Source organism: Haematobia irritans, chromosome 2 (assembly GCF_050003625.1).
Source record: "Haematobia irritans isolate KBUSLIRL chromosome 2, ASM5000362v1, whole genome shotgun sequence".
Lineage (NCBI taxonomy): Eukaryota > Metazoa > Arthropoda > Insecta > Diptera > Muscidae > Haematobia > Haematobia irritans.
Genome location: NC_134398.1, coordinates 72,094,006 through 72,215,609, shown reverse-complemented (window position 1 = coordinate 72,215,609; position 121,604 = coordinate 72,094,006). Strand labels below are relative to the sequence as shown.

The following is a 121,604-nucleotide window of genomic DNA, read 5'->3' as shown; positions in this document are numbered from 1 at the left end:
ATGATTTTTAAATACTACGCTGAGCACAGAATTCTTCACGACGAGCAAAGATACCTTCTTATTAATACAATAGCAAATTTTTTGCAAGAAAAAGGAATTGAATACAATGTTCAACAATGTGCCGCACTAGAAGATGAAATTTGCACAATTTTTGCCTCTGAAAAAAAGGTAAATCTTTGTTTGAATTTTGTATTTTATCAGATGTAACCCCACTAATTTGACTAGGAATTCTACCAGCAAGGAAAAAGAGGGATGATTTATAACAAAATTTCCAATATGAAACGTGCACAAAAAATTGTTTTAAAGTCCAAGGAAAACATTAGGACGGATGATAATGTTGGCCCATTAAGTTAGTATTAAGCACGCAAAATTATAATTCTTACATCCAACGAATATTTATTTTGCTGCAAAAAGGTGTTGTTTACTTTTACAGAAGCAACTTCTACTATAAAAAATCTTCGTTGGTCTAAAATTTCTTTTCGGACGATCCTATATCTTAAATTATATTCCTATTAGGAGAAATTGACGTTGACTGCACATTCGCTTTTCAATATTTACGATCTGGTTCCATACTGCCGAAGAGCTCGATATTTATTGGAGGCAATGTTCCCCGATGCGATTTAAGCAAATTATGGCTTCAAAATCTACATTAGAAGCTCTTAAGCTTTGGCCGGAGTATACAAAACCAAACGGTGGCGGATTAGTAAGTTTAAATATGATTATTAACAAATTTATATTTATTTTTTATTTATTTTCAGATTGATATTGATTTTAGTTTAAAATTTCCTTTGGCAAAAGATATTAAAATTACATGGACATCTTTGGAAATTAAATTGTTCGCATTTTTAAAAACCAAATTGCCGAACTCGACTTTACTTAAGAAATTCGATGACGAGGATACATCTTCAAATCAAGGTTTGTATTTTTAATAGTCGATACTTATGTAAATAAACAATCTCATGATTTCAGAATCTAAACAATTTGCAATATTCTGGACCTTGCATCAAGTGTTCCCTCCTCCACAAAGGGTAACCTCTGATGAAAATGGGTCCAAAATAAGGAAGAAATTTAGTATTTTGGACTCGCAAGAATCTTTTGCATTTATAGGAAGTACAAAGGAAGAAATAGCAGAAAAATTAAACTTAGCAAAGCTCCAAAATCGGTGTATACAACCAAAGTTGCTAATTGTCGGCGAACTAACTAATATCAAGTCCATTGTTTTATATTTCGATGGAATTGAATATCCGTTTTTAACAATTCTTGATGCTGTAGATATTTTATTTAAAATATTTTATGTCTTTAATTTACAATATCCCGAAGAATCAGATACTTTTTATAACTTCATTCAAGACTTTTTTTATGACATGCCTAAAAAGAAAAAAATACGCCAAAGTTTCCGTTATAAAAAATGAAATTTTAACATTTGACTTATAATTGTTTAACTTAAATTGTTTCATTAACCAATACAATATCTGAAACCATTTCAATCTTTAACTGCCACTAAACATGTTTATATGAATTATTCGCATTTCATATCTATACAAATTATCATTTATAAGATTTTTTATTTTATTTTTAGTGTTATAGATTTAATCATATTGCTGTTTTCTCCATATTTTACATAAATTTGTATTCTTTTATATTATTAATTTCACTTATATATGTTTGTTACATAAAATTTAATCTTAATAAAAACCAAAAAAAAAAAAAAAAAAACATTTCTCAGTGTATTTATTCATAAAAAAATTATGGAAAATTAATAATCTATATTCATAAATCAAATATCATAGTAATTGAATGAAATGGGAACACCAATTACTTTGTCACTTGTACTAAATACAGAAGTAATTGGTTTACAGTACTAAATTGATTAGCATCGTATTAAACACAATTACGATTTTAATTGATTTACCACACAAAATTTAATAAACATTTAACTCAGTTTAATTACGACCGTAATTGAAAAGCAGCATATGATTCAAGTACAAATATATTTAGATTGATTACTATCTCATTTGAATGTCATGCCAAATTCCAATTATGTTTCTACTCAATACAAATACCCCATCATTTGAAAATAATTTTACAACGAAATTACAATTTGGGTAATTGGATTTACAATTTTCGTCATAAGCTGAAAATCAAATACAAAAATAATTGAATTCACAATTTTTGTATTTGATTCAATTATTCACTTTTTTCTGTGTTGAAGCATCAGTTGTTATTTGGATTTTTGAACTGACACTTATTTTTACATGAACAACTGTTTTACTATGCCGCAAAAAGACAATGAAATTTCGATTAATGTGGCGTGTATTCTAATTGTAATTTTGTATAGCCTAGATTTAAAATTTCTAAAAAAAATCTTTATTTTAAATAAGCAGCATTTTTGGCTCAGTATTAATACCAAAATCTTTAAGAGAAGTCCATCCAAGTAATTGTACTTACAATAAAGAATTCCAATAAAACGCTTAACACATTCAATTAAAAAAGAATTTTACTGTTTATGTATTTTTATGAGCTTTTTTTCTTTAATTTTTTTGGGAGAGTTTTTATAATATTCATTAATATTTTCCATTTGTAGCAACATTTCTTTAACTTTTTTACTTACATATATTGTAAATTAAAATATAAATGCGAGAACTTTTGTTAAATTGTAAATTAAAAACAATAAAGCTTATATTCATACTAAAAAAACAATATTGTGTGAGATAATTTGTGCTGTAATACGATTTGAATTCGATCAATCAAATTCTTAAACTCTAAACTGTTTGGATTTGATTTATTATGAATAATTGTACATATGTTTTTTTTTGTTTGAAATTACAATAAATTCCAAGAATTAAAAATCAATAATATAACATATACATAACATAAAAATTATGTATGCTTAAATGGCAAAATAATAATCGGAAGGAATACAGATCTAAGCACTTAGAATACCTTAGAATTAAATATGAAATATATTTTTTTAGCATATATTTTATACAATGATTCAAATTAAAATAAAATTATCATATGGCAAATAATTTACGAATTTATCAATGATGTAGGGGGTAGGCTTAACATACATTAACGAATTGTTATTTACAATTGGTGACTTTTTTTGATTTCGGTTTACTTATAGTTGGATTTTTATTTTTACAAATTAGGTCGATTATTCGTATTAAGTTGCTTATGATTTCTCGTCCACACTCTCCGATGGAGCTACTGGTGGTGGCTCCGTTTGACCAGGTTTCAGTTTCTCTGGTAGCATTTCAGGTGCATTGATTATGCCATAAGGTCTCAGATGATAAATTAAATAGTCTAGAACATACATTTGGTTAGGAGTAACATAATGGAAGGATACAGCATGATCAGAGCAGCAATCAAGACCCTGCAAAGAATACGAAAAAGACATACATATAAATAGTATACATATTAGACTAATATTTGAGATTTATTTATAAGAAAATTATATAATTATATAATTATACTTCATAGACTATTTATTTTTTAATGATCGTAGGACATGCACTGGTTTCCTCGACAATACTCATAGATGGTGTTGCAAAACCTAGAGTGATCACGTAATCTTCCCAATTTCTCAGGTATAATTCAGTATCAGAATTTCAAAAACTACATCCTTAAACGTTTAACTTAAATGCATGTACATATCAGAAATAAATTACAAGATATTATTTCGGCTATTGTATTCTTATTGTTCTAATGGTACTCAATACATAAATTCAAAAACTAAATCTCCATTGAATGGCGCCTACGACTTACTCTGGCGTATTTGGTATAACATGCAGTTAATATCTTAATGTCGTATTACATCTATTGCCTTATACCTTTACATGAATCAGAAAGCAGCGCCAACGACAGTAATGCCGTGCCCAATATTTTGAGACATATCCCAGATCAGGCATGAAAAGTCAATTTTTTAAATTGTACCAACAAGAATGAAAAAGTGTACTTTTTAGGTTCAAATTGTACCAAATTTCAAAAATATTGGAAAAAAATAGTGACCAATATCGTGTAGAGCTGATGCTATAATAAATTCATGCTGACCTAGAAAAATTCTTGGTCGATGTTTGCCAACCTACTATATATTAACCGTAATGAGACCTATTCGTGGCATTTTAGCAGCAGTGTTACCGTTGTGCCTCTGTTTCAAGCTTTGATAATTTTGTGTCACTAAATTTCATATTTAATTTTTCTTTACTTTATCTTTAGTTTTTTTTTTCTTAAATCTCTTTGCAAAAATTTATAAATCTATTTTTCCAAAATTTTAAAACAATTTAGAATAATCTCTTTAACCCTGGAAAGTCATCCTTATTTTTTTGTACACTAACGTCATCCTTCGTAATTTTGACTACGGCTTATTTCAAGATGCTTTAATTTACATAACGTACGTAATACAAATGAGAACTAAAATTGAGTTTATTTTCTTATTCAATTTGTTTTTAATTAATATAAAACAGAAATTCGTAAAAGGGTTGAATTAGTATAACATAAATTTATAATTTCTCAATGGGCTAAAATGCATTTTAAATCAAAAATGAAATTAAGCGTCGTCATTTTGACGAAGGATGACTGCCTAGGGTTAAAAATACGAAAAATATATGTGAGCACTAGGGCTGTCATTCGGCATCGGGAATTCCGGGATTTTTCGGGATCCCGAAAAAATAATCAAAACTGGTTAAATTTGCAGCTTTTTTAGGATTTTTACTATTAGTTTTTTCCAAATATCTCGGCTATTTGATAAAATTTAAAAAGACAAATTGCAGCACAAATCGGAACAAACCTAGCACACTTCAGCACAACTTTCAAATTTTCGAAATTCGAAAATGGCAACTCTACTTTCTTGGACATCCTTTCCCTTCTCAAATAATGTGTTTTCAAGCGGTGACACGTACCTCCTAAAAGTATGCAAGGAAAATATTTCTAAAATAATTAAATCAGATTACTCAGCTGAGCTACCAATTTTAAGTAATGAAAAAAAGTGTTTTCATAATTCTCTAGAAAAAGAAGCAAATATAAATTCTCAACTTCTTAAAGAAGTACAAAATGTTCCAATGCTTGGGATTGTAGGACTTCAGAGTTGACCTTGAAACCCTGAGATTTGAATGAATTATACTCTTTTGTCTCATCCTTGATCGTGAATCAAAGGAAATATACAACTAAGGGGTTATAACCAACCCAAACAGTGCCACGTTAAGTTACTCTAGCATTTGATCTACAAGAAGGCCAAACTAAGTTCTTGCCGGGGTGATATTTCCGGCAGTGTTTAAGCTAACATTCACATATCGTTAATTCCTCCTCCTTCACAGGTTAAGTTGCAGTACTAGCCAGATGCATCCGTTTAGGACACTGGAAATGCATCCAAATATCAAGCATATTTACCTCATCTGTTTTGTAATAAATGTATTTCCAATACCAAAATTTTTTGTCTGTATGGTTGGGTATTAAATGATGCTCGGGAACAAATGGAAAGAATCTGCCACGTGCTTGTGCATCTCTAGAATCGCCAGCGATTACATGAACTTTCTCCAAACATTTGCCCATTTCCACATCTTCAGCACCACTGTTCTTGGGATTGCAAACCTTTGTATTAGGCAAAGCTTTTTCGACAAATCGTTTCACGGCTTCTCTGCTCAACACATAACCAGCACCACCAGACATATATCCCTAAAAGTAAACAATGTTTTTTCTTTTATTTTATTGGGTCAATTGTTATTATCATACGTACCTGTTTAACAAACGGTTTAAAACGACAACCAAAATATATTGCAGTCTCTGGACTATATGGATAGAGTAGAAATCTTAGGTTTTCAACTATCGTATATGTGTCGTCGTCTGCCTTGAAAAACCAATCGGCATCATCCAAATGATTCTCATAGATGTATTTATAGGCCTCTTTGGTTTTTGCCCACAAATTATTGCGACCTTCTTCCACATTTAAAGCTACCGTACCGAGGTCCTTGTCTTCGGCCGAGGACATGAACAATAGTTTATTGCAACGTTTGCCCCATGTCCGCTTAACATGCCTTGCTTTCGTTTGGTGATTTTTCGGATTGGTCATTATCCAGCATAGAACTCGAACTTCATTGTATAGTTTTTGGGCCACCGTACTATTTTCGTGGGCATGTTGATGGCTACCCACATCCATTTCTGGACCGGCAACATCCATTAAGCCATGACTATCATGAGGATCATCATTAATATCACCGTGCTGATGGCCTGCATATAACATCCATTCTGGTTTCTCTGGTGTAGATAGGACAAACAGTTCAGCAAGGCAAAACCCCACTACCAGTCCTACAATAAGGGATACCAACGACCTACGATTGGAACGAGATCCTATGACAGGGAGAAAGGAATATGGGTCTTTAAATAAAAATGAAATATATGGAAATTACTTACCTTCATGTACTATTGTTCTGCCCAATAAACCGTTGGCCGTCATTTGTGAGAGTTTTATTAGTTGCTTTCCTTGGAATTGAGAACTTTAATAGGTTGTGAATTAACCTAATACTTAAATTATTATTGTGTTGTCTTAGTTCTTAGTTTGGAGTCATCGATGATATCGATATATATCACAAGTGGTTATACTTATTATTAGTAATTATATATATCTTTGGTATTTGATTACTGATGGTCGCGTTTTCGCGACTTCACATGTTCTGCAAGAAAAGAATTTAATATGTAAAATTAGTTAGTTTCCCATTAATATACTTTAATATTATATTTGAAAATTTGTTTAAATGCAATACGCAATGTCGTTTAAACCTTAACATACTTAGAAATGTTGGTCATGGGGAGAGAGAACAAACGCGTGTGATAAGAGCCAGATGGAGAACGTACACCCAAAGAAAAAGAAAAACTTTCCTCCGGAACTAAATTTTAGACAAAAGAAATTCTCCTTTCTTTTAGAGCAAATAAACACGAATTTATAATAAGAGATTCAACGATTGCCTTTAAAATGTTTTATTTGCTTTCAAAGAAATTTTCTCAACTAAACTTTGTTTTTATACATTTTACTGTTTAATTTTTCACTATTTCCTTCTTTTTTCATTTTACTGTCCCAACTCTAAAAAGAGTATAGTGCCCTTTTGTTATTTTTATGAAGATGCCTTTGTAACTTTTGTATATTTTCCACCGTTTTTTTTAATTTCCTTTGCCTGAATATTTTGACAAGCTCCTCGTTCCGATTTCTTTTAACGAATCAAGAAAAAATTGTGCCCATAATGCCAAAATGATAAACAAAACACATGTCCATGTGTCAGTTTAGGAACATTACATGTTTGCACTTAAATATATTGTGTTTACAAATTGTGCCCGAAACACATTTTGTTTATATCGGAACATATGAAAAACATATTTTTCTAACAGTGTACCGAAAACATTTTTCTTTTATATTGTTTTTTGAAATCCCTCGAAAATTTCAAACTTTAATCACAAAAAAAATATTTGTTATAAAATGTTTGCAATAACAAAATAATTTTTGTTCCAAGAAACGATATTTGTTTGTTTAAAATTTCGTTTGGGAGGAAAGAATTATTTTTGCGGGTAAGAATGATTTCAATTAAAATTTAAAATGAATTTGTTAAGCGTGATTTTTTTAGCTATTATCTTTTTGGAATCACTGCCCAGCAAAAACATTTGGAAGTTGTACCAAAAGTTTGGAAATTTGTTCGAAATGTGTTAAAAACAGAATAAAAATTAATAAAATGATACAAATAATTAAAATTTTGAAAAAAAATCTAAAGAAATCGTCCATAAATTAAACGAAATATTGAATCTTTAAAATTAAAATAAAAGCGCTTCAAATATAGGCTAAGACTTATTTTGAGGATTTAGCATCTTTGGTTTAATGTTTTTTTGGAATTAAGAAAACATTTTGTACGTTGATGTATCCGTTATAATTTGGATTTTTAAAGTGTCATTTGTTTCTACGTGAATAGCTTTATGAATACACCGCAAAAAAGAGAAAGAAAATTGGATAAGTGGAATCTTTATCTTAATTTTAATTTTATTGATCCTAGATTTAAAGCAACATACAGAGTCGTGCAGAAATGAGTACATAATTATTTTTTTTTTATTTCTAAAGAAAAAAATTTCTAAACAAACATTAATAAAGAAACTCAAAATAATTTTATTTTTCCTTTATTCCTTTTTCAATTCTAAATAAAACAACAACAAAACCTCAAAACAAAAAATAAAGAATTCAGAGAGATAAATAAACATTACAAAAAATACTCGCATGTACTCAATTTTGCACTTTTCCATACCGGTGTCAATTGGAACATTTTCTATTACTTGGTTCATAACTCTTTATTTTTAATACCATATTTATACGTTTTGGCATACTTTCAACCAATTCCTGCATAATATTATCTGGTACACTGCAAAAACAGTGAACCCACCAGGAAGAAAACTTTGTGTTAATTTTAGAAAATTTTGAATATTTGTAGAAAATTTTAACTAAACAGTATTACAAACGCTGGCACCACGCCGATATCACAAAAATAAGTAAATATTTTTCGACAAATTCAAGAAAATTTATTATGCATAATTAATTTTTTTCACTTGTTAAAGAAAATTTTGTAATTTGAAGAAAAAGGTCAAAAATGAAAACCCGGATATAGATTCCATCATACCAACTTCCTTAGCTGAAATTCGCGGAATTATTTCTACACTAAAGTCCTCAAAATCCCCCGGATTCGATGGTATTTCCAATGTGTTGATTAAAAATCTACCTGAAAAGGCTCTTAAAGTTATTGTAAATATAATAAACAGTTGTCTTCGGCTGAATTATTTCCCTGAAAGCTTTAAGGTTGCTAAGGTAATCGCCATTCACAAACCCAATAAACCCAAAACGGACCCCTCAAGTTATAGACCTATTAGCCTTTTAAGCAACTTGTCTAAAATCTACGAGAAAGTGATTCATACTAGACTTTATGATTTTTCTGCCGAAAATGCTTTGATTTCTGACGTTCAGTTTGGTTTCAGAAAAGAGCACAGCGCTGTCAACCAAGTTCACCGAATAATTAATTTAATTAAACGCAATAAAAGTGCCAAACGATCTACAGGTCTTGTGCTTTTGGACATTGAGAAAGCGTTTGACACTATTTGGCATAATGGACTAGTATATAAATTGCTAGTTAACAATGTTCCCAAATATCTATGCAAAGTTGTTTTAAACTTTCTGGAGGCACGATCATTCATTGTGTCAGTCAATTCAGCCAATTCGTCTCCAAAACTACTTAACACTGGACTTCCCCAAGGATCTGTACTGTCTCCATTATTATTTTCCATTTTCACATCTGATTTTAAAACACCATCTTATATTAAAACGGCTTACTATGCGGACGATACGGCTTTAATCACCTCCAGCAAGCTTACGAAAGCCTTACTAAAAAAGATGGAAAAAGGATTAACAGCTTGCAGCAAATACCTTACTAAATGGAAAATAAAAATCAATCCAGCCAAAACCCAGGCAATTATATTCCCTTTTAATAAATCTCCCAAACGTCTGCCCAGACGTTGTCTAAACTTTGGTAATGAGAGAATTACTATATCTGGTAGTGTAAAATATCTAGGCGTCACACTTGATAAAAAACTCACATTTGGCAAACACATTGATGATATCCGCCAAAAGGTGCTCAAAACTATCACTGCTTTATGGTCACTACTTCACAGAAACTCGTATCTCAATCACGAAAATAAAAATCTGCTATTCAAAAGTGTAATTAGACCTTCTATTGCATACGCGTGTCCAATTTGGTGCATAGCAGCAAAATCGCACTTGAAAAAGTTGCAAGTTCTTCAAAACAAATGCCTAAAGATGATAAATAATAAGCATTGGAGATACTCTACATCTATACTCCACAACGAAACAGGATACATGAAATTGGAAGAATTTCTTGCCATGCTTAATTCTAATTACATGAACAAAGCAAAATATTCTCCTTATCCGCTGATAAGGTCTTGCTGCGAATAAGACTTTTATTAATACTTCAATCATTAGAATTATCAAATTGGAAGTCGTATGTTTATCGTGCCTATTCCCGCAATATCCCTGTATAGTCATACATATTCCAAAATATTTGAACCGATTATGATAATGTATATAAAGGTTTTATCCTAATTTTCCCTTTAAAAATATTTAGATAAATGTAGATTGAAACATATTGTTAATATCTCTGATGAATAATCTTATTTGTAGCAATATCTAAAAGATAAAATCTCATCCAAACATTGTAATTATAATGAGAAATGAAGACTAATAAAGACGAATTCAAAAATTGAAAATTGAATTGAATTTGTAATTTGAAGGAAAAAATTGGAGTTCAAAATTGCAAGAATGTCTTTAGTGACATACGAAGTTCATGATGGACGCATTTTTAGTAAATTTACAAATTTAAGGAAATAATGAACTATTTTGTGAGAAATACGAATTTAGTAAATATTTATGCTTAATTTGTGTATAATTTTTCCCCATATTTAAGTTAATTTAACTAACGTACGCAAAAAATTGTTAGAGTAAAGAAAACTTTCTCCAAACATAATAATTCCATGAACTAAAATAAAGTTAAATTGGCTTTAGTGGAATAGAGAGTTCACTTTTTTTGAGTGTATGTATATTCTGTCACTCAAGCTGTACTCGTTCCCACAGGTGTTCTAATTTTGATGGTACTGATTTGTACAATCCCAGCCGTCTTCCCACGATTGACCATAAATTCTCAATCGGGTTGAGATCGGGTCTTTGCGCTGGCCAATTCATCACTTGAAATTTTTGCTCACTAAGCCATGTTTTCACTATTTTTGCACTATGCTTCGGATCACCATCCTGTTGAAATACGACTTCATCTTCAGGATAGGCACTCTTGTCAACAAACTAGGGAAGATGAGTCTGCCAAATGGCGAGGTAGTCTTCCTTCTTCATTATACCATCAATTTTCTGCAATGACCCAATGTCCCACCAAGTGAAGCAGCCCCAAACCATGATGCCTCCACCACCATGCTTCACAGTTTGTTTAACATGGGGGCGTTGAATGGTATCACCAGGACGACCATAAGCGTAGGAAGGCCTCTGGGGAGGGGGCTTAGGGCCCAGAAAAATTTTAGCCCCCCCCCAGAATTTGAAAACCTATTTACGATTTTACATTTTTATAAAAATTAAACAAGTATATACTCGTACAACGCACAAAGTTCCACTAAAGACTTTCATGCACAATCGAATTACTTGGGTTGTGGTATAAGTCTGATATTTGTGAAATAAAGCTGTGGTTGAACTTATTATTTCATAAATTAATATCTTAATAATGCTGCAAAAAAGCGTCGCCAAAAAAGAAGTGAAAATGTTCTTTTTGGGTCTGGAAGTGGTACGAAATTGGCGGAGAAGCGATGAATGTAATATGAACTTGTCATAGAACGAATGTCCACCGTTTCAACAACCGTTGCAATGAATTTGCATCACTTCTTAAGGTGTGATCCGAATTCAGTGTTTTGAATGTGAATTAAAAATGTTGTGATATTTACCCAAATAAATAATTTTTATACCTTTTTATTATTTTTAATGCATTCTAAAGCTTGTTTGAAACGTTTTTTCAAATATTATCGATTTTTAGCATTTTTGTGGCAAAATTTGAATAATTTGTGCCATTTTATTTATTCTTACTCTTTTTTAAACTATTTAAAAAAAGAAAACAAAAAATTACGCATTAAAATATAAAAAAAAATGAAGTAAAAAAACTTCCTGTGTAGTTAAAATAGTTGTGCCTTTAGAACAACTCCCAATTTTTTGCTGGGAAAGGTGTGGAACTACCCTACGGGAAATGGATCAACCACAGATCTGGTACAGGACTAGTCCCTGGTGTGTATGGACCGGTCCCAGTTCTGATCAAAACGTATGGAAGGGACCGTCCACTTTAACATGGGTTTGTCATTGACGGAGTAAACTTACATTTTAGGACGCGTCTTGGACTCACCCCAAAGGACACGTCCTGGGACAATTTAGCAGGAGCAACCCATAAACAGGTCCTCAGGAACTAGTCTCGGACAAACTCTTAGAAATCTCGTTCAATTTGGGCTCCTAATCGAACCCGAAATGAAAAAAAAAACTTGAAATATGTCGAACAAAAGGTTATTCTGATCATTTTATTTCACTAAATGTGAAAATTGCAACTAACTGGAGCACAGGTACCAGTTCTGTGATAGGTCCGTCAGTGGCAGTTTGCACCAATTTCCCGTAGGTTACTTTTAGTTGATTTATTATAAATTGATTGTCGAACTATTTTGATGTCTATTTTTTTATTCAATTTTATGAAATAAAACATTAGTTGAACCTATAAGATCAGTCTATAACGTTTTAGCTAGGGGGGCTATAGCCCCCCCCCCCCCTAGGAAAATTGTCTAGCTACGCTAATGAGGACGACGCCAGCAATATTGTTACCGTCCAATTGGAAACGGTTAAATTTTGATTCATCTGACCATATAACACGTTTCCAGTCATCTGGCGCCTTTTGAATCTTTTCGGATAATGCAGGCTTATTTTTTTACAGCTGAAACATAATGTTGTGGAGCGCTCGTCTTGCTGTCCATTCACTAACTCAGTAGTATTTTTGGGCGTTACGGACTTGTTCTGCTTCGGTCAACAGTTTTCGTCGGCCTCTGGTTTGCTCTTTGGGAGTAGGATTTCGTCTTTTTTGGACGCGAATGACCACAGACTGACCAATATTTAGTTTCTTGGCTATTTTCCGCAATGAAGACCCATTATTAGTTAAGGAAACTATATTGTCCTCCACATCGCGCGATAACTTTTTATAGCCTCCACCATGGGATGGAGGTATATTAACTTTGTCATTCCGTTTGTAACACATACGGAATGACAATATTGCTCTAAGACCCCATAAATTGGTCCACATCGGTCCATAATTATATATAACCCCCATATGAACCGATTTGACCTCCGGAGCCTCATGGATGAGCAAAATTCATCCGATTCGGTTGAAATTTGGTACGTGGTGTGAGTATATGGTCTCTAACAACCATGCAGGAATTGGTGAGTATATGGTCTCTAACAACCATGCAGGAATTGGTCCATATCGGTCCATAATTATATGTAGCCCCCATTTAAAACGATCCCCTGATTTGACCTCCGGAGCCCCTTGGAAGAGCAAAGTTCACCCGATCCGGTTGAAATTGGGTACGTCATGTTAGTATATGGTCTCTAACAACCATGCCAAATTGGTCCATACCGGTCTTAATTATATATAACCCCCATTTAAACCGATCCCAAGATTTGACCCCCAGAGCTCTTGGAGGAGCAAAATTCATCCGATTCGGTTGAAATTTGGTACGTGGTGAAATTTGGTACATTGCGCTAGTATATAGCCGCTAACAATCATGGCCTAATTGGTCCACATCGGTCTATAGTTATAAATATAGCCGATCCCAAAAAATAATCTACCAAAATTGTATTTCTATAGATTATTACTACACAAAATTTTGTCAAGATTTTATTTCTACAGAAAATTTTGTCAAAATTTTATTTCTATAGAAAGTTTTGTCAAAATTTTATTGCTATAGAAAATTTTGTCAAAATTTTATTTCTATAGAAAATTTTGTCAAAATTTTAGTTCTATAGAAAATTTTGCCAAATTTTTATTTCTATAGAAAATTTTGTCAAACTGAATTACATACGTCCTTTTTTTGTTTAATATATACCCCGTATGGACTAACTTACAATTGAGAAGACGGTGTTAAGAACTTTTAAGACACCTTGCCATTGGCAAGTGTTACCGCAACCCAAGTAATTTGATTGTACACTGAAATAAATATTGTCGTGAGGTCAAAAATTTCATGCCTTTAAAATACGAATGCAAATTTTGCTTAGCATAGAAGACGCATTTCTCTAAATCGAACAACTTTTCAATGAAGTGCTTATAATTAATTGATTTGACTTAAAAATGGATATCATAATATGAAAGAAAAAATGTTTGGGCTAAGGTCAACTTGACTTTAATAATTCAGAAAAATTCTTTAAATTTAATGAAATTGTCTTTAAATTTGTTGTCTTTTTGCATCTTGACTACAAAGCAAAAAATCGTTCCAATATAGGACCCGTTTTTCAACACTTTTTTTAAAGACGTTTTTTACTTGAAACATAGCATAATTTTTACTGGAAGTCGAGTCTTAATTTGGACTTTGATAGCATATGAAGAAAAAAAGATGAAAAAACAAAAAATTAAAATTTGCTTCCTAGAAGCAAGTACACAATTATAGGGACAATAAGATTTCATTGAAAAGTTTATCGACTTTTGGACAAGGAAATAAACTTTATATTAGAGAAATGCGTCTTCTATGCTAAGCAAAATTTGCATTCGTATTTTAAAGACATGAAATCTTTGAACTCACGGCAATATTTTTTTCAGTGCAGAGAGGAAACTTTGGTGGTAATTTGAAGGGATTCCATTTAAAAAAAATATTTCAAAGATCAATCAGATATTTGTAGAATTATTACTACATAAGGACACTTTTTATACACAAGTTATCCGAAATGCAAAAATTTCTTTTTGAAACTCCAAAGATTTTTTCATCGCAATCTCGAAAAAGCGTCGCCAAAAAAATACTGAGAATGTTCTTTTTGGATCCGGAAGTGGTGCAAACTTGGTGCAGGAGCGATGAATTTAACATGGGCTTGTCATAGGACGTAGGTCCACCATTTTAAAAACCGTTGCATTGATTTTGCATCACTTATTAAGGTGTGATCCGAATTCAGTGTTTGTGAATTAAAAAAAATGTGATATTTTGGTAAATAAAAAATTTTTATAAGTTTTTATGATTTCTAATGCATTCTATATGGCTTGTCTGAAACGTTTGGCCTCATATATTTTCAAAAATTCGCAATCTTCCTAGAATAGAATTATCATCTTTTTCGATAAAATTTTAATAAATTGTAGCTTTTCATTAATTCTTACTCTGTTTTTAACGTATTTGAAACAAAAAAAGTTAAAATTATCCCTTAAAAATATGAAAAAAGCGAGTTTTAAAAAAGTGAGTTTATAGAACTTCCTGCGTAGTTAAAATAAAGTACATCTTTCGGAGCGCATTTCTACTTTTAAAGTTGTGCCTTAGGAACAATTTCCAATTTTTTTTTGCTGGGTATTAATGTAAGCAGTCCTATGAATATAGTTTAAAATTTGAAAAGCTAACTCGCATTTATATTTTTGTACCAATAGTGGACAAAATATATGACTGGTTCAAGGTCATTATGTCTGTTCAACCCTAAAAATAATTTCCAAGAAACGAATGAGTTGTTACTTTTATCCATTCAGAAAAATATTTTGACGGCATTTCATCAACGTTATCATTTCTTACCTCCGCCCATTAGAATTCCAATAGATATAAATGGTAAAATATTTATTAGAATTTATAGATACTAACTCATTAATTTCAATTATCTTTTCTTCAAGTACTGCCACAGAGGTAAGGAAAAAAGACATTTTCTAATCTTCTCCGAATTAATTGAATAGTTTTCCAATGAAATAGATAAACAATGAAGGTAAATTTTATTTATATCAATATAATTTTGCATATATTGATATGCATAGAAATATTTTGTCGTACGTACAAAAATATTTTTCTTGTTTTAAAGATAGATATTTCCAAAGACTTCAAAGACAAAAAGTATATATAAATTAAGGACGCAGTGTTTTTCTTTTTTTAAGTTTTTCATTCAAGACATTTTGTTCTTAGATGTAAATGATACGACGTCGAATTTGGTTTCTCTAAACAAATGACACTTCCATACAATTAAAAAATTAAATGATACAATTAATTTTTGTGAATGATTTTTGTTTCAATTACAAATTTGGTTGAACCAATTAAATTTCTAATTGAATATATTTTAAAAATCAATTAAAATTTTAATTGGAGAAATGTTAGAGATATTTTTTCTGTGCTGTTTTAGTCCAATCGACTTCAAATTTGGCACTAGCATGTTGTTTGGGTCAGAATAGTACTCTACTGATTTTAGAAGAAAACAGATTTAGATATAGCTCCCATATATATCTTTCGTCCGATATGAACAAATATGGCCCGAGAAGCCAAAGTTTCTTACTATGCAGGCCGAATGACCACAGAGTTGATAGTTTCCCTCCGATTTACTTGAAATTTTGCACATGGAGTAGAATTTGGTTGAAATCGGTTCAGATTTAGATATAGCTCCCGTATATACCTTTTGGCCGATATGCACCCTAAGGGAAATGGACCAACCACCCAGCAAAAAAGCGTCTCCAAAAATGTAGTGAACATGATCTTTTGGATCCGGAAGTGGTGCAAAATTGGCGCAGAAGCGATGAATTTAACATGGGCTTATCATATCCACCAATTCACTAAATTCACATCACTTCTTAAGTTGTGATCCGAGTTCACAGGTTTATATGTGAATTAAACAATTTTGTTATATTATGTCAAGTAAATAGTTTTTATAATTTTCTTATTATTTTTAGTGGTTTCAGCATTTTTTCGACAAAATTTAAATATTTTGTACCATTTTATTATTTCTTACTCTGTTTTTAACTTATTTGAAACAAAAAATTAAAATTACCCATTAAAAATATTAAAAAAGCGAGTTATAACAACCTGAATTAAAAGAACTTCATGTGCAGTCAAAATAAAGAAGATCTTTGGGACGAAATTGTTGGAAGGTTGTGTCTTTAGAAAAACTTCCATTGTTTTTTTTTTTTTTGTTGGGCACATATGACCACCGTAGTTCAAAATTTCACTCTGATTTACTTGAAATTCTGCACAGACCATACAATCAACAAATGACTTAAATTTTTCTATAAATCTTATACATATTATCGACCGATAAATCATAAATGCAAAGTGTCCTATAAAATTAATTTAGATTTAAATATTTCCCATATTTTTTCTAACGTTGTGTTCCACCCTGGGCGCTAATCAACTTAGATTTAAGTCTATAGATTTTGTGGAAATCTCACAAATTTGGCCAGATCGAGTTAGACTTAAATATATGTATCTCATATACATATATTTAAATCTTAACATAAACCTTTATCACCCAACAAATTTGAGGGATTTGAGATGCTATCGAAAATCTAGATCTACAAAGTGGTGCAGGATATATTAAAGTCGGCCCCGCTCGATTTTAGACTTTTCTTACTTGTTCAAATTAAATTTATTACAAAAATCTTTGTAATCTTTGAGTTCCTCATTAAAAAAGGCCAATTTTCTTTAAATTAACAGAGATATTGATTCATTGAATTAATGTTAAAAAAAAAGCTTCAAATATAGGCCAAGATTTCATTTTAATAAATTGCACAGAAAAAAGTAAACCTTTTTTATAGCAAGAATGAACTATGTTGTGTGAAAATTGAACTAAATAGTACTTCACATTTTGAGACTTTCACAAATCGTTGTTAAAACCAGGAAATTTAATACCTTGGTGTACTTTTTAACTACAACTCACGAAATTCACCCTCTCATAGAACAAAAAATTTACTAAAAGTAAAGAATAAAATCGTTAGCGCCAAATAATGACCATTTCAACCGTACAGTAGTTCATTCTTACTATTTTTGTTATAAATACACCTTGCGAGCTTAAGACCTTAGTTGTCATAGCCATCAAACTTGTTTTAAGTTATCAATTTTAATTGTAACTTAATAATGAATAAATAAAATAAATAAATAAACATACTCATTCTCCATCCATTCTTACTATTTTTGGGAATCGTACTAAAATTTTCATTTGCTTCATCCAGAAAAATGTGCCTTCGAAACTAAAGGAAAAAATGTTTATCAATTTAGTTTAGCCATTTTATTTCCATTAAGTTAAATTTTTGTGCGAAATAATAAAATTTACTTGTTTCAGTAAAAAATCCTAAACTGAAAGCAGTTAGGAATTGTTCATTAACTAGAATAGGGCATGGAATTTTACTAATACTGTTTTCTTCGTTGGGTATAAGAATTTACTACTGAACAAGAATTTTTTTTTTCACTGATAACAAAGCATTCGTAAAAATAAACAAAAACCGAACTAAAACCAAGTTTCCTCAAATTTAGTAAAATTTCTTATAAAACGATAACACTGACATCCTTTATTATAGAAAGCTTATCATACATACGAATAGCATTTGGCATAGACAAATATTTTAGTTCATTCGTACTAAGAAGTGTTCAATCCTTTCAAAACTTAAGGAAACACACTTGTTAGAATATAGGAAATTTTCCTATATTTCTTTTATCCTGTAAACGATACCTGTTATCGATGTAATCGATATGTTTGCGCGTGGGTTGTTTTTTTTTTAGTTGGAATCACGTTGTTATGGTATACGGAGAGATTGTTAAAAAAATAATAAAATAAATAAAAATTAATTTTTTGTTATTTTAAATTAGTGAGAAAATGTTTCGTTTTTTTTTTCAAAATTATTGAACATAAATAACAAAAAATAGGTTTTTAGGTTTTAGATTAGGTGACAGCCCGATATATCAGGCTCACTTAGACTATTCAGTCCATTGTGATACCACGTTGGTGAACTTCTCTCTTATCACTGAGTGCTGCCCGATTATATGTTTAGCTCAATGACTAGGGACCTACTTTTTATAACCCACGGTTAAACAACTTTTTGTGTTCGGTCGAAACAGGGGTTGAATCCACGACGGCATGTATGCAAGGAGGGCATGATAACCATTATACCACAGTGGCTCTCTAAATGTTACACTGAAAAAACAATGAACCCTTTTCCATTGCAAAATGAACTAAACTGTAGTAATATTGACCATGATTTAGCCCTTAAGATTTTTTTCAACTTGTCTAGTTTATAATTTTCTTAAATTTTAGTTCATCTATAACATTGTAGTTTAGTTCATTTTTACAACACCATAAGATTTATATACCCCTACCAAGTTAAAAAGTCAGTATTATTTTGGTTTACTTGCTTATTTTGTGGGAAACCCGATAATAAAAATTGGTTAACAGTCTCTTTAAAATGTCGACGACTAAACTATTTTTAAATCAATCATTCCACAGTACAGAGAAATTAAATAATTAAAGAACAACAAACCGTTTTACTATTATGAAAATTTTCATACATTAAAATTAAACTTTCTTTAAGCAAAAGTACTTTATTATAAAAACTTATGATGAAAGTTCTTAATACAATGTTTTTTGTGAATAAAAATTATGACCACGTGGAACAGAGAGTAGTTCATTTGAACCCGCTGTTTGGACATTTTGACTTATCCTTTTTTTTATTCATCGTAGGTAGTTTTTTCACATATCTTGCTGGAAAAAATGGAAACAATAATGAACATTGTTAAAAATTAACACCATGTAATGAAATATAATTTTTAATTATTCATTTTAGCTTGTAACTTACCATATTTGGGGCATTTTATCAAATGCTGTAAAGAATTCAACTTTTCTTTGGAAAACGTATCTCACGTATCTCATTAAAAACCAAATATTCTTGATAACCCTAGACAGTCATCATTCGTCAAAATGACGACACGTAATTTCATTTTCGATTTAAAATGCATTTTAGTCTATTGGTAAATGGTGAATTTAAGTTATACTAATTCGACCGTTTTATGAATTTTTGTTTTATACTACTTAAAACCAAATTGAATAAGAAAATAAACTCAAGTTTGGTTCACTTTTTCGCTCACGATGAAAATTTTAGCGTCTTGAAATGAGCCGTAGTCAAAATGACGAAGGCTGACGTTAATGTACAAAAAATAAGGATGACTGTCCAGGGCTAAAAGAAAGTTAAAGAATCCTTACCAATTCACTATTAAATTACAGGCAAAGGAGTACTAAAAATTTGTCCAAATGTTTAAGGGGTTATTCTGAAATTAAATATTTGTTTTTACATTAAAAATATTACATTGGTTTCCAAAAAATTTGATTAAAGAAAAACTAAAATAAGGCATTAAAAACCTGTAATTTTGATGATAAAAAGGTCACAAAACGTAAATATTCTAGTTAAAATAAAGCCAATTTTTAAAAGAAAACTTACCAATTCTCTATTTTTTATTTGTTCGAATCCATCTGGAGTTGCTCTGAAATTAAATATTGTTTTTACAACAAAGAAAAACATTAAACTGGTTTCCAAAAAATTAATTAACAAAAAATAATATACATAAAAAATATTCTTTTTAAAAGAAAGTCATATTAAAAAAATACTTACCAATTTATGAATAAACTATACGCTGAGATATAACAAAAATTTTCTAAATTCATCTGGAATTGAATATTAATTTTTTACATAGAATAATAAAAATTTCAATACACTTTCAACATATTTTCCTAAATATTCGTAATAACTTTTTTCTAAACTACCGATAAAATATTAATAACTTTCATTTAAAAGGTTTAATAAACAAACACCAATATATGTCTCAAAAATCCAAAATATTCCATGCCTTTATACTCCCTTGTTGCATACCTACTTAAAAAATGCAACAGCCCACGCCAACGCCAACTATACAACTGAAGCATGCCAAACAAAACCAAGCAAAGCCAAAACATTCCTACAACAACAAAAACACATGTGCCTTTATTGAAAACAACACCTCATCCAGCCAAATAAACCATCCGCGAATAACAAACACACACACACGCAAACCACTAAATGAACAAAAATAAAAACAACCCCACGCTCATGTATACACAACAAAACTCAAGTAACATCATCTTTACATTAATCACATTCCACTATGCCGATAAAGATCTCTGTACTATGCATTAGTTCATCGCATCTGCAGACAATTTACTCTAAGAATAATATTCGTAAAGGCACACCAGTTTACGAACAATGAAACGTTTAACTTAAAATTTGCAAAATTTTCAAGAAATGTTATCTACCATTTTTGACGAAAATGTCTATAAATTTAATTACATGTGAACTAAAAATATTTCATTGGGTAATTTTTTACCAACAATTATTAACTATAGGAATTGTCAGAAAGAAATTGCTATCCACTTTCAAGTTCATTTTTCGTAAAAAAATATTTTCTCATACAAAAAAATCTTATAGTAAATTGCACTTATTATTTACAAAATACTTTACATTTCACAAGTAGTTTTATAGCATGATAAACGAATTTTTAACTACCAGTTTTTTAAGGAAATTTCCATCGTATTTTGTAGGCCATGAACTAAACGATTGCTACTTAGAATTTGTAAAATTTCCTTCCGAGTAGTTAATTTTCGTTGAAGATGCGAAAAATGAACTAAAATTCTGGAAAATTCTTGTAATAAATTATTGTAAAAATCTTCTTAAATTTACGAGACACTTTTTTTCTGTGTAGTGAGAGGATCGTATTATGCCGAGTCCGAACGGCTTTCCACATTGCAGTGAAACGACTTAAAGAAGCTTTGAAACCCTCAGAAATGTCACCAGCATTACAGAGTTGGGAAAATCCACCGCTGAAAAACTATTTGGTGTTCGGTCGAAGAAGGAATCGAACCCACGACCTTGTGTATGCAAGGCGGGCATGCTAACCATTGCACCACGGTGACAATTATTGAACATAAATAACAAACAATAAGTCTATCAATGTTCGTGATGGTGCATAAAAAAAGAATAACAACCCCTTCATTCGACTTCATTTTGGAATCTTCAATTATCAGGTAACATTCATACAGTGCACAGAAAAAAAAGTGTCTCGTAAATTTAAGAAGATTTTTACAATAATTTATTACAAGAATTTTCCAGAATTTTAGTTCATTTTTCGTATCTTTAACGAAAATTAACTACTCGAAAGGAAATTTTACAAATTTTAAGTAGCAATCGTTTAGTTCATGACCTACAAAATACGATGGAAATTTCCTTTAAAAATTTCTTAACTGGTAGTTAAAAATTCGTTTGTCATGCTATAAAACTACTTGTAAAATGTAAAGTATTTTCTAAATAATAAGTGCAATTTACCATAAGATTTTTTTTGTATGAGAAAATATTTTTTTACGAAAATTGAACTTGAAAGCGGATAGCAATTTCTTACTGGCAATTCCTATAGTTAATAATAGTTGGTACAACATTTCTCAATGAAATATTTTTAGTTCACATGTAATTAAATTTATAGACGTTTTCGTCAAAAATGGGTAATTATCATTTTATGAAGTTTTTGCTAATTTTAAGTTAGACGTTTCATAGTTCTTATACTGATATTCATTTAATTGTATTGTTTTTAGAGTAAATTATGGACAGATGAACTAATGCATAGTACAGAGATATTCGTCTAAGTGGAATATGTTTAATGTAAAGATGATGCTACTTGAAATTTTTTGAGAGTGAGAGCATGCAATGTAATAATGAGAAATGGTAGCGAGTGATGGGGATGTTGTGTCAGTGTTACCATGTTGGGGGTTTTCCCCCCAAATTTAGGGGTTTTTACACGTTTAGGGGGATTTTTAGGGGTAACATTTATTTGGGGATATTTTTGGGGGTAAAAAATTATTTTAGACCCTATAAAGTGGAGCAATTCTCAACAAAATTTAGAACATTTCTGGCATGGATTTTGAAAAAAAATGAGGGAAGTCAAACCATGTTCTTAAATACAAGCAAGTATGTTAAGCAATGACATTCTGTTTTAAACGCATCTGTTGAAGGGTCATTTTTAATAAAGGGTGATTCTTTTGAGGTTAGGATTTTCATGCATTAGTATTTGACAGATCACGTGGGATTTCAGACATGGTGTCAAAGAGAAAGATGCTCAGTATGCTTTGACATTTCATCATGAATAGACTTACTAACGAGCCACAACGTCGAATTTTCAGTGAATGGGCCCTAGAAAAGTTGGCAGAAAATCCGCTTTTTTATCGACAAATTTTGTTCAGCGATGAGGCTCATTTCTGGTTGAATGGCTACGTAAATAAGCAAAATTGCCGCATTTGGAGTGAAGAGCAACCAGAAGCCGTTCAAGAACTGCCCATGCATCCCGAAAAATGCACTGTTTGGTGTGGTTTGTACGCTGGTGGAATCATTGGACCGTATTTTTTCAAAGATGCTGTTGGACGCAACGTTACGGTGAATGGCGATCGCTATCGTTCGATGCTAACAAACTTTTTGTTGCCAAAAATGGAAGAACTGAACTTGGTTGACATGTGGTTTCAACAAGATGGCGCTACATGCCACACAGCTCGCGATTCTATGGCCATTTTGAGGGAAAACTTCGGAGAACAATTCATCTCAAGAAATGGACCGGTAAGTTGGCCACCAAGATCATGCGATTTGACGCCTTTAGACTATTTTTTGTGGGGCTACGTCAAGTCTAAAGTCTACAGAAATAAGCCAGCAACTATTCCAGCTTTGGAAGACAACATTTCCGAAGAAATTCGGGCTATTCCGGCCGAAATGCTCGAAAAAGTTGCCCAAAATTGGACTTTCCGAATGGACCACCTAAGACGCAGCCGCGGTCAACATTTAAATGAAATTATCTTCAAAAAGTAAATGTCATGGACCAATCTAACGTTTCAAATAAAGAACCGATGAGATTTTGCAAATTTTATGCGTTTTTTTTTTTTTAAAAGTTATCAAGCTCTTAACAAATCATCCTTTATTTGATACAATTAAAAACAAATTAAGAAATGGTATTGTAACATTAAATTATTGGTCTCATAATTTCACGCCTACAATTTTGGCGAATAATGTATATATTTACTGAACTTTAATTTTTGTTTATTTTTTATTTCTATTATTTATATATTATAACCCGTTGTTTCAATTAATTTGATTTGAAAGATTTATACATTGAATTATATTGTTTTGTCTGCTCTTTATATTGATATACATTTTATTATTATACCCATAGCAAAATTACTTTCCTCAGGAACGAAATTTTAGACAAATAAACCCGACTTTGTGAAAAGTGGTATAATGATGTTATCTACTGATTTTTATTTACTTCAAAAGAAATTTTGTTCTTGTCTCAAATTTAATTTGTAAAGCGTATCACTGCAGGATTTTTTATCGAAATTTTGGGACACTTTTTTGGACTTATTAACATTCTTAAATTTTTTGGGGTTTTTTGAAAAAAGTCTAGACGAATTTAGGGGTTTTTTTCTTAAGATTTGGGGGGAAGAATCAAAAATCACCTGGCAACACTGTGTTGCGTATATCTGAGCGTGGGGTTGTTTTTTATTTTTGTTCATTCAGTGGTTTGTGTGTGTGTTTATTATTCGCGAATAGTTTATTTGTCTGGATGAGGTGTTGTTTTCAATGAAGGCACAAGTGTTTTTGTTGTTGTAGAAATGTTTTGGTTTTGCTTGGTTTTGTTTGGCATGCTTCAGTTGTATAGTTGGCGTTGGCGTGGGTTGTTGCATCTTTTAAGCAGGTATGCAACAAGGGAATATAAAGGCATGGAATATTTTGGAATTTTGAGACATATATTGGTGTTTGTTTATTAAACCTTTTAAATGAAAGTTATTAATATTTTATCGGTAGTTTAGAGAAAAGTTATTAAGAATATTTAGGAAAATGTGTTGAAATTGAAAGTGTATTGAAATTTTTATTATTCTATGTAAAGAATTAATATTCAATTCCAGGTGAATTTGGAAAATTTTTGTTATATCTCAGCGTATAGTTTAGTCATAAATTGGTAAGTAGTAGTAGTAGTAGTAGTAGTATCTCTTTATTGTTTAATAAGTTACATTTCATGTTCTAATAATTATGAATATATTGAGTATGAATTCAAGTTAATAAATAAATCGACCCAAGATAAAATAAAACAAAGAGATATACGGCTATGACTTTCGTCGTCAGCCGAACCTTAGACTAATTTTTGCTGAAATCTTGAGTAAAATAAAACGGTACAATTAAATTTTGTTTCAAACATTCAATTAAACTCTGTGGTAATCAAGTCTCTAAACCGTAGCGCCGTTTTTATATAAGATATCATATTCTTCCAGTCTGCCGTTTCCCCTCCATTTAGTATCTCGACTATTTCGTCTTCAGAAAGCTGGAGTTTCCCAAAATAATGTTGTCGGTAGACTCCCAATACTGGACAAATTCCCATAAAATGTTGTAGGTTTTCGCACTCACGTAGATTACATAACGTACATTGGTTGTTTGCTGTCGCTTCTCTATAACGTTTATTCCCATTTAGGATTATCAGGTCGCATCTAGTTTTCAGTATCCATGTTATATCTCCGGAGCTGTATTGACCGTTTAAGTACTTGGATCCTATTGTATGGTTAAGTTTTTTATATATTCGGGCATTGGACATTAGAGCCTTTTGTAAATAATTATTTTTATATCTCTGTCTTAAGTTCTCTAATAGGATGGTAGCCGTGTTATTAAACATATTTTGTGATGTTCTCACTGATATTGGTTGCTGATCAATCTCTCTCAGCATATTATTTATATCCTTAGCCCAGAATAGGTTCTTCTGTATAATGATTTTTGTCATTCGACAAGGAAGTCTTTCCTGGTGGTATTTAAATAGAGTTCTTTTAATATAATTAAGATGCAGGTTAAGTGTATATAAATGTCCCTCCTCAAGTCCGGTTTCGATCGCTAAAGCGTAGTTTGGCGTAGTATCTGGTAGATGTAAAACTTTCTTTAGAAAATATCTTTGTAGTTTGTCTACCTCTTCAAAATTTCCATATCCCCATATCTGAGCGGCATAAGATTGAATGGATCTACAAACGGCCTGATAGAGATTCCATTTTTGCCACAGGTTTATATTGTCTTTCTGTAAAAAGTTTTTCCATGTCGTTTTAATCGCACTCTTAGATTGTATGTTCCTATTTCGGATATGACTACGGAATTTCATCTGTGGAGTAATAATAACTCCCAGATATTTATATTCCGAAACTACTTCGATTTCTTCTCCACGATAAGTCCATCGCTCATGCTCGGAAAGCTTGCCACCTTTTCTAAACACCAATATCTTTGATTTGTTTGTGTTGACAGTAAGGTTCCAATCATTGCAGTAATGTTCTAGATTTTGTATCATGCTTTGCAGTTCCGATCTTTCCTCAGCTATGATCACAATGTCATCGGCGTATAATAGTACTCGTATATTAATATCATCAATTATTACTCCACCTCGTAGTGCATCATGGATATCATTCATATAAAGGGCAAACAACAGAGGCGAAAGCAGGCATCCTTGTTTAACACCTGAAGTTGTCTCGAAATAATCCGATAATTCCTCACCTGTCCATACTGCAGAGAGTGTGTTTTCATAAATATTGTTTATCATTCGCACAAATTTATATGATATTCCTAGATGATGCATTTTATAAATCATTAGTCTCCTGCAAACCATATCAAAAGCAGCTTTAAAGTCTACAAAAAATGCATAAACTTTCTTCTTTTCCGCTAACTTTAAGTGCACAATCGACGCTAGTGTGTATAAATTATCGGTGGTTGAATAACCTCTTCTGAAGCCAGCCTGGTATTCTGATAATACTTTTTCTTCCTCTGCCCAATTGAATAGCCTCTCATTCAAGATTCCCATGAAGATTTTTGCAACGCAGTTAATAAATGATATTCCTCTGTAATTAGAAACTTCATTTAATGCGCCCTTCTTGTGTATAGGAAAGATCACGGTTCTTATAATTGCTTCATCGATGTCTCCGTGTGTATATATGTGATTGTATACCTGGGCAAGTTTTTGTAGAAAATTATCTGTGGAATTAATGAAAAACTCGTAAGGGATTCTGTCTTCACCTGGGGCTTTGTTTAATTTGACTGAAGATAGGATGGATTTGATTTCTGCTACTGTTATGTCAGCGTCCAACAAAAAATTGTTCGTTAGCATTGGGGCGTAATAAATAATCTGTGCATTCTGCTCGGGATTTAACAATGTCCGAAAATAGTTTGATAGTGTTTTGGCATCTACTTGTGGACTAATTTGGGTACTTTGGTTACCTATTTCTTTCGCCAGTGTCCACCATTCCTTGCCATTGTGGATACAATTAAGTTTTCTTGTAATTGCATCATAGTACATTTGTTTGCTTGATTCGCAAATTAATTTGTATTCCTTTTGGGCCTTTAAATATGTAGATTTATCCGCTTCATTATTTGTTTTTCTGAATTTGTGCAAGCTTGCAAAAACCTTTTTCCTAGCCCAGTGGCATCTATCGTTAAACCACTTATTTTTCTTAGTGTAAGTTGGTGTAATTTGTACTTTTGTTGCTGATTTAATTATTACATCCGTTAGATGCTTTAATGTGAGGGTTTCATTTACAATTGACATCTCTTGAAGGTTCCTATTCAAGTTGCATTGATAATTATTCCTTTCGGATTCTTTCCACATAAGTTTTGGCAGTAATTTGAGTTTATTTGCATTGTTTCCCCAGAAATCAAGTTTGAGAGTTAGAACTATTGGCATGTGATCTGACCAAATTTTGTCTTCCACTGTGAAATCTTCTACGCTTTGTAAGAGAGATTGAGATATTGAGCAGATATCGTTGACAGACTTTCCCGCATAACTGATAAAAGTAAAATTACCTTCCTCGTCTCCCTTCGTTTGCCCATTCAAAATAATCATATTGTTTTCATTACAAAATTCAGTGTATGTACGTCCTCTCCCATTACAAACTTTGTCTTTAGAACTACGTCTGGCCAAACCTGATGGGAACTTTTCCATGAATAATGGCATAATTTCTTGTTGGAGTTCACCTATTCTTATGTTAATATCTCCTATAAGTGCCACAGACTCATGCTTTGTTATGTCCAAAAGTTGCTTGACATTTTCGAAGTCTTTTGCCCAATTAGCACTTCTCAAATATAGTGGGACAATAAATGCATTAAATTCTCCTAAACATATTTCAACGGCGATAAATCCATTAATACTTTTAATTTTATACCTCACATTTTTTGTAGTAATATTTCGTTTTACTCCAAGCATAACTCCTCCAATCGCCCGTCCAAATCGGCAACTTCTATCCGCATTTACCCATTTAATTTCATAACCTGGAAAGTATCTTTCTGCCTGTTTTGTAAATTCTCCCTCCAAGTGAGTTTCTATTAACAAAATTACATCAAAGTTGCACAAATAATCAAAAAAGTATGGGTACAAATATTTATTTGGCAATCCGTTTATATTATATGAGACAATTTTTAATAATATTTTTTGTTTTGGGGTTTCAGGCATATTTCTTTCTAGTTTTTTGAGAATATGTTATCGAAAGTGTCATTAAAATTAGTTTTGGATAGATCTTCGCCATACAAATCTTTCAGTACCGTCTCAGCAGACAGTTTTCCACATACAAGACGATTTCCACTGTCCCACGAAAACCATTTATCATTTATTTTCATTCGGTCATCTCTTACCAGCACTTTGTATTTCTTGGAGTCCTTCAAAATGTACTTCCTCACCATTAACAAGGCCACTGTTTTTTTTTAAATATGGCTTTCTTTTAAAAATAATATCTTTTGTGTATATTATTATTTGTCAATTAATTTGTTTTTTGGAAACCAGTTTAATGTTTTTCTTTGTTGTAAAAGCAATATTTAATTTCAGAGCAACTCCAGATGGGTTCGAACAAATTTAAAAAATAGAGAATTGTTAAGTTTTCTTTTAAAAATTGGTTTTCTTTCAACTAGAATATTTACGTTTTTATGACCTTTTTATCATCAAAATTACAGGTTTTTAATACTTTATTTTAGTATTTCTTTAATCAAATTTTTTGGAAACCAATTTAATATTTTTAATGTAAAAAACAAATATTTAATTTCAGAATAACAATTTGGAAACATTTTTATGAATTGGTAAGCTTTCTTTAACATACTTTTAACCAGAATATTTACTTTTTTATGCATATTATTTCTTTAATTAGATTTTTTGAAAACCAATTTAATGTTTTTTATTTAATGTAAACAATAAATATTTAATTTCAGAGTAACCCCAAATGAATTTCGATAACTTTTTAACCTCAGCATACATTGTAATAGAGAATTGGTAATAGAGAATTTATACTAAAACTTTGGCTTTCTTTTAACAAGAATATTTATTGTATTATGTCCTTCACATCGATAACAACACAATTTTATGAGTTAATATATTACTTAATTCATTATTTCTCTAATTGTTTCAGGTACAAACTTTATGAGGTACTTTTATCTAAGAAAAGTTGAATTCCTTACACCATTTAATAAAATGCTCCCAAATATGGTAAGTTACAAGCTAATTTAAAGAGCTAAAAAATTATATTTTATTTCATGTTAATTTTTAACAATTTTCATTATTCCTTCCATTTTTTTCAGCAAGATATGTGAAAAATATACTTACGATGAATAAAAAACTAAGGAAAAGTCAAAATGTCCAAAAAGCGAGTTAAAATAAACTACTTCCTTGTTCCACGTGATTATAATTTTTATTCACAAAAACATTGTATTAAGAACTTTCATCATAAGTTTTTATAATAAAGTACTTTTGCTTAAAGAAAGTTTAATTTTATTGTATGAAAATTTTCATAATAGTATAACGGTTTGTTGTTCCTTTATTTATTTAATTTCTCTATACTGTGGAATGATTGATTTAAAAATAGTTTAGTCGTCGAAATTTTAAAGAGCCTGTTAACCAATTTTTATTATCGGAAATATTCCCGAAAAATAAGCAAGTAAACCAAAATAATACTGACTTTTTAACTTGGTAGGGGTATATAAATCCTATGGTATTGTAAAAATGAACTAAAATACAATGTTATAGATGAACTGAAATTTAAGAGAATTATAAACTAGACCAATTGAAAAAAAAATCTTAAGGGCTAAATCATGGTCAATATTACTACAGTTTAGTTCATTTTGCGATGGAAAAGGGTTCACTGTTTTTTCAGTGTGACGCTAACCTTTTGTGAAAAAATTGGTTTATGATTTTTTATATTTGTAGGTATTGAAATTGTAAAAGGAGGACAAAATCGTTTCGCAGCATCTTATTAAAAGTGAAAGGAACAAGAAGAAGAAAAGCATTACGTTCAATAAATATATTTAATATATTAATAAAACATGTCTTTTATTGAAGAAAAAATGCTTATATAAATAAAACTGTATTTAAAAACGAAGGTAAGCAGTACTAATTATGAAGTAAAAGGTTTACCACAAATATGTAAGATTTGTCCAAATGAATGAAACAAATTCAATAAAATCATTCCATATATGAATTCAATTCAGTTAAATTTTTTCATTCTGTACTATAGTGGTACATAAATATAGTAAAATGTTAACTAATATATGGAATGCATACTACCTAATTTCTACGAAAATCAGATCGTTCAAACAAATAAAAATGTCTTTGGCGCTATACGAAGTTCAACTTTCTTCACAATGAGTTCATATTAACTTGAAGAAGTGGTCACTTCTTTCTGGGTGTTTAGTTCATATTGAATTTATGTGTACGGTCATTGAACTTTATGGCCACGTTGAGTTCATAAAATGTTTGCGACATACTTAAAAATGGACATACTTATTGGGATATGGAGAATTTCGAAAACAAATTAAAATTTAACTACAAAAATATATTTTTTTTGCTATTTTGCGGCTTTTTTCGATATTATTATTTGGACGAAAATAGTTTTGTTAATATATCACAATAAGAGAATGAAAATTCGATAAATGAGATCTGTACCCCAATTTTAATTGTACACAGTACAGAAGACACATTTTTGGATGGAAATCAATGCAAATATCCCTAGTGGAAGGTCAAAATCATTGGATCCAAAAAAACTTTATTTTTCAGTGTAGGAGTAAAGAAGCAAGAGTTTATTATGATCTGTTTTCTATCTCCTTCCTTGACAAAGGAGCAAATTTAACGGAAAATCCCACCAACCAAGATAATTGTTCTCTCTATATTATCAAATATAGACTTGTGAAAACTAATGACAAAGTGTATCAATAAATCCATTTATAATTGAATCGAATAAATATCATACATACTAGGGATTTAATTCATAAAAGTTTCAATTACTGTACTCCAACTCACTTCATTCTTTCTAGTTTTGTTCAATAAACATTTCAAGTGGCTACACTGAAAAAATATTGTTGTGAGGTCAAAGATTTCATGTCTTTAAAATACGAATGCAAATTTTGCTTAGGGGTCGAATACCGTAGATTTCTCTCAATGCAATTTGGAAACGCCCAAACGATATCTTCTGATGTTTCTATGTCGAGAATTGACGAGAATATTGAATTCTTTAATAGAACCTTATTGAAAACGGAGGAATTATACGTCCCTCCAAGGAGAAATATAGGAAATGTGTTTAAATTACGGAGTTTCATTGTTAGGATGATAAAAACTAAAAATTATTATAAGCGCCAATGTACTAAATATAGGCAAATGAGCGATTACACGCACCTGATCACCTCAAACATGAGAACAAGAGCAAAATGTTATTTTTGTATGGTGACCATGTAACATGTTTGTCACTAAAATGTTATTTTCTCGTCAAATATAACCAGCTTGCCGAAATCAGATACATGATTTCCGAGAAAATAACATGGTTGCGAAAACCATGTTACATTGTCACCACCCAAAAATAACATTTTCCTCTTAAAACATGTTTGAGGTCATCATATTCCTTCTCTGGGTGTACATAGTCTTACAGGAGTTATCAAAAGAGATGCAGAATATGATATCCTTGTACAGAAATCGTAAATGGAAGTTGCTTCTCTCATCTTTAAAGAAGGTAGACAAACCTTTCTGGAATATTACAATGGTCTTAAAACGCAAAAGAGTAGTCATACCAGCAATAAAATCGGCGGATGGTTTGACGACAACAAGTAATGAAAAATGTGATGCTTTTGCAACTTTCTTCGAGAGGAATCACTCATTATCGATGAATCTGGGATCAATTTTATTTGATAGGCTAGTTGACAGATTCACTGAGCGCTTTGAGGATCAGACGGTCACAACAGATGATACTGAATTTATCAACCCACATTACGTTGTTGGGCTTATAAAGACCTGTGTAAATAAAAAATCACGGGGCCTTGACGATATTAGTATGGTTCTCTTAAAGAACCTACCTGAACTTGCTATCAGCTACCTCTGCTATATGTTCAATAGCTGTTTGAGATTACACTATTTTCCTACCTTGTGGAAAAAAGCAAAGATTATTCCTATTTCAATTTCCAGCTATCGACCAATTAGTCTCCTCAGTTGTACAGGAAAATTTTTCGAAAACGTAATACGAGATAAAATACAATCATTCACATTCCAAAAAAGTGTGATTCCTGACGAACAATTTGGTTTCAAGAGTATACACAGTACTTCGCATGAGGTTAAAAGATATTGCCAACAGATAAGTTATGGTTTTACAAGAAAGGAGTCTACGGGATTAGTGTTGCTAGATGTTGAAAAAGCTTTTGCCACGGTCTGGCACGACGGGTTGATTTTTAAATTAGTAAACTTGGGTCTACCAATTTTTCTTGTAACAAGGATCAAAAGTTTTTTGTCAAACGATCTTTTTGTTTCTGTAGATCACACACTTTCAGCGGTCAAGCATATACCTGCTGGTGTCCCTCAGGGATCAGTTACCGGTACATTACTATACATTTTATATTGTGCAGATTTTCCAAAACTTCCAAATTGTAATGTCGTTCTCTACGCGGATAATATTCGAATCTTTGCCACGGATAGTTCTCCACATGGGATAATTCTTTGGATCAAGTTTACTCTTTTATGTCCAAATGGAAAATAAAAATAAATGCTAATAAGACGCAAGCTATATTCTTTACTCGAAAAAGAAGTGCGGCTAACATTCCCAATTCATGCATCACATTGGGTGGACATCCCATTGAGTGGTGCCAAAACGTGAAATATTTGGGTGTTATCCTCGATAAAAAGTTAATTTTTCGAGATCCTATCCAAGCGATTAAGAACAAATTTAATATAGCGACCAAATTGTTGTATCCTTTGATCAAGAGAAATGCGAGGTTGTCAGTTCCGAACAAAATTATTTTATACAAAACAGTTGTCCAGTCTATTTTATTGTATGCTTGTGCAGTATGGGGAGATTGTGCAAGTGCACATATTAAAACTTTACAAATTTTCCAAAATAAAGTATTAAAAATGATCCTTAATTTGCCTTGGGACTATCCCACTCAACGGTTGCATGACTTAGCCGGTGTAAAAATGATTTCATATAATAGCAACTTTATCTATCGCTGCACTCTATCAGAAAACCCTCTAGTTTATAATCTTTCAGTATGGTTGATCATTTAAAATATGTACTTTAATAAAAAATATTCAATAGGTTAATCAGTAGGATGTCTAGAATTAACCATAAAATTATAAATTCAATTGCATTCGAAGGTTTTAATTAGTAGTATTTTCCTTCGGTAAAGTGTTTTTTTTATACCCTCCACCATAGGATGGGGGGTATATTAACTTTGTCATTCCGTTTGTAACACATCGAAATATTGCTCTAAGACCCCATAAAGTATATATATTCTGGGTCGTGGTGAAATTCTGAGTCGATCTGAGCATGTCCGTCCGTCCGTTGAAATCACGCTAACTTCCGAACGAAACAAGCTATCGACTTGAAACTTGGCACAAGTAGTTGTTATTGATGTAGGTCGGATGGTATTGCAAATGGGCCATATCGGTCCACTTTTACGTATAGCCCCCATATAAACGGACCCCCAAATTTGGCTTGCGAGGCCTCTAAGAGAAGCAAATTCCATCCGATCCGGCTGAAATTTGGTACATGGTGTTAGTATATGGTCTCTAACAACCACGCAAAAATTGGTTCACATCGGTCCATAATTATATATAGCCCCCATATAAACCGATTCCCCGATTTGGCTTGCGAGGCCTCTAAGAGAAGCAAATTTCATCCGATCCGGCTGGAATTTGGTACATGGTGTTAGTCTATGGTCTCTAACAACCATGCAAAGATTGGTCCACATCGGTCCATAATTATATATAGCCCCCATATAAACCGATCCCCCGATTTGGCTTGCGAGGCGTCTAAGTGAAGCAAATTTCATCCGATCCGGCTGAAATTTGGTACATGGTGTTAGTATATGGTCTCTAACAACCATGCAAAAAGTGGTCCACATCGGTCCATAATTATATATAGCCTTCATATAAACCGATCCCCCGATTTGGCTTGCGAGGCCTCTAAGAGAAGCAAATTTCATCCGATCCGGCTGGAATTTGGTACATGGTGTTAGTATATGGTCTCTAACAACCATGCAAAAATTGGTCCACATCGGTCCATAATTATATATAGCCCCCATATAAACCGATCCCCAGATTTGACCTCCGGAGCCCCTTGGAAGAGCAAAATTCATCCGATTCGGTTGAAATTTGGTATGTGATGTTAGTATATGGTATCCAACAACCATGCAGGAATTGGTTCATATCAGTCCATAATTATATATAGCACCCATATAAACCGATCCCCAGATTTGACCTCCGGTGCCTTTTGGAGAAGCAAAATTTATCCGATCTGGTTGAAATTTTGTACGTGTATAGTATATGATATTTAACAACCATGCCAAAAGTGGTCCATATCAGTCCATAATCACATATAGCCCCCATATAAACCGATCCCGAGATTTGGTTTTGGAGCCTCTTGGAGGAGCAAATTTCATCCGAGTCAGTTGAAATTTGGTACATTGTGCTAGTATATGGCCGTTAACAACCATGCCTAGCTAGGTCCATATCGGTTTATAGTTATATATAGCCCTCAGATCCATATCACTAATTGTATATAGCCCCCATATAAGCGACCCCCATATGTCAATTCTGGCTCCCTACGTACCGTGCAAAAGTCCATATCGATCCGTAATTATTTGAGGACTTACCTACACATTTTTTTTTTTGTCTAATGTATACCACGTATGGACTAACTCACAATTTAGAAAACGATTTAAGATACCACAACCCAAGTAATTCGATTGTGGATGACAGTCTTTCGTAGAAGTTTCTACGCAATCCATGGTGTAGGGTACATAAGATTCGGCCTGGCCGAACTTACGGCCGTTTATACTTGTTTTTTTTTTTTTTTTTAATTTTTATTCCCTCTTCCAATATGTGTATATACCATGTTAAAGAATTAAGGTTTCTTTTTGTTACCATTTCTGTATTTTTTGTAAATTATATGTAAAATAATTATGAGATGTTAACTACTATAAGAAAATAAAGGAATAAAAAAAGAAAAAAAATACTTAGCATAGAAGGCGCATTTCTCTAATACAAAGTTTTTTTTTCCTTGTCCAAAAGTCGAAAAACTTTTCAATGAAGTCGCATTGTCCTTATAATTAAGTAATTTGACTTAAAAATGGGTATCATAACATGAAAGGAAATATGTGAAATATAATGAAATTGTCTTTAAATTTGTTGTCTTTTTGCATCTCAACTACAAAGCAAAAAGTCGTTCAAATATAGGACATGTTTTTTCAACACTTTATTGTAAAGACGTTTTTTACTTCAAAAATAGCATAATTTCTACTGGAAGTCGAGTCTTAATTTGAAAAATAAAGTTGTCGTTAACCCTTTTTTTAAACGACTTTGATAGCACATGAAGAAAAAAAGCTGAAAAGCGAACAATTAAAATTTGTTTCCTAAAAGCAAGAGCACAAAACCCAAATTTAAACGAGAATTGTGTATTAAAAGTACACTGAAAAAAATATTTACGTGATATAAAAGACTAAAATTGAGATTGCAATTTTAGGATGCGCAATTTACACACTATTAAGGACAAATTTCTTTAAAATAATGAAATTACAATTAAAAGAAAGTTTATAACCATTGCTTCAGACATTTTTTTCATTAAATTTAGGACACACATTTTGAAAATTTGCGTCCCTTAAAGTTGCATGACGTTAAACTAAGGCAAATTTTCGTTAAAGTAAAGAAACACATTTTTGATTTAAAGAAATCGTCCTTAAATTAACTGAAATATTGAATCTTTAGATTTAAGATAAAAACGCTTCAAATATAGGCTAATACTTAAAGTTTTGGTTTAAAGTTTTTTTGGAATTAAGAAAATATTTTTTAATTGGATTTTTAAATTGGCATTTGTTTGTAGGTGAATAGCTTTATTAATATACCGGAAAAATAGAATGAACATTGGATAAATGAGATCTGTATCCTAATTTTAATTTTATTGATCCTAGATTTAAAGCCATATAGGCCGCAAAAAAATGTCCTTATTTTAAATTACCCGCATCATTGGCTCGGAATCAATACCAAAATCCTTAAACGAAGGTCAAAATCTTTGGATCTTGTACTCTCCGCTTCTTTGGTAGGAATCAATACCACCATTTTTAAAGTAAAGACAAAATCTTTGGAACCGGGCATGCTTTTTTCAGTGTACATTCTTATAATATCAATAAATTAATTTAACTATCAGGGTGTATGTGTCTCACAAAATCACCGCTCGTTATTGTAGGGTATGGATTTTTTTATGAAGTTGTCACTGATTTTTCGTCACGGCTACTCAATTGAATGTTGCTACTGTCTGTAGTTTTTGTATCCATGAAAAGACAGTACGACGACAGTACTTTATCAAAATTAATTCCAGACATGATCCCTCATTTATGTTTCGCCCGAGCAAATAGTAAAGCCGCTTTGTTTGCTTTATCGCAAAATATGCAAACAAATTGTAAAAGCAACAACAACGACAACTTCATGTATGATTATTTAAGACCAGAACATGAAAAACCCAAAGGCTTTTGGAAAATAATGGATTTTTTGCGTAAACATAAAGTTTAAAAATAAATAAACTGTATAATAAAATATGTACTAGACAAAGAAAAACAAAATGACAAATGTGCACTTCCATTATTTTATTTCCCTTTTTTTAAAGGTTCTTATGGTGACAACCATAACGAATACAAAATTTTTGATTTTCATTCCAATGAAGCGTTTATTAGGTTTTGCAAAGAGCAAAATAAAAAAATACCATGGGTATTCTTTGTGTTGAATTCACAGAGAAACGTGTTATTCTTATACGCGAAGAACTACAACGTTTTGGAATGAAATGTTCTTTATTCTTTTGTTTCAGTTTTTGTTTTTAAGTTTTTCAAAGAGTGTAAACTTTTTTTACAAAAAACAAAAATATTTTGTTACAAACTACATTCACAGTCCAATTCGTTTATATTAAGCCATAACTTTTTATAAAAACGAACGACACATTTCGAGGTTTAATATAGCTCCATGCGGGACTGTGGTGTCGTCTACGAGTCCACCATTATTCATCACCCTAGACTCCGGGTAATGTAACTAAATCCCATTCGAATAACACTCCATACGTAATTCTGTGATGCAGGGTACCAAACAATGGACCTATATAAATTATATAATTTATTTATGTGTGCCAAAGAACACTAAATTTCACATTTGAATTTTAGGGGTCTAAAAGATATCTACAAGCAAAAAATAATTCATTCCTCCCAAACGAATTTTTAGACAAACAAATATCGTTTCCCTTTGCTTTTGTTGGTAAGGAAGTTTGTTTGGAAGAAAAGTATATATTTTTTGTGATAAACGTTAAATCTTTTACAGTTTGTTAAAACAATTTCATACTAACTCAAAAAAAAATCTTCTAGTTTTTTGCATCTTTCCTCACATCTTTCTCACTTCCTCGAGGTTTCCTAGTTCTTAGCACCTTTTTTCTGCAATGTAGATGAAATTATTTTTATATCGATTTTATAACTATTTTTAAATTTTAACTTTCAACACACTATCCAGTGGGCAACTTGCCTTGCACACAAAAGGTAGTGGGTTCAATCCCTGCTTCGACCGAACACAAAAAAGTTTCCTTTTATATATATTCCAAAAATGTTCAGAAGATTCTGAAAATATGTTCGACATTACATATTAATATAGTACATTTTTACTATGAAACTTCAAAATGTGTCTTATTAAAGACTTAATGTCGGAAAAGAACAGTGTTAGATATAAATGAAATGGACCGTATATTTGGATCAAAAATTATTTTATTTTTTTATAGCAAAATAAAAATTTTGTAATAAAAAATTTGAAATTTTCGAAGAAATTCAAAAACTCCAACAAAAGAAATACGATTTCGGTACATATGAAGGCTGGTCAAAAATGCTAGACCTTTTGACAAAGCTTACTAACTTAATCGCTCAAGAAGCCAAATCGGAGGATCGAGTACTTAAAATATAATTAAAAAGAAAATAATAACAAATAGAATTTTAAGGCGGTGGGCATTAAAGTGGTTCGATTCGATCCATCGTACTTCTAGAAAACATAGATCTCCATCATTGGAAGTAACCGCGAACGGAAATCCCATTTCAAATATTGTGAAGATTTTGGTTAATATATGTTGAATTTGGGACACAGTATTTAATTTTTTAATAAAGTGGTTTGTTTTTTTTTTTTAAGTGAAGTTTCATTAAATGCGTTTGTGTGTGCCCTATAATCTAATACTTGACTGTATGAATTTCTTTTGCGTTGGTGCCTATAAGATTCACATGCAGTGTTGCCATAAATGATTTATTTTAGAGATTTTTAGGACCAACAGTAAAAATGAAGAGTTGACGATTTTTAGTCTGAATTTGAAGAATTTTGAGATTACGTCATTTGGAGTGGGATATTGAATGATCTATATTGAATGATCTTTTTATACCATACACGCAAAAAAATAATTATTTCCTCCCAAACGAATTTTTAGACAAACAAATATGGTTTCCCTTTGGTAAGGAAGTTTGTTTGGAAGAAAAGTATATATTTTTTGTGATAGACGTTAAATCTTTTACAGTATGTAAAACAATTTCATACTAATTCCAAAAAAACTCGTCTAGCTTTTTTGCATCTTTCCTCACATCTTTCTCACTTCCTCGAGGTTTCCTAGTTCTTAGCACCTTTTTTTCTGCAATGTAGATGAAATTATTTTTATATCGATTTTATAACTATTTTAAAATTTAACTTCAACTTTCAAGTTCAACTTTCTTCACAATGAGTTCATTTTAACTTAAAGAATGGGTCACTTTTTTCTGGGTGTTTAGTGGTGAAACCAGTTATAGTACCAGTTTTTTCGGAATACGTATTTATTCTGAAGAAAATAGTTTAATTGTCAATACAATGGTTTTTATTTAACAAAATATAAAATTCTCCTTAAAATATGTTCCAATATATGTTTCAAAATATGTATGTTATTCCACCATCAATTTCAGTTCTCCTAAAAATGTAAACAGTTTTGAAACCGATAGATAAAAATATATTTTTACAAAAATGTCAATTTAATCACTGCCACATATTTTGACTTTTTTAAGAAATTGACTTTTTGTTACATTAATATTTCTTTACTACCTGTACACAGATTTTAAATATTTTTCATATTTACACCTTTATTTTACTCACTCTTATTTGGTGCGAATGAACTGACCAATAGAACTCGACTGACTTTTAATACAGGTATCCCTTCAACGCAAGAATAGCTGTACTTTGTTTTTTTTTATGTCTCTATTTGAAAAAAAATCATGAAGTAAATTGTGAAATTTGTACATGGATTTCTTGTTTTCGTCATTAAAGCATTCTCTATAGCATTACTTGAGCCCACACCCCCCAAAAAAAAATCGCTTCTTTAACATATGTTCCAAACATATTTTGCAGAAAGCACATATATTATTGGATACTGCCGAAACATTAATATGTTTGTTTTATGTGAACATATTATATGTTTGGAAGCATTTTGAGCCCAAAAATATTATATGATTGGAACAATTTTTCGCAAAGACGATTTGCTCATTCCCTAACATACTCGTAATTTTCACTTCCACGAAATATTTTAGTTCTTGGCACCTTTTTCTGTAATACAAATAATATTGAAGAAATTATTCACTTTTATAAATTTTTTAAATTTTACCTTTCGCCTGCACGGAGAATCGAACCGAGGACCATACAGTTTGTAAGCCAACACAATATCCAATGGGCTACGTAGCTGTTATAATCACCAGTAGATAATTATCGTTATAAGTTACATTTATATAGCATAGTTTGCAGCGCCCACGAGCCCATGCAAACATAACATTATTTAACAGAAACATACATTTGTTTGCCACGTGGAGCAGGGGTTAGCATGTCTACCTTGCATGCAAAGGGTCGTGGGTTCAATCCTTGCTCCGACCGAACACTTTTTTTTAATTTACACATTTATATTTATACTATATTCAATTTTTATAATGAAACTTCGAAATGTGGGTTATTAAAGATTTATAGTCAGTAACAGTGCTTCATATAAACGAAATTGACTGATTTTTATACCCACCACCATAGAATGGTGACGGGGGTATAATAAGTTTGTCATTCCGTTTGTAACACATCGAAATATCGATTTCCGACTATATAAAGTATATATATTCTTGATCAGGGAGAAATTCTAAGACGATATAACGATGTCCGTCTGTCCGTCTGTCTGTCTGTCTGTCTGTCTGTCTGTCTGTCTGTCTGTCTGTCTGTTGTAATCACGCTACAGTCTTCAATAATGAAGCAATCGTGCTGAAATTTTGCACAAGCTCGTCTTTTGTCTGCAGGCAGGTCAAGTTCGAAGATGGGCTATATCGGTCCAGGTTTTGATATAGTCCCCATATAAACCGACCTCCCGATTTGGGGTCTTGGGCTTATAGAAATCGTAGTTTTTATCCAATTTGCCTGAAATTTGAAATCTGGAGGTATTTTATGACCATAAAGAGGTGTGCCAAAAATGGTGAGTATCGGTCCACGTTTTGGTATAGCCCCCATATAGACCGATCTCCCGATTTTACTTCTTGGGCTTATAGAAACCGCAGTTTTTATTCAATTTACCTGAAATTGGAAATATAGAGGTATTGTAGGACCACAAATACGTGTGCTAAAAATTGTGAGTATCGGTCCATATTTTGGTATAGCCCCCATATAGACCGATCTCCCGATTTGGGGTCTTGGGCTTATAGAAACCGTAATTTTTGTCCAATTTGTCTGAAATTGGAAATCTAGAGGTATTGTAGGACCACAAAAACGTGTGCCAAAAATTGTGAGTATCGGTCCATATTTTGGTATAGCCCCCATATAGACCGGTCTCCCGATTTGGGGTCTTGGGCTTATAGAAACCGTAATTTTTGTCCAATTTGTCTGAAATTGGAAATCTAGAGGTATTTTAGGACCATAAAGAGGTGTGCCGAAAATGGTGAGTATCGGTCCATATTTTGGTATAGCCCCCATATAGATCGATTTCCGAATTTTACTTCTTGGGCTTCTAGAATCCGAAGTTTTTATCCTATTTGCCTGAAATTGGAAATCTAGAGGTATTTTCGGGTCACAAAGAGGTGTGCCGAAAATGGTGAGTATCGGTCCATATTTTAGTATAGCCCCCATAAGAACGATCTCCCGATTTAACTCCTTGGGTTTCTAGAAACCGTAGTTTTTATCTGATATGCCTGAAATTGTAAATATTCTGGTATTTTAGGCTCACAAAAACGTGTATCGGATCAAGTTTTTATCGGTCCATTTGGTAATACCTCCATATAGACCGACTTCACTTCTTGAGGGTGTAGAAGGCGCACTGATCATGAAAATTGCTTGAAACTTAATGTAAAATTTCCAGATTTTACTTCTACAGATTTAAGATTTCAAATCAAGACGTTATTTTATAATTTTCTTGCACACTTACAAGAGATGTTAATGATTCCTCTAAAACTCAAACAAAATGGTTCTTATAAATCCAGAATGTGATATAGTCTTCATAGGTGAAATCTTTAAATTTATCTTCGGGAAGTGTCCTCAAGTCCTCAAGCCCTCCTGAAATTTCAAAGGAAACCCTAATATTTGGTTCATGGTGGTGGGTATTTAAGATTCGGCCCGGCCGAACTTACTGCTGTATATACTTGTTATATATAAAATATTATTTTTTTATTGCAAAAATAACAATTTTGTAACAAAAAACTGTTTTTGGTACAAAACTTTAAAATTTGGAAGGAATTCAAAAACTCTAACAAAAGAAGAACGTGGAGTCGAGTATAAACATACATAAATAATTTTATAATATAAACATACGTTTATTTAGGCGTGAATAGTTTTTTTAGCTGCAAAACTCGAGCTTAATTTCCGCTTTTATATTTGAAGATGTCCGTCAACTCCTCGTGGACTACTTATTAATAAAGAGGAACTAAACTTAGTTTTTATACATTTTACACTGTTATTTTTTACTATTTCCTCCTTATTTCATTTTACTGTCCTAACTCTAAAAAGAGTACAGTGCCCTTTCGTTATTTTTATGAAGACCCCTGATTTCTTTTAACGAACCAAGAAAAAAATTGTGCCCATAATGCCAAAATGATAAGAAAACACATGTCCACACATACATAAAATGCTGCTCTCAAAGCGAAAACATATGCTGTTTGTTTTTCAAATGTCTATTCTCTTGGTTCCGAATGTCTAATCTCTTTATTCAAATTAAATAATATTTAGACTTAAGCATATCAAATTTTTGGCCTTATCATAACACAGTTACAAGCGGTTTCACAGAAATTGTTCTCTTTTGATTCTTTCGATGTGTTATGTTGATATCTTTCGTGAACTCTGCCGGTTTCCATCTCTATTTCTTTCTCTATACTCTGTCTGTCGCTTTGAATAAAATATCACAATATATGTATGTTTAGTCGAAATTTTTAAATTTATATATGTTTGCATTCACACATATGATTTTTATGAAACATTCATGCCCCAAACATAATATATTCTAACATATTAACATAGATGTCCCAAACATTTAGTGTTAGTTTAGGAACATTACATGTTTGCACTTAAATATATTGTGTTTTAAAATTTTGCCCGAAACACATTTTGTTTATATCGGAACATATGTAAAACATATTTTTCTAACAGTGCAGTTCTGTAGCTAGTAGTAGTACGCCACAAAAACATATTTTGTGAACTAGATACCTTTTTTGGATTCTACATTACCTGTAGTATGAAATGGAGCCAGATCAATAAGGCATTTCCAAAAGCTAATTTCGGAACTAGATGTTGGTGGCTTTTGGTTACTCTCGTGACTAGAGGGACACTATCAATCGTCTTAGAATCAAATTGTGAGTCGATTTAGCTCTCCATTGGATTATGTGTTTAAAGTGCAACTTCTTATACATGTCCCATCTTCTTCATGTTACGCATAAGCTCTTATATTGACTAAAATGTCATTCTCACATTACCTGAAAAGCAAAGCCGTATTTATTTGGTCAAAATTTAGATATAGTTCAAAATTTAGATTTGGTCCAAATATAGATATTTAGATATATTTAGATATATTTATCAATCCTTTATATACAAATGTTGTGAGTGAACGTTATTTCCTCGTTATTACCTAACCCCAACCTGGTACTAGGTACCAGCCTCAATGAAACTGAGGAAGTTCATGAAAAACTTATTCCAAAAAACATTAATAACTCATTAGATGATGTCGAACTAAAGCATTTTCTATTTAAACAAATATTTGTTTTTGTTTTGCTAGTATCAATTTTTGCAACAAATTGGTTACACAGGGCGTATTCCTGACAAACAATGATGTGACACGAGAATTGCATTAACTTAATTAAATAGCGCAGCCTCATTGTTACATTTCATTTGTAATTATTGCATTTTTATCTAATTATTAAATACACAGCATGTGTTATGCGACTGAGGTTCTGTAATGGAATGTTTCATTTACACGCCAAAGGAACATATACAAGTTTACTTGGATTCAAAGATGTTGATCTTTCCTTATAGATCTAGACAATTTGAATCAAACTGTTCCAATTCCCTCCCAATTACATTAAAATTGAGCTAACAGGTGAAGATCAAAAACTTGATCGGTTACTATGTTATTGTAAAGAAAGAAAGCTTATTGAATTAATGTTATGGACCATTCTCATTCCCTCCATTCACCATTATGTTACACTTTCAATTACAACCAGACATCAGTTCTTTGACTGTGACAGCCGTTAAAAGGGCCTATTTCAGCACCTTCTTTTCGGGTTTTAGAGCATTTTACTTGCAATTTACGCTAAGAAACCGCTTTTTAAATTCCATTTTGTGTTTTTTTTTCAACAATAATAATTAATTGGTTAGACGTTTTTCGACAGTTTTGTGTTCAGGCACTTAACGCTGCACTCGAATTTAAGGGACCATGTCTTTAGGAAAATCTCTCATATACAATCCATGGTGAATTTTATGCCGTATTTACTTGTCAATATTCCTTTGATTAATTTGTTAAACATACGAGCATTTTTTACTTCTTTCACCACAATCTCTTGGGAGTACTTTCTTGCACTCTCAAAATCAATCTTATCAGTTGCACACCCTCTGAACCCTCACACACACACACACACACGCACACACAAAAAAGACATAGTTTGCAATCCCTTTTTTCGTCACTTGAAATACATATACTCGCATGCCTTGTAAGAAGCCAAGGCATTGAATCTCTGATTAGACTCGGGCTTGACATACCCAACCACTATCGCATTTCACAATGGTGGGAGGGTAATGACCATTTTTTGTGTGAGCTGTGATATGAGGGCAGTCGATCATTGCATGCTTAATTTAATCTCTGTTCTATTTTATTTTTGTTCTGTTCGCCTTTATTGTGAGGGGTAGGGAAAGAAACTGTTATGGTGGGAGATTCAATGCAGCGTTGGACGCAACGCAAATGTACCCGATCGAAGTATTGTCCCAGAGAAAATAATACAATAATAAAATAATATATTCATTGGACTTTGTTATATGCCATTGGTTTTTTGTTTGGAAATTCGTATGTTTTGGACAGTGTTGTCGTATTTCCCATATTAGTGCATTTTTATTTAAAATTTCCCAAATTTCAGGAAATGAAGCTAAGTATTTATTGGGTCACAGCGATCTTCCGGAAGGCAGAATTCAACAAAATTTGAAAAACGGGAAGAGCAAAGTAGTTGCTGCGCTTATACGAACTCAATTACCTCTAAATTCTAACAATATTTTTTTAAATGAACTCCGATGCAAACATCTACATTCAGAAAAAAGTGAACCATCTATGGCACTAAAGCCAATTTAACTCTATTTTTTGCAAACGTTTCCTTGAATTTAATAATGTTTTACGTACGTTAGTTAAATGAACCAAGAAGGGCGAACAAAATACGAGTATACACAAGTGAAGTTTAATTTTTTTTTAATTGTAAATTTTACCAATAATGCGTCATCTTAAACTCTTGCATTCGGCACTAAAGACGTTTTTGTAATATTGAACTCCAATTTTTTTTGTTCATACTATGAAATCGTCGTAAATTTATGTCTAATAAATTTTCTTGGATTTGTCGCAAAATATTTTTTGAAATCAATGTTTAGTTAAACTTTTCCAAAAATTAACCAAAATTTTTTTACTAAGAAAACGGAAATCATCGTAAAAATCGTTCGATAATTTCCTGGGTGGTTTTAGTATTTGTTTTTTAGTGTATCAGTTGTAATGTGTAACACTTCGTGCCAGCTATCCCGTTAAATACTGCACTCGCACTAAAGTAAAACCAAAAATATGACGAACATTTGCATCACTACCTCGAGTATTCCGGCCAATCTCTAGGCGATAGGTTCGAGGTTTTTTGTGTGACGTCTAATTCATTTAACCCAGAATGTCCATCGTATACACATGTATTTTTAAACCCACCACCAAAGGATGGCGGTATTCTAACTTCGTCATTCTGTTCGTAACGCAAAGAAATATTTGTGTGAGACTCCATAATGCATGTATGTTACAGTGAAACCTCTCAAACTTGGACAGTCTGAAAACCGGATACCTCCCAAATGTGGACAGTTATCTGGGACGTTTGCTATATGAACAAATTAATATTAACCTCTCAACACTGGACTCCTTCCAAATGTGGACAAAATATAGGCAACCGTGGATGTCAGCCTTTCTGAGGGTTCACTGTATATTGGTGGTCGTGATGCAATTCTGAGTCGATGTAGCCCTGTAAATCCGTACGCCCGTCTGATGAAATCACACTTTGACTTTTTAACATCTTTAACACCTTAAAGGCTTATTTTTCACCCGATACGTCTAAACTTGATATAAATATTCACCCTTAAGTAACAACACAAAAATCGGCCTTTATCGGTTTATAATTTGACATAACCGATCCCATATAGATCGATCCGCAGTTATGACTTGGCTTATTTTTTTTCCAATACGACTAAAATTTGGAAGATGATGTTATTATTTACCCTAAAGTAACCCAAAACTTGATCTATATCGGTCCATGAATAGATATAGTCCCCTTATAGACCGATCTTCTAAACATACCTGTTGCATTGTTGTCGTCTCTTCTGCTTCGATATACGGTGTCCGTATGAACTACTAAGAAAACGGAAATCATCGTAAAAATCGTTCGATAATTAGATAATTAGAAAAGGGTGATTTTTTAGCCATTATCTGTTTAGCAACACCGGTTTAAACAGCAGATGCATGTTTCATGTTTTGTTTCACTGTCAAAAATCTTCAGTTTGGTATATAGTTTAATCATCAATCGTATTGCTAACGAACAACGCGTGCAAATTATTGAAGATTGTTATGAAAATGTTATATTTGTCTCAATCGGTACGTAAATAAGCAGAACTGCCGATTTTGGAGTGGAGATCAGCCAGAAACATTGCAAAAGCTCCAAATGGGCTGGTGGCATTATTGGACCGTAATTCTTAAAAGATGATGCGAAACGTAACGCAAATATGAATGGTGAGCGCAACCGTGAGATGATATTCAGCTTTGTAACCTTAAATGCAAGTTCTTGACTTGCTTGACGCATGTCACACAGCACGCGTAACAATGGAGTTATTAAGAGGCGAGTCCGGTGAACATTTTATTTCACGTTCGGGACAGCTCAATTGCCGCCCAGATCGTGCGATTTAACTCTTTTAGACTATTTTTGTGGGGCTATGTTACAAAACATTAAAGCATTTATTCGAGAGATAACGGCCGTAAAGAGTATACCAAAATTTTACTAAGCGTATCGACCCTTTGAGGTGTAGTCGCGGTCAACAATTGCATCTTCAAACCTTTAATTATATGGACGGTACTGTCGATTCAACTAAATATTTCATGCTTTTATCTAAAGTTGACGGGTGTTTTTTTGAAAAATTTTCATATAACCCTTTGTAATCGTGTATGCAATCTATGGTGGTGGGTACTTAAGATTCGACCCAGTAGAACTTTCGGATGTATATACTTGTTTTTGTTTTTTTTTTTTCAAAATCATTTATTCGTAATTATATTATTATATTGTTGTTGTTCTTAGTTGTAATTATGATATAAATGATAAATTAATTTGCATGTGCTATAGAGTAATCCACCACCTCCCTCCCCTTTTTATATTATATGACTTATAAAACCCATGACTTGTATGTTTCATTTTTTTCATATGTCATGTGTGTATTTGGGATTTTATAGAAAGAAAAAAACTTTGTATTTTAACTAAAAGTCCATTGATAACAACCAACTTCCAGGGAAACAACTATGGGACATCGAACTTGAAGTCTAACGAGATTATGTGTTGCGTTTTTGTTTTCATTTGAAGACCATACTTCCGTTGTAGTTTTGTTTCATAAAACAAAATGAACAAAAAGCACAATAGAATTTTATATTGTTCTATGGATTTAAGTTACTACCTGAAATCGAAAGTTCTGACTCTGTTCATGTTTCATGCATGCCGTATAATTACTAGGGCAACATATGGAATGAAATCGACGAAATCATGTCATTTACAAAGTAGCCTAAGTCACTAATTGCATGTATTTATTTAGTATTGATTATAACTTTTGAATACCCACTGCAGGTCTATATGGTACAACTGATCGCGCCAAAAGCGACCTGGAATTGTTTTTGATTTGTGAGTCACAATAGCAACTTATTGTGAATACCTTCAATAGAAAATAAATATCTACTATAATGTGAAATAATTAGATTAGATTTTTTCTATAGATTATTAAAACCAATAATTATTTAATTAGCATTTGTCATTCAACCTTTGCGCAGATCACACAGGTTTTTATTAATGGGAATATTTCATTTGATTGCGTTTGGAACACGGGTATCGTAAACTTTGTTCTAATGTTACAGTTTTTTTTAATTTCTTCGAAAACTACAAACTGTTATCACCAAAAAAGCAATTTTGTTAAAAAAATATTTTTGAAATAAAAAAACTATTCCAAAATCACGGTCGATTTCGTTAAACCTACACGCAGAGAAGGAATATGATCACCTCAAACATATTTCAAGAGCAAAATGTTATTTTTATATGGTGACCATGTAACATGTTTGTCACTAAAATGTTATTTTCTCGTCAAATATAACCTGCTTGCCGAAATGAGGTACATGATTTTCGAGAAAATAACATGGTTGCGAAAACCATGTTACATGGTCACCACCCAAAAATAACATTTTGCTCTTAAAACATGTTTGAGGTGATCATATTCCTTCTCTGGGTGTAACTAAGACACACATGACGCCGACCGGTTCTTGCCAATTAACGGCGGCGCTTATATATATTTATTAAGGAAAAATATACAACAATTGTAATATTATCTACATAAAATGACAAAGTTGCGATAGGCGGTAGGAAAAGACTTATTTTCGTGTATTTTTTATGGAGAGCTAAAATTAGTGTCGCTAAAATGACATCTTTTCTAATCCCAGCAAAAAAGAGCTTCCAAGAAAGTAGTTTAGATTCCCAATTTGTGATCCAGAAGTAAAGCAAATTTGGATCATTTCCAATGCATTTTACATGGGCTTGTTATAGGACGTAATTACTCCGTTGTTGAATCCTTTACACGGCTTTAGAAGTTGTGCCTTGGAAGTTCCTTTGAATGAATAAATTAAAAAAAAAAAAACTAAAACAAACTATTTTTTAACCAATTTCGTTTTTTTATCAATATTTTTTATTAAACTTTTTTATTTATGTAATATTTACAATTTGAAAATTTTTTTCGGTCCGCCTGGGGGTTGAACCTGTTGGTCCAAAACAGAACGCCTTAGCACATTCAGCCACGAACGCCCTTGATCACCACGAATACGTCAATTCAAATGTTTGTGATAGTTAGGTTACGTTAGGTTAGGTTAGATGGCAGCCCGATGTATCAGGCTCACTTAGACTATTCAGTCCATTGTGATACCACATTGGTGAACTTCTCTCTTATCACTGAGTGCTGCCCGATTCCATGTTAAGCTCAATGACAAGGGACCTCCTTTTTATAGCCGAGTCCGAACGGCGTTCCAAATTGCACTTAAACCACTTAGAGAAGCTTTGAAACCCTCAGAAATGTCACCAGCATTACTGAGGTGGGATAATCCACCGCTGAAAAACTTTTTGGTGTTCGGTCGAAGCAGGAATCGAACCCACGACCTTGTGTATGCAAGACGGGCATGCTAACCATTGCACCACGGTGGCTCCAAATTTTGTGATAGTTAGGTTAGGTATAGTGGAAGTTCGATATTTGAGGCTCACTTAAACTATATAGTCCATTGTGATACTACAGCGGTGAATTTCTTTCTTATCACTGAGTGCTGCCCGATTATATGTTTAGCTCAATGACTAGGGACCTACTTTTTATAACCCACGTTTAAAAAACTTTTTGTGTTCGGTCGAAACAGGGGTTGAATCCACGACGCCATGCATACGTTTGCTAAATTTCCAATTATACACGATTATTCGCCATCCCAATACCTTTCGTTTAAATTCCAACAACGATATAATCGGACATTTCTAACTCGAGATATAATTTTTTTTTAAGAGCGAAAAACTAAAAATAACGGGATATCTTAAAAATAGTTCCATAAATGTTTTTTTTTAAATTATTTTCGAATTCAGCAGATCAAAATACATAAGGAAAGTCACATCTCAGCAAATGTACATGAAAACAATTTTATTTTGTTAATTAGTGTAATTTGTCACCTATTTTGGTGAAATCTATTCAGATCTTCCTCAAATCGGCACTACTAAGTGGAAAAAAAAAACATTTTACAATTTTACTCAGATTTACATATACATATCATAATGGACTGAATAGTCTAAGTGAACCTAAAACTTAATCGGGCTGCCACTTTAACCTACATATATCTATCGCCCGATAAATCATGAAAGCACATTTGCTTAAAAATAGCTTCAGATTTAAATGTCTCTAATATTATTTTATTAATATTGTGTTTCCTTCCAGGTCATGAGTCGAATTATAGATATAGTCGGCCTCTATTTGAAAGCTCAGTCTGCATCGACAAATTGTAGAAGTTACTTGATAAACCAGATTCTTAAATTAAAGGTAAACCATATGTTTAGGAATTAAACTTCCTTTCAAAGTTGCACTAAGTATAGCGGTGCTATCTTGGGCAAAATGTTGGAATATAGCCCCTATATTGAAGTAAACTCGAAAATTGTAGATAAATGTGTGTGGAGGCGTCGTACAGCTGTTGCCATGCCTATAATTTTTTTACGTCTTTATCCACATAATACCATGTTACGCACTTACATAATGGTAGGTTACCTACATTGCCTTCAGAAATATTGGACTCAAAAAAGCACGTGCACGTTTGGCTATAGTAACCTGTAATCTCATACTACGTGAAGAGGCCAAGTAACCAATAGAAATTTTCTGAAGATTGTAAATACTCCAGGAAATTGCGGTCCATCTAAACTTAATAAGTATACATGATTTATGATGTCCAAACATGAGTTGTCACTCATAATATCTGTGATAAAGAGTATATAATAAAAAGAAGCAGAGGTTACAATAAAACCAGGTGTTAAGGATATATCAAACAAACAGATCGGTGGAACGATGAAGTATAGGTGGTGGGGGTGGGTTCAACAATAAAAATTTGATATGCATATAAAGAGTGATTTTTATAGGAAAACTTTTCAAAATACACATAAAATGTAGAAAAATGAATGAAATCTTTATTATAATCAATAGTACGGCTACGGGGTTTTTTTCCCGGAAATTTCCGGGAATTTGCTTTTTTTCGTTCCCGCTTTCCCGGGAATTAAGTACGGGAATTACCGGGATTTTTTTACAATATTTCATTATTGATCACTATATTACCTATAAGCGATAGTGTTTCCCTTTTGGGAATATTGACCGAATATGTGCATATAGTGACCACGTTTTACCATGATAAAATCGCAATAACCCAATAAACACAGGATGAGCGTTTTTCAAATGCAACAACTTTTCAGTTTGAGGGTAAATATAATTTTCAACATAAATTCAACTTGACCTGAAATTACTTCCAATTTGCGAATTACTTCCAATTTGCCAAAATGTTGACGAAATCTTTGAAAAGGTGTTGAAGATAATATGAGAAAACTTTGACAAAACACTACCTTAAAATGCAACGAAAAAACCATGTGGGTTTCAATACTTATTTGTGCAACGAAGTTCGTGGTCAATTGCAAGAAATAAAAAAAAATGGAAAATTTTAGACAAATAACCAAATAGTTTATAAAATAGGTAAGTGAAAATAAAAAATGAAATAAAACTTTAAGGAAGTCACTAAATGTATATCTATTTGCAGAAAACTAAAATTATGGATTCTACGTTCTTGAAAACATTAAAAAGCTGACCGATGAAAAAATGGTGGACAATTAACTGAAACTGCTTCAAATAGTTTATAATAATTGGTACGTCAATATGAAAAATTAAATCAACACTTTAGAGAAGTCACTAAATCTAAATCTCTTTGCAGAAAACTAAAATCTTTGGATGCTACATTCTTGCAAACATTAAGAAGCTGGCCAATGAAAAATGAGTGGCTTATCGACAAGAAAAAGTTTCCAGAAACATTACAAGTGCAACCAATTAAAATTGTTAAAAACAAGAAATTATTGAAATCAACAACTTCTGGATGAAAATGTGCATCACATCGTCAGTTTAATTCATATGATATTATCAGTTAAAAATGGATATTTTGTGAATTCCTTCTGCTGGAAATCAATTCTAACACGCGGTCCAGTACATTCCTAATTTCAAATTGCCCGCATGTTAATAAATTTTAATGCTGTTTTATGACACCAAAAGGAAGGAAAGCGAATTATCAATGCTAAAGTGTTTACTAATAATGTTTAAGATATTTAAAGCAAAGACAATAAACTCTAGGAAGATAGGAAATTGGCTACTGAGGAGATCAAACCATTTACCGTGTTAGTTTCATACTCGAACCAAACGCGTATACGACAAGTATTGACATAGCATTAAAATGCAAATAAAAATAAATTAAGTGCACGAAATAAATTTCCATAAAGGGGAAAATGTAATTTTTTTGTTGTAGCCTAAAATTTAACATTGTTTCATTAAGAAAATTAAGTTTTTCATTTAAAAAATTAAAACCAAAAATAAATAAAAAAATTACAAACATGTATGGAACTAACATGGTAAATGCAACATTTGGTATGACGCAAGCCAATTTCCTATCTTCCTCAAGTTTATTGTCTTTGATTTAAAGTTTTGTTGTTTGTTTTTTTGTTCTTATTTGTTGATATGTTTAATAAGATTATTATTTATCAATTGGTATTGTAGTGTATTATGTAGTGTAGTGTATTATTATATATTTTATTTTGATGAAAATGAATAAATTATACAAAATTCATAGAATTTTGGCTTTGACTTTCAATTTGAAGTGGGGATATCATTCATACAAATTTAGGTTGAAAAGTATTTGCAACGATGTTAATTTTGAATTTGACTCGCATCGAAAATTGTTTGACAAATTATTGAGTAGCGTTGCATTTCAATTTGAGGATAACACTTGAGATATTATTGCTAATGTGTTGAATTTCACTGTTGAGGGTAATGTCTGTTTTTTGTTGAGAACGCGATTTTCTCAACAATTTCTCAACTTGAATATTACCCTAATCCTTTGAAAAAATGTTTGAAAAATTGTTGAAATTTAGCATTTTTCAAACGTTTGTGTTTATTGGGAAGTTTCTTTCATTTCCAAACAGTTCTTTAATGTTCAAAAAATCCCTCTATACTAATAGTATGCTTCCGAAAACTATACCCAAAGAGACTGTCTTAACCATTGTAAAAAAATGTTTGTATTACAAAATATGATTTATAGCTTATGTAAGAGATCAACAGAATATATATTTTTAGTTGTTCAGGTAGTGCCTTATAACCATAGCTTTAGGTGATTTCTAATTTATTCAAATGTCTAAATGTATGCCACATGTAATGTATGCCACTGTAATAACCGTGCACAAATTGGTCCATAACGGTCCATAATTATATATAGCCCCCATATAAACGGACCTTCAAATTTCCAACGCAACCTGTTGGAGGAGAAAAGTTCATCCCTCGTATTTGGAATTTGGCTCTCTAATAGCCATTGCCATTCATAATTATTTATATACTTTTCTATATAAAGTCATCAAAAACTAAAGAGACATAACATACATAGGTGTTTATTCTCCCTTTTTTATCTAACTTAGACCCCATATGGACTAGAATATAATTTAGAAGACAGTGTTAAGAAGGTTTAATATACCTTGCTATCGGTAACTGTTAGCACAGCCCTATTAATTCGATTGTAGGTGACACTCTTTTGTGAAACTTTCTACGTAATCCATGGTGGAGAATACATAGGATTCGGTCTGTCCGAACTTACAGCCGTATATACTTGTTTCTCCTTTGAGAGGGTGTAATTTCGTGAGTTGTAGTTAAAAAGTACACCAGGGCATTTCTTGGTGTTAACAACGTTTTGTGTAAATTTCAAAAGTTTACTTATTTTTCTGTGTACCTTTTGTAAAGGTCATAACATTTTTCCATGGTAACCATGTTCTTTTATAAAAATAAATTCTTTTAATCAATATCATAAATTCTTAAATGACAACCACGACATTTTTTACCACATGGTCGCCACAAAAAAGCTCAAATCCTATTTTGCTCCTCGAATATGATGGTCACAACCATGTTATTACAAATGCAAATGCATTCATCTAAGATCGGACATTAATAGGATAATAAAATAAATATGACCTGTGTATATTAAAACGCCTCCATTTATTTTGCAAAAAAAAAAATAGTTAAAATTTTTTTATAAACACTTAGATAAGTTAACCTTTTTCAGTTTACGAAAATTTAATTCTATCGTCGGAATATGTGTAGTAACGTTTTTATACCCTTCACCACTACTGTGGTACAGGGTATAATAAGTTTGTGCATTTGTGGAAAAGTCTGAGACCCATCGTTTAGTATACCGATCGTCTTAGAATTAAATTCTGAGTCGATTTAGCGATGTCCGTCTGTCTGTTCATGTATATTTGTGCGCAAAGTACAGGTCGCAGTTTATCGTCCTTTTTTTGGAACAAAGACAATCGCTATTAATTTTGGAAAAAATCGGTTCAGATTTAGATATCGCTGTCATATATATTTATCCCCGATCTGGTCATAATTGGCGTGTTTATCAACCGATGTTCTTCAAATTCTGTACATCCGAATATTTTATGAGTCTCGAAGAACTTGCAAAATATCGGCCAGATTTAGATATAGCTCCTATATATATCTTCGTCCGATTTCGACTCATATGGCAACAGAGGCCAAAATTTACCACCGATTTTCTTGAAATTTTGCACAGAGAGTACACTGTTGGAAACATATGTTTTTCATATGTTCCGATATAAACAAAATGTGTTTCGGGCACAATTTTTAAACACAATATATTTAAGTGCAAACGTGTAATGTTCCTAAACTAACATTAAATGTGTGGGACACATATGTTAGAATATATTATGTTTGGGGCATGAATGTTTCATAAAAATAATATGTGTGAATGTAAACATATATAAAATTACAAATTTCGAGTAAACATATATATGTTGTGATATTTTATTCAGAGAGAGACGTAGAGAGAATATAAAGAAATAGAGATGGATACCGGGAGGGTTGACGAAAGATATCAACATAACACAACGAGAGAATGAAAAGAGAGCCATTTTTGTGAAACCGCTAGTATGTTGTTTCGGAAAACTGTTTTATGATAAGGCCCAAAATTTGATATGCTTAAGTCTAAATATTATTTAATTAAATATTAAATAAATATTATTAATTAATATTAGAATGAGTATTCGGAGTAAAGAGAATAGACATTCGGAACCAAGAGAATAGACATTTGAAAAAAACAGCATGTGTTTTCGCCTTGAGAACAGCATTTTATGCCTGTGTGGACATGTGTTTTGTTTATCATTTTGGCATTATGGGCACAATGTTTTTCTTGGGATCGTTAAAGGAAATCGGAACGTACGAGGAGTAAATCAAAATATTCAGGCAAAGGAAATTAAAAAAAAAAAAAAAACGTTGGAAAATATACAAAAATTACAAAGGGATCTTCATAAAAATAACGAAAGGGCACTATACTCTTTTTAGAGTTAGGACAGTAAAATGAAAAAAGGAGGAAAAAGTGAAAAATTAAACAGTAAAATGTATAAAAACAAAGTTTAGTTCCTTTTTATTAATAAGTAGTCCTCATTTGTGAAAATTCACCCGGAAAATATTTTTCAAATTTCCACTTTCTGAAATACTTTTCTAATGAAATTATTTCGAATTTGAATAGTACGCACTAAGACCTATCAAATGGTGGTAGTTTCGTTTTGGAACCCCGAAGGGTTTCGGCACAGTGGCCTCATTTGTGAAAATTCACCCGGAAAATAAATTTCATATTTCCGCTTTCTGAAATACTTTTCTAATGAAATTATTTCGAATTTGGATAGTACTAAGACCTATCCAATGGTGGTAGTTTCGTTTTGGAACCCCGAAGGGTTTTCGCACAGTGGCCTCGTTGATGTAAATTAACTCTGAAAATATTTTTCAATTTTCCGCTTTCTGAAATACTTTTCTAGTGAAATTATTTCCAATTTGAATAGTACGCACTAAGACCTATCCAATGGCGGTAGTTTCGTTTTGGAACACCGAAGAGTTTTGGCACAGTGGCCTCATTTGTGAAAATTCACCCGGAAAATATTTTTCAAATTTCCGCTTTCTGAAATATTTTTCTAATGAAATCATTTCGAATTTGAATAGTACGCACTAAGACCTATCCAATGGTGGTAGTTTCGTCTTGGAACCCCGAAGGGTTTTCGTACAGTGGCCTCGTTGATGTAAATTAACTCTGAAAATATATTTCAATTTTCCGCTTTCTGAAATACTTTTCTAATGAAATTATTTCGAATTTGAATAATACGCACTAAGACCTATCCAATGGTGGTAGTTTCGTTTTGGAACCCCGAACGGTTTTGGCACAGTTGTCCCTTTTTTGTTAAACAACATTTTAATTTTGCCGGTTTCTAAATTATTGTTGTGAGAAATTTGTTCGAATTAAGGATACTTAGGTCCGTCTTTAACGAATTCTATCAAATTCCATTTAAAAATTCTTAGCGTTTTCAAGAAAATGATATATTTGTAAAGTTAAATTCGAATTTAAATAATTAAATTCGAATTTAAATAATTAAATTCGAATTTAAAATTACATACAAGGTGCTGGTTTATGTCTCGGCTAAGGCCTCTGCCGCAATTTTAAATTCGAATTTATCTTCACGCACATAAACTTTTTGGTGTTCGGTCGAAGCAGGAATCGAACCCACGACCTTGTGTATGCAAGGCGGACATGCTAACCATTGCACCACGGTGTCTCCCGTGGTGCAATGGTCACATGCTGACCACTGCTCCACGTGGTCAACAAATGTATGTTTCTGTTAAATAATGTTATGTTTGCATGGACTCGTGGGCGCTGCAAACTATGCTATATAAATGTAAATTATAACGATAATTGTCTACTGGTGACTATAACAGCTATGTAGCCCAGTGGATAGTGTGTTGTCTTACAATGGTACTCGGTTCGTATGGTACTCGGTTCGATTCTCCGTCCAGGCGAAAGGTAAAATTTAAAAAATTTATAAAATAGAATAATATCTTCAACATTATTTGTATTACAGAAAAAGGTGCCAAGAACTAAAAAATTTCGTGGAAGTGAAAATTATGTGAGGGAATGAGAACAATCTTCTTTGGGGAAAATTCTTCCAAGCATATAAAATTTTGGACTCAAAATGCTTCCAAACATATAATATGTTCACATAAAAGAAACATGTTAATGTTTCGGCAGTATCCAATAATATATGTGCTTCCTGCAAAATATGTTTAGAACATATGTTAGAGAAACGATTTTTTTGAGGGTGTAGAATTAACATTCTACCAATGGTTGGTAAATGTGATTGAAATCGGTTCAGATTTAGATATAGCTCCCTATATATCATTCGTCCGATTTGCACTTATATGGCCTCAAAAGCCAGAGTTTTGCACTGACTTGCTTCAAATTTTTCACAAGGAGTACACTGTTAGAAAAATATGTTTTTCATATGTTCCGATATAAACAAAATGTGTTTCGGGCACAATTTTTAAACACAATATATTTAAGTGCAAACATGTAATGTTCCTAAATTAACACAAAATGTTTGGGACACATATGTTAATATGTTAGAATATATTATGTTTGGGGCATGAATGTTTCATAAAAATAATATGTGTGTATGGAAACATATATAAATTTACAAATTTCGAGTAAACATATATATGTTGTGATACTTTATTCAGAGAGCGACAGAGAGAGAGAGTTAGTATAGAGAAAGAAATAGATATGGAAACCTGGAGGGTTGAATAAAAAATATCAACATAACACAGCGAGAGAATGAAATGAGAGCAATTTCTGTGAATGTATGTTGTTTCGGAAAACTGTTTTATAATAAGGCCAAAAATTTGGTATGCATATGTCTAAATATTATTTAATTTGAATAGTAGAATGAGTATTCGGAATAAAGAGAATAGATATTCGGAACCAAGAGAATAGACATTTGAAAAAAAAAACAGCATATTTGTATTACAGAAAAAGATGCGTAGAACTCAAAAATTTCGTGGAAGCGAAAATTATGTGAGGGAATGAACATAATCTTCTTTGGGGAATTCTTCCAAGCATATACTATTCTTGGACTCAAAATGCTTCCAAACATATAATATGGTCACATAAAACAAACATATTAATGTTTCGGCGGTATCCAATAATATATGTGCTTCCTGCAAAATATGTTTGGAACATATGTTAGAGAAGCGATTTTTTTTGAGGGTGTACGTTTAATAGTATCCGTAAATGTGCCAAATTTGTTTGAATTCGTTCAGATTTAGATATAGCTCCCTTATATACATATTTCGTCCGATTAACACTCATATGACCACGGGGGCCAATGTTATACTCCCATTTACGTGAAATTTTGCAGGGATTGCAGAATTATTATTCCAACTATGCATGCCAAATTTATTCAAAATCGGATCAGATTATTCATAGCTCCCATATAAACGTACACCAGAGTTGGGGAAATATGGTAGACTGTTTCATATTTTAGACCCATTTTCAATTGGATTTTCCTCCAATTGATTGGATAGTTTCCACAGAGAATATATTTAATATGATATTTAAGTGTGTCAAGTTTGATCTAATTTGGTTCAGATTTAGATAAAGCCTCCATATATTCGTTTTTCCCGTTTATACAAATATGGCCAAAACTCCCACACTTTACACAAAATTCTGTGATGATTTCCCCATATCTTAGTCATATCCTACACACTTTAATGTCAGAATTTCCACAGAACGGTTGAGTTTTAAATAAGGCTCCAAGTCGCCCGACTTGACCAAATAATATATCACAACCCACACTTGACCACATATCTTGGCGAGATCTAACCAATATCCTTGTAAAATCGCCACTGATGAGTAGCAAAAATTCTAAATATTACTAAAATTGTCCTATATACATATGTATCGCGTGATAAATCATAAATGCTCTTTTGTACAATTGCATTAAAATTTCTTCCCATATTTTTGTTTTACTAACATTGTGTTTCATCCCAGTACGTTAGCCGGTTTAAATTTTAATTCTAGAGTTTTTGTAGAAGTACAAAAAATTGTCTCTATTAAAAGTATTTGTATCTGGAAATGCAAACCTTTATATAGCTCCCAGCAAATTTGAAGTAGTTGAGTTGGTAACACAAATGTTTGTCTACATAGTGGTGAAGGGTATAATATAGTCGGCTCCGCCCGAATTTAGACTTTACTTACTTGTTTTTTATTGTATTAGATATTATTTCAATTTGGCGAGGTTGAGTAAATATAATAATGGATAACAAGTGTTTATTATATGTCAGAACATCTAAAAAAAAAAATATTGTAGATAGATATGCTTATACATATATTAATCACTAAGTAGGGTTCTAATAAAACGAGTAGATATTTCGGTGAAATCCATCTGTGTTTACCTACATTATTTACGCTATTTGTGATAAGGCTCACATTTTGCCACCAAATGGCATTATTTAATAAAACATTTGCTAACTGGAACAATACAAAATCAAGCCAAGCGGGAAAAACTGAAAATATAACTTGAAATAATATTTAATGAATCATATAGCTGAACAATGAGTTTAGAATCTCAAGGACTAATGTCTGTATTTTCATAGGAAATTAAATAAATTCTATTAATCAAATATTGACTATATTCATCCATCTATGTAGAATTCGAATTGTAGACCAAAGCGAAATATCCAGGTTAATAAAACAACTAGCTATGGAATCCACTATGGATAACTTTTAATGTGAAAATATCAAATTTGGCATCTCTATTTTGATTAAATTAAACTGCGAAACTTAATGCAATTTGCTGACATCGGCAAAAGCGGCTTCCGATGGTGGTATGGAAGCGTGTTCAAGAGAGATTTTTATTTTGTTTAGTATTGTATTCTGCTGGCAGAAATGAGAGAGATTAGCGGCCAGGCACCATTCTGTACAGTGTACAGAGAGAGCAGAACAGTGTCAGACATAACATACTGAACTATAAAAACACATCAATATTTTCACAATTCCATCATTAATTATTACAAAACCAACGTTATACTCGAAAAAGGAAATTGCTCCTTTACCCTCTTTCAAAGAATGGTTATACAGAAGGTAAAGGATATAAGTACATCTCATATATGAAAAAACGCATAAGAAAAGATTTATGAAAAGGAAAAATGTTTTGTATAAGAAATATGTTTATAAAATACTGGTATAAGAACAAGTTGACAATCACGGCAGATAACAATCTTGTTAACGATATACAAAAACTTTTTCTGTTGTTTTGATTCCAGCTTAAAACAAACAGAGGAAAGGTATATTTATCAAATTTATTTGGGCGAAAACCTACACCCTCAAAAAATCGCTTCAGTAACGTATTCTCCCAAACACATTCTGCTTCAAGGATATACATTTTCAGGATTGGTCCAAACAAAATATTTTTTTTTTATTCTTCAAACATAAAAAACTTTTAATGAAATTTTCTTTGTGTGCAAATATTTTTAAGGGCCAATTGCTTGCTTCCATTTTTTTTATACTTTCAGCATACCCCTTGGTCTTTTTTCTAAACACCTATATGTTCATAGGAAATTTCTAAATTAATATATGTTTGTTATATCCCAACAAAAAAGTAGTGAAAATGTTCTTTTTGGATCCCGAAGTAGTTCATATTTGGCGCAGAAGTGATGAATTTAATATGGACGGATGTCCACCGTTTCAACAGCCGTTGCACTAAATTTGCATCACTTCTTGCGGTGTGATCCGAATTGCGTTTTTTGGATGTTCATTACAAAATTTTGTCAAATTATTTTGCCAAATAAATACCTTTTTTTAATATTTTTTATGAGTTTTAATGCATTATAACGCTTTTTTGACCTACAATATTATGAAAATTCGCAATATTTCTTGATTGCATTTAGCATTTTTCGTCAAAATTTAAATAATTTGTACAATTTTATTAACTCTTATTTTGTTTTTAACCTTTTTGAAACAAACAAAAGATAAAATTACCCATTAAAAATAAGAAAAAAAGCGAGTTATAAAAAGTTCAATTAAAAGAATTTCTTGTGTAGTTAAACTAAAAAACATATTTGGGAGTGCATCTTCTGGAAGTGCGTAACAAACATAATATGTTCTAACATATTTACATATATGTCGCAAATATGTTATGTTAGTTTATGAACATTATATGCTTGTACTTGTACTAAAAATAATGTGCTAAAAATTTGACTTCCAAACATATAATTTTTACGTTCGTGTATAGACAGCAAAATGGTTATACACAAAAACGACACCTGTATAATACGTTTGTTTTGTAATGCATTTATATCGGCTAAAAGACTTTTAAAAAGGTAGATTGTCTAATGACGATAAAATCTGAGACAGCACCCTCAAAAACAATTGCTTCTCCAGCATATGTTCCAAACATATTTTTTTTATTTACACATTTATATATATACTATATCAAATTTTTATAATGAAACATCGAAATATGGGTTATTAAAGATTTACAGTCAGAAACAGTGCTTGATATAAACGAAATGGACTGAGCTTTTGATTAAAATATTATTTTTTTTTATTGGAAAAATAACAATTTTGTAATAAAAAAACTGTTTTTGGTATAAAAGTTTGAAATTTTGGAAGCAATTCAAAAACTCTAACAAAAGAAGAACGTGGAGTCGTTCTAAAATGACCCTGTTTTGCCTTTGATATTTCTTTAATAGTTCATTTTAAAGAAAATAAACTTATTCTATTGTTTTAGCTGCAAAACTCGAACGTAATGCCAGCTTTTATATTTGAAGGTGTCCTTCAAGTCCTCTTGGACTACTTATTAATAAAGGGGAACTAAACTTTGTTCTTATACATTTTAGTGTTTAATTTTTCACTGTTTCCTCCTTTTTTGTTCATTTTACTGTCCCAACTCTAAAAAGAGTAGTGCTCTTTCGTTATTTTTATGAAGATCCCTTTGTAATTTTTGTATATTTTCCACAGTTTCTTTTTTAATTTCCATTGTCTGAATATTTTGACTTACTCCTCGTACGTTCCGATTTCTTTTAACGAACCAAGACAAAATTTTTGCCCATAATACCAAAATGATAAACAAAAGACATGTCCACAAATACATAAAATGCTGCTTTCAAGGCGAAAACACATGCTGTTTTTTTTTCAAATGTCTATTCTCTTGGTTCCGAATGTTTATTCTCTTTACTCCGAATACTCTTTGTAATATTCAAATTAAATGATATTTAGACTTAAGCATATCAATTTTTTGGCCTTATCATAAAACAGTTTTCCGAAACAACATACAAGCGGTTTCACAGAAATTGCTCTCTTTTGATTCTCCCGCTGTGTTATGTTGATATCTTTCGTCAACCCTCCCGGTTTCCATCTCTATTTCTTTCTCTATACTCTCTCTCTCTCTCTCGCTCTCTGAATAAAATATCACAACATATATACGTTTACTCAAAATTTGTAAATTTATATATGTTAACATTCACACATATTATTTTTATGAAACATTCATGTCCCAAACATAATATATTCTAACATATTAACATATGTGTCCAAACATTTAGTATTAGTTTAGGAACATTACATGTTTGCACTTAAATATATTGTGTTTAAAAATTGTGCCCGAAATACATTTTGTTTATATCGGAACATATGAAAAACATATTTTTCTAACAGTGATGGAAATCAATTTATAAAATCAGAGAAATAAATCATTCGTTCAAAGAAAAACGTATTGTATGAAAAAAACGATAACGAACGAAACTAAATACATTTTGGAAAGAACAACCGGATTTTGTTAATTTATTTTACTTTTTGTCGAAATTTTTGTTGTTATTTACATTTTTATCCAAAATGTTATAAAACTAAAATATGCTATTATTTTATTTTCTATATGAAACCGAATTTTTATAAAATATGTTCCTAAAAGAATGAATTTACTTTTTTACTATATGAATTTACTATTTACTCTTTTAAAAAATATTTACCTATAAGAAAACACACTTTACGACACGACGCTATCAGTTGTACAATATTTAAAACAAAGCAGGGTAAAACTCTGGCTTATGGAGCATATAAGTACATATCGGACGAAAGATATATGGGAGCTATATCTAAATATGTACCTATTTCTTCCAAAATCAATAGGGTTCTATTCTGACCCAAAATAGATACTAAATTTGAAGTTGATTTGTTGAAGTTGAACTGCGACCTAATCTTTGATTACAAAAACATATAACATCAATGTAAACGGGGTCCAAATGGATTTTGTGGAAATAATTCTGCAGTTTTTGAATGGATTAACATTTGTTGTATGACACCTATTGGGTCCAAATTCGGCTTAGCTTATAAATCGATTTCCACGAGGTTTTATGAAAAGAACTCGCAAAACCCAACACAGAAAAAGGTAAAATGATCTAAATTTCACTCTACATATTTTTATTTCATTTCGTCGATTAACAGATATTCGTTATAATAATTACAAATTTCGTTAAATTAATAAATTTATTTCAATGTTTCAAATTTAGTGACACATTTCGTTAATATAAAGAAGTTTTCTCTACCAGTGTATTAATGTTATAAACCAGCAAACCATGTTCGGAATATATGAAGCCTATGATCATATAATATTGGCCTACATATAATATCTAGTAACAATAACAACGTTAAGGAACTTTTTAAATAAACTAAACTAAATACACTAATAAACTAAAAATCAATTTTATCCACCACTGTAAATGTGTAGGTCAAACACACGCACTCACACTTCATAAACATCCTATGGTTCACTCTCACTTCTCATTAAGGTTATGATAAGGGGTGTACTGGGGGTCGGTCGGTGGGTCACTAACTCATATAATCGAATTGGATGTTGAGATGACTCCCAAAGATTCGAAAGACGTAACGTATAAAGAGAAGATAAGAAATGACATGAGGCGAGCTGTTGTCTACATCAAAACCATCTACATACAGTGTAAATAACAAAAACATATATTGTATAATGGGCCCATGTTTACAATTATAAAAATCCTTTTTGCCCACAAATTCTCGGTAATTGTGACACTCACTTTCTTTACGTGGTTACACGACAGGACTCTCCGCTCGGCCTTACATCGATTTTTTGCACATTTCGATTGTTAAATGTGGCAACCTGGTTGGCTAGTTTTGTGCCCTGTTTTTGTTTTAGGGGTTGTTTACTTTTTTATACAATTTTTCGTTTTGTATTTTATTAAGATAGGCATTTTCGTTACAAAGTTTTCAACTTCACTTTTGTATTAAATAGATTTTCTTTATTTTTGCACTTTCTGTTTGCTTTATATTTATTTTTTGTTTGTTTGCACAACTTTGCTACTTTCTACATTCTGAAGAAATACAAATGTTGCCATTCACACATCCATCCTTTGGAAAAGAGAGCACAATATTTTGTATTTTTGTTGTTGTTTTTTTTTTAGTTTCGCGCTATAAAGAATAATTATGGCTATGCTTGTGCGTTGTTATAATTATTTTTAATTTGTTTTCTTATTTATAATATTTTTAGCATAGCATCAAAATCGCATTGACAATAACCAGCACACTCCACCTCGACCATCTACTTTGAATGCTTAAGCCTTTGCTACTAACTATGGCAACTATCACAGCGACCGGCAACGTCTGGCGGCTGGCTGCAGCAACGACTAAAGAAATAAACCCCCATATGGGCCAGCAATATATGCTCCTCTCTCTTGTATTCTGCCATTAATTGAATACTCCCCTAAGTTTAGCAGTCGGCTGCGTTCTGACGTCTATAGTTGTTTTCATTTCATTGATATTATTCGCTGCTGCCTCGCTCTGTTAGAATGAACAGATGTTCACATGCTCTCGCAAATACTCTGCGACAGAGAATATACTCTCCTCGCGGTGTTTGTGGTAGATTGGCAGGGTTGTCAACCACTGTATAGGTTTTTATGGTGAAAATAACCCAAGCTCAATGCACAACCAAAGGCAAGGGACCAATGCATCGTATGTATATGTATAAGAGTGGGTGACAAAATCGACAATAGCGTTATCAAAAACAAAAAATTCTTACATTGACTTTCAACATTGTTTGGCTTTACATTTTGATATAGGATGATATGACGAAGGAAAAAAGCTGGGTAAGTTACTTATACATATTAACCCTGTGCTAAGACTATCGATGCTTGATTTTATTTTCAATCTAAAAATTTGTTTTCATCGAGTGTGAAATTAGTTTAAGTTCTAAAATCTTAAATTTCAGTTATAATGATAACAGTTTTATGCACGATACAATTAATAACGCCTTCAAATAGATCATCAGTGATGCCAAATTAATATAATTTCTAACACCCCAGTTCCCATCAATAAATCTATTGAGAAACCTTTAAAGTTTTATAAACAATATGTACTTTTGTTAATAACATATAAAATCCAATAATAGATTGATAGAAAATAACTAAAAATATAATAATTTTGTTCAAAGTTAATGTTTTTTAAAAGTACTAACAAATATAATTGAATACTTAAAACATATTTTCATCGAATAATGTTATATAACTTTGTTCTTCATCCTCTGGGAAGATTTTATATAGTACTCTGATTTTCATATGTTTCATTAGAAATTATTTTTACACAAATTTTATTGGTAATTTGACTATCAAAACAGCAACAACTTTCATAGTTTGATCCATATTTGATATGAACTAAAGTATTTATTGTATTGAGACATATTCTATGCCTTCTTTTATTTAAAAAAAAAGTACAAAGTGCTAAACATTCTCTCCACTTTCGCATTAGAATATGGATAACTTAAAATATCTATTACGGAGCTAGATAATTTTTAATATCCAATTTATACCTATATCAATCCAATATATATATATATATATATATATATATATATATATATATATATATATATATATATATATATATATATATATATATATATATATATATATATATATATATATATATATATATATATATATATATATATATATATATATATATATATATATATATATATATCAGATCACTTTTGATATCAAATCTTGGACTCTAAAGACTATACTCCCAGATTAAAATTCTAGAGACTCTTGAAATAGCAAATTTCATTCGATCCGAATGAAATTTTGTACGTGATATTAGTAATGAATTCTGTGACAAATTTCAAAATATGATTTTCATAAGACTATGTTAAATAAATTTGTCGACATTAAATATGGAAGTATTCTCGAGTATATATTTTAATATTTGAAATCGCTTTTTTAATTAGAAATAACTCTACAAATGAATGGATAAAAATATCAACTTTTTTAGAAAAATATTATTTTTTTTTTCTTTGTGTGAAAGCTGAAGGGTTTTCCTCTAAGTTGCAAGTTTGCTGTTTTATATATTAAGTGTCGCGAGTGAAGCGAGACAAATTTTAATGCAATTGTACAAAAGAGCATTTATAATTTATCAGGCGATACATGTATTCGAGATATAGGACAATTTTAGTAATATTTAGAATTTTTGCTACTCATCAGTGGCGATTTTACAAGGATATTGGTTAGATCTCGCCAAGATATGTGGTCAAGTGTGGGTTGTGATTTATTTTTTGGTCAAGTCGGGCGATTTGGAGCCTTATTTAAAACTCAACCGTTCTGTGGAAATTCTGACATTACAGTGTGTAGGATATGACTAAGATATGGGGAAATCATCACATAATTTTGTGTAAAGTGTGGGAGTTTTGGCCATATTTGTATAAACCGGAAAAACGAATATATGGAGGTTTTATCTAAATCTGAACCAAATTAGATGAAGCTTGACACACTTAAATATCATATTAAATATATTCTCTGTGGAAACTATCCAATCAATTGGAGGAAAATCCCATTGAAAATGGGTCTAAAATATGAAACAGTCTACCAAATTTCACCAACTCTGGTGTACTTTATATGGGAGCTATGAATAATAGCTGAACCGATTTCAAACAAATTTCTGTGCAAAATTTCACGAAAATCGGTAGTAAATTTTCGCCTCTGTTGCCATATGAGTCGCAATCGGACGAAGATATATATGGGAGCTATATCTAAATCTGGCTGATATTTTTCAAGTTCTTCGAGACTCATAAAATATTCGGATGTACAGAATTTGAAGAACATCGGTTGATAAGCACGCCAATTATGACCAGATCGAGGATAAATATATATGACAGCTATATCTAAATCTGAACCGATTTTTTTCCAAAATCAATAACGATTGTCTTTGTTCCAAAAAACAACCCTTATAAAAATATTACTGTTTAATTTTTCACTTCTTCTCCCTTTTCATTTTACTGTCTCTCAACTAGTATAGTACCCATTCGTTATTTTTTATGAAGATCCCTTTTGTAATTTTTATATATTTGCCACAGTTTTTTTTTTTTTAATTTTCTTTGTGTGAATATTTTGACTTACTCGTCGTACGTTCCGATTTCTTTTGGCGGACCAAGAAAAAACATTGTGCCCATAATGTTAAAATGGTAAACAAAACACATGTCCCCAAAGACATAAAATGCTGCTCTAAAAGCAAAATCACATGTTGTTTTTTTCAAACGTATATTCTCTTGGTTCCGAATGTCTATTCTCTTTACTCCGAATACTCATTTTAATATTCAAATTAAATAATATTTAGACTTAAGCATATCAAATTTTTGCCGAAGCCTTATTAACATGCCAAGCGCACAGCCAAAACAATTGAACTCATAAAACAGTTTCACAGAAATTGCTCTCTTAAGATAAAAGAAAATGTAGGTTCATTTTAGAAATATTTAATTAAAATGTTTTACTAATTGCAACATGATACAAATAAGTTAACAATTTTTGTCAAATTGAAGAGGATTTATTAAAAAGAATATATATTTTCTGCTGTTAAAAAAATCATATTTTGATGGATGGGTTAAAAATGGTTAAAATGGCTTTGGCGCTATATTAAGTTCAAGACAAAATGGTAAAATTGTGTACTTCATTAAGGTAAGCAAAAAAATGTTAAAATATGTTCTCACATTTGGCAAAATTGAACGAAAATCAACCGATTTTCATGAACTAAAATTAAGATAAAATTTCGTTGAATTTTTTATGAGGGTATAATTTAAAATGTGGAATTTAAAGGGACTAACGGGATGAATTTAATATGAAATCTTGAGAAACATATCTTTGTATGTTCATTATCAATAGAACACTCTCGTCGTTTAACGATGCTGAATATGCCCTTAAGTTGGCATAATTTACACAAAAAAATGTCAATGCCCTTATAAACTACAGCACTATTTTTATAAAATTGGATAACTAAAATACACATAAAATTATTCCATTCAAGGAAACTTTCACACATTGGGGAGATTTTAACTAAAACATAAAAATTTCGCATCACTTGTATACCGTTAAATTGATTTAGTGGCCTTGTGGGTTCTCATTTTTGAGTGCAGTTAACTTCCAGCGAATATAGTAATAACTTTATTTTTTTTTACCGTTAAGGGTTGTCTAACCCACCACCATAGTATGGAAAAGGTAATATAACTTCTATATCAACCATTTTGTTTCTAAACGCCAACCGATTTAATTCTTGTTTTCTTTTTTTTAAACTAAAGGGATAACCAATGCCGTCTTCAATTAATGTTTTATTTTATTAAAATGAATAATCAATCAGACTTCAACATAACTAGACAATAAATTTATAATAAAGTAACTAAAAGTATTTCTACACTTTTTCCCAGCAAAACAATTTGGGAGTTGTTCTAAAGGTACAACTTTAAAATCACTTCCAAAAATGTCCTGACAAAGAATTTTTCTGGGTAATTTTTTGTATTTTCTTCAAATAGATTAAAAAATGAGTAAGAATTAATAAAATGGTACAAACTTTGCCGCAAAAATTCTAAATCCATTCTAGATAATATAAATCGATAATTTTTGAAAATATTCGAGGTCAAACTTGTCAGACAAGCGTTAGAATGCATTAAAAATTATAAAAATTAATTATTTGGGAAAATATCACAAAATTCTTTCAAAATACCGAATTCGGATCATACCTTATGGAGTGATGCAAATTCAGTGCAGCGGCTGTTGAAATGGTGGGCAACTTAAATCATAATCAGACTTCAAACATTCACTTATAATAAACAAACTAACTTACAATTTAGAAGACAATCATAAGAAATAAAACTATATATTGACATCGGCAACCCAAGTAATTCGATTGTGCATGAAATTCTTTAGCGCAACTTTGTGCGGTTGTATTTACTTTGTTAATATTATATAAAAACAATGGAAAATAGTAAATAGGTTTTCAAATTATGGTGGGGCTAAAATTTTTATGGGGGTCTACCGATATCGAGTTTTTTGATCGAAATTTTTTCGATTGGTAAATTGCAATCGTAAAACATTTTCACTTGTTTTTCGCAATATAGTTGTAATTTGTTGTAAATTTAAATTTGCTTATCTAGAGTATGTAATTGTCGCGAAAACCATGTATTTTGTCTTTGTAAAAATAATTTTCGAGTGGAGAAAATTGTTGGCAATAAGCATTTAAATGGTTCTCAAATGCCGCAAACATATTCTAGAACCATTACATGGCCATAAAGACCATGTATATTATTTCGTGACCATTTAATTTTTTAACTTTTTTGCAACGAAAATAATTTTATAAAAACATTGTGTAGGTACACACGATTTTCATTTTGCGCGTCAGTCGCGTGTTGATTGTTGCTTCGAATGGACGGAGAATACGGAATTACTGTGTTTTGTGTTAATTTATTTTTTCAGAAGTGGCATGTGGTTTTATGTGAACACAAAAAAGGAAAGTGTAATTGAAAAACTTTACCTGTTTTTTTGTTCTGCATTTTGATACATGGTATAATTTATTTTTATTTGCAGTTACATAATGTCTGCATTGGTACATTTGATGGGCACGAAGTAAATATGAAATGATTACTTATTGTTGAAATTGAACCAAAATAGAGTTTGTAAAAATATGTGATGTTTGCTTGCACGACATTATAAACACAAATAAATAAAAACAAATAAATAAAGTTAATTTTGTGTTTTCTTTTCTCAAGTGGCGTCCTTTTTTCGACGGCGAAAAAAGTTTTTTCATAAAGATCAAAACATTTTAGGTTGTGACCATGTTCTTTTAACTGGAAGAAAAACATTTTTGACGAATACCACAACATTTTAGATCGTGACCATTGTATTTTGATTGAAACAAATTTCTTTTTATCAATATAACTTTTTAGATGAGGACAATTTTATTTTTCTTAGAACCATGTTCACTGAGCTAACATGGTTGCAGGTGAAAATGTTACATGGTCGCCGCAAAAATAGCTCCTATCATATGTAGAGAGTAAACTGCAAGTAAAAGAATGGAAGTAACCCATTGGACCCTTAAAAATATATATATATACACAAAAAAATTCCATTAAAATTGTTTTCTACCAGCGTATGCCTAAGGTGAAACATAATATGTTTGAAAAATACGACAATATTTTGTTTGGACCAATCCTGAAAATATATATGCTTGAAGCAAAATGTGTTTGGGATATATGTTAAAATTAATTTTTTGAGGGTGTAAATGTATGCCGCATCAAAGCAGGTTTCCTCACTCAAAAAAATTGAACCCTATATTTCACTAAAGCCGATTTAAATCTCTTTTAGTTCATGGAATTATTTCTTTTTAAGGAAGATTCCATGACTTTAATAGTTTTTTTTTTTGCGTACTTTAGTTAAATTAACTGAAACAGAGGAAAAAATTATACACAAATAAAGCATAAAGATTAACTAAATTCGTGTCTCCCACCAAATAGTTCAGAATTTCTTAAAATTTGTAAATTTTACCAATAATGCGCCTATCTTCAACTTCGTATGTCAGTAAAGACATTTTTCCAATTTTGAACTAAAAATTTTTCCTTCAAACAACAAGATTTTCTTTAACAAGTGATAAAAGTTAATTACGTCTAATAAATTTTCTTGAATTTTTCGAGAAATATTTACTTATTTTTGTGATGCCGGCGTGATGTCAATGTTTGTAATACTGTTTAGTTAAAATTTTCTAAAAATAATCGAAATTTTCTAAAAATGAACCAAAATTTTTCTTCCTGGTGGGTTCACTGTTTTTTCAGTGCTTTGACCGGGATCCTGCAAAATTCGAAAAAAATTCCCGCTTTCCTGGGAATGGAAAAAAGTCCGTGAAAAAGAAACCCCTACCGTACACATACATAAGTTCAATAACTAAAGTAGAAGAAAATTTCGTATCGTACGGTTCCCTAAAATTGTAAGAATGAACTACTGTATTTGTATGGGTCATGATATGGCGCCAAAGGTTTTTTTCTTTCATTTTAGTTAAATTTTCCTTCTATGGCAGGGTGTAATTTCGTTTCCAATTAAAAAGCACACCAGGGCATTAAGTTTTGCTGATTTTAACAACGCTTTGTGTAAATCTCAAAATGTGGAGTAAAATTTAATTCAATTTTCGGGCGAGCTAGTTCATTCTTCCTATAAAACAGTTTACTTTTTTGTGTAAAATTTGAAATAGAGTGTTGTTTGTCGATACATAAAAGCCGCAAGCCAGGAATTACATCAAAACCACAATAACTTTGAGAGATTTATTCACAGTTCGTACAATTCTCTTCTAGCGCAATCTTCGCTGGTCGCCTTATATTGGCTAATTTGTAATCATTAATTATTTTTTAGTATCTTAGTTACATATTGAATTGACGAGCACTGTCTTCGATTTCTGATATTTCAGATAAATTTTCCCCATCGATTTCGCAGTTCAATTTAAAGTTTTTAATGCTCATCGACATTTACTTAATTTTGCTACTTATAACAGTTTGCATATTTTTAATTGTTCTGTTTTGACGAAAATACACAAAGTGAAAGTAATAACTAACGGAAGGCATTATCGAACCTACAAGTTTCGTTATTTTGCAAAAGCCGTCATTGTATGCACTCGCGGTAACGTGAACTACCAAGCAAAAAAAGCGTCGCCAAAAAAGTAATGAAAATATTCTTTTTGGTTCCGGAAGTGGTGCAAAATTGACGCAGAAGCGATGAATTTAACATGGGCTTGTCATAGGACGGAAGTCCTCCATTTCAACAGCCGGTACACTGAATTTGCATTACTTCTTTAGCTGTAATCCGAATTCAATGTATTGGATGTAAATTAAAAAATTCTGTGATACTTTGTCAAATAACCTGTTTGAAACGTTTGACTTCAAATATTTAAAAAATTCACAATTTTTTTGATTGGATTTAGCATTTTTTTTCGACAAAATTTAAATAATTCGTACCATTTTATGAATTCTTAAACTGTTTTTAACCAATTTGAAAAAAAGTTAAAATTACCCATTAAAAATATGAAAAAAGCATGTTATAAAAAATTTAATGAAAAGAACTTCCCGTGTAGTTAAAATAGAGTACATCTTCTGGAAGTGCTTTTAAAGTTGTGCCTTTGGAAGAACTTCCAAATTTTTTTGCTGGCTAATTAAAACCAAGAGAGTTCACATTAGCGAAAATGTTCACGTTAGTGAAATTCAGCGAATTTCAGAACAAAACATCGCCATATTCGGGAGTTTTACACGTTCTAACGTGATACTCTTTTATTATTATTGTTATTAGTAATATTAAACACTCAATTTAATTTCATGAAAAAATTTAAAAAAAAGAGATCGGAAAAATATCAGTGGGTATGGAATTATAAACCAATTTAAATTAATAATTAAAATTCACGAAAAAAGCAAAACCAGATCACTAAAAAATTCCGTAGGTGTATTTGAAATTGTATTTGGCATTGTGAATCTGTCTTTAACGTCAAATTTCAGATTTTTCAGCGTTACGGAGTAGTTAGTGTCAAAAAAAGCGTGTTCACGTTACCGCGAGTGCACTGTAGTCAGTTGCTAAAGCTTCCCTCTATTATTCCCACCATACTTATCTTATATTTACTATAAGTTTAGTACAAATTAAATAAATAAATATTGTAGCTAATATATCGTTTTTATAAAAAAAATTGATTCGGTGTATACTTGATTATTTATATTATTGTGTACATACATAATAAGACTAAAATTATATGAATACAGTGCAGCATTATAATTTTAATAATATCTTTGACTAAATTAAACTGGGCATTTTTTGAACTTCTATTGAGTTAATCTCAATTATAAGAAACATTGAAGTACCCATCTCTGGGCTCCAAATATTTCCTCTCCCTCTCTCTCTCTCTTATGCTCTTGAGTGATTTTAGTATGTTTTTCTTTCGATTCGTTCTTGTTGGACAAGCACATGGAAGCGAAAGCAGCTGACAAACACTAAACATCTCTCTGGTTAATAACGCCTGCCACCTCCCTCCTTGGCCACATCTAATGGGGGTAATCCAAACAAACTGTAGTGAACACAAAAACACCCAGAGACCAAAAATTCGCCGTAGTGCAAGAGCAACCCCCATTTCTAGTCGAACGGTTTACGTCAACGGTCTGTCTGGTCGGTCAATATTTTCATATATCCAATGTTTTTTGTTTGTTTCTTTGAGTTAATATTCCATACTATGCGTATCGATTAAGTGGCTGTGGTGACCAATTCGTTTATGATTAATATCTTGAAATTAAGAAAGAAAAACAAAAACAAAATAACCAACAGTGAAATATGAGACGAGAAGTTTTACTTGTAATTGACCGGCATTAAGAACAGTTAAAAATCTTAAATTTAAGTGTGGTGACTTGGCAGTGTGAAAGCGACATGGATTGATAAATATTTTGACACTTGGACTCAAACGAACTACAAGTAAAAGTAAGTAAGAAGAAAACACACCATTCGCAGTTGTAAAAATAAAATCAATTCAAGAAATGTCAACTCTCCATGCGGAGTTCTGAAGCATTTGAGAAAACAGTGGGAGAGAGTGTTTTTGGAAATGAAAATTTTAAATTATTTTGTACATTCTGATGGCTACAAATAAGAAGTGTGAGATAGTCTGCTGGAAGCAGTGGTAAATGTTTTTGTCAAAAAAGAAAAAACAAGTTATTTTTGATGACATTTCATACTCAAGAAATTCGTCCAATCTATGAGATTTTGTATATTAGTGAGTAACGAAATCCCCGCCAGCATATTTTGTCAAGTGAGAGAGTGAGAACGGTGAAACGAAACAGAGTGAATAGCTGACACAACCATACGCAGAGTTGTGTATTTGCAAATAAACATTCAGTCAAACATATCTATTAGAGGCCAATATGCCAAAACATATATTTGCTTATATTTTTAGCTGCAAGGTGTCCATGAATTTGTAACTAGACCAGCAAATAAATCATTGAATTAACTGAAGCGCTCAGATTGATTTTATAACGAATTTCCAAAGAAAACCCTGTATTAGTAGATCACGGATATAAGAAGTTCAGAAAAAAAAACAAATATTGTTTTCTTATATGCGTTTTGTTTTCTTATAAAGAATAAATGTTTATAAGCAAACGATTCTTTTAAGCATACATCTAGAATTAGGTCAAAGCATTCCTATTGGAATATATTTAATGATACACTCAAACAAAGTTTACTTGGATCCAAAGATTTTGACCTTCCATTATTGTTGTTTTGATTTCTGCTTAAAACCATGTATTGACTAAACTACAAGAATAGCTTAACCAACAGAGGAAAAGTATAATTCTTAAATTTATTCGGGCAAAGACTACACGCAAAGAAAAAACGTTTGGAAAACGTGTACCGAAAACGTTTTTCTTTTGTTAGAGTTTTTTGAATTGCTTCGAAAATTTTAAACTTTTATCACCAAAAAATTCGTCTGTTACAAAATTTTTATTTTTTCAATAAAAAAAGTTATTTTTGAAACAACAACATGGTCCATTTCGTTTATATCAAACTCTGTTGTTTTCTGACTTTAGTTCTTTAATAAGACACATTTTACAGTTCAAAATTTTATATATTTTATATACTACAATGTAATTTTGAACATTTTTTCGGAATCTTCCGAACATATCTGGAATATATGTAAAAAAAACCCCACGACCCTTGCCATGCTAGTCGGGCGTAGCAACCACTGCTCCACGGTGCCAAACTAAATGTTTCTTTCTGTTAAATAAACTTTGTTTATTCGGTTCGTGGGCGCCGCAAGCTATGCTATATAAATATAACTTATATGGATATTTATCTATTGGTGACCATAACAGGTACATAGCTCAGTGGTTAGTGTATTGGCTTACAAAGTGCATGGTCCGCGGTTCGATTCTCCGTCCAGGCGAAAGGTAAAAAATATTTAAAAATTTATAAAATCGTATATTTTCTTCTACATTGTTGGTATTACACCTCGTCGATGTGAGAAAGATGTGAGGGAAAATGCAATTAGCAAGAAAACAATGTTTTTTTTTTTAGTTTGTCTTTATGAAATTGTTTTTACATCCTGGAAAGGAATAAACGTTTATCACAAAAAGTATATACTTTCCTTCCAAATACACTTCCTTATAGCGAAAAGCAAATGAGAAACGAACTTTGTTTGTCTTAAATTTCTTTTGGGAGGAAAGAACTATTTTTTGCGTGTATAGACTGCTGCAAGATGGTTAGATGGACAGCCGTTTTGGAATTACCACATTCCTCATCAGCATCCTCTACTTTGAGCAAAACTATCAACCAATTATCAGAATAAATTCGGGTAATTCACTAAACCCAAAGTGAATTACACTTGAACCTCCTGAAAAAAAGAACTATCAAGTCGGCTTTGCCTAAACGAATTTACAAGCATATCTCTTTTCCTTTGCCACCGTTAAATAATCCTTTAAAGAAGGTGCCAAAGATGCGGCTTCTTCTTTAAAGATATTTTCTATCTGGCTTTAAATCTAGGATCAATAAAATTAAAGTTAGGATACAAATTTTCCCCGGTATATTAATAAAGATATTCAAGTACAAATATGTTATATGTCAGTTTAAAAATCGAAATTATAACGGATACTTCAAAATAGAAAATGTTTTCTTAATTCCAAAAAAACTTTCAACCAAAGATGCTGAATCCTCTAAATATGTCTTAGCCTATATTTGGAGTGTTTTTATCTTAAATGAAAAGATTCAATATTTCAGTTAGTTTAAGGACGATTTCCTTAAATAATAAGTAAATGTATTTCTTTACTTTAAAGATTAGCTTTACCCAGCAAAAAAATTTGGAAGTTCTTCCAAAGGCACAACTTTAAAAGCACTTGCAGAAGATGCAGTCACAATGATGTTCTTTATTTTAACTACCCAAGATGTTCTTTTAATTCAAGTTTTTATAACTTAGTTTTTTCATACTTTTAATGGGTAATTTTAAATTTTTGGTTTCAAATAGCTTAAAAGCAGAGTAAGAATTCATAAAGTGGTACAAATCATTTAAATTTTGTCAAAAAAAGTGCTAAATCCAATCTGAAAAAAATTGTGAATTTTTGAAAATATTTGAGGTCAAACGTTTCCGACAAGCGTTAGAATACATTAAAAATTATAAAAAATTATAAAAATTATTTATTTGACAAAATATCACAGAATGTTTAATTTACATCCAAAACATTGAATTCGGATCACACCTAAAGAAGTGATGAAAACTCAGTGCAACGGCTGTTGAAATGGAGGACTTCCGTCCTATGACAAGCCCATGTTAAATTCATCGCTTCTGCGTCAATTTTGCACCGCTTCCGGATCCAAAAAGAACATTTTCATTACTTTTTTGGTGACGCTTTTTTTGCTGGGTAGTTTAAGGACATACGACTTGAAGCAAGGGACGCCATTTTCCAAAATTTCTGTTCTAAATTTAATAAAGAAATAATAAAAATAAGTTTAATTTATTTAACTACACCGAAAAAAGTAAACTGTTTTATAGGAAGAATAAACTAACTCATATGAAAATTGAACTAAATTTTGCCCGTTGTTAAAATCAGGAAAATTTAATGCCCTGTTGTACTTTTTAACTACAGTTCACGAAATTACACTCTCTAATAGAAGAAAGTATTAACTGAAAGTTAAGAAGAAAATCATTGGCGCCAAATCATGACAATTTTAACCATACAGTACTTCATTCTTACTATTTTTGGGAATCGTACGAAAATTTTCATTTGCTTTTGATCATATTCAACATATGTGTACGGTCATCGAACTTTATACTCACGTTTAGTTCATAAAATATTTGAGACATACTTAAAAAAACGAAAAATTGGGCTGTGGAAAATTTCGCAAAAAGTAATGAAATTTAACTACTAATAAATAATTTTTTTACAATAAAAATAAGTTAAATTTAGCGTTAGCTTAACTACGGAAATTTTTTTCTGTGTACGGATTTTTTCTGTGTAATGAAATTTTATATTGATAAGAATTTATGGATTTTTCAATATATTTTAATTTTTTTTGCCGTCAGAAAAGCATCTTAAATTTTCCGATTATAACTCTTTGCAGTTTATATTTTATGGAAAGATAAATGGTTTTGCTAATACCTAAATTAGCACTGGCCTTTGGTCTGTTAAAGTTCATAATCACAACCATCAATCTACTAATTATTATACAACTTTTGGAAAATTAATCTTCTACACACCCTATTATACATATCTTGCATATCGTCGATTATGCTTCTATTTCATTGAATAAGTGACGTACAAATAACATGTCTATGACTCAAAAACGTCAATTACGTAGATATAACTTTCATTTTTTGTTGTTGATAACGAGAGTGAGACAACAATACAACCAACGAAATTCATGTGTTCCACACATGTCCCCTAAATACCACCATCTCATTACGCTGCAAATGACACAAGTGAGTTTTCATAATCACTTATGAGCCCATTTATACCATGTTTGGTTAAGTAAGTCATCGACAGAAATGATCCGCGCGCCACAACCTACGTTCTCAACAGTCCATTGCAAATGTGCGGCTGTAACCATGGACATTTGTTTTGAAACTAAATCTGCCTCATTGGAAAGCAAGGAAAATCAAACTAAATATGAGACCTAATGGAAGCGGTATTGATTTTTATTCGAGGATTGTTCGTTCAAAATCATTTACAGCAATAAAAATTTATAATTTTTAAATTGAAGTGGGTATATTGCTTTCGCAAATTAAGACACGTAGAGAAATTTGCTCTAAAATTGAGCCAATGATGTTTTTCGTTGATATAATGAAACATTTCCATTGAGACAATAAAAATGTTGGTAGTAGAGGTGTGCACGTGACACGAAATTGTCGTGACTCACGAAAAATTTCGTGACTCACGCGTGAGGCGTGTGTCACGCTGGCGGCAACGGCGTGAGTGTGATTAACCAACCAAATGTCGTGCGTGAGCGTGAGTCACGAAAATAATATCTTCGTGAGTGTGCGTGAGTACGAATTTCGGAAAAACACGCTCACGAAAATAATCCCGCTGACGAACATAAAATGCTTACGATTTGAATTCATTTATAATTTTAGTGACATCCTAAGATTTTTATAACGCAAACGATTTTAACCATACTCATGTTTTCAGTCAGGTTCTAAAGGTAAATCACTCATAAAATTATTCGTGAGTCACGACATTTTTCGTGAGTCACGATATTTTTTGTGAGTCACGACATTTAAAAGATTTTCGTGCATGAGTGTGCGTGAGTACAAATTTTCTTTTCGTGAGCGTGAGTCCTACCAAAAAATATCGTGCGTGAGCGTGAACAAAATATTACTCACGTGCACACGTCTAGTTGGTAGCAGTAAGCCAAAATAAAGGTCTTGTGGCCACAATTGGGAACATCAAGCGGTACATATAAAGGGTGATTTGTTAAGAGCTTGATAACTTTTTTTTTTAAAAAAACGCATAAAATTTGCAAAATCTCATCGGTTCTTTATTTGAAACGTTAGATTGGTCCATGACATTTACTTTTTGAAGATAATTTCATTTAAATGTTGACCGCGGCTGCGTCTTAGGTGGTCCATTCGGAAAGTCCAATTTTGGGCAACTTTTTCGAGCATTTCGGCCGGAATAGCCCGAATTTCTTCGGAAATGTTGTCTTCCAAAGCTGGAATAGTTGCTGGCTTATTTCTGTAGACTTTAGACTTGACGTAGCCCCACAAAAAATAGTCTAAAGGCGTCAAATCGCATGATCTTGGTGGCCAACTTACCGGTCCATTTCTTGAGATGAATTGTTCTCCGAAGTTTTCCCTCAAAATGGCCATAGAATCGCGAGCTGTGTGGCATGTAGCGCCATCTTGTTGAAACCACATGTCAACCAAGTTCAGTTCTTCCATTTTTGGCAACAAAAAGTTTGTTAGCATCGAACGATAGCGATCGCCATTCACCGTAACGTTGCGTCCAACAGCATCTTTGAAAAAATACGGTCCAATGATTCCACCAGCGTACAAACCACACCAAACAGTGCATTTTTCGGGATGCATGGGCAGTTCTTGAACGGCTTCTGGTTGCTCTTCACTCCAAATGCGGCAATTTTGCTTATTTACGTAGCCATTCAACCAGAAATGAGCCTCATCGCTGAACAAAATTTGTCGATAAAAAAGCGGATTTTCTGCCAACTTTTCTAGGGCCCATTCACTGAAAATTCGACGTTGTGGCAGATCGTAAGTCTATTCATGATGAAATGTCAAAGCATACTGAGCATCTTTCTCTTTGACACCATGTCTGAAATCCCACGTGATCTGTCAAATACTAATGCATGAAAATCCTAACCTCAAAAGAATCACCCTTTATATGGGATTTGTATCTAAATCTGAACCGATTTCGATGCAGAATAGTTATTACTATAGAAGATTAAATTCTGCCAACTTTGAGTAAGATCGGTTAATAAATAAGGGTTTTGTGGTCAAAAATGAGAAATGCATATATGCGGGTGCTATATCTAAATTTCAACCAATTTTGATGACATTTTTCACACTTTAAGGACATTATAAAAATTATTTTGTGTTAAATTTGAAAACACTACGAATTTGATCCGAATTTTCCCAAATTCAACAGAGTGTCTCTTTTTTTGCCAGGAAAACACGTTGTACCAAATTTCATCAAAATCTAAGAATCCTACGAACAACAAACCAATACTGGAATAATTCTAAATACTTTTTGTCGCAAAAATTTCAATTTCCGCCCATAGTGCATTGGCTGATTATAATGTCATACTCGCATGATGTCGTGGTCGGGTGGCCAACAACTTCAGCAATCGATTATGAACTGAATGCGTTTAGAAAAAGTTCATCATTTGACGTCTTTGTGTATCTCAGACACATTTAATACCAGGTTGTATTTTGGTATATGGGCCAAATAGTCACCACACTTAAATGCAAAATCAATTGGATCTAATGATTTGACCTTCCAGGCCAAGGATGTGGCTTCTTTAATATAAAGTGGTGTCAGGAAGCCATCTACAATCAAATCGAGGCTCTATAAAATTGAAATTAGTATTCACATCTTATTTATCAAATTGTCATTCTCATTTTGCGATATATTCACAAAGCACATACAAATAAATGCCATTTATAAAATACGCATATTTCAATGTAAAAAATATTGTTTTATTTTCAAATTTAAAGATGCAAAATCCCCAAAATAAGTCTTAATCTTGGAATTGGAATGTCCTTTAATCCAAAGAATCTATATCTCAGTTAATTTAAAGATTATGTTTTAGATTCAAAAATTTTTTTCTTCACTTTAAGAAAAAATAACCTTACTTAAAAGATATATCCTTTCATCATTATTAACTTTCCTTTCATCAAAATTTCTTTACTTTAAAGAAATTTGTCCGGATTTAAAAAGAGTACTTTCTTTGCTTTTTTTGGGAACGATTTATTACCCAGTAAAATCGTCTCAGAACACGCCAACAAATATTTTTCATTTTTTAAAATAAAAATAAAACATTAATGTACTTGCAATCCCTTTATGGTTATTGTTAGGAAAACAAACAAAAACATGTCAATTCCAATAAAGACTTTCGATTCGCGTCATTTTGTTTAATAATTATGATATCCAAATCAAATGGAGGCTACACCCAGTGGTGATTTCTTCTTGTCTCGTTCTACTTCTCAGTAGCCTCTTAGCGATGGGTGGTGGTGATGTCAGACAATTTCCATTACCTCTCCGAGAATTTATTTTCTTACATAAAAGGCTACGTTGCGTACGTTGACCATTAAAATTCATTTACGTATCCATAACAAAAATGAAAAAATTCTAAATTCATGCATATATCGTCATGTTTTTAGTATAAATCACATTAATCATTTATTAAGTATGGTGTTTAGTGTGGGTGATCTCACACTCGGTTAAAAAAAAAGAAATGAAATGAAAGTAAGAAATGTTTGAAACAATTTTACATAAGCAAACCAAAAAACAACCTTCAAAAATTTTAGTTAAAGAAGGACTAAAAAATCGTCGATGCCACAGTCGATACAAGGACAGCAACTATTTATATACGATTATTTGTACGGTTATTGAATATTTTACCAAGTTTAGTTTAGGCATATTTTGGATAAGGAAAATTACATTGGGCTGTGTGAAATTTTGACAACAAGAACTAAGACAAAAAAATCTAAGAAATCTATTAAGAGAAAGCATCCGCTGCATTGATGTATTAGGTCTTCAGATGTGATGCTACTCGTATTTCTGTATTGCGGATTTTATTTTAAATAAGTAAGGAAAGCCCAAAGTCGGGCGGGGCCGACTATTTCAATCAAATTTGGCACACATGACTATATTACTAATTGTACTCCTAGTGCAAAATTTCAGCCAAATTGGGCCAAAACTCTGGCTTCTGGGGCCATATCGGGCGAAAAATATATATGGAAGCTATATCTAAATCTGAACCGATTTCAATCAAATTTGGCACACATCACTATACTACCAATTGTACTCCTTGTACATTTCAAGCTAATCGGAATAAAACTCTGGCTTCTGGGTCCATATAAGTGCATGTCGGGCGAAAGATGTATATGGGAGCTATATCTAAATCTGAATCGATTTCAACCAAATTTGGCACGCATAGCTACAATGCTAAATCTACTCCTTGTGCAAAATATCAACCAAATTGGGCCAAAACTCAGGCTTTTAGGACCATATTAATCCATATCGGGCGAAAGATATATATGGGAGCTATATCTAAATCTGAACCGATTTCTTCCAAAATCAATAGGGTTCTATTCTGACCCACATTAGGAACATGTGCCAAATTTGAAGGCGATTGGACTTAAATTGCGACCTAGACTTTGATCACAAAAATGTGTTCACAGACAGACGGACATGGTTATATCGACTCAGGGACCCACCCTGAGCATTATTGCCAAAGACACCATGTGTCTATCTCGCCTCCCTCTGGGTGTTACAAACATATGCACTAACTTATAATACCCTGTTCCACAGTGTGTCGCAGGGTATAAAAATAAGGAAAAAGGAAAAGAGATATGTTTGTTTTGAATTTATTTCGGCATAAGCCGGCTATCAATGTAAAGCCTTTTTTCGGAGGGTTCAAGTGTGGTTTTTTGTTGGGTTTAATGAACTGCCTGAATTTATTCTGATAATTGGTTGATAGTTTTGCTGCAAGTAGAGGATGCTGATGAGGAATGTGGTAATTCCGAAACGTGCGTCCATCCAACCATCTTGCAGTGTATAGGGCTTTGCTCAAATAAATTTGACAAACATTCTTTTCCTCTGTTGGTTAAGCTACACTTGTAGTTTAGTCAATATATGGTTTTAAGCTGCAATAAAAAACTATTGTTGTTGTGGAAAAACTTAAAAAAATAAATTGTTTCTTAACATCTTTGACTTTTATCTCTACACCCTCAAAAAACAAATCGCTTTTGTAACATATACTCCCAAACACATTTTGCTTCAAGCATGTACATTTTTGGGTATTGCCCAAACATTTATATATTTGATTTCTTCCAATATATAATATGTCTGAAAGCATAGTGGTCTAAACAATATAATATGTTTGGGTAGTCTAAGTTCCAAACATTTTGTATTTTTCCATCCAAAGTCAATAATGTTGTCTTCCAAAAAGCTATATTTTATTATGTGAATATATAATATGTTTGGAAGCAAGAATTTTCTACCAAAGAAGATTATGCTCACAAATTTTTTTCTGCCTAATTGTATAATCCCTCACATTTTTCTCCCTTCCACGAGTTTTTTTAGTTCTTAGCACCTTTTTCTGTAATACAAACATTGTAGAAGAAATTATTAAATTTTATAATTTGTTTTAAATTTTACATTTTGCCAGACGGGGAATCGAACAGCGTACCACATTGTTTGTAAGCCAGCACACTATCCACTGGGCTACGTAGCTGTTATGGTCATCAATAGATAATTATCGTTATACGTTACATTTGTATAGCAATGCTTGCGGCGCCCACGAGCCGATGCAAACATAACATTATTTAACAGAAACATACATTTGTTGGCGACGTGGATCAGTGGTTGGTACATCCACCTTTCATGCCAAGGGTTCGATCCTTGCTTCGGCCGAACACAAAACATTTTTTTTTTATTTTTTTTTTTACATATATTCCACATAAGTTCGGAAGATCCAGAAAATGTGTTCAACATTACATATTACTACGAGTATATTAAATTTTTACTACGAATCTATAAAGTGTGTCTTATAAAAGACTTAAAGTCAGAAAAGAACAGTGCTTGATATAAACGAAATGGACTGAGTTCTAATCAAATATTATTTTTTTATTGCAAAAATAAAATTTTTGTAGCAAAAAAAGGTTTTTGTATCAAGTTTGAAATTTACGAAGAAATTCAAAAACTCTTACAAAAAAAGAACGTGAAGTCGAGTATACATATATAAATATTTTTCCATCGAATCCTAAAGTTAACAATACCCATTCAAAAACACATTATATTTAAATTCTAAACAATTTTACAACCCACACATAAATTTATTTAGATGTGAACAATTGTTTACTAGCATGTAACACCATTAATTTAGAAATACAAATAAATATGAATTTTTATTAAGGAATAACTTTGTAATTAATTTCACTTTGAAGGCCGGTATAAAGTTGGCATTATCGCGTTAAAATGGCCATGTTTACCCTTTTACTTTTCTTTAATAATTTATTTTAAAGAAAATAAACTCATTCAATTGTTGCTTTGGATCATTCCCCACCAAGTTATAATCAGAGATGGTCTGTATCAAACTTTTTTAGGTTTGCGACTGTCGCAAAGTTGTAAACGTCACATACGCGTCGTAAATGTAAACAAAAGTCGTAAACTCAAAATACTTTAGTCGCGTCAGCTAGTCAGCGATGATATCCAAGACGATGGTATGTGCGAAGAAGTTTCAATTCAATTTTTCCTATTGTCTTTTGCACGAGTACAGGGTATCCGTGGATTTTCTCGTCCTTTCTTAGATTTAAGTTCAGTATCCTGTCCAATTTAACCCCAAGGTATTTTGCACACTCACCAACGGGAATTTCGATACCACCTAAGAAAATAGGCTTGACCATGGAAAAACTTTCACAAATTTCTGCAGAAACTCACAACGAATGTTGTCAAACTAAATTAAAAAATGTTCAGGATTTCTTCTATTCAAAATTTGGTTTCATACAGTATGTTTACGACTTTTGCGACATACGTATTATACCGTCGCAAAAGTCACAGTTTGTGACAGGCCAACCCTGGTTATAATACAATTTGCCGAAAAGAGTTATAATGTTATTCTGGTTTTACCGATTCGAGTTTTGCCGCCAAATTGAGAAATAATTTTAGCGGCAAAACTCAAACTCAGTGCCAGCTTTTATTTTCGAAAGTATCCGTCAACTCGTCTTGGACTGCTTATTAATAAAGAGGAACTAAACTTTGTTTTTATATATCTTACTGTTTAATTTTTCACTGTTTCCCCCTGTTTTCATTTTACTGTGACAACTCCAAAAAGAGTACACTCAACAAAATATTGTCGTGAGGCCAAAGATTTCATGTCCTTAAAATAAGAATACAAATTTTGTTTAATGTGTCTTCTAACATTTCTCTAATCTAAAGTTTTTCCTTGTTCAAAAGTCGATAAAATTATCAATGAAGTCGTGTTGTCCTTATAAGTAAGTGATATGGCTTAAAAATGGGTATCATAATATGAAAGAAAACATTTTTGGACTAAGGTCAACTTGACTTTAATAATTCAGAAATTTTTTTTTTAATGAATGAAATTGTCTGAAATTTGGGTCATTTTTGCATCCTGACTACGAAGCAAAAAATCGTTGAAAAATAAGACATGTTTTTCAACACTTTATTTTAAAGACATTTTTTACTTGAAACATAGCGTAATTTCTACTGGAAGTCTTGTTTTTAACGGACTTTGGTAGCATATTCAAAAAAGCTGAAAAAGCGAAAAATTAAAATTTGCTTCGTAGAGTCAAGTACAAAAACCCCAAATTTAAAACAGAAATGTGTCTTGTTAAAGTAGAGACAAAATCTTTGGAACCGGGCATGCATTTTTCTATGTATAGTGCCCTTTCGTTAGTATTATGAAGATCCCCTTGTAATTTTTATATTTTCCACGGTTTTTTTCAATTTCCTTTTTGACTTACTCGTCCTACGTTCCGATTTGTTTTGATGAAGCAAAAAAAAAATTGTGCCCATAATGCGAAAATGATAAACAAAACTCATTCTCTTTTTTAAATGTCTTTTCTCTTGGTTCAAATATTCAATTAAATAATATTTTCACTTAAGCATATCAAATTTTTGGCGAAGTCTTATATCACAACATATATATGTTTACCCCAAATTTGTAAATTTATATTTGTTTATATTCACACATATTATTTTTCCAATCACTTCCAGATTTTGTACGTAATTTCCAGGCTAGATGCAAAGACGATGTTAATAATCAAAATAGGGGAATAATGCATATTGTAGCTTATTATCTTCGAAATGAAAAATAATAGTTTTCTGTGCCAATTAAACAAAAAGTATTGGTGACAGCCACAACCACTAAATTGGAAATAATAATTTCTAATTCGAGTAGGTTGAAAAACTGGGTATTAAGTTTAATTTTACTGAAAACATAAAATGTATGTTCTAAATGTCGTAAAATTATATTCTAACACGGTAGGTAGATACCACATTGGTGATAAGAGAGAAGTTAACCAATGTGGTATCACAATGAACTGAATAGTCTAAGTGGGCCTGATACATCGGGCTACCACCTAACCTAACCTAACACGGTACGTATTATTTCTATTGTTAGTGTAGTTTTCCCAAAAATATCGTGTTTAGACGTTCGTTGTAAGAATTATATGATTATGTGCAAACATTTTTTGTATTAAAAAATTTATTCGCGTAAACATATTATATTGTAACATATTAACATATCGATTGCAAACATAACATACTAGTTTTCAAACACAATATTCTTGTACCCACACATATTGCGTTAACATTTTTTTTCCCAAACATCTTATTTTTGTATCCAAACATATAAAAAACACATTTTTTCCTCCGTGTACGTATAGAAGTTTTAAATAATACCAGCAAATATTTAAAGCAAAGTGTTATATATGTCATCTCTGAGCGAAAATTAAGTCAATTTCTGCACTCAAAAAATAGTTTCGTTTTGGTATCGATACTGCTTCTTTAAAATAAAGGGATTATTTAGCTTTAAATATTGGATCTGTAAAATTTTAAATAACGATACAGATCTCATTTATCGCAACTAAAGATCCTCAAAATAAATCTTAGCCTTTACTGGAAGCTTTTTTGTATCTAATACAGAGCTTTAATATTTCAGTTAATTTAAAGACGATTTGAATCAATTTTTTTTTTTTTACTAAAGACATACGACTTAAACATAAATTTACACGATTCGTGTCCTAAATTCAATGAAAAATTTCTTGAAGCAGAAGTTTTAATCTTTCTTTGGATAAAAGAAGTATTTTACAGTTTACATTAAAAGTAATGACTTAGGAATTGCAAACAAAATTTTTCTTAAATAACGTAAGCGATATTCTTAAAGTGGTATATATTTAATTTAAAATTTTGATAAAAACGTGTCTTTCTTTGACTAATGTCTTGGTCCTCGGAATCAATACACAAATATATGAACCACAGTCAACATCTTTCATTTCATTACAAATTTAAGTCATATTGCCTAGAACAATATTAATGCAATAAAAGTGTGCTCCAAACTGAACACATCATCTTAATTAGAAAATATTTTGTTTTCTGATCCCATCATCTCTTGAACATCTTTTGATCCATATAAGCGAATATTAGTTAGATTACATAAAATCTCGCAGGCTTATAATACAGAAAAAAACAAATCCGTTGTAGCGTTAAGTATTTGTCGAATGGCTCTGTAAAAATAGCAGAGCAAAACATCGCTTTTCGTCACGGTAGAAAAGTCTTCTACAGTGATGTGTACAGAAAAATTGCAAATTATAAAACTAAATTAAAACAAGTATATACGGCCGTATGTTCGGCCAGGCCGAAGCTTATGTACCCTCCATCATGGATTGAGTAGAAACTTCTTCTATACACTGCCATCCACAATCGAATTACTTAAGTTGCGGTAACGCTTGCCGATGGCAAGGTATCTTAAAACCTCCTAACACCATCTTCTAAATTGTATGTAAGTTCATACGTGGTATATATTAAATCAAAAAAGATCGATCCAATACGTATATAATTCAGTTTGACAAAGTAGACATAAAATTTTGACAAAATTTTCTACAGAAATAAAATTCTAACAAAATTTTCTATAGAAATAAAAATTTTGACAAAATTTTCTATGGAAAGAAAATGTTGACAAACATTTCTACAGAACTAAAATTTTAACAAAATTTTCTATAGAAATAAACTTTTGACAAAATATTCTATAGAAATAAAATCTTGGTAGATTATTTTTGGCTCGAGTGGCAACCATGATTATGAACCGAATAAAATTTGAACAAAATTTTCTATAGAAATAAAATTTTGACAATGATGAAAATTTTATGATGAACCGAATAAAATGTTAACAAAATTTTCTCTAGAAATAAAATTTTGACAAAATTTTCTATAGAAATAAAATTTTTGACAAAATTTTCTATACAAACAAAATTTTGGTAGATTATTTTTGGCTCTAGTGGCAACCATTTTGGTATGGTTGTTAGCGACCATATACTAACACCACGTTCCTAATTTGAATCGGATCGGATGAATTTTGCTCCTCCAAGAAGAGGCTCCGGAGGTCAAATCTGGAGAACGTTTTATATGGGGGCTATATATAATTATGGACCGATATGGACCAATTCTGGCACGGTTGTTAAAGATCATATACTAACACCATGTTCCAAATTACAACCGGATTGGATGAAATTTGCTTCTCTTGGAGACTTCGCAAGCCAAATCTGGGGATCGGTTTATATGGGGGCTATATATAATTATGAACCGATGTGGACCAATTTTTGCATGGTTGTTAGAGACCATATACCAATATCATGTACTAAATTTCAGGCGGATCGGATGAAATTTGCTTCTTTTTGAGGCTTCGCAAGCCAAATCTGGAGATCGGTTTATATGGGGTCTATATATAATTATGGACCGATGTGGACCAATTTTTGCATGGTTGTTAGAGACCATATACCAACATCATGTACCAAATTTCAGCCGGATCGGATGAAATTTACCTCCCTTTTAGGCTCCGCAAGCCAAATCTGGGGATCGGTTTATATGGGGGCTATATATAATTATGGACCGATGTGGACCAATTTTTGCACGATTGTTAGAGACCATATACCGACACCATGTACCAAATTTCAGCCGGATCGGATGAAATATGCTTCTCTTAGAGGCTCCACAAGCCAAATCTGGGGATCGGTTTATATGGGGGCTATATATAATTAAGGACCGATATGGACCAATTTTTGCATGGTTGTTAGAGACCATATACCAACATCATGTACCAAATTTCAGGCGGATCGGATGAAATTTTCTTCTCTTTGAGGCTCCGCAAGCCAAATCTGGGGATCGGTTTATATGGGGGCTATATATAATTATGGACCGATGTGGACCAATTTTTGCATGGTTGTTAGAGGCCATATACCAACACCATGTACCAAATTTCAGCCGGATCGGATGAAATTTACCTCCCTTTTAGGCTCCGCAAGCCAAATCTGGGGATCGGTTTATATGGGGGCTATATATAATTATGGACCGATATGGACCAATTTTTGCATGATTGTTAGAGACCATATACCAACACCATGTACCAAATTTCAGCCGGATCGGATGAAATATGCTTCTGTTAGAGGCTCCACAAGCCAAATCTGAGGGTCCCTTTATATGGGGGCTATACGTAAAAGTGAACCGATATGTCCCATTTTCAATACCATCCGACCTACATCGATAACAACTACTTGTGCCAAGTTTCAAGTCGATAGCTTGTTTCGTTCGGAAGTTAGCGTGATTTCAACAGACGGACGGACGGACGGACGGACATGCTTAGATCGACTCAGAATTTCACCACGACCCAGAATATATATACTTTATGGGGTCTTAGAGCAATATTTCGATGTGTTACAAACGGAATGACAAAGTTAATATACCCCCATCCTATGATGGAGGGTATAACAAATATATACAGCAGTAAGTTCAGCCGGGCCGAATCTTATGTACCCACCACTATGAATCAAATATAATAGTTTACATTGAAAACTCTTCGTCGTAGAGTGTTAGTTAGATAATATATAGAATTTCAGGGGGTTTGATGGCAAATATTCTCCCAAGCAAATCAGTACGCTTCGCGAAGATAAATTTAAATATTCTACACTCATAGAAAAAAGTCTGTTGTTAATAGAAAACGCTGTCTGCTGTTTTTCAGCAAACAAAATGGATAATTTTTGCTAGAAAAGTACGCGAACAGACCTATTGTTGGTTTTGACAAATATCGACGTCAATATGTGAAACGCCAACGCCGTCAAAGCATCACCTTTAAACAAAAACAAGCGAAAAATTGAAAAATTATTTTGTGTTGTTTTGGAATATATTTTCCAATTTTTTTTTTATTATATTTGGTAAGTATTGTATTATATAATATTGTATTCCTTTTAAAGTCCTTTTGTTATAATAAATTTTAGATTGGAAAATTACTATTATACATTGATATATGAGAGCAACTGTCGTACAATGGTTCATGCCCGCTTTGAATACAAACGGTTATGGATTCAATCCTAGTTTCGATCAAAGACTATTAAGTTTTGCAACGCTGGATTGGTGGATTACTCCATCTGTAATGCTAGTGAGATTTCTGAGTGTTTCAAAGCTACTCTAAAATTTTCATCGCAATGGGAAATGATGTTCAGGCTCGGTTATAAAAAGGCTATTCCTTGTCTTTGAGCTTCCTACATGGAATCGGGTGGCACTCACTGACAAGAAAGAAGTTTAACACTGCTGTATCATAATGGACTAAATAGTCAATGTGAGCCTGAAAAAACGGGCTGCCACTATAGCTAACCCAAACTGTTCACGAATGTATCACAATTGGCAAAGTTCACCTTAAATGTGAGTATTAAAACCAGGATAATATTACAACGTTGATATTTTAGCGAAATAATACCAACTAAATACGGCCTAAAGAGAATAATGTATGCTTTTAGTATGAATCAATTTGATTTTTTGCTAAAACCACTTAGTTCACCAATAAAACTTTGATGACATCGTTCAATACAATTCCTATAAATAAAAATAGTTTACAAAATAAAATGTTTGTTATGTCATGTCATGTTTCTGAGATGTCCTTATAAAATATAAGGATATCTCAGAAACTGTTTCATTAAAAAATGTTTAACCTCTATTTTCGAATTCAAGAAATTAAAATACATAAAAAGCAAATTCTCATCAAATGTAAATTTTAGTGTGACCTAGTGTAATTACCAATTGTTTTTTTTTTACTTTTCATTACAGATTGTCATTGTTATGTTTTATCCGCGTGTACAACCAAAGAAATTTGTTAGTAGGGACAGCAGAAAAGTCTGCTAAAACAGCAGAAAGTCTGCTGAAAAAGGGACAGCAGTCACTGTTTGCTGAAATAACAAACATTTCCAGCTATTTTTGAAGCTAGATTACACTAAAACATGTTTTATTATGGCTAAAATAAATAAAAATGTCAACTTAGGAGCTATCCTAACATAATTAAAACAATATTTTATGAATATCTATAGTATTTGACCAAAAATCTGAATATTTATAAAATTGAGGCATAACAGCAAACAAAATGTTTGCTGATCGTATTTAGGAGCTTGTAAGTATATTACAGTGCAAAAATACAACAAAAACAACTTTTGGTTCTTAAATATGCTTTTGGTTGTTAAATATGCTAAAAATTTTATAAATTGTTGTTCATTAGGCCCTGAAGTACAAAAATATAACAGCAGACATCGACTGCTGTTTTTAGCAGACTTTTTTCTATGAGTGTATAAGGCCAAAGAAGAAAAACAAACAAAACTAAATCCTGGACAACAATCCAACTCAACTTCCAATACTTTGATGGAATTCAATTTATTTCACACATTTAATAAATGTAGAAATTATAGTATTAAATGATTTACGGGTTTCATTTCAACATATACCCTGTAGGAATGTCTCGAACTCACTCAAAATCAAACTAACTTCTTCCTAACTAATTTGAGGCGACTTTAAGCTATCTCATTATTTATGCAGTCGTGAGTCAGTTGAATTTTTCCCAAACTCACTTTTTACTCACTCTAAGCTGATGCATATTTAAGTGAAGTAAAGTCATGGAAACAATTCAAATAAACGAACAAAAAATATGTATTGACTCTTATAACTGTCAATTTGGATTTGGCTTTTTATATTTGTTTCAATTTAGCTTTTATTTTCAGAGAACTTTTGTAATTTTTTGTCACGGTTAGCGGTAAGTAGCATAGAAATACATAATTCAAACGCAATTTAATAATTAAACTTTCCTTATTTCCACTAGAACCCATCATTATCAGTTAAGGAATAAATGGAAACTTCGAATAGAAGTGTTAAATGGCTGTTTGAGGACGAAGATATTCGTAAATACACTTAAGCCTTTTGGACTTCCCTGACGAATGCCACTTCCATTCAGTGTGCGTCATTACAAAAGTAGGTACAACTCCCTCTGAGTTAAACGAAAAAATTAACACAAAACTCAAACTCAAGACAAGATGAACTCAACTAATAAATATTATACGAATTTTTACATACGTTATATTTTATTTATTGTAAAATAATTTTAAAAAATCTGAATTGTTATTATTTTTTAATTAATTCAAAATAAAATGATTCAAAAATAATAAAACAAAAACAAAATATTTTATTATCCACAAAGAGCTCACCATAAACTAATCAGTTAAGAGCTAACTCATAGTATGCTCATATATTATCAGCCTAAAGCTAACTCACTTTGAGCTAACTTTTGGTTAGCTGAAGCTTATGCAGGTTTGAGTGAGGACTGACTCGTTCCAATGACAACACGTGTTAAAATTGAATAGGATTTTACATGGGAAATGAGTTAGGATTTGAGTCACCTGTGACTCAGTTATGACTAACAATTTATTAACTTAAAGTCACCTCAATTTCCTACAGGGTAGTTTAAAAAAACGAAAAATTTTGTTGTTGGGACAACAAACATTTGTAGTTGATATAGCAGTAAAAATGTTAGCTAATTCAACTAACGCAGTTTGCTACTTTAGCAGCGATGTTTGTCAAAAGCTATTAGCAAACACGTTTGCTAATTCAGCAATATTTGTTTGCTATTTTAGCTGTAAAAAATGTTTCCTGTTTTAACTAACGAATGTTTGCTGAAACAACTACATGCTACTGCTGTCCCTTTTTCAGCAAACAAAAACTTCTGTTTTTGCAAACATTTTTGCTATTATGAGCAACAAATTTTTTTGAGCGTACCTATGAAGACCAAATCAGAGTAGAGAAATCATAAACATATCGTGCAAATGATGAAATAACGCCTTGATTTGAAATCTTAAATTTGTGCCATTATTTAAAAGATTACGATAAGTAAAATCTGGAAATTTTACTTTCACTTTCAAGCAATTTTCATGACGAGTGCGCCTGCTATACACTGAAAGAAAAGTTTTCTTTTCTGAGGAACGAAATTTGAGACAAGCAAAGTTTCCTTTTGACACAAATTTTAGAGACAATCGTTGAATCGCTTATCAAACATTGGGATTAATTTGCTCTAAAAGAAAGTGGAATTTTCGACACACCTCTTAATGGTCCTCAAATACGTCCAGAATTCCAATTTCAGACAAATTATTTTTCACATGAGTTGTCAATCAATAAAAGATATTCAATCAAGAAGCTTGAGTTTCAACAAAAAATAATTTTGACCTCCACAACTGGCGATCAAAAACTACGGTTTTTATAAGCCCAAGACCCCAAATCGGGATCCCGGTTTATATGGGGACTATATGAAAACTTGGACCGATATAGCCCAACTTCGAACTGCCTGCAAACAAAAAACGAATCTGTGCCAAATTTCAGGACGATAGCGCCATTATTGAAGGCTGTAGCGTGACAACAGACAAAAAAACAGACAGACGAACATGCATATATCGTCTTAGAATTTCTCCCTGATCAAGAATATACATACTTTTTATAGTCGGAAATCGATATTTCGATATGTTACAAACGGAATGACAAACTTATTATACCCCCATCACCATTCTATGGTGGTGGGTATAAAAATGTAGGAAAGTGCTAAATCGCCTTATATGTATCAGACAAAGGGAATATGTTATTGGTCATTAATTTGATTTCAATTTAGTAGACATAATTATTTTAAAGGGAAAAATTAGAGTTCAAAATTGCAAAAGTGTATTTAGTACCATTCCAAGTTCAAGATGAGCGCATTGTTGCTAAAATATACAAATTTTAAGAAATTCTGAACTATTTTGAGGCATACACGAATTTAGTAAATCTTTATGCTTCATTTATTTTCCTTTTTTATTTCATTTAACGTACGCAAAAAATTATCTAAGTCAAGAAAATTTTCTCAAAACATAGTAATTCCATGAACTAAAATAGAATTAATTTGGCTTTAGTGTCATATAGGGTTGAGTGTGGTGTTTCCGGAAATAGTTCCTATACCCACAAATATAAGAAGATTTATCACTGTGCAAAATATGGGCTGCCTATCAAAAATATATAGCCCAGTGAAATATATCATTATTTCAAAAACCAATTCATAGTTTATGACAATTGTCTAAACCATAAACTTGCAGTGGTATTCAATTTCTAATAAATGCTTTTAATGCATGCTGGTTGGCAGCAGAGTTCACGACTGGATATTGTTCAAAAGCCACAACCACAATTTTAACAAAAAAAAAATATCGGAGGAAAATATTAATAAAAGTATATAAATATGTTAATAAAACTACTTATATTATTAATACTTTCCGGTTTGCTTACTCGTGCCTTTATACATCCATATGCATATGGATGAGTATGGCGTGTGATGGTGACAATTGGTATTTTATGGAGGATGGAAATAAGGGTTCTACGGAAGTTTGTCGACTAGACATTAGGCGACAACTACAAAACGACGTGTGCGTTATATGGAAAAACGAATCAATTGATCTGCGTGTATTCATTCAGCACTTAACTTAAATGAGAGCTCTAAGTACTGCCGCCTATTCACATACACGCACAGCCGCACTGCACGTTATTAATATTGCAACATTTTCTATGAATTACATAGGGGGGACATTGTGGGGTATTTGATATGGGTATGTGATAAACATGTCTCGCATATTGGCAAATTTAAAGACAGTTAAAAACAAAAATTGGTTTATATACCAACAAGACGGACTTGCACTGCTTTTCATATGGGGAAATAGGCTACAATCGATAACAACGTCAAATATATTTTTGGAAAGTGTTTGTATGTGTGCGGTAAGTGGAAGCAAAATCGACATCAACATCAGAAAAACAAATTTATCATTACACTCAAAAAAAGTGAACCCTATATTTCACTAAAGCCGATTTAATTCTATTTGAATTCATGGAATTATTACGTTTTAAGAAAGTTTGCATAACTTTAATAACACTAATTACAATTTTAAATGCGAGCTAATTGGACATGAAGATTAAGGACCAATTCCTTATTATGCTATTGAAAAGAAAATGCCAGATACCCATCTTATAAGCCTGACTATACATATGTTTCAGTGTTGGCTAATCTCTAGTAACACTAGTTTATAAAAAATAAAAATTTCATGTACACTTGATGAGAGGCAACTTTTCTTATGTATTTTCATCTGCAGAATTCGAAAAAAAAAAATAAAAAATTTTTTGTGGAACAGTTATTGAGATATCCCGTTATTTTTAGTTTTTTCCTCTTTTTTCCTCTTTAAATGAAAGGTATTAAATGAAAAGCATAAAGATTAATTTCGTTTCTCCCCCAAAATAGTCCAAATTTCTTAAAATTTGTAAATTTTACCAATAATTGGCCCATCATGAAATTCGTATGGTACTAAAGACATTTTTTCAATTTTGAACTCCAATTTTTTCCTTCAAATTTCTTTAATAAGGGAAAAAAATTAACTATGTCTATTAAATTTTCTGGATTTGTTGAAAATAATTTACTTAGTTTTGTGAAATCGGCGTGACATTTTCTAATACAGTTTAGCTAAACATTTCTAAAATTAATATATTTTTTATAAAATTAACTAAAACTTTCTTTCCTGGTGGGTTCACTGTTTTTTTTTTCTTTTTTCAGTGTAGAAGTGCACATTAGGTTAAGATCTCGAATCTACACTGATAAAAAGTTGAAAATCTCGCAATAATTATTATTTTTAACTCTTTTGCAATTCATGCGACTACTTCAAATTAGGTAAAAAATTTACTTAAAGTGGGGTACTCTGATATAGTTTGAAATTACAAAGATTTGGTCAGTCTTTCGTCCCAGTAACGAAATTTTTACTCACACATATTACCAAATGTTTTCATACCAGTCAGTTAAATTTAATGATATTTTTCTTAAATGGTAGTAAAAATGACCATGATTTGGTTCTTAAGACAGTTTTAACCGTCATTCAGTTCAGTGTTTTACTATGGTGCACGAAATCTTTACCAATTTTAAAGAAATTTTCTGCAATTAAGTAAGATCATTAACTTTTTGTAAGTATCGAAAATGCTTTGATTTAGCTTCGCTTTTCTTACTCATAGTTAGAATGAGTTTAATATTATTCTAATGAGTACTTAACAATAAGAAAAATAAACTATATTCGTTGAAATATGTATTAAGAACAAAGATATTTTCTATACTAACAACAAGTTCACTTACCCGTACAAAAATTTTATTAAAGTGGGTAGAAATTTCCTCTGCAGTAATAAACAATGAACTCGTTTACGGTAAGAATGGTATTACAATCAAGATAATGATTTTATTTAACCGTAGAGAATTTATTTAAAATTGCTAGAAATTTCGTGTACCATAGTAAAAGAATGAATGAATGACGGTAAAGCTGTCTTAAAGGCCAAATAATGGACATTTTTACTATAATTGAAGAAAAAAAGTAATTAATTTTTGTAAAATTGAACTGAAAGATATGAAACCATTTTGTAAAATGTGTAAATAAAAATTTCGTTTCTGGCACCACCAAAAACCAAAAACCGCTAGATTTGTCCAAAAAACTAGCCAAAAAAAGCTAAAAATTAAAAAAAATAGCTCGAAAAAAGCTAATTTTTTTGTTTCAAAAGTCACATTTTTGATTGAAATTTAACAAACTTAAAGGCGTTATTTCACTTAAAATTCATATTATTTTAATTGTATTCATTTTATTTCCATTTCTGTCAGACTGTAAGAAAATCTAAGTCATATTAGCTCTGTTTGCGTACTCGATACATTTTGATTACTATCACAAATTTTTACTGGAATTCTTTCAGTTATATTTCCTAGTAAAAACTTTTTTCCCGGTAAACTTGCAATTATCAGCTGGTTAATCATCAACAAGTCCAATGTCACATAGAACTGCAAGAGAATAAAATCCATTCTAACTGTCTTGCAAGTTTATACTGAATAACTTCTATTCGAAAATTTCCCATACAAACCTATTGTCACAACGAATTTTTTTATTGCATTTTTTTAGTGTTAAAAAAAATAATACCAAATTCAAAACTTTATTTCCTTAATTATTTCTATGTTCGGTTCCAAAGATTTTGTACACTAATGATTTTGGTATTGATTCCGAGTCAAATTTGAATTTATTCGTTTTTTTAAGCTTTTTCTTCATTAGCTATCTCAGTGCTTTAAAAACGTGCTAACGACAACTTAAATTTCCAAATTCAGACTCGACTTTAAGTAGAAATTATTCTGTGTATACGTTTTTAAAATAAAATGTTGAAAAACCTCTTCTATTTTTGAACGCTATTTTGATTTGTGGTCAAGATACAAAAACTCCACAAACTTAAAGACTATTTAATTAATTTTAAGAATTTTTTAGAATTGACCCTAGCCTTCCTTCATGAAAAGATACCCATTTTTAAGTTGAATCACTTAACTATAAGGACAAAACGATTTTATCGGCTTTTGGACAAGGAAAACAGTTTATATAAGAGAAATTCACAAATGCTATTATAAACAAAATTCGCGTTCGTATTTTAATGACATGAAATCTTTGGCCTCACGACAATATTTTTTCAGTGTAACATACAAAGGAATTCACATCTACTATTTTAATTTAGTAATATCATAATAACTTTAGAATATTATAATAACATAAAAAGGACAAAAAGGTCAAATGCTATTATTCCTAATAATTAACTGACAGTTTATATAAGGAATTTGTATGGTAATAGTAGATTTAAAGTTTACGATAATTTTTATGAATAAGAGGAAAAAACTTTACAATAAGGTGTATTTGCTGCAAAAATGCTCGCATAATGGCTGGAATAATTATTAAGGCTTCAATTGAGCTTTGAAATATGTGGAAAACCTTATTCTGGCAGCAAGACTTAGATAAAAACGAAGTTTTATCCAAAAAAGCTAAAAGCTAAATGCAGTTTTTCCCCGCTAAACGTCTTCAAAAAAAGCCAAATCTAGCAGGAAAAAAGCTAAATCGGCAACGCTGATCAGAGTACACCATTTTGCAAAACAGTTAAAAATAATAATTATTAGCAGATTTTCATAAATTTCTTGCAATTTGTACTAACTGGGTAGAAGTGCGATTAACTAAATTGAAGTTCAAAACTTGTCATAAATTACGAGCTAAAACTAGCATAGTAAAGTCAATCCTCGTGTTGGATCCGGAAGTGGGACAAAATGAATTTTGACTTGATTTGCATTGATTTCGAAATAATTCTCCAGATGAACTAAACTAATTGTTTCTTTTCTTAACTTTTTTCGGTCTCTACCCCTATGTATAGAAGTTTTGAAGAATACTGACACTATTTTATAGAAAAGTCCACGTCAGCTGAGAAATGAATCGGTACATTATTTTTTAAATATTTATTTGCAATGTCCACTATTGTATTTGTTGCCTTCTGTTAAAATTCATAAATTTTAAATTTGTAACTTCTTATGTAAGTAAACATTAAGCACACATAAAAAATAATACTACACTGAAAAAACAGTGAACCCACCAGGAAGAAAAATTTCGGTTAATTTTAGAAAATTTTGAATATTTTTAGAAAATTTTAACTAAACAGTATAACAAACGCTGGCATCACGCCGATGTCATAAAAATAAGTAAATATTTTTGGACAAATTGAAGAAAATTTATTAGACATAATTAAGTTTTTTCATTTGTTAAAGAAAATTTTGTAGTTTGAAGGACAAAATTGGAGTTCAAAATTGCAAGAATGTCTTTAGTGACATACGAAGTTCATGATGAACGCATTGTAGTAAAATTTACAAATTTAAAGAAATATTGAACTATTTTGTGGAATGCGCTAATTTAGTTAATCTTTATCCTTCATTTGTGTATATTTTTTTCCTCGGTTTTAGTTAATTTAACTAACGTACACAAAAAATTATTAGAGTAGAGGAAACTTTCTCCAAACATAATAACTCCATGAACTAAAATAAAGTTAAATTGGCTTTAGTGAAATAGAGAGTTCACTTTTTTTTTGAGTGTAAACAAAATTGAGTTTAAAATTCTTGATTTGTAGTTGAAATTTTAAGTAAGTTTGTTGTATTTTACATCCCTAGAAGAGCATTTTTGGATGTACATTAAAAGTAATGAATTAGGAACAAAATCTGATTTATGTTACTGGGTGGTAAACTATAAGTAATAAAAAAATATATTACAATTTTTTATATTTTAAAAATTATAATTGTAAATAAAATGTATATCAAAATCCAACTGCTTGAACAAAAATACATATTTTTCTGCCTCAGTCACGAAATGAATTGATCAAATTACTTCTTTATATGGAAATGCTTCAATTGCGATTATATTAGCAATCAAAGAATTAATAAAAACTAAAACGTTAATTGATATCTTCGACACTTTCTATTAATTTGATAATTGATTCAATTTAAAATTTTATTGATTTTTTATTGAGGCAATTAATTACATATTAATTATTTTTATTTACATTCTATATTTGTTTTCCGATAATAATTATAGTTGGAAAATTCTTTGCATTTATGTCAAAATGTAATAAACCAATGAATAACACACTAATAGAAAAAAAATCCGTTATATACAAAGAAATATGTCATTAAAATTGATCCAACGAAACAAATTCATAAATACTAGGAAATTTTTCTGTTAAACAACGAAAGGTTTCGTTCTTTTAACAAACAATTTCATTGTCTTAATGAAAATGTTTCGGTTTTTTTTATTTCATTAAAAATTATTTTATCGTTTCATTAAAAAGCGAATTTTCAGCTATTTTTTTTAATTGATTACGTTCTAAACTTCAACTGAACATTTAACCCTTTCACTACCGATGTCCACCTAGAAGGACATTCGAAAACGACACCAAAGTCTATTTCCCCACTTAGTTTCGATTTATTTCTTGATGTTATTTTAAAGTAAAGACTTCAATCTAAATAAGCTATAAATACTTTCCACATTGGTGAGCACAAAAATGCATTTTTATAAACTCCTTTAACAATAAACAAAAAATACGAAAATTTGATTCCATTTTTCTACTGTATGTCTGTAGTAAATGGGCATTCATACAAAAACTATAGTTGAGAAAAATTTAAGTTTTTAACATTATGTTTATTTCGGTACCCAGCAAAGAAAGCGTCGCCAAAAAGTAATGAAAATGTTCTTTTTGAATCCGGAAGTGGTGCAAACTTGACTCAGAAGAAGAAGATGAATTTAACAGGGGCTTGTCATAGGACAGAAGTCCTCCATTTCAACAGCCGTTACACTGAATTTGCATTACTTCTTTAGCTGTAATCCGAATTCAATGTTTTGGATGTAAATTAAAAAATTCTGTGATATTTTGTCAAATAAATAATTTTTATAATTTGTTATAATTTTTAATGGATTCTAACGCTTGTCGGAAACGTTTGACCTCAAATATTTTTAAAAATTCACAATTTTTCAGATTGAATTTAGCCTTTTTTTCGACAAAATTTAAATGATTTGTACCATTTTATGAATTCTTAGTCTGTATTTAACCTATTTGAAAAAAAGTTAAAAATACCCACTAAAAGTATGAAAAAACCATGTTATAAAAAATTGAATTAGAAGAACTTCTTATGTAGTTAAAATAAAGAACATCATTGGGAGTGCATCTTCTGGAAGTGCTTTTAAAGTTGTGCCTTTGGAAGAACTTCCAATTTTTTTTGCTGGGTAGTGAAAGGGTTAAATAATAGAACATGTTTGCGGCATCTGAGAACCATTTAAATGCTTATTCGTTTTCGAATGGCCTTTTAGGTGGACATCGGACATTACATGGTCGGGGAAATCATGTACCTGACCATTCAATTTTTTTTGGCTTTTTTGCAGGGAAAAAATTATTTTTATAGTTTACATGTCTAGAACCATTACATGGCCATAAAGACCATGTACATTGTTTTCGTGACCATTTATTTTTTTACTTTTTTTTTGTCGAAAAGAATTTTATAAAAACATTGATCAGGTACACACGATTTTCATTTTGCGCGTTATCGTGTGTTGATTTTTCTTGGAATGACACATGGTTTTATGTGAATACAAAAAAGGAAAGTGTAATTGAAAAAATTTACCTGTTTTTTGTTCTGCATTTTGATATATGGTATAATTTATTTTTATTTACAGTTACGTGATGTCTGCGTTGGTACATTTGATAGACACGAAATAAATATGCAATGATTTCTTATGATTGAAATTGAAACAAAATAGAGTGTGTAAAAATATATGATGTTTGCTTGCACGACATTATAATTAAAAATAAATAATGATTCAATTTATAAATAAATAAAAACCAATAAATAAAGTTAATTTTGTGTGTTTTTCTCAAGTGGCGTCCTTTTTTCGACGACCAAAAAAGTATTTTCATAAAGATCAAAACATTTTAGGTTGTGACCATGTTCTTTCAACTGGAAGAAAACCATTTCTGACGAATACCATAACATTTTAGATCGTGACCATTGTCTTTGATTCTTGTCTTTGGCTTTTTATCAATATAATAACATTTTTGATAAGAACAATTTTATTTTTCTTAGAACCATGTTCACTGAGCCAACATGGTTGCAGGTGAAAATGTTACATGGTCGCCGCAAAAATAGCTCCTATCATATTATTTTGCTCTTCGAATATGATTGTGACAATCATGTTTCTTTTCTGCGTGTAGTTAAAATAATTTAATTTATTAAATGCGTAGCTACGCATCACATTTTACCATGATTTAACAGGAATATGTTATCATTCATTTTTTTTAATTATTAAAACAACAGTAAATGATTTTCAATTCAAACACCTAACATAGTACCGACCTTTTCGAAAAAATTACACCCGTAATTTAAGGACAATAAATGTTACGCTTACAACAACATGTTGTAGTGTGCAGGGCTGTGGAGTCGAGTCAATTTTGCTCGACTCCGGCTCCGACTCCAGCATTTCTTATTAGCCTCGACTCCGACTCCGGAGTCGACTCCAGATGGTGTACCTAAATCTAATAGTATTCCAATTGTAATTTTAAGGTGTAGTGTTCCAAAAATAGACCGATATAAGTATTCCATTTTGCCATATGTGTTTATATGTCCAAAAGAACTAATTTTAATTTTTGATACGACTCGACGACAAATATCACCATTTTAGGGATGTAAAGAACTACATTTTAATTTCAGGCCAATAAATTAAAATACGACACAAGACTAGAGACCACATAAAAATATGGGTAGATTACAACAATCTCCAGCATATGAATTTATAAAAGCACAAAATTTGAAAAAAAATAATTAGGCTTCCAGAATTTTAAGAAGTAAAATCGTGGTATTGGTCTATATAGGCATTTTATAAAAATTAAATCTATATATAGAAAAGAAAAATACACAAAAATCAAAATGTCGGGCTAATCAGATAGAAAGTTTAGATAAATTAGGACGGGCGGAATTTTATGTTAAATAACCACTACCATACAACAGGTGACAGGAATAGCTGGAGAGTTACGAATATTGTTTCTATAGAAGTGACATAAAATGGTGAAACATCGATTTATAAATGGTCTATAAGTTATGGACATTAGAGGCCAATTATTTAATGTAAAGAATTTCGAGTGGCTTTGATGAAACAAACTTTCTCCCGAAAGACCGTCTCAGATGGTACGTTGGCAGAAGTTTAATTTAAAATTCAGCTTCCAAGGACATCAGGTGTATATGGAGATTTCTCAATTAATTATCTCCATATACAAAATCAGGGCCGACAGGAAATTTCCGCATTTATTTATGGATCTCAAATAACTCAAAATTTCCGACAAATCTTATGAAAATTTTAGACTGGGAAAATTTTCTTAAAACAAATCGGAGATGTAGGTGCTATATCACAAAATTGTCCGGTATGTCCCATCTTCGTACTCGACATGCCCGCCAAAAATTCAGATCGTTAGGTTCTACAGCTTATTGCCTTAAAATTTTACCTTTATCAAAAGCATATATATATAGGGTTTAAAAATCGATAGTTTAATATGTTAAAAATGGACTATATAAGTGATCAATTCAGCCCATATTCTAGTGAAACCTACTTTTTATATCACCGTGAAATTTCACCCATTTAAATACACTTTGAATGGCCTGAAATCCAGTACTTCGTTTTTCGTTGTTCGATTAAAAACCCCAATCGAATCTAATTTGTCGAAATATTTCTTTAGTTACAAAGATATGAAGTCTTCTTCAAATTTTGTTTCGCCGGAGTCGGAGTCGAGCAAAATTTATACGACTCCGGCTCCGACTCCAGCAAAATCTTCAGACTCCGACTCCAAGACTCTGACTCCGGCTCCGACTCCACAGCCCTGGTAGTGTGTGTGTTCATTAGTACCGGTACACAGAGAGTACACGGACGAAAAAGACTGTTTTTCATATGCTTGGTTGTAAAAATTATATGTTTGGAACTACAATTTGTTAACACAATATTTTTAAGTGCAAACATATAATACATATACAACATATAAATATTCATAAACTAGTACAACATGTTTGGGACATATATGTTAATATGTTAGAACATATTATGTTTGGGACATAAAATGTTTGTAAATTTACTATGCTTAGATGCAAACATATATTAATTTAGAAATAGCCTATCATCATATATGTGTTTAGAAAGAGAGGCCTTGAGAGTATGCTGCAAGTAAAATAATGGAAGTAACCAATTGACGCCTTAAAAATATATCCACACAAAGAAAATTTCATTAAAATTGTTTTCTACCAGTCTATGTCTTAAGGTGAAACATAATATGTTTGAACAATACAAACAATATTTTGTTTGGACCAATCCTGAAAATATATATGCTTGAAGCAAAATGTGTTTGGGGTATATGTTACAGAAGCGATTTTTTTTTGAGTGTGTACAGATTGGTTGTGATTGTCGAATTTATTGCCAGCCTCCTTTTGGCAGTTACAACAACTATCTGATGGCAGTTGTGATACCCGAAAAATTCGGTAGACTCAATCGAATTATGGGAAATCCAACTTATACTATATATATGGTGTTGGTTGTATTAGACAATGAAATTGGTCGTTGCTTATTTCTTCATTTGCTTGTATCACCCAACTTTACTAGCACCTTAACCGAATTGAAAATTAATTTTTCCCTCAAAATATTGTATTTTATTTATATTTTTAAATGATAGAAACGTACATAAATCACATTATACCTAAATACAATACATTGATAACCATTTTCACCTTTGAAGGTATAGCCGCTGGCATGGATTGCAGAATTGACAGGCAATGGGAGTGAAATCTTTGATACTCTTAGTACATTAGTAAATGGAGCCCAATCTGAGTACATAGTGGTATATCATAATAATGGCCCAACATAGCTAGTCTAAAAAAACTACACATTAAATCAAAAAATTAGTGTGGAGTTTTAAAAAATAAATAAGAATCTACTCGCCACGGTCAATTCCTTTGGGGTTTCATAGATAAAAGGCAGACGTGGAAATGGATTTTTCCACTTGAGCTGCATTAAAGTCGTTACATGGTTTAAACTTTTGCCCTTTAAGACAATAAAGTTCCAATTCGATCAAAATTTTTCAAAAAAGAGACATTTAGCTCAGGTAACTATTTGACTTGTATTACTAACACAAATCTATAATAATAAGCGCCAAATGATAGAAGGAACTATATAATAGTTGTAAATGAAGTAAATAGATTGGTACAACTGTGATTTCATTATAAATGCAGAATTTTCATTACAGCAATCGATTTTCAACCAGTGTCTTCTCTGTGTGTAAAAAAAATAGTTAAAATTGTGTCACCTGACATGCAGTCATTCCCATTAAAATTTTCCCACTTCAACTGTAAAAGAGATTAGAATCAAATGCCACTGTCGCTCCGTCTAACCCATATACCCATACTCCTCAAACTCTAACCTAGTGTGGATATCACCGACCAAAAATTTTCTACGTAAAGGGTGTCTAAACAAAAGCCACCGAAGTTCTTTTTAGAAAATGCAAATAAACCTTTTATGACTGTATCAATAATAGAATTGATTATATTTTTAATGCAAACATACTTCTTTCATTACTCGTTCCGTCAGTAGCTATATGGTGTCGCTCGACTGTATGGCGTTATTTTCACTCGCATTCTCTGTCTTATTCGTGAAAGACGTTCGAAGCCACAACCCCGACAGTAGCAGCAGCGAATGCTTCGTGCGGAAACGTCTATACGCGTATGAAAAAAACGCTTGTTTGCATTTCTCAGCATATTCATTTAAAGCAATTTTGTTTTAACGATTTGTTCTCTATGTAAAATATAAAAATAAGTAAGAAACACTTTGAGACCATATGCACTGTTTCGAAGTGCTAAAAACGGATTTAATTAAATACAGACGGACAATATATTTTGTGGCCATATATAGAAAGGTTTGAGTGAAATTCCAGTTTCTTTTTGGCTAATTAACATAACATTTTTACGAATTAATTTTTAAGAGATATATGTTGGTTTCGTATGACAAATGAGTTTTTTTGTGTATATATTTGCTATGAATAGGCAATGAATTTTTAATTTACATTTTTTCACAGAAATGTTAGTAATAGTGTTAAAAAACACCAATTGATACAATAAATTTTAGTAATTGAGGTTTGTTTTAATGACAAAAAATATTTCAATCAATTAAATTTTTAATTTGGAAATATTTTAAAAATTTCGGTGAAATTTGGGTGATTTATTGTGAACAAGACGTGGCTAACAGAACTCAAAGTAAAGCACAAGAAATTTTACTTGTAATTCTCATTAATAGTAATAATGAACTATGGTGTTGTTAATAAAGTAATGATAAACTTTTTCATAAATAATTTTGATTTCATTTCAACCCATTTCCTTTGCTAAATTCAAATCGACCGATAAAAACAATAAAAATTATTGAAGAAGAGGCCAACAATAACAAAAAAAAGCAAATAAACAATTTTCATAAAACTCCCGTTATATATTTATAGAAATTAAACAAAATTACCGAATGATTAAACAAAATTATCCTTCGTAAAACAAAGAACATTTTCATTAAAAGAACTAAATTTTGTATTGTTCGTTCTACAACCAAAGAAACTTTTATTTAAAAATGAAATATTACGTTCTTTTTACTAATTTTCTTCTTCATAGTTACATGAAACACTTTTGTGCTTTTCATAACTTCGTATTTTTATGAAACAGTTTCGTACTTTTTATATCCAAAGTGTAATTTGTTGCACTAAAAAGTTTTAAAATATCAGCACAACTTTATACCTTAAGTTTTTGAATAATTTTCAGTTTAGTTGCCTCACATTTATTCATAATATACTATCACCCAAATAAGAAATAGCATAGACATACATTACAAAATTTAATAAAGGAATACCTTCAAGTACATTATCAGAGGCAATTTTATGTCGCAAACGGAAATTTTAAAATTTCAATGAAACTTCTTCGGAATTTCAACGGAAGTGTTTTGTTGTTTTTATAAAGAAATTTTATGGCAGAATGTTTTGTAAAAGCTTATTTACAAAAATCATGCAATATGAAGAAATTTCATTACAAGTACGAACCTTTCACGAACGAAAGTTAATGTAGAATATTTCGTAGACATTTTATGAAAATCGATGAAAATTTCGTTGCATTAATGAAGAATCTACGAAGAATAGTTTAAAAAGAATGAGATTTTTCTCGGTGTCCGCAAAGTATTCATATATCCACACAAACGTGTTTTTCATAAAATATATGAAAAATATAGAAGATCAAATTTCGATGCACGAATGTAACCTACCAATGAACTGAATACTCTAAGTGAACCTTAATTAATCCTGCAACATGTCATATTTTTAATGCAAGGATTCATTGGTCTGACAACTACATAATTCTTTCTTTCACCGAGATTTTTCATTATTTTTGTGAAGAGAATTCTTTCGATGTAGAAATTTTCAGGATTCTTTAAATGTTTGCAGTAATAACAATCTATATTAACCCAATTTATTTTAATTAATTTTATTAACAAAAAGTAAAATTCATAGCGTTTTAGAAAAACAAAAAGATTATGACAAAAATCAAAAAAAAATCCTTTTGGACTTCATCGTTTTAAGTAATTTCTTAAAAATATCAAAGCATCACACTGATCGTTTACTTCGATTTTTGATGAACTTGTGCTGTTTATGGTATACCCCATGTATAATAAATTATTCAAGGTGTACCATAAATGTTTATTAACTCAATTTGTCGTGCACAAAAAAAAATCTGATTCAATCACGAAATTAATTGATCCAATTAATTTTTTAATTGAAATGTATTCAATCACGAAAATGATAGTATCAATCACAGTTTTAATTGGTCATAGAAAAAATCCTTGATTAAAAAATTCATTGATGTCATTAGCAATTTTCAATTAATTTTTTAATTGATTCAATTAAAAATTTAATTGATTTTGGATGCAAACCCCAATTAATTTTTTATTTAAAACTATTTTCAATTACTTTCTGAATTGGCTTAGAGTTTTTATTTGGATTAAGAAATGTTCATCACTTTTTTTAACTGACTTAGACTTCTGAATTTGATTAAAAAGTTAATTGTATCAATTAATTTTTTAATTAAAAATTTTAAATTTTTCAATAATTGACTTAATTAACTTAATGTTTCTATCTTGATTAAAAAGTTAATTGTACCAATTAATTTATTAATTGAAAAAACATTCAACTTCAATTAACTTTTTAATTGGAAATATTCTGGTGATATTTTTTTCTGTGTGTATGAAATCTAAGGGCCGTTTGCACTGAACGAAGACTCAATTTATTAATAAACAATCGCCACAAAAGTAATTGAAAATAGAGGATTAATTTTTCGAGATCTCGAAAAATCCCTGTATTCAAAATATCCACATTTAGTTCATACATTTTTTAGACTTTCTTGGGATAAGGAAAATTTGGGCTGTCAAAAATATTTTTTTCTGTGTGTATGAAATCTAAGGGCCGTTTGCACTGAACGAAGACTCAATTTATTAATAAACAATCCTAGAACGCCACAAATTTAACAAATGAGGATTAATTTTTCGAGATCTCGAAAAATCCCTGTATTCAAAATATCCACATTTAGTTCATAAATTTTTTAGACTTTCTTGGGATAAGAAAAATTTGGGCTGTCAAAAAAATAATAAAATTTAACTACCAACAAATAATTTTTTGAAATAAATATAAATTGAACTGTGCATTAGTTTAACTACGAACGTTTTTCTGTGTGTAATGGTAAACGTGAACATTTATTTTTACTGTATACTATTCTTGTTTTCCCCATGTTATAACCTCAAAGAAGATTTTTTACATTATATGAACATGATTATCGTTGAACATATGATTATCTCGAAAAAAACATACACATGTTGCCGGCATAAAAAGAACAAAACTACTCAATTGCATTAAACATTTTATTAAAATTTACTTGATTTAAATATTAAATATTTACTTGATTGTGTTAGCTTCATCGACTCAGAAAGTAATGAAACGCATTTTTTCCAAAAATTCATGAGGATTACCTGGAGATCCTAATGGACATTAAACTTTTTGTTCATATCAAATAGATTATACTCTACAACCCAGTAAAATGTTGGAAATCAACTATTTACACTCACTGTATAAATAATGCAGCACATGGATGCGTAAAGTTGACCTTGCTCCCCTTTCAATAGAAATGGAGAAACAATTGTTGTTTTTTTTTTCACAATCAATACGTGAATTGACCGCAATACAATAACGAGCATAGCATTACCCCGATTTCAAGGCCAATAGAATAAAATAATAAATATTTTCTATATTCTCAATATGTGATAAAACACTGTGCATTTATTAAATATTTCACATAACACTTTAAAATAGTATTAAAAATTATTCAATAGAATGGCTTTCCAATTTGCATACACTCCTCAATTGTGGTCATTTTCCCTTTCTCTTAGACTTTTTCCCGCTTCCCCATTAATTAGAAATGCGGCATTTCCGATGAGCATACGTACTACAGCCTTAAATGGTCTTTGGTAGATTTTCTCCAATTGAACGTGACTAAGAAGCAAACAATTCGAATATGTAAAGCATATTCAACGCCGAAACAAAACGGCAGTCAGTCACAATCGATTTGTTTACACATTGCTGCAGTAGTGTTGTGGCCCCTCTCAGCGAAGGAAAAGAGAGCACATGTATAAATAGGGTTGCCAGTGTTTGGATATTCCTCATTTTTGGGGTTATTTTCTTGAAACGAGTAAAGTGGAATTCAGTTTTACGAACAATATATCTGGTGAACTGGTACCTTTCGACAAAAGAATTCGAAACATTTCGAACTCGAGATATAAAAAGCGAAAAACTAAAAAAAACGAGATTCCTCAAAAACTGTTCCATAAAAAATTTTTAAACATTTTTTTTTCGAATTCAGCAGATCAAAAGAAGTCTACTCTAATCAAGTGTACATTTTCAGTGGAAACTAATGTAATTCTTTTGCGTATGTTAGTCAAATGAACTAAAAAACTGGAAAAAATTTACACAAATAAAGTATAAAGTTTTACTAAATTCGTACTTCTCACAAAATAGTTCATTATTTCTTTAAATTTGTAAAATTACTACAAATGGGTCCATCTTGAACTTCGTATGGCAATTAAGACATTCTTGCAATTTTTAACTTAAATTTTTTCCTTTAAACTACAAAATTTTCTTTAACAAGTGAAAAAAAAATTAATTATGTCTAATAAATTTTCTTGAATTTGTCGAAAACTTTTTCTTGTTTTTGTGATATCGGCGTGATGTCAGCGTTTGCAATTCTGTTTAGTTAAATTTTTCTAAAAATAATCAAAATTTTCTAAAATAGTGGATTCACTGTTTTTTCAGTGCACATAAGCTAAAAAAGTGCAAAACGTTTTCATAAAGATCACAAAATGGTTCTATAGAAAATATGCAAAATAATAAACAAATTTCGTTAAAAGAACCATTTTTTTATTTTATTTTATTAAATTCTCTTTTATAATTACATATTAAAATTATTGTATAAAACAAAAAGCACTAACAGCTACGACTACACTTCCATATTTCAATGAAACGTTTCTTTGGCTGTAAAACAATGATAAATTTCGTTCGCTTTAGGAAGAGATTTTTTCGGTGTATGGGTGTGTCATTGGGAGTAACTTCACGTACCATGATCCTTTTGATCATAATTAAGACTTAATGCAAGAAAAGTTCATTTAATACTCCATTTTATTTAAAAATGTTGCGTTTTGCGAATTCGTTAACCAGAACATGGGGGTATATTTATACCCTTCACCACTATTGTGGTACAGGGTATAATAAGTTTGTGCATGTATATGTAACGCCAAGAAGGAAAAGTCTGAGACACATCGATAAGTATACCGATCGTCTTAGAATTAGCGATGTTCGTCTGTCTGTCTGTCTGTTCATGTATTTTTGTGCGCAAAGTAAAGGTCGCAAATTTGGCATAGGGTCGTTTTTTGGGACAAAGACAATCGCTATATATATATATATATATATATATATATATATATATATATATATATATATATATATATATATATATATATATATATATATATATATATATATATATATATATATATATATATATATATATATATATATATATATATATATATATATATATATATATATATATATATATATATATATATATATATATATATATATATATATATATATATATATATATATATATATATATATATATATATATATATATATATATATATATATATATATATATATATATATATATATATATATATATATATATATATATATATATATATATGTTTCATATTTTAGACCCATTTTCAATAGGAGTTTCCTCCAATTGACTCGATAGTTTCCACAGAGAATACATTTAATATGCTATTTAAGTGTATCATCTTGATCTAATATGGCCAAACTAACCACATTTTACACAAAATTCTGTGATGATTTCCCCATATCTTACTCATATCCTAAACACTGTAATGCCAGACTTTCCACAAAACGGTTGAGTTTTAAATAAGGCTCCAAGTCGCCCGACTTGACCAAATAATATATCACAACCCACACTTGACCACATATCTTGCCAAGATCTAACCAATATTCTTGTAAAATCGTCACTGCTGAGTAGCAAAAATTGTAAATGTTACTCAAATTGTACTATATCTCGAATACATAAGTATCGCCTGATATATCATAAATTCTCTTTTGTACAATTGAATTAAAATTTTCACTCGCTTCATATTTCCTATATTTATACCCTGCGCCACACTGTGGAACAGGGTATTATAAGTTAGTGCATATGTTTGTAACACCCAGAAGGAGACGAGATAGACACATGGTGTCTTTGGCAATAATGCTCAGGGTCAGTCCCTGAGTCGATATAACCATGTCCGTCTATCTGTGAACACATTTTTGTTATCAAAGTCTACAAGGCCGTAGCCAGGATTTTAATTCGGGGGGGGGTTCAACTTTAAAAAAAAATATTCATATAATCTCATGTGTAGAAAATTTTATTTATGCAAAGGTATGTATACAATATTTTTATAATATTAAATTGAGTCGGCGGGCTTTTTGGGCAGCAAATAAATCAATGACTTCTTCAGTCGGCACATTTATTCGGCGATGAACCGACATTAATGCCAATCCATTGAGTCTACTCTCGCCAGTCGAATTTCTAAGATACGTCTTTAATCTCTTCATTTTTGAAAATGAACGTTCGGATGAGCACGTAGTAACTGCAGGGATGGAAAATGCAGTACTAAAGTACTTGTTTCAATACTTTTTCACCCCGGTCAGTACCGTAGTACCTCCGCGAATGATTTAGTACCTTTTGTGTAGACATTTTTGAGTCGATATCAGATTTATGGTACAATAGCTTTGACAAAATATTTTAATATTTTGAGAAAGTCTTTATCAACCTTATTTGCTAATAGTCTTTTACAAATATGACAAAACTGACATGTTCATGTGGGAAGAAAATCTCGATTTTGTAAAAGATATAGTCAAAAACAGGATTTTATTGAACTTCAGGAATGTTTTAGTCGAAAAAATAATGCGATTCTATATTATCAATTTTTTATTTCGGTAGAAAATGTTGTCTAAATTTTATTTCTATATAGAATTTTTGCAAAATTTTATTTTTATAGATAATTTTGTCAAAATTTTATTTCAATTGAATGAAACGGATGAGCACGTAGTAACTGCAGGGATGGAAAATGCAGTACTAAAGTACTTGTTTCAATACTTTTTCACCCCGGTCAGTACCGTAGTACCTCCGCGAATGATTTAGTACCTTTTGTGTAGACATTTTTGAGTCGATATCAGATTTATGGTACAATAGCTTTGACAAAATATTTTAATATTTTGAGAAAGTCTTTATCAACCTTATTTGCTAATAGTCTTTTACAAATATGACAAAACAGACATGTTCATGTGGGAAGAAAATCTCGATTTTGTAAAAGATATAGTCAAAAACAGGATTTTATTGAACTTCAGGAATGTTTTAGTCGAAAAAATAATGCGATTCTATATCAATTTTTTATTTCGGTAGAAAATGTTATCTAAATTTTATTTCTATATAGAATTTTTGCAAAATTTTATTTTTATAGATAATTTTGTCAAAATTTTATTTCAATTGAAAATTTTGTAAAAATGTTATTTCTATAGGAAATTTTTGGAAAACTTTATTTCTATAGAAAAAATTTTGCAAAATTTTTTTTTTATAGAATTTTTTTGCAAAATTTTATTTCCCTTCGTTTTGTTTTGTTATTGTTGGTTTTGTTCTTTAAGCATTGTTGTTGTTTTTTTATTGCAGCTTAAAACCATACATTGACTAAACTATAAGTGTAGCTTAACCAACAGAGGAAAAGAATGTTTGTCAAATTTATTTGGGCAAAGCCCTATAGACTGCAAGATGGTTGAATGGACGCACGTTTCGGAATTACCACATTCCTCATCAGCATCCCCTACTTGCAGCAAAACTATCAACCAATTATAAGAATAAATTCAGGCAGTTCATTAAACCCAACAATAAACCACACTTGAACCTTCCGAAATAAAAGTTTTTTGTATAATAGCCGGCTATAGAAAATTTTTGCAAAATTTTATTTATATAGAAAATGCTTTCAAAATTTTCTTTTCTTTAAAATTCAGTCTCTTGACAATAATCTTCCAGTGAAATTTTTGTTGAAATTTAGTAAAAAGTACCTTTCCGCTCAAAAAATACCTTTTTTGTACTTTCTTAAAAATTGTATTTTCCATCCCTGAGTAACTGGCAAAGTGACCAAAATTTTTAAATGAATATGCACGTTTGGAAATATCTCTTTATTGCACTTTCCAAGTGCTTCCATCGCTGAATTAGGCAGGTTCTTTTCGCAGGTTTTGCGCCATTTCATTTACACATGTGTGTTTGGCTGTTTCGTTGTTGTTGCTATGGCCAAACAAAGCGAGTCATGTTCACAAAAAGAACAAGAAACACACATAAAAAGCAGAAATACATTTTCCAAAAATGAAATTTGTGGTGCGAGAACAAAAACAATTTGTTTTTTTCGACCGTCGTTTGACGGGCTTTTCAACTAGTATTCTAGGATTTGTGCAAGTTTTATAGGTAAGCGTTTTCAAAATAAAACCTTCAGCTTTCCTTCAACATCTTCGATAAGATTTTTCTATGCAGCTAAAAATATATATTTATTTATATAAAAATATTCATTCATTTCGGGGGGGTTTGATCCCCCTCATCCCCCCCCCCCTCCCCTGAATACGGCCTTGAAAGTCTAGGTCGCAATTTAAGTCCAATCGCCTTCAAATTTGGCACATGTTCCTAATATGGATTAGAATAGAACCCTATTGATTTTGGAAGAAATCGGTTCAGATTTAGATATAGCTCCCATATATATCTTTCGCCCGACATGGACTTATATGGCCCCAGAAGCCAGATTTTTGGCCGAATTTGGTTGAAATTTTGCACTAGGAGTACAATTAGTAGTATAGTCAAGTGTGCAAAATTTGGTTGAAATCGATTCAGATTTAGATATAGCTTCCCATATATATCTTTCGCCCGATATGGACTAATATGGTCCTAGAAGCCAGAGTTTTGGCCCAATTTGTTTGAAATTTTTCACAGGGAGTAGAATTAGCATTGTAGAGCTATGCGTGCCAAATTTGGTTGAAATCGGTTCAGATTTAGATATAGCTCCCATATATATGTTTTTCTGATTTCGACAAAAATGGCCAAAATACCAACATTTTCCTTGTAAAATCGCCACTGCTTAGTCGAAAAGTTGTAAAAATTACTTTAATTTTCCTAAACTTCTAATACATATATATCGGGCGATAACTCATAAATAAACTTTTGCGAAGTTTCCTTAAAATTGCTTCAGATTTAAATGTTTCCCATTTCTTTTACTAACATTGTGTTCCACCCTAGTGCATTAGCCGAGTTATATTTTGAGTATATAGATATTGTACAAGTCTATCAAATTCTGTCCAGATCGAGTGATATTTAAATGTATGTATTTGGGACAAACCTTTATATATAGCCCCCAACACATTTGACGGATGTGATATGGTATCGAAAATTTAGATCTACAAAGTGGTGCAGGGTATAATATAGTCGGCCCCGCCCGACTTTAGACTTTCCTTACTTGTTTTTTACTAACATTGTGTTTCATTTCATTCAATTTTAATTCTAGAGATTTAAGAGAAGTACAAAAAATTGTCTCCATTATAAGTATTTGTATCTGGAAATGCAAACCTTTATATAGCTCCCACTGGTAACACAAGTGTTTTCCATATAGTGGTGAAGGGTATAATATAGTGGGCTTCGCCCGACTTTAGACTTTACTTATTGGTTTTTATGTTATGTTAGATATTATATTTAAAAGAAATGTGGCAACTATGACTCTGATTTGTAGCACTCAACCGGAATATGAATATTGCATGTGGTGAGACAGTATTCGAAAGGTCTATTGATTCATAAACGTACATTTTCCACTCAAACATTTGTTTACATAGAAATCTTTGAGGCAGAGAGAGAGAGAGAGAGTCAGAGAGCATTAAAGAGACTTAGAGTAGGAAGAATGCGCAAGTGAGAACAAATAACCTGACGCCTTTGCTATTTTAAGGACACACACAGCACAGAGTGCTGTTTCCACCTTTCACTCACTCAAGCGACAACAAACGGCAAAAAGGCGTCGGAAATCAGTTGGAATATTTTATTAGCTACGGAAACAACACCACAATATTCAAGTTATAATATAACGGCAGCACAGCAACCCTAAAAATTGTTTGTGATTGTCTATTTAGTTTTTTGTTCGTTTTATTTTCTATACATTTTTGTTGTGAGTCTCGTTTGCCAGTTTTTATGTATGAGGAGAAATTAATAATAAAATTTTGTTTGTGAATTCAATTGAAACAAATCCTTTGGTCATTAATATATGCACAATTTAGGCTACTAACTCCCGAATAAAACAAAATTGAAACTAAATTCATTCCTATGATCAAAATCTATTTCAGAGGACATCGAAATCTGTGATGATTATTTAGCCAGCTCCTGCTACCCGCCCCGCCCTTCAACTCGACGAGGAAACTCCAGCAGAATATGTCAAGGCGACTTGGTGACAGAGAATATGTTGTCATCAGTTTGGTTGAAGAATCGTTGGATGAATCATTAGCAATTATTAAATGTGAGCAGTTACGGTCAGTCAAGAGTTAACCAAGCCATATCAGAACGCACGAACTAAACAGGAAACGGAAAAAAATTACGCAATTCGGTGGACTATTTTAGGAAATGTAAATTGTAAGTGAGGTGTCCATCGAAGACATTATGCCCATAACCGACAACCGGCCCAACAACAATGTCACAACGACGGCAGGTGGCAAGCGGTTTGAAAAGCCGCGTGATGATGAGTGGGTTACCAGTGGAGCCTTGGGATCAAGGGATGCCGTTTTAGTATTTCGCACAACAGTTCTAAATTCGAGACCTAATCAGCGAGTGGCACGCAGTGATAGCGGCAGCTCTGTGAAGGACGATGGTGAAAATGAAGACCCTTCCTCCGAACGGTATCGCTGCAAGCAAAACGAAAAAAGTAAATCCACAAGCAGCCTGGCCGCTGTGAATTCAGATAGAAAGACTCTACGAAGTGAATTGACATCAAGCCAAAGAAGGATTGGAGCCCATATTGGTTCACCGGGAGACAAACAAAAACGTTGTTTGGTTAGCATACCCAAACATTTGGAAAATAAAAAACTGTGGGATTCGATGTCCTCCAGTGATAACTCGATTTCCAGTGATGGCAATGATTCCGAAGACAATGAGAAAGATACTCCGTCTCCCGCCCCCAACAAACGCCAATTCCAAAGATCACTAACCACTCCAATGCCAGCCACGGACAACGATTTGGATAATGATAACGAGAATGAAAATGAAAATGACGTGGATGGTGATGACCATGCTCCTGCCCTGGATATGCCTGCCACAAATCTGAAGTTGACTTATAAATTTTTACAAACTGAAACCAAATTACTGCGTAAAATTTTCGCTCGACACGGCCTCACTGAAGCAGAGGAAGATGAGTCATTTAGTATACTCTGGACAGGGGTACACATGAAACCCGATATGCTAAGAAACCTTTCGCCCTATCAGAGGGTCAATCATTTTCCAAGATCGTACGAGTTGACACGCAAGGATCGCCTGTATAAGAATATCGAGCGTATGCAGCATTTGCGAGGCATGAAACATTTTGACATAGTGCCACAATCATTCCTACTGCCTTTAGAGTATAAGGATTTGGTAACGGCCCATAACAAGTGCCGAGGACCCTGGATTGTAAAACCTGCCGCCTCTAGTCGTGGTCGGGGCATTTTCATTGTTAATACACCCGATCAGATTCCCCAGGATGAGCAAGTTCTAGTCTCGAAATATGTGGCCGATCCCCTGTGCATTGATGGCCACAAATGTGATTTGCGTGTCTATGTGCTGGTTACCTCATTTGATCCTCTGATTATTTACCTGTACGAAGAGGGTCTGGTGCGCTTAGCCACAGTCAAATATGACCTAGATGCCGACAATCTATGGAATCCCTGTATGCACCTGTGCAATTATAGTATTAACAAATACCATACCGACTACATCAAGTCCAGTGATGCCCAAGAAGAGGATGTAGGCCATAAATGGACTCTTTCGGCTTTGCTGCGACATTTGAAATCCCAAGGTTGTGATACCAATGTACTGATGGCCAATATCGAAGATTTGATCATCAAGTCCATTTTCTCATGTGCCCAAACGGTTATATCGGCCTGCCGTATGTTTGTGCCGAACGGCAACAATTGCTTCGAGCTGTACGGATTCGATATTTTGATAGATGATACTTTGAAGCCTTGGTTGCTGGAAGTGAATTTGTCACCATCCATGGGGGTTGATAGTCCTCTGGATGCGAAGGTGAAATCGTGTCTCATTACGGATCTTCTAACGTGTGTGGGTATTCCAGCCTATACTCCAGCTATGAGGGCCCACTTTGATAGTCGATGGACAAGATTTCGCAGTGTATCCCACAGTAGGCGTACAAATTCTGCAGAGCCGACTGGTGCTGGAGGTGTCAGCAGTACATCCAACAAGAGGTCATCTCTTAGTACATCAGCCGGCAAAAACTTGACGCTCGAAGAGCAGCGTATCATACGCAATGCGCGTTTTCAAAATGCACGTCGGGGTGGTTTTGTGCGCATTTTTCCCACAGAGGATGGCATGTCACGTTATGGTAATTTCCTGGATTCTGCTACTGGCATCCCTATGTCCACACCAGTTCTTCAAGGGCAAACTTTCCAAACCCCCTTGATGCAGCACAATTACAATCAACTACTGTACCAGCAATTGTATGGCGGCACCAAGCAAGGTTGTTCCTCCAGAGAGGGAAATTCCTTTGAGGAGCGTATGGGTCAATATGAGAGAGTCCTCGAAACTTCCGCCGCCATATCTTTCGACACCAAGCGTGTTGAACCCAAATGTGAGGAAGAAGGTAAGCGGCTGCGTAAACAGGTCCTCAAGATGATAAGCAATGGTTCAGAGCTAACACAGTTACAGGCCCGACAAAGCTTCAGCACATACCTGGAAGCGATTTTGCGTCGTCTAGTCCTTGAACCCAAGGATAGTCATGAGAAAATAATTCTGAAATTTCTGAACCGTGTGGGTGGCGCAGTGAAAGCCCCAGTTTATTTTCGCAATCCCCAAAACTTTGGTGTCGTCAGTAAAGCACGATCTGCAATGGTGGCAAAATTATTGGGAGATTTTCTGGAGCAATACAATCGAGACACCGAAGCCTATGTAGATTCCTTCGATCACATTGCCATGATCCCTACCAGTGTTTTCATGGATTTCTTGTCGCATGCCCAGGAAGCAGATCTAGAAGCTGTTTTGGGTCTACACACAAGTCTAACGGGAACTATGCCATTCTTGTACAACAGGTGTGGCCTATCCGTTCCCTCTACGCCGCCAATACCATCTGGTTTGCATGGTTTTCTCAAGGCCCTGCCAGCCATGGTTTTGAGTGGTTCAGCTGCCCGTGATTTCAACAAGACGGATGCTTACTACAGGCCCTCCATGGAGAAGGATACCTCGACGACTAGCAAAAAAGATCAAAATAGAAAATAAAGATCCAACTGGCAATACTCGCGCCCCCTTTGCATACGACAGTGTATGGAATGTAACTGCATATTCTGTGAGCTTATTCTAGGACTTTTAAGAACTACACACTCACAATGGTTAAAGAAAGCTTTACTACAATTTTACACACTCACACACACAATTTACTAGTTAAAAAATAACAAAAACACAAGGAAATAAACTTCAGGTGTCATGTGATACATGAGAAATCGAAATGCTTTGAGGCCCGCTCGTTCGAAAGTGATGTCTTTTATGCCTACAATGAATCTTATATTAAAATTAATCATAATAAATAAACTAAATTAATAAATAAATTCTAATTTAAGCACACACATTTTTAGCTATTCCATTTTTTTAATGTTTAAGTAAAAAGAATTTTTTAAATAGCATTACGCAATAAATGAACGATATATTTTACTATTGAAAAATGAAAAACATAACTACCAGAACGATAACAATGAAACTAGTCCTTTTGAATTCTTAATAAAATTATAGAAATATCCTTAGCTAATTGTACTGTACACAAATCAAGATATATTTATTTTTTTAAATTTCGTAATAAAAGTTAATCTATTTGCGAATTTTTTGCTTACAAAGAAATTCATTGCTCATTGTTTCATTTTAAATGGAATAAAGGCTACGATTAAATATACGAAGAAGGTGAGTAAAATATGGTGAGAATGCCACGAAAAGTGTGGTGAATAACGATGTCGAGATTAGTTTAGTCATTAGCAGCGTTACCATTGACAATTTCTTGAAGGTGGCACAATCACAAGCCATAAAAGATGACACACTGATTTTAGAAAAGTCCCATACTTTTGCATAATGAAAATTCAACAATTAAACGCATTTATATCAGCGTATTATAGACCAAATAGTCCAATACTAATTTTTTCCACTTAGTTGAAAATCATTAAAATTTCATATTCAGAAGATTAACCCGGTTTATTTACTATGGGTAATTTTTCGTGCATACTTTTAGGCGGTAAAAGTAAAAAAAAGAAAAAATACTCACAAATTGAGTCGTGAACTCGAGAAGACAATCATATCTGTAATCTTAGCAATATTTGCGATCGAAATGTGTAAAATATATTACAATATAAATGAATGTAATTAAAAAGTTGCACAGTATGACAAACAAGTATACAAAAAGTAAGTTCTGCCGGGCGGAATCTTCAATATCCACCACCATGAATCAAATATACTAGTTTCCTTTGAAAATTTCATGGGGGTTTGTTGACAGATATTTTGCCACGCAGATCAGTTAAACATTTTTTTTTTGAGCTTTAGAGGAATTATAAACATCTCTTGTAAGTGTGCAAGAAAATGATGAAACAACGCCTTGATTTGAAATCTAAAATCTGTAGATTTTACCCCAATTATTTAAATGATTACGAGAAGTAAAATCTAGAAATTTTGCATTCAGTTTCAAGCAATTTTCATTTCTGTACCCTCAAGATCTGAAATCGGTCTATAGGAAGGCCTCACCAAATGGACCGATAAAAACTAAATCATATACACTTTTTTGTGGGCCTAAAATGCCAGTATATTTTCAATTTGTGGCAAATCAAATAAAAACTAGGAGTACAACGGCCAGACGGACATGCTTATATCGTTTTAGAATTTCTCCCTGATCAAGAATATATACAGTCAGCAAAGAAAAGTTGTACGCCTATCAATTTGAAATAAATTGCGAAACGGCAAGAAAAATACGAACTAAATATATATTTGTATTTTAAATTAAATTAAATCTTGAGATCCGGGCTACAATATGGAAAGAAAATTAATTAGATCTGTTTAGGGAAATAAAAAACAAAACGAAAATAGAGTTAATTTCACTTGGCCAAAAAAAAAAAAACAAGTAAGGAAACTCTAAAGTCGGGCGGGGCCGACTATATTATACCCTGCACCACTTTGTAGATCTAAATTTTCGATACCATATCACATCCGTCAAATGTGTTGGGGGCTATATATAAAGGTTTTTCCCAAATACATACATTTAAATATCACTCGATCTGGACCGAATTAGATAGACTTCTACAAAATCTATAGACTCAAAATTTAAGTCGGCTAATGCACTAGGGTGGAACACAATGTTAGTAAAAAAATATGGGAAACGTTTAAATCTGAAGCAATTTTAAGGAAACTTGGCAAAAGTTTATTTATGATTTATCGCTCGATATATATGTATTAGAAGTTTAGGAAAATTAGAGTCATTTTTACAACTTTTCGACTAAGCAGTGGCGATTTTACTAGGAAATTGTTGGTATTTTGACCATTTTTGTCGAAATCAGAAAAACATATATATGGGAGCTATATCTAAATCTGAACCGATTTCAACCAAATTTGGCACGCATAGCTACAATGCTAATTCTACTCCCTGTGCAAAATTTCAACTAAATCGGAGCAAAAAATTGGCCTCTGTGGTCATATGAGTGTAAATCGGGCGAAAGCTATATATGGGAGATATATCCAAATCTGAACCGATTTCACCCAAATTTGGCACGCATAGTTACAATGCTAATTCTACTCCCTGTGCAAAATTTCAACTAAATCGGAGTTAAAAATTTGCCTCTGTCGTCATATGAGTGCAAATCGGGCGAAAGCTATATATGTGAGATATATCCAAATCTGAACCGATTTCAACCACATTTGTCACGCATAGTTACAATGCTAATTCTACTCCCAGTGCAAAATTTCAACTAAATCGGAGTTAAAAATTGGCCTCTGTGGGCAAATGAGTGTAAATCGGGCGAAAGCTATATATAGGAGCTATATCTAAATCTGAACCGATTTGGCTGATATTTTGCATGTTTTTCGAGACCCATAAAATATTCGGATGTACGGAATTTGAGGAAGATCGGTTGATATACACGCCAATTATGACCAGATTGGTGAAAAATATATATAGCAGCTATATCTAAATCTGAACCGATTTTTTCCAAAATCAATAGGGATCGTCTTTGAGCCGAAACAGGACTCTTTACCAATCGGACTAAAACTGCGAGCTGTACTTTGCACACAAAAATACATCAACAGAC

At 31.7% G+C, this 121,604-nt stretch overlaps 2 protein-coding genes across 7 annotated transcripts; one reads left to right on the top strand and one right to left on the bottom strand.

The window, feature by feature from the left end:
* Positions 1-2,479: 2,479 nt before the first annotated feature.
* Positions 2,480-64,512, bottom strand: C1GalTA (Glycoprotein-N-acetylgalactosamine 3-beta-galactosyltransferase 1). 3 transcript variants are annotated; one of them, XM_075295270.1, is made up of 6 exons: positions 63,919-64,512; positions 42,886-43,130; positions 6,409-6,668; positions 5,735-6,345; positions 5,389-5,673; positions 2,480-3,376 (listed from the first exon to the last, which is right to left on the bottom strand). In XM_075295270.1, exons 3-6 carry the CDS (start codon positions 6,449-6,451, stop codon positions 3,176-3,178), a joined length of 1,140 nt encoding a protein of 379 aa, XP_075151385.1. In that variant the 5' UTR covers positions 6,452-6,668; positions 42,886-43,130; positions 63,919-64,512; the 3' UTR covers positions 2,480-3,175. The 3 variants fall into 3 exon arrangements, with proteins under 3 accessions (XP_075151385.1, XP_075151386.1, XP_075151384.1); XM_075295271.1 differs by lacking the exon at positions 42,886-43,130 and adding an exon at positions 20,034-20,076; XM_075295269.1 differs by lacking the exon at positions 42,886-43,130.
* Positions 64,513-73,168: 8,656 nt separating this feature from the next.
* Positions 73,169-119,163, top strand: TTLL5 (Tubulin tyrosine ligase-like 5). Of its 4 annotated transcripts, none has more exons than XM_075295264.1 (2): positions 73,169-73,647; positions 115,422-119,163. In XM_075295264.1, the coding sequence occupies exon 2, from the start codon at positions 115,732-115,734 to the stop codon at positions 118,549-118,551; it is 2,820 nt and encodes a 939-aa protein (XP_075151379.1). In that variant the 5' UTR covers positions 73,169-73,647; positions 115,422-115,731; the 3' UTR covers positions 118,552-119,163. The 4 variants fall into 4 exon arrangements, with proteins under 4 accessions (XP_075151379.1, XP_075151383.1, XP_075151381.1 ...); XM_075295268.1 differs by lacking the exon at positions 73,169-73,647 and adding an exon at positions 105,272-105,290; XM_075295266.1 differs by lacking the exon at positions 73,169-73,647 and adding an exon at positions 115,062-115,191.
* The last annotated feature ends 2,441 nt before the right edge of the window (positions 119,164-121,604 follow it).

Coding starts and splice junctions, on each gene's coding strand:
- C1GalTA (XM_075295270.1), bottom strand. CDS start 6,451: ATGACGGCCAACGGTTTATTGGGCAGAACAATAGTACATGAAG. Junction 5,674..5,734: donor TTAAACCGTTTGTTAAACAG/GTACGTATGATA, acceptor GTTTACTTTTAG/GGATATATGTCTGGTGGTGC. Junction 3,377..5,388: donor TTTATTACAAAACAGATGAG/GTAAATATGCTT, acceptor TATTCTTTGCAG/GGTCTTGATTGCTGCTCTGA.
- TTLL5 (XM_075295264.1), top strand. CDS start 115,732: ATGCCCATAACCGACAACCGGCCCAACAACAATGTCACAACGACGGCA.